At 46.0% G+C, this 144,179-nt stretch overlaps 4 long non-coding RNA genes and 18 other non-coding genes across 23 annotated transcripts; 7 read left to right on the forward strand and 15 right to left on the reverse strand.

The window, feature by feature from the left end:
• Positions 1-421: 421 nt before the first annotated feature.
• Positions 422-2,863, reverse strand: LOC140418664 (uncharacterized). Its single transcript, XR_011945210.1, has 3 exons — positions 2,817-2,863; positions 1,339-1,422; positions 422-873 (listed from the first exon to the last, which is right to left on the reverse strand). It is a non-coding gene; the product is annotated as an uncharacterized lncRNA (long non-coding RNA).
• A 17,846-nt stretch (positions 2,864-20,709) lies between these two features.
• LOC140418665 (uncharacterized) lies at positions 20,710-25,250 on the forward strand. Its single transcript, XR_011945211.1, has 2 exons — positions 20,710-21,049; positions 22,218-25,250. It is a non-coding gene; the product is annotated as an uncharacterized lncRNA (long non-coding RNA).
• Positions 25,251-26,638: 1,388 nt separating this feature from the next.
• LOC140418666 (uncharacterized) lies at positions 26,639-45,075 on the reverse strand. 2 transcript variants are annotated; one of them, XR_011945212.1, is made up of 4 exons: positions 44,912-45,075; positions 42,657-42,763; positions 34,871-34,916; positions 26,639-32,675 (listed from the first exon to the last, which is right to left on the reverse strand). It is a non-coding gene; the product is annotated as an uncharacterized lncRNA (long non-coding RNA). The 2 variants fall into 2 exon arrangements; XR_011945213.1 differs by lacking the exons at positions 34,871-34,916; positions 42,657-42,763.
• trnak-cuu (transfer RNA lysine (anticodon CUU)) lies at positions 43,707-43,779 on the forward strand. Its single transcript has one exon. It is a non-coding gene; the product is annotated as a tRNA-Lys (tRNA).
• A 20,139-nt stretch (positions 45,076-65,214) lies between the features above and the next one.
• trnav-uac (transfer RNA valine (anticodon UAC)) lies at positions 65,215-65,287 on the reverse strand. The gene has a single exon. It is a non-coding gene; the product is annotated as a tRNA-Val (tRNA).
• Positions 65,288-66,425: 1,138 nt separating this feature from the next.
• trnap-ugg (transfer RNA proline (anticodon UGG)) lies at positions 66,426-66,515 on the forward strand. Its single transcript is given in 2 exon segments — positions 66,426-66,461; positions 66,480-66,515. It is a non-coding gene; the product is annotated as a tRNA-Pro (tRNA).
• Positions 66,516-68,198: 1,683 nt separating this feature from the next.
• Positions 68,199-68,271, reverse strand: trnav-uac (transfer RNA valine (anticodon UAC)). Its single transcript has one exon. It is a non-coding gene; the product is annotated as a tRNA-Val (tRNA).
• Positions 68,272-71,751: 3,480 nt separating this feature from the next.
• Positions 71,752-71,841, forward strand: trnap-ugg (transfer RNA proline (anticodon UGG)). Its single transcript is given in 2 exon segments — positions 71,752-71,787; positions 71,806-71,841. It is a non-coding gene; the product is annotated as a tRNA-Pro (tRNA).
• A 1,683-nt stretch (positions 71,842-73,524) lies between these two features.
• Positions 73,525-73,597, reverse strand: trnaa-ugc (transfer RNA alanine (anticodon UGC)). Its single transcript has one exon. It is a non-coding gene; the product is annotated as a tRNA-Ala (tRNA).
• Positions 73,598-76,522: 2,925 nt separating this feature from the next.
• Positions 76,523-76,595, reverse strand: trnav-uac (transfer RNA valine (anticodon UAC)). The gene has a single exon. It is a non-coding gene; the product is annotated as a tRNA-Val (tRNA).
• Positions 76,596-79,516: 2,921 nt separating this feature from the next.
• trnav-uac (transfer RNA valine (anticodon UAC)) lies at positions 79,517-79,589 on the reverse strand. Its single transcript has one exon. It is a non-coding gene; the product is annotated as a tRNA-Val (tRNA).
• Positions 79,590-83,064: 3,475 nt separating this feature from the next.
• On the forward strand, positions 83,065-83,154 carry trnap-ugg (transfer RNA proline (anticodon UGG)). The gene is given in 2 exon segments: positions 83,065-83,100; positions 83,119-83,154. It is a non-coding gene; the product is annotated as a tRNA-Pro (tRNA).
• A 1,683-nt stretch (positions 83,155-84,837) lies between these two features.
• On the reverse strand, positions 84,838-84,910 carry trnaa-ugc (transfer RNA alanine (anticodon UGC)). The gene has a single exon. It is a non-coding gene; the product is annotated as a tRNA-Ala (tRNA).
• A 2,925-nt stretch (positions 84,911-87,835) lies between these two features.
• On the reverse strand, positions 87,836-87,908 carry trnav-uac (transfer RNA valine (anticodon UAC)). Its single transcript has one exon. It is a non-coding gene; the product is annotated as a tRNA-Val (tRNA).
• Positions 87,909-90,844: 2,936 nt separating this feature from the next.
• On the reverse strand, positions 90,845-90,917 carry trnav-uac (transfer RNA valine (anticodon UAC)). The gene has a single exon. It is a non-coding gene; the product is annotated as a tRNA-Val (tRNA).
• An 800-nt stretch (positions 90,918-91,717) lies between these two features.
• Positions 91,718-91,790, reverse strand: trnav-uac (transfer RNA valine (anticodon UAC)). The gene has a single exon. It is a non-coding gene; the product is annotated as a tRNA-Val (tRNA).
• A 2,915-nt stretch (positions 91,791-94,705) lies between these two features.
• trnav-uac (transfer RNA valine (anticodon UAC)) lies at positions 94,706-94,778 on the reverse strand. The gene has a single exon. It is a non-coding gene; the product is annotated as a tRNA-Val (tRNA).
• A 1,143-nt stretch (positions 94,779-95,921) lies between these two features.
• Positions 95,922-96,011, forward strand: trnap-ugg (transfer RNA proline (anticodon UGG)). Its single transcript is given in 2 exon segments — positions 95,922-95,957; positions 95,976-96,011. It is a non-coding gene; the product is annotated as a tRNA-Pro (tRNA).
• A 1,683-nt stretch (positions 96,012-97,694) lies between these two features.
• trnav-uac (transfer RNA valine (anticodon UAC)) lies at positions 97,695-97,767 on the reverse strand. The gene has a single exon. It is a non-coding gene; the product is annotated as a tRNA-Val (tRNA).
• Positions 97,768-99,641: 1,874 nt separating this feature from the next.
• Positions 99,642-113,166, forward strand: LOC140418667 (uncharacterized). The gene is made up of 3 exons (XR_011945214.1): positions 99,642-99,745; positions 110,785-111,971; positions 112,489-113,166. It is a non-coding gene; the product is annotated as an uncharacterized lncRNA (long non-coding RNA).
• trnav-uac (transfer RNA valine (anticodon UAC)) lies at positions 100,587-100,659 on the reverse strand. The gene has a single exon. It is a non-coding gene; the product is annotated as a tRNA-Val (tRNA).
• Positions 103,570-103,642, reverse strand: trnai-uau (transfer RNA isoleucine (anticodon UAU)). Its single transcript has one exon. It is a non-coding gene; the product is annotated as a tRNA-Ile (tRNA).
• Positions 113,167-144,179: the final 31,013 nt, after the last annotated feature.

The raw sequence follows: 144,179 nt of genomic DNA on the forward strand, positions 1-144,179 counted from the left end.
GACAACAACCTATCTGATATTCCAATTCTGGTGTGTGTTACTCTGTTACTGTTATCATCAGACAATAATAGGAGGGCAAGATGCAAGGTAGCAATGATATTTTGAAGTTTATGTGTTACAATGAGTGTCACTGGGAGGTGTGTGATAAAATAGGAATGGAAACATCATGACAAAGGGTGGCACGGTGGCAGTGCTTAGCACTGCTGCCTCACGGTGCTGAGGACCCAAGTTCAATCCTGGCCCTGGGTCACTGCCGTGTGGAGCTTGCACATTCTCCCCCTGTCTCCGTGGGTCTCACTCCCACAACCCAAAGATGTGCAGGCTAGGTGGATTGGCCACTCCTTTGAGGTCCACCAACAAAATAGAACAAAGGAAACAAACTTAGGGACAAAGCAAAAAGGGACGCTCCAGTTAGGGGCACTGCCCGAACGTAACAAAGACCAGCAGAAACTTAAAAACGTCAAATGAGAGTGCATTTAAAGGGGTCAATAAAGCACCCCAAACCCTGCGGTGCCCACCGGGCATGGCAGGCTTTGATGGTGCCCATGGACACCGCATGCTCCCTTTCTAGGGCACCCAGCTGCGAATGTAGCCGCGGAAAAGGAGTAAATAGTCTGACCGGATGACCCCCTCGGTCGCCAGCTGCCTGGAACTACAAATGACGCGCTTCGCCAGGCCCAGAGCAGGTTCACAAGGAGGTAAGTGGCGCTGGTTCACGAGGTCTTCGGCCCAAGTAGGACTCAGCAAAAACACAGTCCGTGCTGCAACCCTGGAACAACCAGCCAATAGAATCCACCTCCTCCCTGCTGGTGTGTGGGGTCTTCAGTCCAGGAGGGGGCTCAGCAAACACACTGCCCACTCGATCCCTCTGCCCTGGAACAAGCACACTGGTTAGAATAAGGAGGATTTTGTCCTTGGTGAAGGCAGATGTTATCAGTTGGGAAGACTGGGCCGGGCACTCAACCCGGGAGAGGCCCAGCAAACAAGCAGTCCAAAGGGCTTTAGTCCCATCTTGTTTTTGAAGTTACCTCCTTGTTGTTGTCCTTCTCTCCTCTCTCCGTCCTTCTCTCCCCTCTCCTTCCTCCAGGCAGCAACCAGCACTGGACACAGGCAGAAAACTGAGCAACAGCAGCAGCAATAGAGAGAGAGAGAGGGAGAGGGAGTGGGAGAGGGAGACAGCAGCAACAGCCACTCTCCACCACGGCAACAACCTCATAACACCAAAGTCTGCACTGGGAGTGCCAGCTTCAGATTGGCCATGCTAAATTGCCCCTTAATTGGAAACAAATAATTGGGTACCCTAAATTTATCATAAAAAATAATAATAATAATACTCACCTCTGTCACAATTTTGGTGTTTTCAAGTTTACAATCTCCTGCTGCAACCTTTGGCTGGAAAGATATCAGAAGCGTTGGAAGCAGCTGTAAAAGGAAATTACAATGGTCAGAAATGTTAGTCGAGGTTAGAAATTAAGATCAGACAAACATTTATCTTGGTTTGAATTTGCTGGGTGTAAATCCTCTCCTAACCGCCGGTAAAAGGACTTTCCAAAATCCATCACTCTTCGAGTCCAGGATAGAAGTTCCAAACATTCTCTCCCCTAGTTGCCAGTCCCAGGATTATTTTTTTTTTAAATTCAGAGTACCCAATTCATTTTTTCCAATTAAGGGACAGTTTAGCGTGGCCAATCCACCTACCCTGCACATCTTTGGGTTGTGGGGGTGAAACCCATGCAAACACGGGGAGAATGTGCAAACTCCACACGGGCAGTGACTCAGAGCCAGGATCGAACCTGGGACCTCGGTGCCGTGAGACAGCTGTGCTCATGTCCCAGGATTATTTAATGAGGGTTTTACTTGATTTGGAGGCAGTTCAGTGAAGTTTCACTAGTCTGATTCCTGGGATGGGAGAGTTTGTTTTATGGAGCAAGATTGAGCCTGATTGGTCTGTACCCGATGGAGTTTAGAAGAACGAGAGGTGATCTTATTGAAAGATCTAAGATTCTGAGGGGTTTTGATGAAAGAATATTTTCCCACATGGGGATTCAAGAACTAAGGGGGACAGTTTAAAGATAAGAATTCTCCAATTTGACACTGAGATAAGGAGAAATGTCTTCCCTCAGAGGGTCATCAGTCTGTGGATAAAAGCAAATTACTGCAGATGCTGGAATCTGAAACAAAAACAGAAAATACTGGACAATCTCAGCAGGTCTGACAGTATCTGTGGAGAGAAAAGGGAGCTAACGTTTTGAGTCTGGATAACTCTTTGTCAAAGCTGAGTTTGTGGAATTCTCTTTCACAGAAAGCAGTGGCGCTGGGTCACTGAATATTCTCACAACTGAGTTTGTCTTTTTTTATCTACTGGGGAGTCAAGTTTTGGGGGCAGACAGGAAAATGTAATGAATGGCACATTCGGATCAGCGTTTATTGAATGGCAGAGCAGTGTCAATAGGCCGAATGGCCTACTCCTGCTGCTAATTCTGATGTTCTTCTTCTGTTCTTCCGATTGCCACACATGCCAGTAGCACCTCCCCGCGCTCGGGGGGGGGGGGGGGGGCTGTCAATCATCGAGACAATGATTTTCTCTCCTGGTCACCGGGATCCTGAAGCACCGTCTCTGTTACGTCATCAAGATGGCCCCTCAGCCGCGCCGCTAAACAAAGATGGCGGCCGTGGAACTGGGCCTGATACCGGATAAAAACTCTGCAGCTGCAAACGCGGGATTTGCAGGGTCTTTTTCCGGGCTTGTGGCAAGCAGAGGGTGTTTATGAAGCCTTCACTCCCTCCCCACCCCGACTCCCGGCTCCATGCCTCACCGCCCGAAACAGCCGCTCCCGCACTCGCAGACCTCCTAGCAAAGTGACACTGCGCATGCTCCAGATATAACCCAACATTGCATCTGCGCACTGGGCTCCGTGGAATGAATAGGGCACGTTCACAGACCCGGGGAATGTTCGGTAATAGCCGCACCATTGAAACAGTTAATACAAAATAACTTGGTCACCAATTGCGAAAATAATCAAACAATTTATTGTCAATGGGTATTCTGCTATTCTCCATTTCTCAAATTGACCAAATGCTGCTCTCCTGTGGAACAATGCAGAACTTCAAGGTGTTTTTTTCCCCAATGGGTCCTTCCTCTCTCCTCCCCAGAAGATGCAAACTCTTGCTGGGTTCAATTCCAGAATCAGTAATTCCTGCATCTTCTTCCCTCTTGCTCGTCATACTGAATGTTCAGTGTTTTCTAGAATGATCCAGCACAGATGGAAGTCACTCGGAACAAAGTGTGAGGTTGTCCATTTTGGAACGACAAATATAAATGCGGAATACAGGGTTGATGGTAGGATTCTTGGCAATGTGGAGGAGCAGAGAGATCTTGGGGTCTATGTTCATACATCTTTGAAAGTTGCCACTCAAGTAGATAGAGCTGTGAAGAAGGCCTATGGTGTGCTAGCGCTCATTAACAGGGGGATTGAATTTAAGAGCTGTGAGGTGATGATGCAGCTGCACAAAACCTTGGTACGGCAACATTTGGAGCACTGTGTACAGTTCTGGTCGCCTCATTTTAGGAAGGATGTGGAAGCTTTGGAAAAGGTGCAAAGGAGACTTACCAGGATGTTGCCTGGAATGGAGAGTAGGTCTTACGAGGAAAGGTTGAGGGTGCTAGGTCTTTTCTCATTGGAACGGAGAAGGATGAGGGGTGACTTGATAAGGGTTTATAAGATGATCAGGCGAATAGATAGAGTAGACAGTCAGAGAATTTTCCCCCGGGTGGAACAAACCATTACAAGGGGACATAAATTTAAGGTGAATGGTGGAAGATATAGGGGGGATGTCAGAGGTAGGTTCTTTACCCAGAGAGTAGTGGGGGCATTGAATGCACTGTCTGTGGAAGTAGTTGAGTCGGCAAAATTAGGGACCTTCAAGCAGTTATTGGATAGGTACATGGATTACGGTAGAATGAAATTGTGTAGATTAATTTATTCTTAAGGGCAGCACGGTAGCATTGTGGATAGGACAATTGCTTCACAGCTCCAGGATCCCAGGTTCGATTCCGGCTTGGGTCACTGTCTGTGCGGAGTCTGCACATTCTCCCCGTGTGTGCGTGGGTTTCCTCCGGGTGCTCCGGTTTCCGCCCAGTCCAAAGATGTGCATGTTGGATGGATTGGCCATGATAAATTGCCCTTAGTGTCCAAAATTGACCTTAGTGTTGGGTGGAGTTACTGGGTTATGGGGATAGGGTGGAGGTGTTGACCTTGGGTAGGGTGCTCTTTCCAAGACCGGTGCAGACTCGATGGGCCGAATGGCCTCCTTCTGCACTGTAAATTCTATGATAATCTATGATTAATCTAGGACAAAGGTTTGGCACAACATCGTGGGCCGAAGGGCCTGTTCTGTGCTGTATTTTTCTATGTTCTATCATATCTGTACTGACTTTGTGCAAGGGCTACCACACTTCCTGGTTAAATTCCATTTGCAACAGTTCTGCCCCCATATGACCAGCCCATCTGTATCATCCTGTGATTTAAGGCTTTTATCCTCGCTAGTTACTGCACCAACAATTTTCCATCTGCAAACTTATTGATCATACCTCCTACCTTCACGTATTTCAAATCCTTGATTTTATATATAATCACTATTGGTGGCTGAGGATGCACCAGGATATCCATCAGCACCTAAACCCGCGATTCCTTCCTGCGAGAGATTCGAGAGCTTCGATAACTCTGGAGAAACAATGCTGAAAAAGTTGATGTTCTGGTCAAGGCTAATAACTGGGTGCTGCCTTGCCTGTCTCTGAATTTACTCCACTCCTGTTCATTATCCACTTATGTAATAAGCATTGATTGTAATGACTGGAAAGAGGTTGCTGCCAATCGGTCACTATCGTGACAATGTGCGCATCAAACAGCATCATTAGGGCAGAATGGCAGCACAGTGGTTAGCACTGTTGCTTCACAGCACCAGGGTCCCGGGTTCGATTCCCGCTTGGGTCACTGCCTGTGCAGTCTGTACGTTCTCCCCGAAAGACGTGCTTGTTAGGTGAATTGAACATTCACCTGAACAGGCGCCGGAGTGTGGCGACTAGGGGATTTTCACAGTAACTTCATTGCAGTGTTAATGTATGCCTAATTATGACAATAAAGATTCTTATTATTATTTTATTGATTTTCTTGTAAAATATTGACCTGTTATATTTTCTTTGATAATTTACTTTCGTAATGGAGGTGTCACTGTGATGAATGTGTCAGTTAGTAAGGATTGATCAGCATTTTCTAATTGGAGATGTTAATCAGAGGAATTGCAGAGTTTTTTTACAAAAACAATTTAGGACTGAAGTAAAATTCATAATTTTATTGTTCACCAGTTTCTTTGGGAGTTCTTAAATCGAAGGATAATATCACAGATGCTGGCTTTTAAAAAGGGACCCTACCAACACAAAAACCAACATATATCTTGAAGATTAAACTCCAGAGGAAAGTAAATAATAATAATCTTTATTGTCACATAGAGGCTTACATTAACACTGCAATGAAGTTACTGTGAAATGCCCCTCATCACCACATTTTGGCGCCTGTTCGGGTACACTGAGGGAGAATTCATAATGTCCAAATTGCCTTTCGGGACTTGTGGGAGGAAACCGGAGCACCCGGAGGAAACCCACAGAGACACAGGGAGAACGTGCAGACTCCGCACAGACAGTGACCTAAGCCGTGAATCGAACCTGGGACCCTGCCGCTGTGAAGCATTAGGGAGCATTAAGGTTCAGACAGGATAATACCTCTAGGAACGATATAGAAATATCAGAAATATTAAATCATTACTTTGCATCATTGTTTCCCAGGAAGATAGAACAGGTCAACAGGACATTGAATGATGAGGTGATTATTGATTACACTAATCAAACTCAAAAGGGATAAAACCCCTGATACAAATGGATTACATCCACGTATTTTAAAAGATTCGCAGGGAGAGACATTACTGCGCATATTTAATAATTCATTAAAAAGGATCAGTTCTAAAAGACTGGCAGCTCAGTAATGTAATTCCTATATTTAAAATGGTGGACAGAACATGCCCAGGAAATTATGAAACAATTAGCTTCACATTGGTAAATAATCAAATCCTGAGTAAAGGAGGGAATTTTTAAAATCTGGAAAAGATAAACATAACAATGAATAGTCAAATGGATTTCAAATGGGAAAATCTTGTCTGACCAAAGTTATATGTCTTGCTGCTTGTGCGAGTGCTGCTTATCATTAAGTGTAAGCAACCTTCCTCTCCAATGTGGTTCCTGAGAATTCTATTGAGTGATTTGAATGGTACGATTAGAGTCAGAGAGTGAAAGAGGCGCTTTAACCCATCGTGTCTCCACCAGCTATCAAGCACCTATTTACTCTAATCCCATTTTCCAGCACTCAGTCCGTAGCCTTCCATGCAATGGCATTTCAAATGCTCACCTAAATACTTCTAAAATGTTGTGAAGGTTCCCGTCTCTACCACGCTTTCAGGCAGTGAGTTCCAGATTCCCACCACCCTTTGGGTGAAAAAGTTTTTCTTCGCATCTCTTATAAACCTCCTGCCATTACCTGAAATCTATGCCCGTGAGACTGCAGTGCTGCCCTCCATATTACTTTTTAATCACCCTATCTATCTAGCCTCCTGTCTTCAGGGACCGATGGATATGCCCACCAAGGTCCCTCTGATCCTCTAGGGTCCTACCATTAATTGTTTATTCTCTTGCCTTGTTTGCAAATTCTTTACCCAGCGTGAAACTGCAGGCTGACGGTGTGCTGTGTCCAACCTGATATTCCACAGGCCCACTTTCCTGGAACAACATGAATAATCTGTTTAAAGCCACAAACAGAAAGGTCCAGTTTTTTCCTGGAGTTGAGACAAATCAGCTTTCAAAATGATGCAGAGTTTCAGCCAATGAGGGAGATCCGCACTCAGCCCTGCCCCTCATTCACTCCGATTAGTTGGAGGACCAGCTGCTCCCGCTCGGTCCTCCAGTACTGCCCCTTATTCCAATTGGCCCGGATCTGCCGTCAATCACTCCCCGGGCATGGCGAGCTGGAGCATGCGCAGTGCCTGGAGTAGCTCCGGTTGAGGCGGTTGTTCGGAAATTCTCAATCGATCTGATACCGCCGGGTAAGTCGTGAGGGAGGGATAGAGCCGGCGGATGTGTCGGGCGGCTTCATAAAGACCCCGTGCAGGTCCCCAAACCCTGAAATCGAAGCTCTGATACAGCAGCTGAACCGGCGGAAGCTGCTCGGGCTTTTCCCCACAGGCTCGGGTGGACGAAGCGTGACGCAGGCGCATGCGTACGGAGCGAGAGCCCCACCTCCCATTCACTCTGGTTCGGTGGAGGGCCAGCCACTCTCCTTCGGTCCTTCAGCCCCGCCCCATTTCTCTATTGGTCCAAACCTGCCGTCAATCAGTCCGCGGGCATTGGGAACTGGAGCAAACCCTTCACAATCATTGTCAGCTCCCTGGTTTGCAGCTGCGGAGCTTCTCTCTCCCGGGAACAGGCCCAGGTTAACGGGCACCATCCTGCTTCAGACACTGGAGGATGGTTCATATCAGAGGATGGGGGAGATAATAAATAAGAGCTTCCACTTTGCACTCAAATCAATGAGGACTCTGATCTCTGGCAAGGAAGGAAACCCTGGCAGGTGGGCGGGGACGATGCACAAACACCCCTTGGAGGCCCCAAACCCCAATAAGGCCCATTGATTTTATTGTCAGACTGCAGGCAGGAGCTGGAGAACTGAACTCAGGCACAGGAGACGGTGGGACAAAACTGGGAGTGCAGGAAAGAAATGGTGTAGATGCTGCGATGGGTTTGGATTTCAGCCCAGGGAGGAGGGAGAGTGTGTGGGACGGGGATTTACAGCTTTGGGGGAACAAGAGAGGGAAAAATTGTTCCAGAGAAACTAGAATTGTCTCTTTCAGAATTTCTATCCTGGATTGACATTGAGGACTTTTGTAAACTACTTTTACTAGGGGATAGAAGTGGAGAATTTGCCCACAACAAACTGAATCCAAGCTGAAGAGACAAAAGGACATTTGCACAATAGAAATCATGAAGCAGCAATTGGACATTCATCCCTGTGAGACTGTTGCACCATTTAATAACATCATGGCTGATCTGATAGTGACCTCAAATCTGCATCTCACCTACACCTGATAACCATGGAGAAACCGTGGAAATGTGGGGACTGTGTGATGGGATTCAATAACCCGTCTGAATTGGAAACTCATCAATGCATTCACACCGGGGAAACGCCATTCACTTGCTCCATGTGTGGGAAGGGATTCACTCAGTTATCACACCTCATCACACACCAGCATGTTCACAGTGGTGAGATGCCTTTCACCTGTCTGGAATGTGGGAAGGGATTTGAAAAATGAAAATCGCTTGTCACAAGTAGGCTTCAAATGAAGTTACTGAAAAGCCCCGGGTCGCCACATTCCGGCGCCTGTTCAGGGAGGCTGGTACGGGATTTAATACTTTATCAAAGCTCCGAACTCACCATCAGGTCCACTTTGACCAGAGACCATTTAAATGTGCTGACTGTGAAAAGAACTCTAAAAGCAGAAATAATTTACTGTTACATCAACACACTCACACTGGAGAGAGGCCATTCACCTGCTCCGTGTGTGGGAAAGGATTCACTCAGTCATCGAGCCTCTGGACACAATGTGTTCACACTGATCAGAGACTATTTCCTTGTTCTGAATGTGAGAAGACCTTTAAAAGTAAAAATTATTTATTGATACATCAACACACTCACACTGAGGAGAGGCCGTTCACCTGCTCCGTGTGTGGGAAGAGATAGACTTGTGCATCGAACCTCAAGTCAGAGTAATTTGTTCACACTGATAAGAGACCTTTTAATTGTTCTGAATGTGAGAAAACATTTAAATGTGAAAGGGATCTTCTGAAACACCAACACACTCACACTGGGGAGAGGCTGTTCACTGCTCCGTGTGGGAAGGGATTCACTCGGTTAGCCCACCTTCTGAGACACCATCGAGTTCACACTGGGGAGAGACCGTTCTCCTGCCGTGTGTGGGGGCAGGAATTCATTGATTTATCCGACCTTCTGATACACCAGTGGGTCCACACTGGAGAGACCATATACTTGCCCCGTGTGTGACAAGAAATTCACTCAGTCATCCCACCTGACTACACACCAACTTATTCACACTGATCAGAGACCTTTCAAATGCTCTGATTGCGAGAAGGGATTTAAAAGTAAATGGAATCTGCTGACACATAGCTAACAATGGGTAGAGGCCGTACACCTGCTGTGTGTGTGGGAGGGGATTCGTTCAGTCAAACAACCTGCTGAGACATCAGCAAGTTCACAGGCGACAGCAGGGGATGGATTCTGCTGTTATTGCTGCTGTGAATCACATCCAGGACTGAATGATGTCAGGACGCCTGTTTCCAGTGGGGCTTCACAGTTTTCTGGTATATATTAATGATTATGAAATTTGCAGATGAGGCAACAATTCTACGTATGGTTGACATTGCGGGAGAAAGCCATGGACTGCAGGAAGATATCAGTGGACTGGTCAGATGGGCAAAACAATTGCAAATGGAATTCAATCTTTTTTAAACTGCAGCGCTTTTTCAGGTACACAGAGGGAGAATTCAGAATGTCCGATTCACCGAACAAGCACTTCTTTCAGGACTTGAGGGAGGAAACCGGAGTACCCGGAGGAAATCCAGGCAGACACGGAGAGAACGTGTAGACTCCGCACAGGCATAATAATAATCTTTCATTGTCACAAGTATGAAGTTACTGTGAAAAGCCCCAAGTCGCCACATTCCGTTGCCTGTTGGGGTAAGCTGGTACGGATATTGAACCTGCGCTGCTGGCCTTGTTTTGCATTACATCCAAGCTGGGAATCGATCCTGGGACCCTGGCGCTTTGAAGTATCAGTGTTAACCACTGTGCCACAAACGGTGAGAGATAATGAATTTCAGAGTGAAAACAAGACAAGGGAATGAACTACAAATACGATGAGACTAAGAACTGGAGAGCAACAGGGAGGCATTGGAGTGCCTATCCACAGGTAGCTAAATAGATCATCAGGCAGCCAAGAATCCTTTCTTGGACGAGACCTGGAATATAACTGCTTTATTTATTTTAACCTGAAGTTTATTGTTGCTTCAGTCAGTTAATAACGGAATAAAAAAAGGCATGACAGGCAACCCAGTCCTGTGGAGAGCACATCCTAATCACTGCATTCATCAATTATAAAGTGAGACGATTCATTGGTTATCACAAAACTGAAATCAATCTGATCATCGTTCATAGAATTACAGTTCGTGGTCCATTAATCAAATCTAGAGGTTAAAGATGAAGATCGCGCGACTTCCGGTTGCGGCGATGACCAGCTAAGCCGCACGTTTCAGCGGCTCCAGCTCCAACGGACCTTCGGGCTCTTTTAAGAAGGGACATAGGCGGAGGATGAGGAATGGGAGTGGGATGGGAAAGGGAGCTGCGCCACAAGAGGCGGGTCAGTTATAGAGACGTTCCCGCGCCAGAAAGATAATGGCAGGAAGATAGGCGCAAGGTAGATGGGAGTTCCCCACACGGGGGGGGGGGGGGGGTCAAGAAGTGAGCAGGAGTAGCCGGGGTCAGTTGAAGTCAGCTGACTTGCGGAAGTAATCTGGGGGGAGCAATCACGCTAGAGGGGGATCTAGCGGGGGGGGGGGATAACTGGGTTGCTGCTGCGGAAATCAAAGAGGAAATGGCTAAAGAGTGGGTGGTCGGGGCTGGAATGCGACACCTGGGGAACGAGTGGGAGCGTGGAAGCGGGATGTGGGACTGGCCTAGAGAAGGTGATGGCTAGTCGACACGGGAAGGGGGCAGGTAGCCCCCTAGTGAGGCTGATCTCGTGGAACGTGAGAGGCCTGAATGGACCGATTAAAAGGGCCCGAGTGCTCGCGCACTTGAAAGGACTAAGGGCAGACGTCGCTATGCTCCAGGAGACGCACCTGAAGGTGGCGGACCAAGTTAGGTTAAGGAAAGGATGGGTGGGACAGGTGTTCCATTCAGGGCTAGATGCAAAGAATAGAGGGGTGGCCATACTGGTGGGGAAACGGGTAGCATTCGAAGCAAGGAGCATTGTAGCAGATAGCGGAGGTAGATATGTAATGGTGAGTGGCAGGCTGGAGGGAATGGAGGTCGTGTTGGTTAATGTATATGCCCCGAATTGGGACGATACGGGATTTATGAGACGGATGTTGGGACGTATACCGGACCTGGAGGTAGGAAACTTGATATTGGGAGGGGACTTCAACACCGTGCTGGACCCAGGGTTAGATAGATCCAGATCTAAGACCGGAAGAAGGCCGGCAGCGGCCAAGGTGCTCAAGGGGTTTATGGACCAAATGGGGGGAGTGGATCCATGGCGATTTCTTAGACCGAGGGCCAGGGAGTTCTCCTTCTTCTCCCATGTTCATAAAGTGTACTCCCGGATAGATTTTTTTGTTTTGGGAAGGTCGTTGATCTCGAGGGTGGAAGAAGCTGAGTATTCAGCCATAGCTATTTCGGATCATGCCCCGCATTGGGTGGACCTTGAACTAGGAGAGGAGAGGGAGCAGCGAACACACTGGCGACTAGATGTGGGATTGTTGGCGGATGAGGGAGTTTGTGGAAGAGTGCGGGGATGTATTGAGAGGTACCTGGAGGCCAATGACGACGGGGAGGTCCGAGTGGGAGTGGTATGGGAAGCACTAAAAGCGGTGGTCAGAGGAGAGCTGATCTCCATCAGGGCCCACAAAGGGAAAACAGAGGCCAAGGAAAGGGAAAGACTACTAGGGGAGATTTTAAGGGTGGACAGGGAATTTGCGGAGGCCCCGGAGGAGGGACTGTACAGGGAGAGGCGACGACTCCAGACGGAGTTTGACCTTCTGACCACCAGGAGGGCGGAGGTGCTGTGGAGGAAGGCACAGGGGGTGAGGTATGAGTATGGGAAAAAGCTCGTCGCCTGTTGGCCCATCAGCTGCGAAAGAGGACAGCGGCGAGGGAGATAGGGGGAATTAGAGACGAAAAGGGAGCTACGGTGCAGAGAGCAGGGAAGATAAACAAGGTGTTTAAGACCTTTTACGAAGGATTGTATAGGTCCCAACCCCCGGAGGGAAAAGAGGGGATGCGGCAGTTCCTGGATCAATTGCGGTTCCCGAGGGTGGAGGAGCAGGAGATGGACGGCCTGGGGGCACCAATTGGGGTGGACGAGGTTATTAAGGGGCTGGGGAATATGCAAGCAGGGAAGGCTCCGGGACGAGATGGGTTCCCGGTGGAATTTTATAGAAAATATGTGGACCTGCTGGCCCCGCTGTTGGTGAGGACTTTTAACGAGGCCAGGGAAGGAGGGACTCTACCCCCGACAATGTCGGAGGCGACGATATCGCTAATTTTGAAGCGGGATAAAGATCCGCTGCAGTGCGGGTCCTATAGACCTATCTCACTCTTGAATGTGGACGCCAAATTACTGGCAAAGGTACTGGCATCAAGGATAGAGGACTGAGTCCCGGGGGTGGTGCACGAAGACAAGACAGGGTTCGTAAAGGGGAGACAACTGAATGTCAACGTGCAACGGCTATTAGGGGTGATAATGATCCCCCAGTAGAGGGGGAGGCAGATAGTGGCTGCAATGGATGCAGAGAAGGCATTTGACAGGGTGGTGTGGGAGTACTTATGGGAGGTGCTAAGGAGGTTTGGGTTCGGGGACGGGTTTATTAGCTGGGTCAAACTCCTCTATGGGGCCCCAGCGGCAAGTGTGGTCACGGGTCGGCAAAGGTCGGAGTATTTCCGACTATACAGGGGAACAAGGCAGGGATGCCCGCTATCTCCATTGCTGTTCGCGTTGGCAATTGAACCACTGGCCATGGCGCTGAGAGACTCCAGGAAATGGAGAGGGGTGATTAGAGGGGGAGAAGAACACCGAGTGTCGCTCTACACGGATCACCTACTGTTGTATGTGACGGACCCAGTGGGGGGGATGACAGAGGTCATGCAGATATTGAGGGAGTTCGGAGATTTCTCGGGATATAGGCTTAACATGGGGAAGAGTGAACTTTTCGTGATACACCCTGGGGACCAGAGTAGAGGGATAGAAGGCCTGCCTCTAAGGAAAGTGGAAAGAAACTTCCGATACCTGGGGATTCAGATCGCCAGGAGCTGGGGAACCTTGCACAGACTTAATCTGACACGATTGGTAGAACAAATGGAGGAGGACTTCAAGAGGTGGGACATGCAGCCACTGTCGTTGGCGGGCAGAGTGCAGGCAATTAAGATGATGGTCCTCCCGAGGTTCTTATTTGTATTCCAATGTCTCCCTATACTAATCAGTAAGGCCTTCTTTAAAAAAATAGACAGGAGCATCACGAGCTTCGTGTGGACAGGGAAAGTCCCGAGGGTAAGGAGGGGGTTCTTACAACGTAGCAGAGACAGAGGAGGATTGGCGCTGCCGAATTTGGGCGACTACTATTGGGCCGCCAATGCGGCGATGATCCGTAAATGCATGATGGAGGGAGAGGGAGCGGCGTGGAAAAGACTGGAGAGAAAGTCCTGCAAAGGGACGAGTCTAGAGGCGCTGGTGATGGCGCCGCTACCGCTCTCACCAAAAAAGTTTACCACGAACCCAGTGGTGGCGGCAACATTAAATATCTGGGGACAATGGAGGCGACAGAGAGGTGTGCGGGGAGCCCTGGTGGGGTCCCCAATCAGGAACAACCACAGGTCTGCCCCAGGGAGGATGGATGGAGGATTCCAGAGCTGGCACCAGTTAGGAATTAGGAGGGTGGGAGATTTATTTATAGATGGGACGTTTGCGAGTTTGGGAGCATTGGAGGAAAAGTATAATCTGCCCCGGGGAAACTTCTTTAGGTATATGCAGGTGAGGGCGTTCACAAGACAACAGGTGAGGGAATTCCCATTGCTCCCGACACAGGGGATCCAGGACAGAATGCTTTCGGGGGTGTGGGTCGGGGAGGGCAAGGTGTCAGAGATATACCGAGAGATGAGAGAAGAGGGGGAGGAGCTGGTGGGCGAACTAAAAGGAAAGTGGGAAGAAGAGCTCGGGGAGGAGATAGAGGAGGGTATGTGTGCTGATGCCGTAAGCAGGGTAAATTCCTCTTCCTCATGCGCCAGACTTAGCCTGATTCAATTTAAGGTGCTACATAGAGCACACATAATGGGAGCAAGACTGAGCAGGTTCTTCGGAGTGGAGGACAAGTGTGGGAGGTGCGGCAGAAGCCCGGCAAACCACGCACATATGTTTTGGTCGTGCCCAGCACTGGAGGGGTATTGGAAGGGAGTGACGGGAGTGATTTCGAAGGTGGTGAAGGTCCAGGTCAAACCAGGCTGGGGGTTAGCTTTATTTGGAGTTGCGGATGAGCCGGGAGTGCAGGAGGCGAAAGAGGCCGATGTCGTGGCCTTTGCGTCCCTAGTAGCCCGGCGTAGGATTTTACTCATGTGGAAGGAAGCGAAACCACCCGGACTGGAGACCTGGATAAACGATATGGCGGGGTTCATAAAACTGGAGCAGATGAAGTTTGCGCTGAGAGGATCGGCTCAAGGGTTCACCAGGCGGTGGCAGCCATTCCTCGACTACCTAGGGGAACGTTAGAGGGAAGATAGATGACCAGCAGCAGCAACCCAGGGGGGAGGGGGGGAGGGGGGAAAGTTTTATTTTATGTTAAATGATTAGTTCACCATGTTGGTTAGCGACTTGTTATTAGACTGTGGTTACTATGTTACATGCACTGTTAAATTTTCTTTTTTTTTTTTAAATGTTTTGTAAGGGGAAAAATATTGTGATCGAAAATTTTCAATAAAATATATTTTAAAAAAAAGATGAAGTTCGCATTGTAAGAGAGAAGACGTCTGAATTTTTTAGTCATTAATCATTTGAGAGGTTTAGATATTAACAGTCAACAAAAACATTGATTAGCACTGCTGCCTGAAGGCGCTGAGGACCTGGTTTCGATGCAAGCCCCGGGTCACTGTCCGTGTGGAGTTTGCACGTTCTCCCTGTGTCTGCGTATGTTTTACCCCCACAACCCAAAGATGTTCCGGTAGGTGAATTGGCCACGCTAAATTGCCCCTTAATTGGCAAAAAAGAATTGGGTACTTTAAATTTATTTGAAAAAACAATGAACAAAAAACATTTCAGTGAATTCCTGATAAAAGGTGACTTCAGCTCAATGGAAGAAGCTGATTGGTGAGAAGCTGATGAATCTTTATTTATTTTAATCTTAAGTTTATTTTGCTTAAGTCAACAAATCAAATAACTAAAGACCTGGCTGGGATTCCTGCCTGTTCCACGTGGGAAAACCAGGATACTTCTCATGTCCAGAACAATCACAAGTGCAGGAAGTGAATCAGCTGGAGCAGCAGGAAGCAAAGGGCAGTGGTCGAGAGGTATGTTTGTGATTGGTGGGGTATTTCCAGTGGGGTTCTAGATTTCCCAGGACATGATTCCATGCTTCTTGAGTTCTCTATCAATGCTTTAGACTTTAACATGGGGACAGGATTAAGTTATTTACGGTCCTTCTTTTGGCAGTGAGAAAGAAAGCTGTAGATTTTTTGAATTTATTTATGGGATGTGGGCTTCACTGGTTAGGCCAGCATTTATTGCCCATCCCTCAATGCCCTTCAGAACGTGGTGGGGAGTTTACTTCTTGAACCGCTGCAGTCCTTCAGGTGTAGGTACACCCACTGTGCTGTTAGGGAGGGAGTTCCAGGATTTTGTCCCAGAGACAGCAAAGGAACAGTGATATATTTCCCAGTCAGGGTGGTGAGTGACTTGGAGGGAGCCTCCAGGTGATAGGGTTCCCAGTGATCTGCTGCTCTTGGCCTTCTGGATGATAGTGGTCATGGATTTGGAAGGTGCTGACGAAGGAACATTGGTGAGTTACTGCAGTGCATCTTGTAGATGGTACACACGGCTGCCACTGTTTGTCGGTGATGGATGGTTGATGTTTGTGGACGGAGGAGAAATCAAGCGAGCCGATTTGTCTGGATGATGTTGAGCCTCTTGAGTGCTGTTGGAGCTTCACTCATCCAGGCAAATGGAGAGTATTCCATTCCACGCCTGACTTGTGCCTTGCAGATGATGGACAGGCTTTGGGGGGGGGGGCGGGGGGGGGGGGGGTCAGGAGGTGAGTTACTCGCCTTAGGATTCCTAGCCTTTGACCTGCCCTGGTAGCCTGGTAGTATTAATGTGGTTTGTCCAGTTCAGTTTCTGATCAATAGCATCCCCAGGATGTTGATTGTGGGGTATTCTGCAATTGTAATGCCAGTGAATGTCAAGGGGCGATGATTAGATGTGCAGGTTAGGTGGATTGGCCATGCTAAATTGCCCTTGTGTCCAAAAAGGTTAGGTGGGGTTACTGAGTTGTGGGAACAGCTGGAGGTGTGGGCTTAAGTGGGGTTAAGGGCTGGTGCAGACTCGATGGGCCGAATGGCCTCCTTCTGCATTGTAAATGCAATAATGTATGATTCTAATTCTATGACTAGAGAGATCAATGACCAAGGGGTTTAGATTGAAATAATAACCTCTGTAAGGGACTGGAGTTAACATTCTTGATATTGGTGAAATAAATCAGCTGTTTTAAACACGTTGTAGATTTTTGCCTTTCCCGCCCGAGTGTTTAACATCACCTGGCTGGAGCTCAGAAAGGATAATCTCACCTCATAGAATCAGAGAATTTACAGTGCAGAAGGAGGCCATTCGGCCCATCAGGTCTGTACCAGCCCTTGGAAAGAGCATCCTACTTCAGCCCACACCTCCACCTTATCCCCGTAACCCAGTAACCCCACCGAACATTTCTGGACACGAAGGGCAATACAGCATAGTCAATCCACCTAACCTGCACATCTTTGGACTGTGGGAGGAAACCGGAGCACCCGGAAGAAACTCACACAGACACAGGGAGAACGTGCAGACTCCGCACAGACAGTGACCCAAGCCGGGAATCAAACCCAGGACCCTGGCGCTGTGAAGCAACAGTGCTACCCACTGTGCTACCGTGCCACCCTTGCATCCAAGCTCCCAGATTGTCTGTCTTCTCTCTGAGAAAGATTTGGTTTGTCTCCTGTATTTCACTACTGTGACAGGCAGATTGAAGGGATTCAAACATGGGAGTTCTGGGGAAGATGGGCAAGGATTTGGGAGGTGACAACATGATCAAATAGTTTGGAGAGGAGAGGGATGGGGCAGTAATTTGTAAGGATGGCAGGGTCAAGGATTTGTTTTATTGAGGAGGGGGTGATGATGGCAGATTTGAAGGACAGATGCTCAGTACCTGAAGAGAGAGAAATGTTGACAATATCCATGGACAGTTGGCTGATCAGTAGCTCAGTGGGAATTGGGTCGATGGAGCAGGAGCTGGTCTCATGGACAAGATGAGCTCTGAGAGGGCATGCGGGGAGATGGGAGAGAAACTAGAGAAAGATGTGGGTTCAGGGCTCGGGAAAGGATGACATTTAGAGACAGTTTGGTCCGGTGGGCTCGTGGAAGGGAGGGAAGCAGCAGAGGCAGCTGATCGGATTGACTCAATCTCAGTCACAAAGAAGCTCCAAAAGCTCCTCGCACTTCTTGTTGGCGGTGAGGATGGAAGAGACAGGGGAGAGCTAGAGTACTTCAAAAGGAATAACTTGTGTCAGAGATATTAAAATGTTGCAACACTGCACGTTTAACACAAATTAATTAATTTGACTTCGAACCAGAATATTAGCCCCTGTAAATGAGCAAAGACCCAAATGAACATGGTTCAGTCCTGAATGTGAGGAACAGCAAAATCCAATCACTGCAGTTACTTGTGGCCTTGTTGGTGTCTCAGGAGATGGGATGAAGTGGTGAATACATTCCCACACTTGGAGCAGGTGAATGGCCTCTCTCCAGTGTGAATTCGCTGGTGCCTCTGCAGGTTAGATGATCGCGTGAATCCCTTCCCACACTGGGAGCAGGCAAATGGTGTCTCCCCAGTGTGACTTCGCTGATGTACAGTGAGGTCAGATGATTGCCTGAACCCAGTCCAGCAGTGAGAGCACCTGAACGGTCTCTCGTCAGTGTGAACACGTTGATGGCGAATCAGTTCCCCAGAACGTTTATAGCACTTCCCGCAGTCTGGACAATGAAACGGTCTCTCATCAGTGTGAATTCGCTGGTGACTCAGCAGGTGGACTGAAAAAGTAAATCTCTTCCCACACTCTGAGCAGGTGAATGGCCTCTCCCCAGTGTGAACTCGCTGGTGTGTGGAAAAAGTGGATGACTGAGTGAATCCCTCCCCATACTCTGAGCAGGTGAATGGTCTCTCTCCAGTGTGACTGTGTTGATGTGTTTCCAGCTTGGACGGGACAGTGAATCCTTTCCCACAGTCCGGACATTTCCACGGTTTCTCCTCAGTGTGACTGCATTTGTGGCTTGTGAGGCCTGATGACAGAGCGAATCCTCGTCCACACACACAAATCAAGAACGGTTTCTCCCCACTGTGAATGATGCTTTTTCCTTCCATGTTCGAAATCCGCTGATATTCAGGATATGATAAATAGAGGACTCTGTCAGATCCTGATGTGATGTTTGGTTTGAGTTTCCAGACTTTGAAGTGTCCCCTTCTAACACCTGTGAAACTGATTTAAAAACAGAAAATAGGGAGTGTGAGAGAACCCACAAAAACACAAAGGCAGATTTGAAATTGAGCTGAATGAATCTGGTCACTTGTGGGGCCGGCACTGGGAAAAAGTGACCATGAAAATGGCAGGATTGTTATAAAACCCAATTGACCTCTTTGGGAGGCGAGAGAAAGGGGTGAAGAGGGATTTTGTATATCTACAAGACATATTAAGAGAGTAGTTGGCAAAGTATATTCGACCTTGAGCTTCATAAATAGAAATATTGATCCTGAAACTATGCTTCTGGTGACACAGTGGCTAGCACTGCTGCCTCACAGTGCCAGGGACCCGGGTTCAATTCCGGCCTTGGTGACGGTCTGTGTGGAGTTTGCACTTTCTCCCCATGTCTGTGTGGGTTTCCACCCGATGCCCAGGTTTCCTCCAACAGTCCAAAGAAGGGCAAGTTAGGTGGAATGGTCTTGATAAATTGCCCGTTAGTGTCCAGGGATGTGCAGATTAGGTGGACCTATGGGGTTACAGGGACAGGGTGGGGGGTGGGCCTAGGTAGGGTGCCCTTTCAGAGAATGAGAGCAGACTCGATGGGCCGAATGGCCCACTTTTGCACTGAAGGAATTCGATGGTACTAATTCTATTCTATGAATCTTTATAAAGCTCTGGTCACCACTCTTCAGGAAGGATGTGAAGGTTCTTGGAGAAGGTGCAGAGGAAATTTACCAGAATGGTTCCAGCAAAGGAGGTTGAGGGGAGATTTGATTCAGGGACACAAGATTATGCCAGATTTCCATCAGGTGGACAAAGAAACTCTGTTTCCATTTACTGATCGTAGAAGCACTTGGGACACAGATTTAAAGTTTTGGGTAAAACCTGGATTGAACTATATCAGATCCCGAGGGTTGACAAGTTGGATGTGGAGAGGATGTTTCCTCTTGTGGGGGAATCGAGAACGAGGGCATCACTGTTTCAAAATAAGGGGTCACCCATTTCAGATGGAGATGAGGACTTTTTATTCTCTTGAGGGTTGTAAGACTTTGGAAATCACGTCCTTAAAAGGCAGTGGAAGCAGAGTCCTTGAATATTTTTAAGGCAGAGCTGGATAGATTCTTGATGAGCAAAGGGGTGAAAGGTTATCGGGGTAGGCAGGAATGTGGCGTTCACGTTAGAATGAGATCAGCCGCAATCTTATTGAATGCTGAGCAGGCTCGAGGGGCCGAGTGGCCTGTTCCGAGTTTGTATGTAAAAGGTACAGGAGATATGAGATATGTTTTTACACAGCAAGCGGCAATGAGCTGAAACTTGCTGCCTATGAGGGAGTTTGAAAATAGACACATAAATCATTTGATTTCAAAAGGAAATTGGATAGACATTTGAGGGAAATAAATCTGTGAGAATACAGGGATCGAGCAGGAGAATGGCACTGACTGGATTGCCCCAGAGAGCTAGCATGGACTCAATGGGCCGAATGCTATTCTCTGTGTCATCATGTCTCTGACTCTTTTGTGTAATCTAGCTTTGTAATTTAACCCCGGCGGGTACAGATATCACTCCGGTAAATCTGAGCTCACTCCCTCCGAGCAAAACCCGGGGCTCTCGCTCACTACGCATGCGCCGAGCCGCACACTTCGTCCACCCAGGCCTGTCTCGGGGAAAAGCCCGAGCAGCTTTCGCCGGTTCAACTGCTGCATCCGAGCTTCGTATTCGGAGCTTGGGGCCGACACGGAGCGTTTGTGAAGCCTCCCGACCCATCCACCGGCCCCATCCCTCCCTCATGAGTCACCGAGCGGGATCTGACCGGCGAAGGATTTCCACCCGATCACCTGAATCCTGAGTTATCATCGGCACTGCGCATGCTCGTAGTCATGTGGGAGACCGCGCTCAGTCCCGCCCTTCATTCACTCCGATTAGTTGGAGGACCAGCCGCCCCGCCCAGTCACCCCCCTCTTTTCCTATTGGACGAAAGCTGTCGTCAATCATTCCCAGGGCATTGTGCGCTGGAGCATGCGCAGTGCCGATGCGGGACTCGACCCGGAGGATTCACTGAGAGCCGGAGGAGGCTCCAAACCCCAATGAGATGTTTCCGGGCCCGTGTTTGCATCGAGCGGGGGGACAGCTGTGGCCGGCTCCCGGTGACAGGCCTGAGTTAACGGCCGCCGTCTTTATAGAGGCTGCAAACCCGCAAAACATCAGAGATAGAGTTAGTTGTGAAACCAATGGGATATTGTAAAGCAGGAGGTCAGGGTTACAGTCAACAACAACAACTTCTATTTATATAACACCTTTAACATCATAAATCATCCCAGTCAACGTCACAGGAACATTACAAAACAAAGTGAGACACCCAGACACAAAAGGAGATGTTAGGACAGGTGACCAAAAACTTAGTCAAAGAGGTGAGTTTTAAAGAGTCTGAAAGGAGGTGAGTGAGGTGGAGACGGGGAGGTTTAGGGAGGGAATTCAGTGCTTGGAGCCGAGGGAATTTAAACCCTGGCGGAGTAATTACAATCGGGGGTGTGCAAGAGTCCAGGATCAGAGCTGTGCAGATATCTCAGGGGGTTGTGGGGCTGGAGGAGATTGGAGAGATAGGGAGAGACGAGGCCATGGAGGGATTTGAAAACAAGGGTGAGAATTGACTGGGAGCGAATGCAAGTCTCGGAGCACAGGGATCATAGGGGAAAGGAACTTGCTGTGAATTAAGACATGGGTAGCAGACTTTTGGATGGCTTTAAGCTTCCAGAGGTAGAATGTGGGAGAGCAGCCAGGTGTGTAATGGAATTGTCGAATCGGGAGGTGACGATGGTAAATTGCCTTAGTACCTAAGAAGGTTAGCGGGGGTTACGGGGATAGGTGGAGGTGAGAGCTAGGGAGCTCTTTCCAAGGGCCGGTGAAGATTCGATGGGCCGAATGGCCACCTTCTGCACTAAATTCTATGAGGTCAGAAGCTCATATTGGATCAAGTATGAAACCAAGTTTACAAAGAGACTGGCTAAGTCTCAGACTGTTGCCAGGAAGAGGGGTAGAATCGGTATGTCAGGAATGGAGATTGGAGCAGTGACCGAACAGTGGATTCAGTCTTCTCCATATTTGATTTAAGTTATTTAGTCAGCAGGAAGAGAACCAGAATGGGCCCTGAGTCTGATATCCAGTATAACTTAGTTTGAGAGGGAGAGGAAGAACAAAGGAAACCCTGGAAGATTTGGAGAAATGACCTTCGCGATTGTTCATCAAATCTCCACATCGTCAGTTCTGGACACCAGGTTCACATGTGTTATTCTATCTGCTCAGTCAGGGTCATTCAGATTAATGTCTGTCACAAGTCATGAATGAAGTGACTTATAAAACATATTCTTACCTCTAATTATATAACTTTGGTAAAAGGATACAGAAATAATGATCGAATACTTTATTTGGATTTCAGCCCAGGGAGGAGAGTGTGTGGGACGGGAATTTACAGCTTTGGGGACAGAAGAGAGAAACAAAATGTTCCCCAGAAACTGGAATTGTCTGTTCTGAATTTCTATCCTGTACTGATAGTGTGACCTTTGTAAACTCCTTTTCCAGGGCATGAGGAGAGGATTTTCAGACAGGAAACACAAACCAAATATCACATTAAGATCCGACAGTGTCACTCAATTGATCAGGACCTGAATATCCTGACTATAAATGTGGAAAGAAAAATGTTTGTTCTGTTTGTGGGAAAATATTTAAAACATCAGTGTGACTGGAAAAGCACCGAGACACACACGCACCCGAGTGAGTGTGTTCCAGTGAACTGACTGTGGAAAGAGCTTTAACCAGTTACAGCCTGATAAAAAACACCACACCATTCACTAAGAGGAGAAACCAGACACATGTTCTGTGTGAGGACGAAGCTTCACTTGATTGTCTAAAGAGGAAACGGACAAAGACACTAACTCCATGGAGATACCGTTAAAACCGTGGGGTATGATTTTCGCTGAGGGGGTTTCCAAAATGCGAGAGGTCCCGGCTTCATATCTGGACGAGCCCTGCAAAATGCTTGACTGGGGAGGTGATGATGTAGTGGTATTGTCACTGGATGAGTAATCCTGAGACCCAGCACAATTCTCTGAATGCAGGTTCAAACCCCACCACGGCAGATGCTTCATCGTGGCTTGTATTTGAACTTGGATCCAATAAATCAGGGGCAGCACAGTGGTTAGCACAGTTGTTTCACAGCTCCACTGTCCCAGGTTCAATTCCCGCTTGGGTCACTGTCTGTGCGGAGTCTGCACATTCTCCTCGTGTCTGCGTGGGTTTACTCCGGGTGCTCGGTTTTCCCTCGGTCCAAAGATGTGCAGGTTTGGTGGAGTGGCCATGCTAAATTGCTCTTTGTGTCCAAAAGGGTTAAGTGGGGTTATTGGGTTATGGGCATAGGGTTGAGGTGTCAGCTTGAGAAGGGTGCTCTTTCCAAGGGCCAGTGCAGCCTTGATGTGCCGAATGCTCTGTTCTGCACTGTAAATTATATGATTGTGGAAGTTCGATGTTAAACAGTTTAGTGAGAATTGGGTCAAAGGAGCAAAGGGTAAGTTTCACAGACAAGATGAGCGCTGAGAGAGCATGATGGTAGACAGCAGGAAACGAGGAGAAAGATGTGAGTTCAGAATTTGGAAGAAAGGTCTTCGAGGCAGTTTTACTGAGTGGTTTAGTGGAAGACGAGCTGTAGAATCAGCTGATCGGATTGTTTTAATGGGTGAGGTTTTCCAGTCCTTCCTGCTGGCTGGATCTTCCAGTCCCACAGATCTCTCGGTCTGCTGTTCCGATTCATTGGTTGTCTCATTGGGTTCGCTGTAGGCCTCTTGGGGTCTGTGGAAAAACTCCCGGTGCCTCATTCACCTGATGAATTCCCTGGAGCGGAGAAACTACGACATCTTCTTCGCAGCCTTCAACACGTCATCGATGAAAACGAACATCTTGCCAAGGTCATCAACACTGCTTGCCTCTAAACAACCGCGCAACCTCAAACAGACCATTGATTGCAGCAAACTACCCAGCATTCAGAATAGCTATCATGACACCACACAACCCTGCCATGGTAACCTCTGCAAGACGTGCCAGATCATCAACATGGGTATCACCATTACACGTGAGAATGTGTAATGGTGCGACTTGGCCAACATTATGTACTTCATACGCTGCAGCAAAGGATGTCCTGAGGCATGGTACATTGGCGAGGCTATGCAGATGCTGCGACAACGAATGAATGGACATTGTGCAACAATCACCAGGCAGGAATGTTCCCTTCCAGTCGGGGAACACTTCAGCAGTCAAGGGCATTCAGCCTCTGATCTTCGGGTAAGCGTTTGCCGTTCAGGACGCGCGACAACACAGAGTGGCCGAACAGAAACTGATAGCCAAGCTCCACAGACATGAGTCCGGCCTCAACTGGGACCCTGGATTCATGTTACATTACATGTGCTTGCGAAATCCTACCAACTGTCCTGGCTATAGACAATTCACACCTCTTTAACCTGTGATTATCCCTCTCTCTTATCGCACCGTCTGGACCTGTAAAGACTTAATTACCCGCAAAGACTCGTATTCAAAGTACCATTTGGCATCATTGAATTTTTCTACATATGTGTTTGTGGAACCTACATCTTCATTCACCTGAGGAAGGAGCTGCACTCCGAAAGCTAGTGATTCTAAACAAACCTGTTGGACTTTAACCTGGTGTTGTAAGATTTCTTACTGTGCCCATCCCAGTCCAACACCGGCATCTCCACATCCTAAATGAGAAGCATTAAATGCTTCTGCCAGTTTCGGACCAGGCACCTTTTGCGCGTTAGGTGAATGTGATAACCTCCATGCTACAGAAACAGCTGGAAGCACAGTACCCAATGGTCTCAACTTGCAAGACCATAAGATATTGAACTTACATTGAACATTAGCATTTGTTCAGCAAATATCTAATGGGACAATGCTCTCTGTTCAATCATTAATGCATCATTCTTATCATCCTGTAGAAAATTTCCATAAATTTTACTCAATATTTGTTTAATTATTCTATGTTGAACATCAGTATATTTATTTGTTATATATGACTTCATTTTGAATTGAATAGATCTCGAATCTTCACCCTGAATAAACTCTGAAATATACACCATTGAATTGCAAACATGACTGACCAAGAAAAGAAAGCATGTCACTGGGTAATACAAATCCCATGAATCTTTGTTCAGTTTGACCACAGTCAGCTTTTAAACAAAGTCAAATATAGTTAAATGGAAGTGAATTGAGAATTAGGTGTTGCTTATATTTGACCCCTCTGTGTTTTGGTGTGAAACATTCTGCAGCCTCAATCCCGTTCATGTATAAGAAAGGAGGGGTGACAGCAAATCCGCACTGAGCCTGGATTTCCTCATCTCCCGGAGTGGCTTTTCCTGTTTCTCTATCATTACGGTCGAATTTCTCAAGGTGTTTTAGTTAAATCTCTGCCATTTCCTCTAATTCAGTTACAGTATTGTTTGTGTCTGTCTATATGAGCATACATTACTATTAGGTTTGTTTCAGACGGTGATTAAAATGTTAATCTGCATCTCCAAAGCCATTAAATTCTTTAGTGAACTGAGCAAACTGCCAAGATCCGCATTTTGTTTTTCCATGTGTGGAATGATTTGTCTGGACTGTACGCAGAACAATACTTTTCACTGTACCGAGGTTCACGTGACAATAAATCAAATCCAATCAAAGAGACAGTTTCTTAGTCATCTTCAGGTTGAACAATGAGCCGCCTTAAAAATTATTCATTCATGGGAGGTGGGCGTCACTGGCTGGGCCAGCATTTACTGCTCATTCCAATTGCCCTTGAACTAACTGTCTTGCGAGGCCATTTCAGAGGGCGCAACATTGCTGTGGATCTGGAGTCACGTGTAGGTCAGGCCACATAAGGAGAGCAGATTTCCTAAAGGACATTTGTGACCCAGACGGCTTTTTCTAACCATCATGAGACTTTTACTTTGAAACTTTTATTCAATTTCAATATCTGTGGTAGCCAGATTCAATCCCAGATTCCGAGAGCTTTAACCTGGGTCTCTGAATTACTAGCCCAGTAACAATACCATTACACCACTGCTCAGCCCATATAGTCTTGGCAGAACTAGTAACTTCTCAAAATTACAAAGAATTTATTTTTTCAAACAAATTCTGATCGCTCTGCAGTTTCTGGAAACATTTTTGTTGATGGTGTTATCTTTTAAAATAAAGATCTTGGGCGTCATTCTCCGACCCCCCCCGCCGGGTCAGAGAATGGCCGTTGGCCGCCGTGAATCCCGCCCCCGCCCCTGCCGAAGTCTCCGGTACCGGAGATTGGGTGGGGGCGGGAATCGGGCTGCGCCGGTTGGCGGGACCCCCCCGCTCAATTCTCCGGCCCGGATGGGCCGAAGTCCCGCCCAGAAATTGCCTGTCCCGCCGGCGTAAATCAAAGCTGGTATTTACCGGCGGGACCAGGTGGCGTGGGCAGGCTCCGGGGTCCTGGGGGGGGGGGGCGCGGGGCGATCTGACCCCGGGGGGTGCCCCCACGGTGGCCTGGCCCGCGATCGGGCCCACCGATCCGCGGGCGGGCCTGTGCCGTGGGGGCACTCTTTCCCTTCCACCTCCGCCACGGCCTCCACCATGGCGGAGACGGAAGAGACTCTCCCCACTGCGCATGCGTGGGAAACTGTCGGCGGCCGCTGACGCTCCCGCGCATGCGCTGCATTTCCGCGCCAGCTGGCGGGGCAACAAACGCCATTTCCGCCAGCTGGCGGGGCGGAAATCCCTCCGGCGCCGGCCTAGCCCCTCAATGTCGGAGCTCGGCCCCCAAAGGTGCGGAGCATTCCGCACCTTTGGGACGGCACGATGCCCGTCTGATTGGCGCCGATTTTGGCGCCAGTCGGCAGACATCGTGCCGTTGGGGGAGAATTTTGCCCCTAGTCTTTGCAATATAATTACCACATACACCAATTCACTAATGATAATCAATGTTCACTACTGAATAATCGTTCATTTATTTGTTCTTTTTTGCTATGAAATCAATACATAGTTAATATAGAAAAGGAACAGAAGGTGAAATGGCTGCAGGAAGCCACATGTTTAAGGTACAAAAGGGCTTCCTTGACCTTGTTATTAATGAGTGAATACACTATGAAAATAACAATTTTAAGATTAAATGTGATCACACATGTGCACTTACAGCTTCCTACATTACAACAGTGAATATGTTTCAAAGTACTCCATTGGCTTTAAAACACTTTAGGAGGTCCAGTGGTCATGAGAGGTTTTATAGAAATGTACATTTGTACTAATTGTCCGCAAAAACTAGGATATATTACACTCTGTCCTCACCAGAATCATTGATAAAGATAAAGTTTTAATTTTGTGTAATAACCACGTCATTGACACTCTGTAAACCTCCAGATACACCATATCCACAATTATTTGTTGTAAAACACAGCGGGTTGTTGTGATTTGGAATGCACTGTCTATAAATGGTGCTGGAATCTCATTGGACTGTAACTTCCAAAAGATAATTTGATGCATTCTGAAATTGAAAACAAAATAGTCGAAATCTGGGATTAAATGGGTCACTGTACAAAGAGCTGGCAAGGGAAAAATGGGCCAAATAGACGCCTCTGTGCTCGAGCAGCCTTGTGTACATGTAAAGCGAGTGGTAACAACCTGGAACCTACTGCCTATGAGGTAGGAGATGCAGAGACAACGGAAGGATTTCAATCGGAAATTGGACGGGTACTGAGAGAAATAAACCCACAGGAATTCGGGGAAAGAACGGGGCAATGGACAGACTGGCTTCCTCCACAGGGAGCCGACATGGTCTCAAAGGGCTGAATGGCCCCATTCCCCACCCTCCAGATGCTGTGATCTCAGGAGAGAAATTCAGCTGCTCCAGTCTCCAACTAACTGGAGTCCCTCAGCTCTGGTGCCATTCTCGTTAATGTCCTCTACACCCTCTCCAAGAACTTCACATCTTTCCTAAAGTGTGAGGCCCATATATAGGGTTCCATTCCAGAGGGATAGAATTGAAAAGCACAGAGGAAATGTCCAACTTGTTTAAAATGATGGTTCGACTACACTGGGAGCTCTGTCAACATTGGTGATCTCCATTTAGAAAAATGAAATAGAGGCACTGGAGAAGGTGCAAGAAAGATTCATAAAATACAGAACTGAGAGCATTTAACACTCAGGAAAGGCTGGGACTGCTTTTTTCTGGGAAAGCGAAGACTGATGGGTGACCTGATGGAAGTCTCTAAGATTATGAAGGGATTCAATAATCCAATAAGAATTTCAGTAGAAACCTTTTTACCCAGCGAGTGGTGAGAATGTGGAACTCACTCTCACAGCGAGTGGTTGAGGTGAACAGCATGAATCCATTGAACAGGAAGCTAGATACATACATGAGAGAGAAACAATAGAAGGAGATGCTGATGGGGGAGATGTAGAGGGGCGGGTGGAGGATCATGTGGAGCATAAATACCGACACAGACCACAGCTAACCTCAGCCGATATGGCAATTTTTTTTAAATTTTAGAGTACCCAATTCATTTTTCCAATTTAGGGGCAATTTCGTGTGGCCAATTTACCTACCCTGCACATCTTTGGGTTGTGGGGGCGAAACCCACGCAAACACGGGAAGAATGTGCAAACTCCACACAGACAGTGACCCAGAGCCGGGATCGAACCTGGGACCTCAGCACCATGAGGCTACCGTGCTACCACTGCGCCACCGTGCTGCCCCCGATATGGGAATTTAATCTGTGCTGTTGGTGTCACTCAGCACAAACCAGCCATCAAGCCAAATGTGCTAACCGATCCCCATGTAAATCTGTAATAATTCCTTAAATATTAGTGATTGCCTTTCTCCCACCATACTATTTAATGTAGTTTCCTAGGGCACCTCAGACAACTTGCCCCTCATACCCTGATAGAAGTTTTCTTCTGTGAGAAGCACCAAGGTCAATTAAACAAAATAACCACGTAACCAGCATAGCCCATCTTCATGACAACGTGGCATGGTTTTGAGGTTTCCAAACAGAAATGGTAATGAAACCTTTTCTAACGTCACTCTTTCACTCTTTGATCCTTGCGAAATGTGAAACCAGATATTCGGAAGAAGGCTCAGAGAGAATCAGGCCACTGGAGACGAAGTTGTGAGACCGGCCAGTCCAGCAGAAAGAAATCCTCTGACCATCCCCATTGACCAACAGAATGAACAAAATGCAGTCCTGGATGTAATTGAGAACAGAAACAATAACAGCAGAATCCAATCCCTGTAATCAGTTGTGAACTTGTTGGTGTCTCAGAAAGTGCGATGAATTACAAAATCCCTTCGCACATTGAGAGCAGGTGAATGGCCTCTCCCCAGTATGAACTCCCTGGTGTGACTGCAGATGGCATAACCGAGTGAATTGTGCAAATAGACGTAAACGGGTGTGAGATAATCGGGATTATGGAGACATGGCTGCAGGATGACCAGGGATGGGAATTGAATATATTCAGTATTTAGGAAGGACAGACAAAAAGGAAAAGGCAGTGGAGTGGCAGTGCTGGTTAAAGAGGAAATTAATGCAATAGTGCGGAAGGATATTAGCTCCGACAATGTGCAATCTGTATGGATAGAGCTGAGAAACACCAAGGGGCAAAATAATTAGTGGGCGTCGTATATAGATCCCCAAACTGCAGTGGTGATGTTGGGAATGGCATAAAACAGGAAATTAGGCTGATTGTAAAAGTTTCTATAGGAATGTGAACAGAAAAAGATTGGTGAACACAAATGTAGGTTCCTTACAGTCAGAAACAGGGGAATGTATAATAGGGGACAAAGAAATGGCTGAGCAAATAAATACATACTTTGGTTCTGTCTTCACAAATGAGGACACAAATCAGACACCAGAAATTTGGGGAACACAGGATTTAGTGAGAGGGAGGAACTGAAGGTGATCAATTTTAGGAGAGAAATAGTGTTGAGGAAATTGATGTGATTGAAGGCTGATAAATCCCCAGGGACTGATAATCTGCATCCCAAAGTACTTAAAGAAGTGGCTCTAGAAATAGTGGATGTATTGGTGGTCATCTTCCAGGATTCTATAGACTCTGGAACAATTCCTGCAGATTGGAGGGTGCCTTATGTAATTCCGATATTTAAAAAGGGATACAGAGAGAAAACAGGGAATTGTAGACCAATAAGCCTGACATCGGCAAGAGGAAAAATCTAGAATCCATTCCCAAAGATTTTATAGCAAAGCACTTATAATAATAATCTTTACTGCCATAAGTAGGCTTACATTAACACTGCAATGAAGTTCCTGTAAAAAGCCCTGAATCGTCACACTCCGGCGCCTGTTCGGGTACACAGAGGGAGATTTCAGAATGTCCAGATTATCTAACAGCGCGTCTTTTGGGACTTGTGGGAGGAAACCGGAGGGGCCGGAGGAACCCACACAGACACAGGGAGAACATGTAGACTCCGGACAGACAGTGACCCAAGCCAGGAATCGAACCTTGGACCCTGGCGCTGTAAAGCAACAGTGCTCCCGTGCAGCCCTAGAAAACGTAGAAAACAGTGGCACGATTGGACAGACTCAGCATTGATTTATGAAGGGGAAATCATGCTTGACAAATCTCCTGGAGTTCTTTTGAGGGTGTAACTGGTAGAGTTGACGAGGGAGAGCCAGTGCATGTGGCATATTTGGACTTTCAGGTGGCTTTTGACCAAAGTCCCGCATAAGAGATTAGTGCGTAAAATAAAAGCACGTGGGATTAGGGGTAGTGTATTGAGATGGATAAAAAACTGGTTGGCAGACAGAAAACAAAGAGTAGGAATTAATGGTCATTTTCAAATTGGCAGGCAGTGACTAGTGGGGTACCTCAGGGATCGGTGCTCGGACACCAGATACTCACAAGATATATTAATGATTTTTAAAAATATTTAAAGTACCCAATTTTTTTTTTACCAATTAAGGGGCAATTGAGTGTGGCCAATTCACCTACCCTGCACATCTTTGGGTTATGGGGGTCAGACCCACAGAGACACAGGGAGAACTTGTCTCCATACAGGCAGTGACCCGGGGCAGGATTGAACACTGGTCCTCAGTGCCGTGAGGCAGCAGTGCTAACCACTGTGCCACCCTATATATTAACTATTTAGATGAGGGAACAAAATGAGAAGGCAGACTATTATCTGACCGGCCATAGATTAGGAGAGGGGTATGTGCAACGAGACCTGGGTATCCTCGTGCACCAGTCACTGAAGGAAAGCATGCTAGACATGCAGCAGGCGGTAAAGAAGACAAATGCTATGCCAGCCTTCATTGCGAGCAGATTTGAGTACAGGAGCAGGAATATTTTGCTGCAATTATACAGGGCCTTGGTGAGGCCATGCCTGGAATATTGTGTGCAGTTTTGGTCTCCTTATCTGAGGAAGTATGTTCTTGCTCCATAGGGAGTTCAGCGAAGGTTTACCAGACAGATTCCTGGGATGGTGGGACTGATGTATAAGAGATTGAATCAGTTTGGATTGCATGCGCTGGAGTTCAGAAGAATGGGGGAATCTCATAGAAACCTAAAATATTCTAACAGGACTTGACAGGGTAGATGCAGGAAACATTTTCCTGATAGTGGGAACCAGAGGGCGCAGTCTGAGGATACAGGTAAACCATTTAGGACTGGGATGAGGAGAAATTTCTTCATCCAGACAGTGGTGAGCCTGTGGAATTTGTTACCACAGGAAAACGTTGAGGCCAATACATTGTATGTTTTCAAGAAGCAGTTAGATATAGAACTGAGGGCGAAGGGGATCAAAGGATATGGAGGGGAAATCAGGATTAAGCTATTGAGTTGGATGACAAGCCAATATCATAATGAATGGCAGAGCAGGTGCCAAGGGCCAATTGATCTCTTCCTGCTCCTATTGTCTATGTAATCCCTTCCCACACTAAGAGCAGGTGAATGGCCTCTCCCCAGTGTGAACTCGCTGATGTCTCCGCAGGGTGGATGAATCAATGAATCCCTTCCCACACCGAGAGCAGGTGAATGGCCTCGCCCCAGTGTGCACTCGCTGGTGTGTCTGAAGACTGGATAACTGAGTGAATCCCTTCCCACACTGAGAGCAGGTGAATGGTCTCTCCCCAGAGTGAACTCGCTGGTGTGTCTGCAGGTTGGTTAACTGTGTGAATCCCTTCCCACACTGAGAGCAGGTGAATGGCTGCTCCCCAGTGTGAACTCGTTGATGTCTCCACAGGGTGGATAACTGAGTGAATTCCTTCCCACACTGGGAGCAGGTGAACGGTCTCTCCCCAGTGTGAACTCGCTGATGTCTCCGCAGGGCGGATGAATCAATGAATCCCTTCCCACACTGAGAGCAGGTGAACGGTCTCTCCCCAGTGTGAACTCGCTGGTGTGTCCGCAGGCCAGATGACTGAGTGAATCCCTTCCCACACTGAGAGCAGGTGAATGGCCTCTCCCCAGTGTGAACTCGCTGATGTTTCCGCAGGCCGGATGACTGAGTGAATCCCTTCCCACACTGAGTGCAGGTGAATGGCCTCTCCCCAGTGTGACTGCGGCGATGAATCTCCAGCTTAGATGGGACTCCAAATCCCTTCCCACAGTCCCGACATTTCCACGGTTTCTCCATGTTTTGGGTCTCCTCGTGTCTCTCAAGGTTGGACAGTCAGTGGAAGCCTTGTCTACACACAGAACACGTGTATGGTTTCTCCTCACTGTGAATGGTGTGATGTTTTTTCAGGCTGTGCAACTGGTTTAAGCTCTTTCCACAGTCAGTTCACTGGAACCCTCACACTCGGGTGTGTGTTGTGTGGGTCTCGGTGCTTTTCCAATCACATGCACGTTTAAAATCTTTTGAAGCTGACAGATCGGAGAAACATTTCTCCTTCTCGCCTATGATATTCAGAGCCCGATGATATTCAGATCAGAAGGAATCGAGTGAGTTGGTCACATCGAGACGTGATGTTTGAGATTTCTGTCTATTATTCCTCCTCTTCCAATATCCTTTAAAAACAATTTACAAAAGTCACCAGTTATTACAGGATAGAAATTCAGAACAGACATTTCTATTTCAGTCGAACATTATTTACTCTCTTGTTCTCGAAAAGTTGTAAATCTCCACCCCACACAATCTCCCTCAATTCTCTCTCTGCTGTATCTAATATTCACCCTCCCAATTCTCCTGAAGGTGCTGATTCATGTTGATTGACAGATCCCAGCTCCACTCACTGCTTCCTGACCAGGACACAGAGATTACAATAGGTGCAAGAGTAGGCCATTCGGCCCACCGAGTCATCTCTGTTAAGTAATGGGGTAAGAGACATTGCAATTAGTTGTCTCATTTATGTTAAGTATCCATTAATTGACACTGATATGTAAAGGGGCTTCAGATGGCCTGTCAGGTGATGTGTAGTTAGAGTTTTGTGCAAAGTCTGTTGGAATGAAATAAATGTGTGTTGGTGAAAAAGGAACAGAACTTTCGACTCTTCATATCACAGCAACTAAAACGTCCAACAATTGGTAGCAGAGGATGGTTGCTGTGTAAATATGAAGGGTTGAAAGATACAACTTTTCCAGATCAAACCAAGGAGTGAGTGAGAAAAGAAAAAAAGGGATATATGGCTGAACTGAGGCAAAAGATGGCTGGATATGATTATCCTCCCTTATTTTCTGAAAAGGAATTGTACGACCAATGGAGAAGTGCAGTAGTTATGTGGACTAAGGTAACTGCTTTGGGAAAGAGAAGACAAGGTATGGCATTGGCTCGTTCTCTACTATATGGCAATAAAATCCGAAACAAATTGCTTTCTGAGCTGGAATTGGAAGAGTTAGACTCAGAAGAAGGTCTGGAGACTTTATTACATTATATGGATAAGATTTATAAGAAAGATGACTTGTTAAGTGCGTTTGAAGCATGGTCGGATTTTGATAAGTTCCGGAAAATGGAGGATATCTCCATGGAAGACTATATAATGGAATTTGGCAGACTATATAAAAGGCTGCAGAAACATAACCTGGAATTTCCAGTCTGTGTTGGCCGTTAAATTACTTGACTGTGCTAGAGTGAGCAACATGGATAGGCTCCTGGGTTTGACAGGAGCTCAGTTTACTGATAAAGATACCTTATTCGAACAGATGAAAAAAGCTTTACAAACGTTTCTGGGGAAACATTTGATTCCGATGGCTCTGATGACCCAAATAGGTCAGCCTGCAATAAGGAAGAATATGGAAGATACATTACTAACAGGATGGCGAAATCGTATGGCTACGAACAGGGCTCAAGACTATAGGAGACCGAGACAAGGACATTATGAAGACAGAAACGCAGTTAGAACCTACAATAGGAAGATGAACCCCTGAAATGCACGGAGCATGATAAATCGATGTTTTCAATGTTACTCTCAATACCATTATGCTTTCAACTGTCCAACTCGTTATGATAAGAGTGTTTGAAGCGACACATGACACGGAAGAGTCAGAAGAGGAAAAAGATAGTGTCCAGAAAGAAGGCATTGTCCTATTGACAAGCAGTTTTACGCCGGTAATGAGGGTGTTGGTTGCAGAATCCTTCAACTGTGCTGTATTGGACAGTGACTGCACATCTATTATGTGTGGAATTGACTGGTTAAAATGTTACCTGGACTCCTTGAATGCTGAAAATCGTAACAAGGTTAAGGAATTTCAAAGTTCCACAAGTTTCAGGTTTGGGTATGATAATACTCTGAAGTCACTGAAAAGAGTGGTGATCCCTTGCAATATTGCCGGAGTGAATCATTTCATTAGCACGGATGCTGTATCAAGTGAGATACCTTTGCTTCTGAGCAGACCGTCGATGAAGAAAGCACACAATAAACTGGATATGGAACAGGATAAGGCAACAGTTTTTGGAAAGACAGTGGACTTACAATTTACACAGTCGGGACACTATTGTATTCCATTACTTGCAAATAATATTTCAAGTAGAGTGGTTAAGGATGTGTTAATGGCAGTTGAAAATGGGACTTTAGCTGATAAAAAGCTTGTGGTATTAAAACTGCAGAGACAATTTGCACATCCGTCTCCTCGGAGGCTGAAAAATTTATTAAAGGATGCAGGGGTAAGGGATGACGACTATAGTAAACTGATAGAACAGGTTAGTGACTGCTGTGAAGTTTGTAGGAAGTAGAGAAGGACACCAGCACGACCGACAGTAACCCTACCTTTGGCCAGGGATTTTAACGACATTGTGGTCATGGACCTTAAGATCTGGAATAAAGCAAATAATATATTTATTTTGCATTTTGTAGATTTAGCAACCAGATTTAGTCATTCAACGATTGTACGAAGTAAAGAAAAGAGAGTCATTCTGGATCAAATCGTGGAAAAATGGATAGGGACAGGAATGGGTCCACCGGCAAAATTCCTTATGGACAATGGGGGAGAATTTCCTAATGATGAGCTTAGGGATATGTGTCAAAACGTGAATATCAGAGTTCTGAATACAGCTGCAGAAAGCCCATTTAGTAATGGTGACTGTGAAAGAAATCATGCTGTCATCGATGACATGCTTCAGAAAATTTTGGCAGATTGACCAAATTGCAGGCTAAATTCAGCTTTTGCATGGGCGGTACATGCAAAGAATTCATTGCAGATGGTTGGGGGCTATAGTCCTTATCAATTAGTGTTTGGTAGAAATCCTAAAATTCTGTCCATTTTGCATGACCAGCCAAAGCTTGGGAGGGGACTACAATTAGCTCTGGTTTTGCTGAACATTTAAATGCATTACATAGCAGTAGAAAAGCTTTTTTGGAAGCAGAGGTCTCTGAAAGAATTCGCAGAGCTTTAAGACATAACGTACGGCCATCAGATGCCGTTTTTCAGCAAGGAGGCATGGCATACTATAAGAGAGTCAATTCTAAAGAATGGAAAGGCTCAGGGAAGATCATAGGCATAGATGGCAAAACAATTATTTTGCAACATGGTAATCAAACTGTTAGGGTACATTCATCAAGGATAATGGGTACAGATTACAAATTTTCAAATCTAGACAGAGCAGACAGACATGACGAGGAACCAGAGTCATCTGGTACGCATGTGCTACAGAACTATGAGAACCAGTTAATTGATATAGACAGGGTTTCTGTGGAGGAACACAACACTTCTGATGAATTAGAACAGGCCATTTTTCCAAAAGGGCAACTGCCAAAAGTTGGTACAAAAGTGACATAATTGCCTGAAGGGTCTAGTCAAGAAGGGTGCAACTGTTATTAGTAGAGCAGGGAAGGCCACAGAAAGTATAAACATTGGTTGAATGTACAGCATTCAGGGGAAAGAGTCAAGACAATGGATTGGGAAAACGAAGTTCAAAAAAGGAGGGCAAAGAAACGCAGTGCCAGTTCAGATCGTACATCGGATAGTGAACAGGTCCGCAGGAAAAGGTCGAGAACTATTGAAAGGACATTCCACAGCAGAAAGGAAAGATCAAGCAGTAGCAGTACAGAACGGGATACCAGGTGGGAGAGGGGACGTAGTTTATCAAGATCTCGGAACATGAGTAAGACTACGAATACTAATAGGAGTAGAAGCCCACATGCACGTGAGAATTTTGTGGCTTCAAATAAATTAGATGAAAAAGTTATCAAAGATGCTAAACAGCAATAATTACATAGTTGGAGTGAATTTGGGGTATACACGGACGTACCAGATAGGGGACAAAGAGTTCCATCCCACAGATGGATTTGCACGGAAAAGGTTCTTCCGGATGGAACTTATAAGGCAAAGGCCAGGCTTGCGGCAAGGGGATTTGAAGAAAACTTAGAAGATTAGGATTTAAGGGTAGATTCACCTACAGCAGGAAAGATTATTTTAAAGATCTTCTTGGCTCTATTAGCCACAAAGGCATGGGATTGCAAATCTATAGATATAAAAGCTGCCTTTTTGCAGGGATTTCAGCTCCAGAGAGACATTTTCTCCGTCCTCCTAAAGAAGCAGCTAACACAGAAGGGGTACTCTGGAAGTTGAACAAATGTGTATATGGATTAAACGATGCATCTAGAGTCTGGTATTTTTCGGCAAGGTCAGTTTTGTTAAAGTTAGGCCGTTGCCAGTTGAAAGCAGACCCTGCTTGTTTTACTGGCACTATAAAGGAAATCTTTCTGGCATCTTTATGATGCATGTCGATGATGTTTTGTGGGGTGGGACTAGTGATTTTGAAGCTATTGTAATCTCTGGTTTGAGGAAAGAATTCAGGGTTGGAAGTCAGGCTTCCGGTGCATTTAAATATATTGGACTGGAAATTGGACAGACTAAGTTAGGGGCAACTTTACGTCAGCAATCTTATTTGGAAAACATCAGCCCAATAGCAATTAGTCATGGCCGAGTTTCAGAAAAAGACGCAATGGTTTCAAAGATAGAAAAAGAGCAACTGCAAAGTTTAATTGGGCAACTGAACTGGTTAGGTAGACAGACTAGACTGGACGTGAGTTTTGATGTCTTAGAGTACAAAAATGAATGATCACAAAGTGGAAGACATAATAAGAGCAAATAAAGCAGGAGTGTGTTTTGAAGTTCCCGGTTTTAGGTGACCGTAGGCACTTGAAACTCATAGTTTATAGTGATGCGCCCTACGCAAATTTATGTGATGGGGTTTCAAGCGCAGGAGGTTTAATAATTTTCCTTTTGGGGAACAATGGTAAATGTTGCCCGCCTGTGTGGGAAACAAAGAGGATAAGGAGTGGTAAAAAGCACTTTGGCTGCTGAGACGTTAAGCCTTGTAGAGGCGGTGGATATGGCCTTTTATATAAGTCAGATTTTATATAAGACAGAAATTTTGGGATGAGGGGATTTGGGTAATATACATATTGACTATCACATTGACAATAAATCCCTGTGGGAAAATGTGCACTCTACAAAAAGTATCAATGAAAAGAGGTTACGGATAGACATCGCAAGTTTGAAGCAGATGTTAGCAGAGGGGAAATAACAAAAATTAAATGGGTCGACAGTAGCTATCAACTGTCAGACTGTTTTACGAAAAGCGGGTCGAGTTCACAGAAACTTTTGGTTATTGTTAATGAAGGGCACTTGTTTCTGTGACTGTTTTTTTTTCCCTTTCTCGTCGAAACAAAAAAAACTGAAAAGGGGGGGGGGGGGGGGGGGGGAATCATGTGTGTGTTTGAGTTTCTTGAAATTTTGTTTTCACCTAATTTTTTTTTCTCCAAGGGGAGACTGTTAAGTAATGGGTTAAGAGACATTGCAATTTGTTGTCTCATTTATGTTAAGTATCCATTAATTGACACTGATATGTAAAGGGGCTTCAGGTGGCCTCTGTCAGGTGATGTGTAGTTAGAGTTTTGTGCAAAGTCTGTTGGAATGAAATAAATGTGTGTTGGTGAAAAAGGAACAGAACTTTAATCTCTTCATTTCACAGCAACTAAAACGTCTAACAATCTCAACCATTCAATGAGATCCTTGGCCGATCGACCTCAGCATCATTTTCCTCACACGATCCACATATCCTTCAATATCTTCAATATCTAGAAACCTATCAATATTTGTCTTGAACATGCCTGATGACTGAGGCTCCATATTCCTCTGGGGTAAAGAATTCCAAAGCTTCACCACATCCTCAAGTGAAGAAATCCCTCATCTCAGTTTTCACTCAATTTTCCTACCTATTCCCCATAACCCTGAACTCCATTGTCAATAAAATATCTGTCAAACTTGTGCTTCAATATATTCAATGACCCCCAGATACAACTGGTCCCTGTGGAAGAGAAATCCAAAGACTAACAACCCTCTGAGGAAAGAGATGACTGGAAATCTGTAATGTAGCTACAGTCTTGTATTAAAGTGGAGAAATAATAATACATTTACTTTATTACAAAATGTAAATAATATATCAAATCTGGACCATGCAACAACACTGGACATATCTGTCCATTATTAATTTAATCGCCCTGAAATGTCAGCCATCTCCTGGGGAACCCACCCCTTTAATTGTGAACATTAGGAAACACAATCCTTTTCTGAAATAAATTTAGAGTAACCAATTATTTTTTATTGCAATTAAGGTAAAATTTAGTGTGGCCAATCCATCTTTGGGTTGTGGAGCTGAGACCCATGCAGACATTGGGAGAATTACTCCACACAGACAGTGACCCAGGGCCGGGATCGAACACGGGTCCTTGGCGCCGTGAGGCAGCACTGCTAAGCACCATGCTTTTAGTCAGTCAAATAAATGCGTCAATCTGTTAAGGCAACGTTTTTCAAACTTTTTTCCGGGGACCCATTTTTATCAACCGGCCAACCTTCGCGACCCACGCGGGCCGACCTTCGCGACCCACGCGGGCTGACCTTCGCGGCCCTCGCCGGCCGACCTTCGCGGCCCACGCCGGCCGACCATCGCGGCCCACCTTCGCGACCCACGCCGGCCGACTTTCGCGACCCACGCCGGCCGACCATCGCGACCCACGCCGGCCGACCATCGTGACCCAAGCCGGCCGACCTTCGCGAACAACGGCGGCCGACCTTCGCGACCCACGCCGGCCGACCTTCGTGACCCATGCCGGCCGACCTTCGCGACGCACGCCGGTCGACCTTCGCGACCCACGCCGGCCGACCTTCGCGACCCACGCCGGCCGACCTTCGTGACTCACGTCGGCCGACCTTCCACTTCATAAGCATCAAAGTTCAGAAAGCAATCAATCACATCATTCTCTTGGAATAAGAGTTGGAAACATTTTGTGGAGCCGTGAACCTTCACGTAAATTTTTTTCTCTCCCAATTAAGGGGCAATTTAGCGTGGTTCCAGGTTGGGCTCAAATCATCAATGAGGACTCTGATCTCTGGCAAGGAAGGAAACCCTGGCAGGTGGGCGGGGAGGATTCACAAACACCTGCTGAAGGCCCCAAACCCCCAATAAGACCCATTGATTTTATTGTCAGTCTGCAGACAGCAGCTGGAGAACTGAAATCAGGCAGAGGAGAGGGAGGGAGAAAACTGCGAGTGGAGGAAAGAAATGGTGCAGATGGTGAGATTGTGATGTTGTACGAATTAAGTAATGGCATGATGGGAAAACTGGTCAACTATTTGGTACAATGTAAGAAAAGCTGACCTAGCCATTTCAATGTATCAGACCCCTTTGTAAGACCAATAAGGCTGACTCCGCATAACCTAAAGCATGAATAAGATCAGAGAAGGTCAAGCTATTCCAAAATGCCTGACTTCTGTAATTTCTGATAAGGCTAACTTGTCATAACCCAGGGTATGAATAAGACAAGATAAGGAATGCATGAGTCGCCTCCAACCTTTTAATGTTGTATCAAAGGACAAGATAATGGTATGAGGGATGAGACAAAGAGTCCGAGAAGATCAACAGCTCATGCTTGGTTTATGACATTGCTTCCGTTTCTACTTCCGATCGAATTCCTGACTAAGCTGTAGTCACGCAATCTTGATAATGATAATGTATAAATACTGAGCTGATTCTCTCTGAAGGCACGGACTTGGGAAGGAATCAGCAGTGGTACTAACTGCTCTCTGACCTCATGTTTCAGCCATTACCGCATGCAGTCTTTTCGTAAATAAAGCCTTGTTATTTTGCCATAACGAGCGTTGTTGAATCTTTCTACTCCAGTCCCGAAGCAGGAAATTATTGACTTCAACCAGATGGGTTTGGATTTCAGCCCAGGGAGGTGGGAGAGTGTGTGCGGCGGGGATTTACAGCTTTGGGGGAACAAGAGAGGAAAAAATGTTCCAGTGAAACTCGATTTTGTCTGTTCAGAATTTCTGTCCTGGACTGACAGTGATGACTCTTTTTTTAAATTACAAAAAAAATAAATTTAGAGTACCCAATTCTTTTTTTCACCCCAATTAAAGAGTAATTTTAGCGTGGCCAATTCACCTACCCTGCACATCTTTTTGGATTGTGGGGGCCAGACCCACGCAGACACGGGGAGAATCTGCAAACTCCATACGGACAGTGACCCGGGGCAGGGATCACACCCGGGTCCTCGGTTAACCACTGAGCCACTGTACCTGCCCCTAGTGATGACTTTTGTAAACTCCCTTTACAGGGTATTACAAGGGGAGAATTTACTGATGGAAACTCAAGTCAAACTTCACATCAAGATTTAACAGAGACACTCCATTCATCAGGACCTGAATATCATTGGCCTGTGAATGTGGAAGAAGACGTGTTTGTCTGTTCTGACTGTAAGAAAAGGTTTTCAAGATCAGTGTGACTGAAAAAAACCGATACACACACGACACACGTGAGTGTTCCAGTGAACTGACTGTGGAAAGAGCTTTAACCAGTTACACAGCCTGAAAAAAACATCACTCCATTCACAGCGGGGAGAGACCGTACACATGCTCTCTGTGGGGAAAAGACTTTAACTGATCGTCTACGTGGAGAGGGACAAGGACACCAGCAGGATGCTGAAACCATGGAATTGTGGGGACTGTGGGAAGGGATTCAGATCTTCCTCTGAGCTGGAGATTCATCACCGCAGTCACACCGGCGACAGACAATTCAGCTGTTCTGAGTGTGGGAAGGGAGTCCCTCAGTGAGGATTCACCAAGATGTGGGAGCCGGGCTGGTGAGGAAGTGAGCGGCTTTTAATAAGGTTCAGGCTGCTCTGTGTAGTAAAGGAGTTTGATTCGGGATGGTATACCCGGCAAAGCTGCGGCTCACATAGGAGTCCAAAGACTTCCATTTCGGGACACCGGAGGAGGCGAACATTGTAAAGCATGGACTGGGGTCCAGTTATCTGTATTGGACAAGATCTACGTTTCCTGTGGGGTGGGGTGGGTGTTGTGATCTCCTCTTATATAGTTTGATATTTTCTGATAAAATCTGTTTGGGGATGAAGTGAGATTTTCTTTCTGAAGCACAATGTAGATATATGGGGGGTGGGGAGGGAGACGGGTGAGCTAACCGATGACTAAAGAACTGTTTTTGTTTTACTCTGAGTGTATGGGTGCGTGTGTGTCGGCCACCTTGGGTGGACTCTTGGCCTGTTCATTTTGAAGATTTACTGGATAGTCCCTCATGGCGGATTCCGTGATGGAGGGGGTGGGGGGGGGGGGGGGGGGGAGAGCGTGGGGGGGGGGGTGCAGACCACTGATTCAGCTGGTCACCTGGAACGTAAGGGGATTGGGTGGACCAGTGAAGAGGTGGAGGGTTTTCGCTCACTTAAAGATTCTAAATGCTGGTGTGGTGTTCTTGCAGGAGACACACTTGCGGGTTGGAGATCAGACCAGACTGTGGCGGGCTGAGCCAAGTGTTTTACTCGGGCTTTGACGAAGGGTTCAAGGTGCTGCAATTCTTTTGTTTTATAAATTTAGAGTACCCAATTCATTTTTTCAAATTAAGGGGCAATTTAGCATGGCCAATTCACCTACCCTGCACATCTTTGGGTTGTGGGGGTGAAACCCACACAAACACGGGGAGAATGTGCAAACTCCACAGGCAGTGACCCAGGGCCAGGGTCGAACCTGGGACCTCAGCGCTGTGACGCAGCAGTGCTAACCACTGCACCACCGTACTGCCCGTGAGGTGCTGCAATTCTAATCGATAAACAGGTCCTCTTTCGGTCACTAAGATCATTGCGGACACTAATGGGAGATACATGGTGGTCAGTGGGTCATTGCCCCTAACTCGGACGATGTTCATTTGTAAAAGAATTGTTGGGATCCATCCCAGACCTGGGTACACATCAATTGAATCTTGGAGCAAACTTCAATTGCGTACTGGATCCTAAAATGGACTGGTCTAAGCCCATTCAACCGCTACAAAAACAGGAAAAGGGAATGAAACCGGACGGACCACCCGGCAGCGACCCAGGCACCGGAAATGGCAACAGCAAACCCAGCAAAAGCTAAAGGAAATCTGTTCATTAGCAGATTATAAAAGGATTATGGGACACAGATTTATGATTGTGAGCAAGATCTACAGGGGAGGTTTTACACAGTGAGTGGTAAAGACCTGAACGCAATGCTTACACACAAAGATCGATAATCTCCAGGTCCTGATAACCCAAATGGTGCTGTCAGAATTTGATATGAGGATTGGTTGTGAGTTTCCCGTCTGCGAATCCCTTTCTAAATCCCTGTGAAAGAAGTTTACAAAGGCATCACTGTCAGTCCAGAAATGAAATTCAGGAAAGATAAATATTTCTCTTGGTTTGAGTTTGCTGTATGAAATCCTCCCCTACTAATCCGCTGTAAAAGGAGTTTCCAAAATTAATCACTGTCAGTCCAGGATAGAAATTCACCATATTCTCCCCTCCTGCTCCCTGGTCCAGGACGACCGCTCATGCAACCACCCCCCCCCCCCCCCCCCGCTGCACACTGACCCTCTTGTCATCGGCAGTCCCTCGATTTGAGGGTGTTGTCTCCTCAGGGTTGGGAGTTACTGCCCTGGGTCTTCATGTGACTGAACAGAGCCGCAGAACTTTGGACACATGGGACAGGATTTCCAATGAATTATAGAATTTACAGTGCAGAAGGAGACCATTTGGGCCATCGAGTCTGCACCAGCATTTCCTGATATGGCCAACTCACTGAAATTCTGAATTGCACTCCGAAATTGCCAAGCAAACCATTCAGTTTAAGGACAATTAGGAATGGACAACCAAGTGGTTTGCCCGTGACACTCACATCCCATAAAGAATAGAGAAAATAAAAGGGCTGTTTCCAGCGCCGGTTTCAAAGGAATCAGTACTGGTCCCTTCACTCCTGGTTTACATCATTGATTTGAAAGTAAATGTCAGAACATGAACAAGAAGTTTACCTGTGACACAAAAATGATTAAACATTTGATAGTGAGGAAGAAAGCTGAAGGGATTACATGATAAATGGCAGGACAGGACTAGGTAGGCCAGAGCTAGATACCTGTGGACAGGAAGATTGCACCAGAGAGAGTACAGAGGGGATTTAACAACATCAGCCAGAAATTGACAATGTTTCCTGAGGAAAATTTGGATAAACTGGGACTGTTTTCTTTGGAACAGAAAAGACTGAGGAGAGACCAAAATGAAATGTTGAAAAGCAGCCTGGCTAGATCAGTCGGTAAAGCATGGGAGTCTTAATCCCAGGGCCGTGGGTTCAAGACCCACGTTGGGCGCTTCAGCTTCTTTAATCTGAGAACATTGAGCTGAACTGTTTTATGGGCGGCACGGTAGCACAGTGGTTAGCACTGTTGTTTCACAGCGCCAAGGTACCGGGATTCAATTCCCACTTGGGACACTGTCTGTGCGGAGTCTGCACGTTCTCCAGTGTCTGTACGTTCTCCAGTGTCTGTATGGGTTTCCTCCCACAAGTCCCGAAAGACGTGCTTGTTAGGTGAATTGGACATTCTGAATACTCTCTCTCTCAGCCCGAATAGGTGCCAGAGTGTTACTACTCGGGGATTTTCACAGTAATTTCATTGCAGTGTTAATGTCAGCCTACTTGTGATAATAATAAAGATAATTCTAAATGTATAAAATTCTGGTGGATCATGGTGGCACAGTGGTTGTGTGCCTGCGTGCTGGAGACCCAGGGTCGATCCTGGCTCCGGGTCACAGTCTGTAAGGAGTTTGCACATTATATCATTGTCTGTGTGGGTTTCACCCCCACAACCCAAATATGTGCAGGGTAGGTGGCTTGGCCAAATTAAATTGCCCCTTGATTGGAAAAATATATAAATTTACATTTTTTAAAAATTCTGAGGGATCGAAATAGATTGGATAGGAAGATCCTATTCCCTTTGGTTGAGGGACACATATCAAAGGGGGCAGAGATTTTGGGAAGGACGAGGAGGTTGAGAGGGTGGTGAGGATCTGTGACATGCTGCCTGAAATGATGGCAGAAACCCTCATAACATTTAAAAAGTAATTAGATAGACATCTGAATTGATGTAACTTAAAAAGCTACAGGCCACAATCTGGAAATTGGGTTTCGGCTGAATACCTACTTTGTAGCCACGATAAGCTGAATGAAATGAAACAGGAACAACAAACTTTAATAAAATCCGGGATAGTTACTCTCACTACTAACAAGGTCAGCAGTTTGCCCAGTTTAGCTGCCAAGTATGCTAATGTGGTAATTTTAAAATTTACCTGCATACATAAGAGTACAACAGCAAATTATTTAACTTCTCCAATGTGATCGGTGTAATTAGTCTCAAATTTAACCCGGAATGGTCATTACAAATTTCCCAGTCACTCTGATATCTGAAATCTTTATCCACGGACAGAACAGACAAACCATTTTACCTCCCAATGATATTCAGGTCCTGTTGAATCGAGTAACTCTGTCAGATGATGATGTGATGTTTGGATTGAAGTCCCCGTTAGTAAATCCTCCTATTTCTAAAGGAGTTTCCAAAGGAATTTCACTCTCAGTCCAGGAAAGAAATTCACAAGATTCTCTCTTCCGGCTTCCGGGTCCTGGACGGCCGCGCATGCGCCCTGCTGCACCTGAGAACGCTGCGGCCGCGCAGGCGCCCTGCTGCATATCGATCCCGAAACAGATGACAGGGGCCGATCAGAGAGAAAAACACCGATGCGGCCGCCCCATTCAGTACAGACACCGAACTGTATCAAAAGTGCCGGAACCAATTTATCAGCCTGAGGAACGGAATGGAATAATGGCGGATAAGGCTACCCAGAATGCCGGGCGCGTCTGAATGTTATCTTCGTCACAGGAGCCAGAACGCGCAGGCGTCAGAATGTCCCGTCCCCGGAGGTCGATCCCCCCTCCCCCTGTGTGGAGCATGCGCGCCGCCGCAGTGAGGGTGAGTGCGGCTCCCGGAGGCTGAATGAGAGCCGTCGCGAGCGGGGACAATGGTGAGAACCCAAACCCCCCAATAAGACCCATTGGTTTTATTGTCAGTCTGCAGACAGGAGCTGGAGAACTGAACCCAGGCAGAGGAGAGGGAGGGAGAAAACTGGGAGTGGAGGAAAGAAATGGTGCAGATGGTGAGATGGGTTTGGATTTCAGCCCAGGGAGGAGGGAGAGTGTGTGGGACGGGGATTTACAGCTTTGGGGGAACAAGAGAGGAAAAAATGTTCCAGAGAAACTAGAATTGCCTGTTCAGAATTTCTATCCTCGACTGACAGTGATGACTTTTGTGAACTCCTTTTACAGGATATTGGAAGTGGAGGATTGGCCGACAGAAAAATCAAACCAAACATCACATCGAAATCTGACTGTCACTTGATTCATCAGGAGCTGAATATAATCAGTCTTTGAATTTGGAAGGAGAAATATTTGTCTGTTCAGTTTCAGCGGTGCGACTGCAAAAGCACCGAGATATACATCCCTTCCCCAAGTGAGAGTGTTCCAGTGAACTGACTGTGGAGAGAGCTTTAACCAGTTACACAGGCTCAAAAAATGTATCACGTCATTCACTGCAGGGAGAAATTAAACGGCTGTTTGTGTGTGGACAAAGCTTCAACCGGGAGAGACATAAAAACCCCTCACCATGGAGAAACTGTGGAAATGTGCAGACTGTGGGAAGGGATTCAGTTACCCATCACAACTGGAAGTTCATTGTCGCAGTCACACTGGGGATAGACCGTTCACCTGCTCCATTTGTGGGAAGGGATTCACCCATTCATACAACCTTCTGACACACCAGCGAGTTCACACTGAGGAGAGGCCATTCACCTGCCCTGTGTGTGGGAAGGGATTCACTCGGTCATCCCACATTGTGACTCACCAACTTGTTCACACTGATAAGAGACCATTTACATGTCCTGACTGAGAAGAGTTTTACATGTAAAAAGGATCTGCTGACACATCAACGTATTCACACTGGGGAGAGACCGTTATCCTGCTCCCTGTGTGGGAAAGGATTCATTCAGTCATCCCACCTGCAGACACATCAACTTGTTCACTCTGATCACAAACTTTGTACTGTCCTGACCGTGAGAAGAGCTTTAAAAACAAAAAGGATTTACTAACACACCAATATGTTCACACTGGGGACTGACCGTTCACCTGCTCTGTGTGAGGGAAAGGATTCAGCCGTCCAAGTGCCCCACTGAACTACCAGAGAATTCACACTGGGAGATGCCATTCACTTGCTCTGACTGTGGGAAAGGATTCATTAATTCATCCAACCTTCTGATACACCAGCAACTTCATACAGGGATAGACTGTTCACCTGCTCTGAATGTGGGAAGGGATTCACACGTTCATACAACATTCTGACATATCAGCAGGTTCACAGTGAGGAGAGGCTGTTCACTTGCTCAGTGTGTGGGAAGGGATTCACTCGTTCATCCAACCTATTGAATCACCAGCGAGTTCATACTGGGGAGAGGCCGTTCACCTGCCCTGTGTGTGGGAAGGGATTCCGTCAGTTATCCAACCTGCTGACACACCAGTGAGTTCACAGTGGAGAGAGGCCGTTTACGTGCTCCATATGTGGGAAGGAATTTTCTCATTTATCTTATCTTCTGAAACATCATCGAGTTCACACTGGGGAGAGGCTGTTCACCTGTAACGTCTGTGGAAAGGGGGTTTACTCACTCATCCCACCTGCTAACACACCAGTGAGTTCACAAGCGACTACAAGGTTTGGATTCTACCCTTATTGATGCTGTTAATTATGTCCAGGACTGAATCAGTTTCACTCTTGATAGTCTTAATCTGCTGATGAGGTTTAATATTCTGAATAAATGTGAAATAAATAAGCTTGGTTTGAAACATTGAAGATTTTTGTCTTTCCCACATGAGTGTTTAACAGCACCTGGCTGGAGCTCAGAAAGGACAATCTGGAGGAGGATCACACGGCAGGAACAGAACTTCAGCCTGGACACAGTCCTTCAGGGTCACACTGAGAGGGACAAAAGACACTTGGGTCTTTCTCATCTCTCTTCACTGTCAGCAAAGTCCCCATGTGGGTTAATCCTGAGGTGTGAGAGAAATGTGTCCCAGCTGTTCTCTTCCATGGTTCAGACCTCCTAGACACGGAACAGAAGCACCTTTATAACTGTGTTTAGAGTCAGGAAGAACGATGGTGAATGCTGGAAACGTGCTGTCAAATCAGAGATTGGTGTAAAACTGTGATGTTCCTGATTGAATGTAAAGCAGCTGGTTTAAGTTTCCAGACTGAAAATGTGTTTGTGTGACAGTCACAATGAATTAATTGAATAGAAACCTACTTAAAATAGTTTGTTGAAGTCGGCATTAAAATAACAGCTGGAGGAGCTCACAGGAGCCTGGTAACTGCCGGGACAATTAGACAACAGTTTGATTGCCCAGCTAAAGAATTCCACAGATTCTCTACCCTCTGAGAGAAGATATGTCTCCTCATCTCTGTCCTAAATTTGAGATCCCTTACTCTGAGATTATGCCCTCTGGTCCTAGACTCTCCCACAAGAGGAAACAAGATAATTTTTCAGGTTGTATAACTGGTTAAAGCTCTTTCCACAGTCAGTTCACTGGAACACTCTCGCTCCGGTGTGTGTGTGTCTCGGGGCGTTTCCAGTCACACTGATGTTTGAAATCACTTCCCACAGTCAGAACAGACAAGCACATTGACAGTTTGTGATATTTAGATCCTAATGAATTGAGTGACTGTCAAGATCTTGAGTAGTATTTGGTTCGAGTTGCCCAGCTGCCAATCCTCCCGTCCTAATGTCCAAAAAAGAAGTTTACAAAAATGATCACTGTACGAATGAGATAGAAATTCACAACAGATCATTCTAGTTTCTATAGAACCTTCTTTCCTCTTTTGCTTTTCCCAAGCATGTGGTCCAGTCAAAATAAAAGACCAAAATCAGCTAGAAATCCCAACAAAAGTGCCGGGAACATTCCTAACTGAACCAGAATATTGTTCACAGTGTCTCTGAAACACTCTGTCCACTGAGGTATACACTGGTTGTGGAAGGTGACAAGCATTCCAGTGGGTACTGCATGCTCCCTCTGCAGGGCCACTGGGAATAGACAAGACCACGGAATAGAAGTCGGCAGCCAGAGTGACCACCCACCCACCCATTAACACTGCCAGTTACTGTGAAAAGCCCCAAGTCGGCACATTCCGACGCCTGTTTGAGTACACAGAGGGAGAATTCGGAATGTCCAATTCACCTAACAGCACGTCTTTCTGGACTTGTGGGAGGAAACCGGAGCGCCTGGAGAAAATCCACAGGGAGAATGTGCAGACTCCGCACAGACAATGACCCAAGCTGGGAATGGAACCTGGGACCCTGGAGCTGTGAAGCAACAGTGCTATCCACTTTGCTACCATGACGCCCATCCCACCCAGCTACAATGAACTGTTTTAACCAGACCCAAGAGTAGATTCAAGATGTCACGCTCGGCACAAGGATACTAGATATTATAGACTGTAAGATCCACAAACTCTGTCAAGATGGCTGCAACTTAACAGGTTATTATGAACATTAAACTGTGGGCAATATCCGATTCTGTGACCAATATTTAGTTAAACACGGACCTGAATAAGGAAACTTTGCAGCCACCTGTGAAGTTTAAATGTCTCGTTGTGTCAGGATGAACCAGCATTTGAGGAATATAAAATATCTGGACTGTTGGTCTCCAAGTGCCGTATTGAACACCGGAGAATGAGCTTGAATTGGAACAGAGTGAGTGAGTGATCATCGTTATCTGCTATTGTATCGCGGTGTTCTGGGTCTCAGACTTGTAACCCTCTAGTTAATTGTCAGGGATGCAGTATAATAAACCCTGAACAAATCAAATGTGTGTGTGAGAAGCATCTGAAGCACCAGGAACCAGCTGGACCAGCAGAGCTGAATGTTTTCCAGTGCAGCCACAGTACTGTACTTATTCCAGCTTCCAAGTCCACCTGAGAACCAACCTCCTGGCTATTCATCTACAATAAGCTTCAGAGCCTCATGAGAATTATTTGTTTCTAAAAATGCTTCACTCCAACTAAAGGACCAGCTCAACAAGAAGACAACAGGCCTGCAGCGATATAAAGATTGCAGTCTACATTCCATTTTCATCATTACAACTTCACCTTGATCTGTACCTAATTTCTGTGTATGTGTCAGTGAGTGTGAAAGAGACGAGAGACTGAGATGTTCAAACATCCAGGGAAATAGTGTGATAATAAATAACCTTCTATCCGTTAAAAATCACCAGTAAGCCTGCTGCTGAAATGTATTTTAAATAAAGAAAAATCACACTAAGGGTAAGGAAATATCACACAAACATCCTGATAATGGACTGGAAAGGACCACGAAATGTAATCAAACGCTGTATAACCCCCTTCAGGTAGCTATACAGAGGCTGCAGCCTCTCACACTGAATGTCTACGTAATCCAGAGACACCTCCAGGCCACAAACATCAGCTGCAGCCTGAGATTGAGTGAAACATTTTAAAAACCTGTTGCACGGTTGTTACGGGTGGGCACTGGGACCCGGCTGGGAACAGAAACCTTCAGGTCCCGCCCACAGCTTCTGCATCACCGAGGCCAGCGCATGCGCTCTGCTGCCTCGGTGAACCAAGATGGCGGCTGTGAACCAGGGCCTGGTCCCGGGAGAGAGCTGACCGGCGGTGATGTGACCTGAGGATCACCGCACCTCAGGCAAGGGGCCAGGTTGGGAAGGTGATGTTTGGTCAGTTGCTGCAGTCTGTGTAGTGAAGGTGCTGTCACAGTGGTGTGAGGTGAGGAAGTACAGGATTATCACCCAGCAATGATCAATTAAGGGGAATGTAAATCCAGCTCAGGCTGCTTTCAGATTTGAAAGGGAGCTAAGGTGTGTCCTCAGCTGGTGAATGTTGTGGCTTTGGCAGTTTCTCTATAAAGTCATTCCCTCCCTCTCCCACCTCTATCTTTAGAGTCAGAGAGTTTTACAGCACAGAAAGAGGACCCTTGGCCCATTCATAATCTTTATTATTGTCACAAGTAGGCTTACATTAACACTGCAATGAACTTATTGTGAAAATACCCTAGCCGCTACATTCCGGCGCCTGTCTGGGTACACAGAGTGTACAATTCAGAATGTCCAATTCCTCCCACAAACACGTCTTTTGGGACTTGTGGGAGGAAACCGGAGCGCCCGGAGGAAACCCACATCGTCAGAGGGAGACTGTGCAGACTGCACAGACAGGGACCAAACCGGGAATTGAACCGGGGTCCCTGATGCTGTGAAGCAACTGTGCTAACCACTGTGCTACCGTGGCAGCCAGTCCTCGAATAACCTAACGGGAGCCTTACCCTCCACACCTTCTGACAGGCCGACGACTCGGATGTTCTTTCTCCGACCCTCGGTTCTCCAAGTCATCCATGACCTCCGAAGGCCACTCGGTTGGTTTTCAAAGGATTGAATTTCGACGGAGGCATCTTGCTGAACGTTCAGGATTCTCTCCTCCGGTTCATCGAGTCTTTTTTTTCTTTTTTAAAAATAAATTTAGAGTACCCAATTCATTTTTTCCAATTAAGGGGCAATTTAGCGTTGCCAATCCACCGCCCCTCCACATCTTTGGATAGTGGGTGCGAAACCCACGCAAACATGGGGAGAATGTGCAAACTCCTCGCGGACAGTGGCCCAAAGCTGGGATAGAACCTGGGACCTCGGCGCCGTGAGGCAGCAGTGATATCCACTGCGCCACCGTGCTGCCTAGATCATCGAGCCTCTTCATGGTGTTTTGCAGCTGGTCCCCATGAGCTCACAGATATTGAGTCAGCACACTCCACCTCTGGTCAGTAACACGGATAATGCCGGCAGTCATCATTTTCGCCGCTTCCATGAGAGCCCCAGAGAGCATGGGGTCGAGAGACCTACTGAGGGTCAGGCCGCCATGTTGAAAAGGTGGCTCCACCCCCGCTGAATCCACCTGCGCTGTGTTGTCAACAGATTTCTTCACTTTATTTGGCAGAATCCTACTAAACTGAACCCTGACGTCTTCCAAGGGACATGATAACAATATTAATTTAAAGATCAGATTATAGGTGAGTGGCACCAGAACCTGCGGAAAAGCAGCTACTCCCGCACCACAAGCCCAACGCCCCGGCACAGACAGATTTCTGATCGATGAACGTGCCGAGGGTTATGGGGAACTGGCAGGTAAATGAAGAGAAAGCTGAGATGAGGAGGGATTTATTTTCTCGAGGATGTGGTGAAGCTTTGAAATTCTGTACCCCAGAGGATTTACAGTGCAGAAGGAGTCCATTTGGCCCGTCGAGTCTGCACCGCCCTTGGAAAGAGCACCCTACTTAAACTCAATCCTCCACCCGATCCCCGTAACCCAGTAACCCCACCTAATCTTTTTGGACACTAAGGGCAATTTAGCATGGCCAATCCACCTAACCTGCACATCTTTGGACTGTGGGAGGAAACCGGAGCACCCGGAGGAAACCCACGCACACACGGGGAGAACGTGCAGACTCCGCACATACAGTGACCCAAGCCGGGTATCGAACCTGGGAACCTGGTTCTGTGAAGCAATAGTGCTAACCACTGTGAAATGAGGGATAATGTGGGAAAACGGTGTTGTGGTAGATCAGCCAATGATCCCATTGAATGGTTCAGGCTCGATGGGCCGAATGGCATACTGCAGCTCATATTTGTTGTGATGTCCTGGACAGGAAGCTGTGAGCTTGGATCTGTCAATTAACCTGAATCAGCCCCTTCAGGAGAATAGGGAGGGTGAATATTAGATACAGCAGAGTGAGAATGGAGGGAGTGTGTGGGATGGCGATTTACAGCTTTGGGGGAATAAGAGAGAGGAAAAAATGTGACATAGAAAATAGAATTGTCTGTTCTGAGTTTCGATCCTGTACTGACACTGAAGAATTTTGTAAATTGTTTTTACAGGATATTAGACGAGGAGGAATTACAGTCAGAAATCTCAAATGTTATGTCTCGATCTGACAGTCACTCGATTCCCTTTAACCTGAATATCATCGGCCTTTGAATCTAGAAGGTGAAATGTTTGCCCGAACTGTCAGCTAAAGATTTCAAACATCAGTGTGACTGGAAAAGCACCGAGACCCACACAACAAACACCCGAGTGAGAGTGTTCCAGTGAACTGACTGTGGAAAAAGCTTCAACCAGTTACGCAGCCTGAGAAACATAACAATATTCTGAGTGGGGAGAGACCGTACACGTGTTGTGTCTCTGGACAAGGCTTCAACTGATTGTCCCGCCTAGAGAGACACGAAGAGACCCAAAACATGGAGAAACCGTGGAAATGTGGGTACTGTGGGAAGGGATTCAAAGTCCCGTCAAAGATGGAAACTCATCAACGTAGTCACACTGGAGAGAGGCCGTTCACCTGCTCTCAGTGTGGGAAAGGATACACTCAGTTATCCGACCTGCGGAGACACCAGCGAGTTCACACTGGGGAGAGACGGTTCACCTGCTCTCAGTGTGGGAAAGGATTTACTCAATTATCCAACCTGCAGACACACCAGCGAGTTCACACTGGGGAGAGACCGTTCACCTGCTCTCAGTGTGGGAAAGGATTCACTCAGTTATCCGACCTGCGGAGACACCAGCGAGTTCACACTGGGGAGAGACCGTTTACCTGCTCTCAGTGTGGGAAAGGATTTACTCAATTATCCAACCTGCAGACACACCAGCGAGTTCACACTGGGGAGAGACAGTTCACCTGCCCTCAGTGTGGGAAGGGATTTACTCAATTATCCACCCTGCAGTCACACCAGCGAGTTCACACTGGGGAGAGGCCATTCATCTGCTCTCTCTGTGGGAAGGGATTCAGTGATTTATCCAACCTGTGTAGACACCAGCGAGTTCACACTGGGGAGAGGCCGTCCACCTCTCACTGTGAGACGGGATTGCATGTTTCACCACACCTGATGTGACACCAACAATTTCACAATTGATTACAGAGGTTGGATTCTGCTGTTATTGTTTCTGCTCTCCATCCAGGACTGCATTTTGTTCATTCTGACAGGTAGTCAATGGGGATGGTCGGAGGGTTTCTTTCTGCTGGACTGACCGATCTCACAACTTTGCCTCCAATGGGCTGATACTCTTTGAGCCTTGTTGCTAATACCTGGCTTCAAATTGCACAAGGATCACAGAGTGAAAGAGTGTTTGGAAGTGTGAAGATATTTAGTTTCCATTCCTGTTTCAAACCCCCTAAAGCATGCCACGTTACCGTGGAGATGGGCCCTGGTGGTTACAAGGTTATTTTGTTTAATTTATCTGGGTGTTCCTCACAGAGGAAAACAACACGGTATGAGGGGCAAGTTGTCAGAGGTGGACTGGGAAACTGATTGGTACAGGGAATGCCTAATATTTAAGGAATTATTACATATTTATCAGGGGGTCGGTTTGCTCAGTTGGCTGCACGGCTGGTTTGTGATGCAGAGCAAGGCCAACAGTGAGGATTCAACTCCCGTACTGGCTGAGTTTATTCATGAAGGCCCCACCTTCTCAACCAAGCCCCTCGCCTGAGGTGTGCGAACCCTCGGGTTAAATCACCACCAGTCAGCTCTCTCTCTGTCAAAGGGGAGAGCAGCCTATGGTCTTCTGGGATTTTGTGACTTTTATTTCACATATATACAACAAATATAGATTCCTTTAAGGAACAAAAATCCAACAGGAAAAGTGATGTAACCTTGGCTACCAAGAAAAGTTAAAGATTCCATGAGATCCATTAGAATTCAGCAAAGGAGGACCAAGAAACTGATGAGAGCAAACTGGCGAGAAACATAAAAACCGACTGGAAAAGCTTCTACAGGAATGTGAAAAGGAAAAGATTAGCAAAGACCAATGTGGGTCCATTCCAGGCAGAGACAGGAGAGTTTATAATGGGGAATGAGGAAATGGCAGAGAAATGTGTGTCTGTCTTCACAGAGGAAGATACAGAAATTGTCCAAAAAATCACCAGGGAACTAAGGGACTGGCAGAGATTAGTATTGGTGAAAATGTAGTACTGGAGAAATTAATGGGCTTTAAAGTGAATAAATCCCCAAAAGCTGCTGATCTACATCCCAGAGTGTTGAACGAGGTGGCTGTCGAGATCTCTATTCCACATTCTACATTCTCTTGACTCTATCTGTAACGGACAAACCTTTTGTTTGAGCCAAACGTTGCCTTTTTACGTAGCCACAGAAGCTTTAACAGTCCATTTTTATGTATTTTGCTAGTTCACATTCTATTCTATTCTCCCTTTGTTTCTCAGTGTCTTGGTTGAAAACTGAAGTAAATCCTCGGGATTGAATCATCACTTTGGACAGGTTCTGAGACAATTAAGTTTTGACTTCCAGGACAGAGTAACTATATTTGTGGAGTGTGATTTTAGATTGTGCAAAAGGGCAAAGTTCTGTTTTATAGTTTAATGTGTAGGTTTTCGAGTTAAAGTAGCTTCTAGTTTGTTTGTTGTACTAAAAGTCATAAAACTTGAAGTCCCGTTGTGTGGTCCTTCAATTTGTGGACTGGGAATTTGATTTTTTATATGAAGTTGCTGACCTTTATGGAGATCCTAATCCACAAGTTTTGATTTCCTATTTGAGCCTCGGGCACCTTTCTGTCTCTATTGCTCGTGTCAATGACAGCCAGGTGATGGAGCTGAGGGCTGAATTTAGCTGAGAATAACAGGGCCTGTGTCCCAGTTGGGAAACTGCCATGGGTGTCGCTAATAGAGACCGGAAGGTGTTGGAGGACTGACTGGGAACTGCACCTCCAACCAATCAGGGTTCAGGGGCGAGGGTCACGGGGGCTGACGGTGATGTGACCCCCCAGGATTCAGTGCCCCAGTGTCCAAAGCAGGAGTCACGGGAACACAGTACAGAGGAGCCAAAGAGGACCATTTGGGACCAGAACATTGTGAACATCCTGTTACTTTGGTTTTCTTTGATCCTCAAGTAATTTTCTGTTAGTTGTTTTTAACCACGTTCTGTTTCATCAATAAACTTTGAACAGGAAAATATTTGAATTGGTTGGACTTTTCCTGATTAAATTTGTTCACTTTCGGGTGAGAGGGGTTGACAGGCTCTTTAACAGAAAGTGAGTCCCTCTAAGGTAGTTGGCAAAGGAGCCAGAGGGGTAGAGGAAATTTGAATTTTCTTTGACAGTGTTTGAAAATGGGTTCAGGGAGTTAATTGTGACTGACTAATTTATCAAGGTTCTCTGAGGAAGTAACAAGGGATGTCAATAAAGGGGAACCTGTAGATGTGCTTTATCTGGATTTCCAGAAGGTATTTCCCAAGGTGCCACATCAAAGGTTATTACACAAAATAAGAGCTCAGGGTGTGGGATCAACATATCAGCATGAATAGAGGATTGGTTAACAAGCAGGAAGCAGCCAGTAGGTATAAATGGGTCATTTCTGGGTGGGTAAGATGTGACAAGTGGAATGTCACCAGGATCAGTGCTGGGCTCTCAACCATTTACAATCTGTATGAATGTGCTGGATGACGGGATTGATTGTCTGGTGGCTAAATTTTCTGATGCCTCAAAGACCGGTAGGAAAGTAATTTGTGAAGTGGATTTAAGGACTCTGCAAAGGACTACGAACAGATTAAGTGAGTGGGTAAAAAAACTGACAGATGGCGTATAACTTTGGAAAATATGAATTGTCTACTTTGTCAGAAAGTATAAAATAAAACAATATTATTTAAATGGAGAGATTGCAAAACTCTGAGGTACAGAGGGATCGGGGGTGCCTGATCCCAAGTTAGTCTGCATGTACAGCAAGTGATTAGGAAGGTCAATGGAATATTATTGTTTATTGCAAAGGAAATGGAATATAAAATAGGGATGTTTTGCTGCAGTTGTACAAGGTCTTTAGCGAAACCATATTTTGAGCACTGTGTACAGTATGGGTCTCCTTATTTCAGAAATGAGATAAGTGCATTAGAAGCAGTAGAGAGAAGGTTGACTCCCCAGATTCCTGGATTGAGGGGGTTATCCTCTGAGGAAAGGTTTGACAGGTTGGCCCTGTATCCATTGCAATTTAGAAGAATGAGAGATGATGTTAAGAGACGCTGAGTGGAATTGATAGAGAGAATGCTGAGAGGATGTTTCCCCTTGTGGCAGAGGCTAGAACGAGGGATACCATTTACAAATAAGGGGTCTCCCATTTAAAATATCGATCAGGATTGTTTTTCCCCTGATGGCTGTGGGTCTGTTAATCTTTCTTCCCCAGTGAGTGGTGGAGGCAGGGCCATTGAATCTGCTTTAAGGCTGAATTTGATCGATTCTTGATTGACAAGGGAGTGAAAGGGTGGAGGAAGGAAAGTGGAGTTGAGACCACAATCAGATTAGCCCTGATTTCATTGAGTGGTGGAGCAGGATCGAGGGGCCGAATGGTCAACTCCTAATTTGTATTAACCCTTAGCACCCCCACTTTCCCAAACTCTGAAATGATTCAGTGATAGTCCTTATTGGTGGCAGGGGTTAGATTTTATTCAGTGTCAATAAGAGCTGACACAGTCTAATGTCTGAGCAGTAGTATCAAAGTGTAGCAGCATTACCATTGCATTCTGGGTAGAAACACCATCTCCATTGGTTGTTTTAAAGTCCGTTTCTCTCTGGAGTATGTCAATGCCTTGATGATGTCACAATATTGTCTCAATCCCTTGGACACATTCACCATTTCATCTCCTGCTGTGTCTCAAGTAGCTGTGTGTGTGTTTGCGATCGGTCTTCAGCCCGTTTCACCATGAATTTACAGTTGCTATTTTTCACATGTAACAAATCACATCTGCACACTCACACCGGTCCAAAATTGCCCTTAATGTTGGGTGGGGCTACTGGGTTATGGGGATAGGGTGGAGGTGTGGACCTTGGGTAGGATACTCTTTCCATGAGCCGGTGCAGACTCGATGGTCCGAATGGCCTCCTTCTGCACTGTAAATTCTATCTATGGTATCCTAAAATCATGTCACACATTCTTAACTCTCAGATGTGCTGATGAAAAGACTAAAGTGAGTCTGTCTTTCTGATCTCCCCCTGTGAAAGTGCTGATATTTGATGTCGTGGCTGGACTTCTCTAAAACAAAGTTCATGGGCAAGGATGTAAATATTTCCAAGAGAAAGTGATCAACTTATTCATCCCATCTACACATTCCAGACTTTCACGAGAACATAGGTGGATACCAGATTGATATATTCCATTCGGACGTACCCGAGGGACAGTATTCCAATTCATTTATTGTCCAGGACAATATATTCACAATATCTTTAAAAGAGACATTAAACATTTCCAATTGATTTCAGACATTAACATATTCTGTTTGTCCTTCATGGTCGATGTCGGGCTGGGGTTGTTCACCTTGGGAATAAAGGAGTTATAGAAATTGACTTCTTGTCAGATATAAGAGGTTTAAATGAGAACTCATTGAGAAGAAATTAACTATAATCATATTAGGCATTACCTCAGTGCAACAAATAGCTGGGAACCCACTAAGGGTTAATCCAGATAACAGTCTCTAATTTCTTTCTCAGGTTTTACATTTTGCAAGTTGCTTGAGACTTGTTTAAGGTTGTAAGAACAGTGACGTCAACTAGCTAAAAGGCCCCATTGTTATACAGTAAAGAACTGGTAGTTCCGTCCCTATAGCATCAGTCAGTCTAGGACTGATCATTTCTGAGCGAAAACGGTGTTTCTCCAATAATATCTCGATGCAGGTGTGGATAAGTTGGAAAATTGGCAGGGGATGGAATGAGAAATTGGCACCAATATATTTAAATACATATATCTCTTAAAATTGAAGGCAGACAGTTTGACTGAATTATAAATTAGTTAAAGCCAATCAGGGGTGAAAAGAAGGCAAGACCTTAAGATAATAATCTCTTTCAGAATAATTTACCCGGGATGGAAAAACGCATTCCGGAATCAATCTATCTTTTTCTAAAACCTAATTCCTTGCTGCTTTTGCAAAATTGCCATCTTTCTTTTGTTTAAATCACTGTCATTTTATCCTGTGCATTATGATTTGAAGAATTACCACGACCTGTATTTTAAAAATCAACTATTGTATTCACTAAAGACAATCAATCTGACTAGCTTGAGAAAGGGCTAGTCAGAACTCTCTAAATGTTGTATTGAAAATAAAGTTACCAGTGGGCACTACAGCTGACAAAATAAAGTTCCAGGGGACTTTGCCAAAAAGCACAGACTTGACCTTTGCTATTTGGGAACTGAGAAGGGATAACGGATATCCAGGGTTCCGAACAGACACAGAGATTCATCAAGGAGGTTGAATGGAGAATTGATAGAGGTGGACAAGATTAGAACAGGTTTAGATATGATGGATAAAGAAAAGCTGTTCCAATTAGCTGAAGGGACAAGGATGAGGGGGACACAGATTTTAGGTTTTGGGTAAGAGATGCCGGGGGAATGTGAGGGAGAATATTTTGATGTAGCGAGTGGTAATGACCTGGAACTCACTGCCTGTGAGGGGGGTGGGAATGAAGACAATGGAAAATTTCAAACAGAAACTGAATGGGCATTTAGGGAATAAACTTGCAGGGCCACAGGGATAGATTGGGGTAATGGGACTGACTAGTTTGCTCCAGGGAGTCAAAAGGGAATCAATAGGCTGAAGGGCCTTCTCTGATCTCCTGACCTCAAAATAACAATTTCCGCTGCTTCAGTCTCTCCAACTCACTGAAGTCCCTCATCCCTGGGACCACTCTCTTAAATCTCCTATGCACCCTCTCGAGAACTTCACATCTTTCCTAAAGAGCGGGGCCCATATACAGGGTTCCAATCCAGAGGGATAAAATTAAAAAGCAGGGAACTCACTACCACAGCGAGTTCTTGAGGTGAACAGCATGAATACATTGAACGTAAAGCTAGATACATACATGAGGGAGAACGATTAGGAGATACTGATGGGGGGAAATATAGAGGGGTGGGTGGAGACTCATGTGGGGCAGAAATACTGACTTAGACCAATTGATCCGACCGGCCTGGCCCTGTGCTGTAGACTCAATGCAACAGAGACAAATGTATTTGTTAGATCCACCTAAACTGGTAGGAAAATACACCACTATTCAGGATGAAATAAATATCCTTCATCAGTTCGTGGATCATTTCAGTGGAAATGTGCTCTCCTGGGCTCAGCATTAGCCCACTAGAAGCAAAGTTGGGAGACCAGCCAGTCCAGCAGAAAGAAACCCTCCCACTTCAACTGTCAGAATGTCAGTCGTGGATGTGATTAACAGCAGAATCCGCCCCCAATAATCGCTTGTGAACTCGTTGATGTGTCTTCAGGTTGGCTGGCTGTGTGAATCCCTTCCCACAAACAGAACAGGTGAATGGTCTCTCTCTGGTGTGAACCCGTTGGTGTTTCTGTAGATTGGATGAATTAGTAAATCCTTTGTCACACTGGGAGCAGGTGAATGGCTTCTCCCCGTGTGAACTCTCTGGTGTGTCTGCAAATGGGATAACAGAGTGAACGTCTTCCCACATTCAGAGCAGGTGAATGGCCTCTCACCAGTGTGAACTCGCTGCTGTGACTGCAGGTTGGATGATCGACTGAATCCCTTCCCACAATCACAGCAGGTGTATGGCCTCACCCCGGTGTGAACTCGCTGGTGCATCAGCAGGTTGGATGAATCACTGAACCCCTTCCCACAGTCAGAGCAGGTGAATGGCTTCTCTCCAGTGTGACTGCGTTGATGAATGTCCAGCACAGATGGAGCTTTTAATCCCTTCCCCGTCCCCACATTTCCATGGTTTCTCCATAGTGCGGGTCACCTTGTGTCACCAGGTTCATTGAAGCCTTGATCACACACAGAACACGTGCACTGTCTCTCCTCACTGTGAATGTTGTGATATTTTTTCAGGCAGTGTAACTGGTTAAAGATCTTTCCACAGTCAGTTCACTGGAACTCTCTCACTCGGGTGTGTATTGTATGGGTCTTCGTGCTTTTCCAGTCACACTGATGTATGAAATCTCTAGCTGACAGTTTGGGTAAACATTTCTCCTTCTAGATTCAAAGGCTGATGATATTCAGGTTCCAGGGAATCGAGTGACTGTCAGCTTGAGACGTGACTTTTGAGATTTCTGTCTGTAATTCCTCCTCATCTAATATCCTGGAAAAACAATTCATAAAATTGATCACTGTTAGTACAAGATAGAAACTCAGAACAGACAATTTTAGTTCCTATGGAACATTATTTCCTCTCTCGTTTTCCAAAAGCTGTAAATCTCCATCCCACACACTCCCTCCATTCTCACTCTGCTGTATCTAATATTCACCCTCACAATTCTCCTGAAGGTGCTGATTCAGGTTGATTGACAGATCCATGCTCACAGCTTCCTGTCCAGGAGATCATAACAAATATGAGCTGCAGTCGGCCATTCGGGCCATCGAACCTGAACCATTCAATGGGATCATTGGCTAATCTACCTCAGCACCGTTTTCCGACACTATCCCCATGTCCCTCGACATCTTCAATATCTAGAAACCGATCAGTCTGTGTCTTGAAAATACTTGATGACTGAATCTCCAGAATCCTCGGGAGGAGAGAATTCCAAAGCTTCACCACGTCCTCGAATAAAGAAATCCCTTCTCATCTCAGCTGTCTCTCCATTTACCTGCCTGTTCCCCACGCTCGACACCCTCAATCAGAAATCTGTGTGTGCCGGGGTGTCAGGCATGTGCTACGGGTGCGGGAGTAGCTGCTTTTCCGCAGGTTCTGGTGCCACTAATTTATAATCTGACACTTATCCTGATTGCCTGGCACTCAGCTGCCTAATCCTTGAATTCATTATTTGTAATCGTGTCCCTGGAAGACTTCAGGGTTCGGTTTGGTTAGATCATTAATAAAACAGCGCAGGTGGATTCAGCGGGAACGGAGCAGCCTTTTCAACATGGCGGCCTGACCCTCAGGAGGTCTCTCGACCCCGCGCTCTCTGGGAGGCGGCGAAAATGATAACTGCCGACATTATCCGTATTACTGACCAGAGGCTGAGTGTGCTGACTCAATATCTGTGTCCTCATGAGGACCAGCTGCAAAATGCCATGAAGAGGCTCGATGATCCGGAGGAGAGAATCCTGAACATTCAGCAAGATGTCTCCTCGACGGAGGCAAGAATTCAATCCTCCAGCCGAGTGGCTGGCGGAGGTCCTGGAGGACTTGGAGAACCGAGGGTCGGAGAAAGAACATCCGAGTCATCGGCCTGTCCGATGGTCAACATAGAATTTACAGTGCAGAAAGAGGCCACTCGGCCCATCGAGTCTGTGCCTTGGAAACAGCACCCCACCCAAGCCCATACCTCCACCCCATCCCCGTAACCCAGTAACCCCACCTAACCTTTTATTTGGGCACTAAGGGCAATTTATCATGGCCAATCCACCTAACCTGCACATCTTTGGACTGTGGGAGGAAACCAGAGCACCCGGAGGAAACCCACACAGACACGGGGAGAACGTGCAGACTCCGCACAGTGACCCAAGCTGGGAATCGAACCTGGGACACTGGAGCTTTGAAGCAACTGTGCCAACCACTGTGCTACAGTGCTGCCCATAAATTGTTATTTTCTGTCCATTTAGTGTGGAGGATAAGGCTCCCGTTAGGTTCTTCAAGGATCGACTGCCACCATTTCTCATGCTGGATGTGAAGCCTGGCCGTTCCAAATTAGAAAGGGTGCATCGGTCTTTGAGGCTGAGGGATAGTTTTCATCCCAGGCCTGTAATCATTCACTTCCTCAACTTGAGAGAATGTCCTGGAGAGGGAACGGCGAGGTGGCACCTGGCACCAGGAAGGAGTGAGGATTTACTTCTTCAAGGACTTTTCGGCAGCAACACAAACGAAGCGTCGAGGCTTCGATGAAGTTGAAAGATAGCTCAAGGCCGTGGGGAGTGAATTACGTTATGCTTTATCCTGAGACCCGAAAAATGGTATCCAACAACTCCGTCAAGTCTTTCAATAATCCAACTAATGCCTTGGCCTTCATTAAAACCACAAAGGGCAAGGATCTGGAGGGATGGTTTGCAGCTCGGACTAACTCAGGTTCCAATCCGGATTCTTTCCGTCATGGTGTTGTCTGAATTTCAGAATCACAAAAATACACATTGGGACAGGAGTAGGCCATTCAGCCCCTCGAGTCTGTCCTGCCATTTAGTGAGATCGTTTCTCTCCCCACAGATGATGCTCGAGGGAGACAATGTCTGAGCTGGAGTGCGTTTGGATAGAATTGATGCTCCAGATCTGCGTTAACTTCACAGGGACGTGACCTATCTCATCCACAGAGCCAAAGTGGAGAATTGAACTGACTGGAGAGCTGCATCTTAACGCTGACCTCCCGGACCTCGGCCTCCTGAAATGTTCCAAAGAAGCTCAACAAACACTCGAGGAGCAGCAGCGCATCTTTCCACTGGGCTCAATACAGCTTTCACACTCATAGTGTGTGCAACAGTCTCACACTGTAAATGCTGCCCCTATTCTGTGTGTTCTTCCATCGCAGATTTGGGTTTGAATCTTGTTTCCACTTGTTCTTTGTATTCGGGCGGTAGTTGTTGAGAGCTGGCACAGACACAGCGGCTGGAATGGCCTCATACTGTGGTGTAATTATTCTCTCATTCGACGCTAACCTCATTCTGTGGCCAGGGAACCCTCATTTAATCTCTCCTGACCTGCACCCTGTCACAGCCCTTTCCTGTTGTTCTGTTTGCTCCCTCCGGGATTTCACTTGGTTAAAACGTCCGACATTTCTCACTGGTCCCGGTTTTATTGAAAGGTGATGGTGAAAGACGAGCTTTGTTGTCCTGTCGACAAATCCCGCCTGACTCGCTGAGTTGTTCCAGTATTTTCCGCAGATGTTACATCGACTTTCGATGGCAATAACAGCGTGCTTCTGTTACTTTCCCAGGGCTCGTTGATCTAGGGGTATGATTCTCGCTTTGGGTGTCTCGGTTTCGAAAGTTGCGCGAGATCCCGGGTTTAAATCCCGGACGAGCCCTTTGATAAGGTTTTCTGTTGGCAAAGCGATATGTTTTCTTCATTTCTTTGCGGCGCATTCGGCGGGATTCATTCACATTGGGTTTCCTTTGAGAAGCTCAGCTCACACAGCAGGGAACCAACACGTTCCCGAGACATTTTCTAAAAGCTTGTCTGTGATTAGACATTCACTTACCTCTATTGACTAATTCCAGTGGATTCAGGCAGCTCTCTGTCTGTTTCATTTTATTCAGTTCAACAAAATCAGACTGTGTAATCTCTCTTCCCCCTTCACACCTGTTTCCATCAACTTATTTTCATTCCTTCCATTGATATGTTTTACCCTCAGCATTGCCCCCCTCCCCCAGCCCATACCATCCTATATGAGCAATCTGATCCCTGTCGCGAATTGTTCTCTGACACACTGCTTACTTTGTTCTGCTATTAACACATTCTGATCTCTTGAGGCGCCACTATTAGCACCTTTGTTAGCCTTGATTAGCCACATTTACATTCCCTGTTTCTTTCTGTCCGAGACATTGTCGTCATTTTCCACCTATTGTTGACCACTCTATCGAGGCCCAATAGGGCACCCCACCCCCCGCCCATCCACAATAGGCTGAATCTGACCCAATTTCCAGTTCTCCAGCTTTGACAAAGAGTCACCCAGACCCGGAACGACAGCTGCCATCTCGCTCCACAGAGCCCGTCAGACCTGCTGAGATTGTCCAGTATTTTCTGTTTTTGTTTCAGAATGAAGCATCCGCAGTAAGTTGCATTTGTCGTTCACTTAGACATGTTTGAGATGGTGAATAAGTATGTTCATCTGCATTTGTAAATGCATGAAATTCTGTTGTACTAGCTCCGAATATCCAAAATAGGAAGATCCTTTTCTTCTCATTGCCTGTCGAAAATTCAGTACTTGTGACTTAATGTGGAATTTATTTTCGTGGCTCATGAGAGACTAAACCTCATAATCCTCGAACATACGAGATCGGGGAACAAAATTACTTTGTGCAAACATTCCTCACACAACATGAGAAGCACTTGATGTTTCTAACCGGTGTGGACCCGGGGACCTTTCGCATGTTAGGGGAATGTGCTAACCACTACACTACCGAAACCGCTGGCGGTGCAGTAATCAATGGACTTGTGCAATGTTCAACCTCACTGTGTTGCCGCCTCTTCTCATGGTTTGGCTGAGAGGCCATGTCAAGAAGACAGCCGTTTCTTTAAAACCGATGTCTCAACTTATAAAACAATCAGGAATGGAACTTTACTGACCTGAAGATAAGTTATGTTTTGCTTGAAGTGGAAGTTAAATTGAGAAGGCAGGGCTTTCGTAAATAACCACAACCGATACGAGAATTGAAGATGTCCTGCTCACTTTGCGCAGCATCAAGAATCAGCTGTTACCCACTGAGTTAAAGCGCAGGCCAAAATTCAGACATTCTTCACCTGAGGAAGGAGCAGCGCTCCGAAAGCGAGTGACATCGAAACAAACCTGTTGGACTTTAACCTGGTGTTGTAAGACTTCGCACGAAACTCAGAAGTGCGAGCCAGCAGTCAAACCTGGAATCTCCTGATTCGTAGTCAGGCGCGTTATCCATTGCGCCATAGGCCCATTCGAGTGCATGCATTTGGCTGTTGCTCGTTGATGAGAACCAGTTACGAGATAGTCTGCAACAGACTAAACTGGAAGTATGAGATGTTTCTGCCCGGTTTCGAACCGGGGACCTTTCGCGTGTAAGGCGAATGTGATAACCACTACACCACAGAAACAGTTGGCAATCAGTGGACGTGTACAATGTTCAACCTCACTGTGTTGCTGCAGATTCGCATGGTGAGCCTGAGAGGCCAGGCCACTTGTTACAAGACGACGGCTGTTTATTTAAAAAAAACAGTTGTTTCAACATATAAAACCATGAGATGTAGAAATTATATCGAACTGAACATAAGTTCTATTTTGCTTAGCTCGGTCTTAAATTTGTGCCCTGTGGTCTCGAGGTATGGTTCTCGTTTACGGATTTTTAACCAATGCGAGCGGTCTTGGGTTTAAATCCAGGACAAGCCCTTTACTCCAGGTCAGACATTATGAATTGTTTGCGATGCTGACGGCGGGGATGATTTACATTGGCCCACTCTGAAAAAGGTTTCTCAGGACTCGGGATGTTTACGTCGTTTCTCTCCCCACAGATGATGCTCGAGGGAGACAATGTCTGAGCTGGAGTGCGTTTGGATAGAATTGATGCTCCAGATCTGCGTTAACTTCACAGGGACGTGACCTATCTAATCCACAGAGCCAAACTGGAGAATTGAACTGACTGGAGAGCTGCATCTTAACGCTGACCTCCCGGACCTCGGCCTCCTGAAATGTTCCAAAGAAGCTCAACAAACACTCGAGGAGCAGCAGCGCATCTTTCCACTGGGCTCAATACAGCTTTCACACTCATAGTGTGTGCAACAGTCTCACACTGTAAATGCTGCCCCTATTCTGTGTGTTCTTCCATCGCAGATTTGGGTTTGAATCTTGTTTCCACTTGTTCTTTGTATTCGGGCGGTAGTTGTTGAGAGCTGGCACAGACACAGCGGCTGGAATGGCCTCATACTGTGGTGTAATTATTCTCTCATTCGACGCTAACCTCACTCTGTGGCCAGGGAACCCTCATTTAATCTCTCCTGACCTGCACCCTGTCAGAGCCCTTTCCTGTTGTTCTGTTTGCTCCCTCCGGGATTTCACTTGGTTAAAACGTCCGACATTTCTCACCGGTCCCGGTTTTAATGAAAGGTGATGGTGAAAGACGAGCTTTGTTGTCCTGTCGACAAATCCCGCCTGAGTCGCTGAGTTGTTCCAGTATTTTCCGCAGATGTTAGTTCGATTTTCGATGGCAATAACAGCATGTATAAGTTACTTTCCCGCGGCTCGTTTGTCTAGGGGTATGATTCTCGCTTTGGGTGTGCCGGTTTCGAAACTTGCGAGAGGTCCCGGGTTCAAATCCCGGACGAGCCCTTTGCAAGGTTTTCTGTTGGTCAAGCGATATTTTCTTCATTTCTTTGCGGCACATTCGGTGGGATTCATTGACATTGGGTTTCCTTTGAGAAGCTGAGCTCACACAGCAGGGAACCAACACGTTCCCGAGACAATCGGGACAATTTCTAAAAGCTTGTCTGTGATTAGACATTCACTTACCTCTATTGACTAATTCCGGTGGATTCAGGCAGCTCTCTGTCTGTTTCATTTTATTCAGTTTAACAACATCAGACTGTGTAATCTCTCTTCCCCCTCCACCATCTGTTTCCATCAACTTATTTTCATTCCTTCCATTGATATGTTTTGCCCTCAGCATTCCCCCCTCCCCCCAGCCCATACCATCCTACTTGAGCAATCTGATCCCTGTCGCCAATTGTTCTGTGACATCCTGCTTACTTTGTTCTGCTATTAACACATTCTGATCTCTTGAGGCGCCACTATCAGCACCTTTGTTATCCTTGATTAGCCACATTTACATTCCCTTTTTCTTTCTGTCCGAGACATTGTCGTCATTTTCCACCTAATGTTGACCACTCTATCGAGGCCCAATAGGGCACCCCACCCTCCGCCCATCCACAATAGGCTGAATCTGACCCCATTTCCAGTTCTTCAGCTTTGACAAAGAGTCACCCAGACCCGGAACGACATCTCGTTCCACAGAGCCCGTCAGACCTGCTGAGATTGTCCAGTATTTTCTGTTTTTGTTTCAGAATGAAGCATCCGCAGTAAGTTGCATTTGTCGTTCATTTAGACATGTTTGAGATGGTGAATAAGTATGATCATCTGCATTTGTAAATGCATGAAATTCTGTTGTACTAGCTCCGAATATCCAAAATAGGAAGATCCATTTCTTCACATTGCCTGTCGAAAATTCAGTACTTGTGACTTAATGTGGAATTTATTTTAGTGGCTCATGAGAGACTAAACCTCATAATCCTCGAACATACGAGATCGGGGAACAAAATTACTTGGTGCAAACATTCCTCACACAACATGAGAAGCACTTGATGTTTCTACCCGGTATGGACCCGGGGACCATTCGCATGTTAGGGGAATGTGCTAACCACTACACTACCGAAACCGCTGGCGGTGCAGTAATCAATGGACTTGTGCAATATTCAACCTCACTGTGTTGCCGCCTCTTCTCATGGTTTGGCTGAGAGGCCATGTCACTTATTACAAGAAGACAGCCGTTTCTTTAAAACCGATGTCTCAACTTGTAAAACAATCAGGAATGGAACTTTACTGACCTGAAGATAAGTTATGTTTTGCTTGAAGTGGAAGTTAAATTGAGAAGGCAGGGCTTTCGGAAATAACCACAACAGATACGAGAATTGAAGATGTCCTGCTCACTTTGCGCAGCATCAAGAATCAGCTGTCCCACCCACTGAGTTAAAGCGCAGGCCAAAATTCAGACATTCTTCACCTGAGGAAGGAGCTGTGACATCGAAACAAACCTGTTGGACTTTAACCTGGTGTTGTAAGACTTCGCATAAAACTCAGAAGTGCGAGCCAGCAGTCAAACCTGGAATCTCCTGATTCGTAGTCAGGCGCGTTATCCATTGCGCCATAGGCCCATTCGAGTGCATGCATTTGGCTGTTGCTCGTTGATGAGAACCAGTTACGAGATAGTCTGCAACAGACTAAACTGGAAGTATGAGATGTTTCTGCCCGGTTTCGAACCGGGGACCTTTCGCGTGTAAGGCGAATGTGATAACCACTACACCACAGAAACAGTTGGCAATCAGTGGACGTGTACAATGTTCAACCTCACTGTGTTGCTGCCGATTCGCATGGCGAGGCTGAGAGGCCAGGCCAGGCCACTTGTTACAAGACGACAGCTGTTTGTTAAAAAAAAACAGTTGTTTCAACATATAAAACCATGAGATGTAGAAATTATATCGAACTGAACATAAGTTCTATTTTGCTTAGCTCGGTCTTAAATTTGTGCCCTGTGGTCTCGAGGTATGGTTCTCGTTTACGGATTTTTAACCAATGCGAGCGGTCTTGGGTTTAAATCCAGGACAAGCCCTTTACTCCAGGTCAGACATTATGAATTGTTTGCGATGCTGACGGCGGGGATGATTTACATTGGCCCACTCTGAAAACGGTTTCTCAGGACTCGGGATGTTTACGTCGTTTCTCTCCCCACAGATGATGCTCGAGGGAGACAATGTCTGAGCTGGAGTGCGTTTGGATAGAATTGATGCTCCAGATCTGCGTTAACTTCACAGGGACGTGACCTATCTAATCCACAGAGCCAAACTGGAGAATTGAACTGACTGGAGAGCTGCATCTTAACGCTGACCTCCCGGACCTCGGCCTCCTGAAATGTTCCAAAGAAGCTCAACAAACACTCGAGGAGCAGCAGCGCATCTTTCCACTGGGCTCAATACAGCTTTCACACTCATAGTGTGTGCAACAGTCTCACACTGTAAATGCTGCCCCTATAATGTGTGTTCTTCCATCGCAGATTTGGGTTTGAATCTTGTTTCCACTTGTTCTTTGTATTCGGGCGGTAGTTGTTGAGAGCTGGCACAGACACAGCGGCTGGAATGGCCTCATACTGTGGTGTAATTATTCTCTCATTCGACGCTAACCTCACTCTGTGGCCAGGGAACCCTCATTTAATCTCTCCTGACCTGCACCCTGTCAGAGCCCTTTCCTGTTGTTCTGTTTGCTCCCTCCGGGATTTCACTTGGTTAAAACGTCCGACATTTCTCACCGGTCCCGGTTTTAATGAAAGGTGATGGTGAAAGACGAGCTTTGTTGTCCTGTCGACAAATCCCGCCTGACTCGCTGAGTTGTTCCAGTATTTTCCGCAGATGTTACATCGACTTTCGATGGCAATAACAGTGTGCTTCTGTTACTTTCCCAGGGCTCGTTGATCTAGGGGTATGATTCTCGCTTTGGGTGTCTCGGTTTCGAAAGTTGCGCGAGATCCCGGGTTTAAATCCCGGACGAGCCCTTTGATAAGGTTTTCTGTTGGCAAAGCGATATGTTTTCTTCATTTCTTTGCGGCGCATTCGGCGGGATTCATTCACATTGGGTTTCCTTTGAGAAGCTCAGATCACACAGCAGGGAACCAACACGTTCCCGAGACATTTTCTAAAAGCTTGTCTGTGATTAGACATTCACTTACCTCTATTGACTAATTCCAGTGGATTCAGGCAGCTCTCTGTCTGTTTCATTTTATTCAGTTCAACAAAATCAGACTGTGTAATCTCTCTTCCCCCTTCACACCTGTTTCCATCAACTTATTTTCATTCCTTCCATTGATATGTTTTACCCTCAGCATTGCCCCCCTCCCCCAGCCCATACCATCCTATATGAGCAATCTGATCCCTGTCGCGAATTGATCTCTGACACACTGCTTACTTTGTTCTGCTATTAACACATTCTGATCTCTTGAGGCGCCACTATTAGCACCTTTGTTAGCCTTGATTAGCCACATTTACATTCCCTGTTTCTTTCTGTCCGAGACATTGTCGTCATTTTCCACCTATTGTTGACCACTCTATCGAGGCCCAATAGGGCACCCCACCCCCCGCCCATCCACAATAGGCCCAATCTGACCCAATTTCCAGTTCTCCAGCTTTGACAAAGAGTCACCCAGACTGGGAACGACAGCTGCCATCTCGCTCCACAGAGCCCGTCAGACCTGCTGAGATTGTCCAGTATTTTCTGTTTTTGTTTCAGAATGAAGCATCCGCAGTAAGTTGCATTTGTCGTTCACTTAGACATGTTTGAGATGGTGAATAAGTATGTTCATCTGCATTTGTAAATGCATGAAATTCTGTTGTACTAGCTCCGAATATCCAAAATAGGAAGATCCTTTTCTTCTCATTGCCTGTCGAAAATTCAGTACTTGTGACTTAATGTGGAATTTATTTTCGTGGCTCACGAGAGACTAAACCTCATAATCCTCGAACATACGAGATCGGGGAACAAAATTACTTTGTGCAAACATTCCTCACACAACATGAGAAGCACTTGATGTTTCTAACCGGTGTGGACCCGGGGACCTTTCGCATGTTAGGGGAATGTGCTAACCACTACACTACCGAAACCGCTGGCGGTGCAGTAATCAATGGACTTGTGCAATGTTCAACCTCACTGTGTTGCTGCAGATTCGCATGGTGAGCCTGAGAGGCCAGGCCACTTGTTACAAGACGACGGCAGTTTATTTAAAAAAAACAGTTGTTTCAACATATAAAACCATGAGATGTAGAAATTATATCGAACTGAACATAAGTTCTATTTTGCTTAGCTCGGTCTTAAATTTGTGCCCTGTGGTCTCGAGGTCTGGTTCTCGTTTACGGATTTTTAATCAATGCGAACGGTCGTGGGTTTAAATCCAGGACAAGCCCTTTACTCCAGGTCAGACATTATGAATTGTTTGCGACGCTGACGGCGGGGTTGGTTTGCATTGGCCCACTCTGAAAAGGTTTCTCAGGACTCGGGATGTTTACGTCGTTTCTCTCCCCACAGATGATGCTCGAGGGAGACAGTATCTGAGCTGGAGCGCGGTTGGATAGAATTGATGCTCCAGATCTGCGTTAACTTCACAGGAACGTGACCCATCTAATCCACAGAGCCAAAGTGGAGAATTGAACTGACTGGAGAGCTGCATCTAAACGCTGACCTCCCGGACCTCGGTCTCCTGAAATGTTCCAAAGAAGCTCAACAAACACTCGAGGAACAGCAGCGCATCTTTCCACTGGGCACTTTACAGCTTTCACACTCAGAGTGTGTGCAACAGTCTCACCCTGTAAATGCTTCCCCCATTCTGTGTGTTCTTCCATCGCGGATTTGGGTTTGAATCTTGTTTCCACTTGTTCTTTGTATCCGGGCGGTAGTTGTTGAGAGCTGGCACAGACACAGCGGCTGGAATGGCCTCATACTGTGGTGTAATTATTCTCTCATTCGATGCTAACCTCACTCTGTGGCCAGGGAACCCTCATTTAATCTCTCCTGACCTGCACCCTGTCAGAGCCCTTTCCTGTTGTTCTGTTTGCTCCCTCCGGGATTTCACTTGGTTAAAACGTCCGACATTTCTCACCGGTCCCGGTTTTAATGAAAGGTGATGGTGAAAGACGAGCTTTGTTGTCCTGTCGACAAATCCCGCCTGAGTCGCTGAGTTGTTCCAGTATTTTCCGCAGATGTTAGATCGATTTTCGATGGCAATAACAGCATGTATAAGTTACTTTCCCGTGGCTCGTTGGTCTAGGGGTATGATTCTCGCTTTGGGTGTGTCGGTTTCGAAACTTGCGAGAGGTCCCGGGTTCAAATCCCGGACGAGCCCTTTGCAAGGTTTTCTGTTGGTCAAGCGATATTTTCTTCATTTCTTTGCGGCACATTCGGTGGGATTCATTGACATTGGGTTTCCTTTGAGAAGCTGAGCTCACACAGCAGGGAACCAGCACGTTCCCGAGACAATCGGGACAATTTCTAAAAGCTTGTCTGTGATTAGACATTCACTTACCTCTATTGACTAATTCCGGTGGATTCAGGCAGCTCTCTGTCTGTTTCATTTTATTCAGTTTAACAACATCAGACTGTGTAATCTCTCTTCCCCCTCCACCATCTGTTTCCATCAACTTATTTTCATTCCTTCCATTGATATGTTTTGCCCTCAGCATTCCCCCCTCCCCCCAGCCCATACCATCCTACTTGAGCAATCTGATCCCTGTCGCCAATTGTTCTGTGACATCCTGCTTACTTTGTTCTGCTATTAACACATTCTGATCTCTTGAGGCGCCACTATCAGCACCTTTGTTATCCTTGATTAGCCACATTTACATTCCCTTTTTCTTTCTGTCCGAGACATTGTCGTCATTTTCCACCTAATGTTGACCACTCTATCGAGGCCCAATAGGGCACCCCACCCTCCGCCCATCCACAATAGGCTGAATCTGACCCCATTTCCAGTTCTTCAGCTTTGACAAAGAGTCACCCAGACCCGGAACGACATCTCGTTCCACAGAGCCCGTCAGACCTGCTGAGATTGTCCAGTATTTTCGGTTTTTGTTTCAGAATGAAGCATCCGCAGTAAGTTGCATTTGTCGTTCATTTAGACATGTTTGAGATGGTGAATAAGTATGATCATCTGCATTTGTAAATGCATGAAATTCTGTTGTACTAGCTCCGAATATCCAAAATAGGAAGATCCATTTCTTCACATTGCCTGTCGAAAATTCAGTACTTGTGACTTAATGTGGAATTTATTTTAGTGGCTCATGAGAGACTAAACCTCATAATCCTCGAACATACGAGATCGGGGAACAAAATTACTTGGTGCAAACATTCCTCACACAACATGAGAAGCACTTGATGTTTCTACCCGGTATGGACCCGGGGACCTTTCGCATGTTAGGGGAATGTGCTAACCACTACACTACCGAAACCGCTGGCGGTGCAGTAATCAATGGACTTGTGCAATATTCAACCTCACTGTGTTGCCGCCTCTTCTCATGGTTTGGCTGAGAGGCCATGTCACTTATTACAAGAAGACAGCCGTTTCTTTAAAACCGATGTCTCAACTTGTAAAACAATCAGGAATGGAACTTTACTGACCTGAAGATAAGTTATGTTTTGCTTGAAGTGGAAGTTAAATTGAGAAGGCAGGGCTTTCGTAAATAACCACAACCGATACGAGAATTGAAGATGTCCTGCTCACTTTGCGCAGCATCAAGAATCAGCTGTCCCACCCACTGAGTTAAAGCGCAGGCCAAAATTCAGACATTCTTCACCTGAGGAAGGAGCAGTGACATCGAAACAAACCTGTTGGACTTTAACCTGGTGTTGTAAGACTTCGCATAAAACTCAGAAGTGCGAGCCAGCAGTCAAACCTGGAATCTCCTGATTCGTAGTCAGGCGCGTTATCCATTGCGCCATAGGCCCATTCGAGTACATGCATTTGGCTGTTGCTCGTTGATGAGAACCAGTTACGAGATAGTCTGCAACAGACTAAACTGGAAGTATGAGATGTTTCTGCCTGGTTTCGAACCGGGGACCTTTCGCGTGCAAGGCAAATGTGATAACCACTACACCACAGAAACAGTTGGCAATCAGTGGACGTGTACAATGTTCAACCTCACTGTGTTGCTGCCGATTCGCATGGCGAGGCTGAGAGGCCAGGCCAGGCCACTTGTTACAAGACGACAGCTGTTTGTTAAAAAAAAACAGTTGTTTCAACATATAAAACCATGAGATGTAGAAATTATATCGAACTGAACATAAGTTCTATTTTGCTTAGCTCGGTCTTAAATTTGTGCCCTGTGGTCTCGAGGTATGGTTCTCGTTTACGGATTTTTAATCAATGCGAGCGGTCTTGGGTTTAAATCCAGGACAAGCCCTTTACTCCAGGTCAGACATTATGAATTGTTTGCGATGCTGACGGCGGGGTTGGTTTGCATTGGCCCACTCTGAAAAAGGTTTCTCAGGACTCGGGATGTTTACGTCGTTTCTCTCCCCACAGATGATGCTCGAGGGAGACAATGTCTGAGCTGGAGTGCGTTTGGATAGAATTGATGCTCCAGATCTGCGTTAACTTCACAGGGACGTGACCTATCTAATCCACAGAGCCAAAGTGGAGAATTGAACTGACTGGAGAGCTGCATCTTAACGCTGACCTCCCGGACCTCGGCCTCCTGAAATGTTCCAAAGAAGCTCAACAAACACTCGAGGAGCAGCAGCGCATCTTTCCACTGGGCTCAATACAGCTTTCACACTCATAGTGTGTGCAACAGTCTCACACTGTAAATGCTGCCCCTATTCTGTGTGTTCTTCCATCGCAGATTTGGGTTTGAATCTTGTTTCCACTTGTTCTTTGTATTCGGGCGGTAGTTGTTGAGAGCTGGCACAGACACAGCGGCTGGAATGGCCTCATACTGTGGTGTAATTATTCTCTCATTCGACGCTAACCTCACTCTGTGGCCAGGGAACCCTCATTTAATCTCTCCTGACCTGCACCCTGTCAGAGCCCTTTCCTGTTGTTCTGTTTGCTCCCTCCGGGATTTCACTTGGTTAAAACGTCCGACATTTCTCACCGGTCCCGGTTTTAATGAAAGGTGATGGTGAAAGACGAGCTTTGTTGTCCTGTCGACAAATCCCGCCTGACTCGCTGAGTTGTTCCAGTATTTTCCGCAGATGTTACATCGACTTTCGATGGCAATAACAGCGTGCTTCTGTTACTTTCCCAGGGCTCGTTGATCTAGGGGTATGATTCTCGCTTTGGGTGTCTCGGTTTCGAAAGTTGCGCGAGATCCCGGGTTTAAATCCCGGACGAGCCCTTTGATAAGGTTTTCTGTTGGCAAAGCGATATGTTTTCTTCATTTCTTTGCGGCGCATTCGGCGGGATTCATTCACATTGGGTTTCCTTTGAGAAGCTCAGCTCACACAGCAGGGAACCAACACGTTCCCGAGACATTTTCTAAAAGCTTGTCTGTGATTAGACATTCACTTACCTTTATTGACTAATTCCAGTGTATTCAGGCAGCTCTCTGTCTGTTTCATTTTATTCAGTTCAACAAAATCAGACTGTGTAATCTCTCTTCCCCCTTCACACCTGTTTCCATCAACTTATTTTCATTCCTTCCATTGATATGTTTTACCCTCAGCATTGCCCCCCTCCCCCAGCCCATACCATCCTATATGAGCAATCTGATCCCTGTCGCGAATTGTTCTCTGACACACTGCTTACTTTGTTCTGCTATTAACACATTCTGATCTCTTGAGGCGCCACTATTAGCACCTTTGTTAGCCTTGATTAGCCACATTTACATTCCCTGTTTCTTTCTGTCCGAGACATTGTCGTCATTTTCCACCTATTGTTGACCACTCTATCGAGGCCCAATAGGGCACCCCACCCCCCGCCCATCCACAATAGGCCCAATCTGATCCAATTTCCAGTTCTCCAGCTTTGACAAAGAGTCACCCAGACCCGGAACGACAGCTGCCATCTCGCTCCACAGAGCCCGTCAGACCTGCTGAGATTGTCCAGTATTTTCTGTTTTTGTTTCAGAATGAAGCATCCGCAGTAAGTTGCATTTGTCGTTCACTTAGACATGTTTGAGATGGTGAATAAGTATGTTCATCTGCATTTGTAAATGCATGAAATTCTGTTGTACTAGCTCCGAATATCCAAAATAGGAAGATCCTTTTCTTCTCATTGCCTGTCGAAAATTCAGTACTTGTGACTTAATGTGGAATTTATTTTCGTGGCTCATGAGAGACTAAACCTCATAATCCTCGAACATACGAGATCGGGGAACAAAATTACTTTGTGCAAACATTCCTCACACAACATGAGAAGCACTTGATGTTTCTAACCGGTGTGGGCCCGGGGACCTTTCGCATGTTAGGGGAATGTGCTAACCACTACACTACCGAAACCGCTGGCGGTGCAGTAATCAATGGACTTGTGCAATGTTCAACCTCACTGTGTTGCCGCCTCTTCTCATGGTTTGGCTGAGAGGCCATGTCAAGAAGACAGCCGTTTCTTTAAAACCGATGTCTCAACTTATAAAACAATCAGGAATGGAACTTTACTGACCTGAAGATAAGTTATGTTTTGCTTGAAGTGGAAGTTAAATTGAGAAGGCAGGGCTTTCGTAAATAACCACAACCGATACGAGAATTGAAGATGTCCTGCTCACTTTGCGCAGCATCAAGAACAGCATCAGCTGTTACCCACTGAGTTAAAGCGCAGGCCAAAATTCAGACATTCTTCACCTGAGGAAGGAGCAGCGCTCCGAAAGCGAGTGACATCGAAACAAACCTGTTGGACTTTAACCTGGTGTTGTAAGACTTCGCACAAAACTCAGAAGTGCGAGCCAGCAGTCAAACCTGGAATCTCCTCATTCGTAGTCAGGCGCGTTATCCATTGCGCCATAGGCCCATTCGAGTGCATGCATTTGGCTGTTGCTCGTTGATGAGAACCAGTTACGAGATAGTCTGCAACAGACTAAACTGGAAGTATGAGATGTTTCTGCCCGGTTTCGAACCGGGGACCTTTCGCGTGTAAGGCGAATGTGATAACCACTACACCACAGAAACAGTTGGCAATCAGTGGACGTGTACAATGTTCAACCTCACTGTGTTGCTGCAGATTCGCATGGTGAGCCTGAGAGGCCAGGCCACTTGTTACAAGACGACGGCTGTTTATTTAAAAAAAAACAGTTGTTTCAACATATAAAACCATGAGATGTAGAAATTATATCGAACTGAACATAAGTTCTATTTTGCTTAGCTCGGTCTTAAATTTGTGCCCTGTGGTCTCGAGGTATGGTTCTCGTTTACGGATTTTTAACCAATGCGAGCGGTCTTGGGTTTAAATCCAGGACAAGCCCTTTACTCCAGGTCAGACATTATGAATTGTTTGCGATGCTGACGGCGGGGATGATTTACATTGGCCCACTCTGAAAAAGGTTTCTCAGGACTCGGGATGTTTACGTCGTTTCTCTCCCCACAGATGATGCTCGAGGGAGACAATGTCTGAGCTGGAGTGCGTTTGGATAGAATTGATGCTCCAGATCTGCGTTAACTTCACAGGGACGTGACCTATCTAATCCACAGAGCCAAACTGGAGAATTGAACTGACTGGAGAGCTGCATCTTAACGCTGACCTCCCGGACCTCGGCCTCCTGAAATGTTCCAAAGAAGCTCAACAAACACTCGAGGAGCAGCAGCGCATCTTTCCACTGGGCTCAATACAGCTTTCACACTCATAGTGTGTGCAACAGTCTCACACTGTAAATGCTGCCCCTATTCTGTGTGTTCTTCCATCGCAGATTTGGGTTTGAATCTTGTTTCCACTTGTTCTTTGTATTCGGGCGGTAGTTGTTGAGAGCTGGCACAGACACAGCGGCTGGAATGGCCTCATACTGTGGTGTAATTATTCTCTCATTCGACGCTAACCTCACTCTGTGGCCAGGGAACCCTCATTTAATCTCTCCTGACCTGCACCCTGTCAGAGCCCTTTCCTGTTGTTCTGTTTGCTCCCTCCGGGATTTCACTTGGTTAAAACGTCCGACATTTCTCACCGGTCCCGGTTTTAATGAAAGGTGATGGTGAAAGACGAGCTTTGTTGTCCTGTCGACAAATCCCGCCTGACTCGCTGAGTTGTTCCAGTATTTTCCGCAGATGTTACATCGACTTTCGATGGCAATAACAGTGTGCTTCTGTTACTTTCCCAGGGCTCGTTGATCTAGGGGTATGATTCTCGCTTTGGGTGTCTCGGTTTCGAAAGTTGCGCGAGATCCCGGGTTTAAATCCCGGACGAGCCCTTTGATAAGGTTTTCTGTTGGCAAAGCGATATGTTTTCTTCATTTCTTTGCGGCGCATTCGGCGGGATTCATTCACATTGGGTTTCCTTTGAGAAGCTCAGCTCACACAGCAGGGAACCAACACGTTCCCGAGACATTTTCTAAAAGCTTGTCTGTGATTAGACATTCACTTACCTTTATTGACTAATTCCAGTGTATTCAGGCAGCTCTCTGTCTGTTTCATTTTATTCAGTTCAACAAAATCAGACTGTGTAATCTCTCTTCCCCCTTCACACCTGTTTCCATCAACTTATTTTCATTCCTTCCATTGATATGTTTTACCCTCAGCATTGCCCCCCTCCCCCAGCCCATACCATCCTATATGAGCAATCTGATCCCTGTCGCGAATTGTTCTCTGACACACTGCTTACTTTGTTCTGCTATTAACACATTCTGATCTCTTGAGGCGCCACTATTAGCACCTTTGTTAGCCTTGATTAGCCACATTTACATTCCCTGTTTCTTTCTGTCCGAGACATTGTCGTCATTTTCCACCTATTGTTGACCACTCTATCGAGGCCCAATAGGGCACCCCACCCCCCGCCCATCCACAATAGGCCCAATCTGATCCAATTTCCAGTTCTCCAGCTTTGACAAAGAGTCACCCAGACCCGGAACGACAGCTGCCATCTCGCTCCACAGAGCCCGTCAGACCTGCTGAGATTGTCCAGTATTTTCTGTTTTTGTTTCAGAATGAAGCATCCGCAGTAAGTTGCATTTGTCGTTCACTTAGACATGTTTGAGATGGTGAATAAGTATGTTCATCTGCATTTGTAAATGCATGAAATTCTGTTGTACTAGCTCCGAATATCCAAAATAGGAAGATCCTTTTCTTCTCATTGCCTGTCGAAAATTCAGTACTTGTGACTTAATGTGGAATTTATTTTCGTGGCTCATGAGAGACTAAACCTCATAATCCTCGAACATACGAGATCGGGGAACAAAATTACTTTGTGCAAACATTCCTCACACAACATGAGAAGCACTTGATGTTTCTAACCGGTGTGGGCCCGGGGACCTTTCGCATGTTAGGGGAATGTGCTAACCACTACACTACCGAAACCGCTGGCGGTGCAGTAATCAATGGACTTGTGCAATGTTCAACCTCACTGTGTTGCCGCCTCTTCTCATGGTTTGGCTGAGAGGCCATGTCAAGAAGACAGCCGTTTCTTTAAAACCGATGTCTCAACTTATAAAACAATCAGGAATGGAACTTTACTGACCTGAAGATAAGTTATGTTTTGCTTGAAGTGGAAGTTAAATTGAGAAGGCAGGGCTTTCGTAAATAACCACAACCGATACGAGAATTGAAGATGTCCTGCTCACTTTGCGCAGCATCAAGAACAGCATCAGCTGTTACCCACTGAGTTAAAGCGCAGGCCAAAATTCAGACATTCTTCACCTGAGGAAGGAGCAGCGCTCCGAAAGCGAGTGACATCGAAACAAACCTGTTGGACTTTAACCTGGTGTTGTAAGACTTCGCACAAAACTCAGAAGTGCGAGCCAGCAGTCAAACCTGGAATCTCCTCATTCGTAGTCAGGCGCGTTATCCATTGCGCCATAGGCCCATTCGAGTGCATGCATTTGGCTGTTGCTCGTTGATGAGAACCAGTTACGAGATAGTCTGCAACAGACTAAACTGGAAGTATGAGATGTTTCTGCCCGGTTTCGAACCGGGGACCTTTCGCGTGTAAGGCGAATGTGATAACCACTACACCACAGAAACAGTTGGCAATCAGTGGACGTGTACAATGTTCAACCTCACTGTGTTGCTGCAGATTCGCATGGTGAGCCTGAGAGGCCAGGCCACTTGTTACAAGACGACGGCTGTTTATTTAAAAAAAACAGTTGTTTCAACATATAAAACCATGAGATGTAGAAATTATATCGAACTGAACATAAGTTCTATTTTGCTTAGCTCGGTCTTAAATTTGTGCCCTGTGGTCTCGAGGTATGGTTCTCGTTTACGGATTTTTAACCAATGCGAGCGGTCTTGGGTTTAAATCCAGGACAAGCCCTTTACTCCAGGTCAGACATTATGAATTGTTTGCGATGCTGACGGCGGGGATGATTTACATTGGCCCACTCTGAAAAAGGTTTCTCAGGACTCGGGATGTTTACGTCGTTTCTCTCCCCACAGATGATGCTCGAGGGAGACAATGTCTGAGCTGGAGTGCGTTTGGATAGAATTGATGCTCCAGATCTGCGTTAACTTCACAGGGACGTGACCTATCTAATCCACAGAGCCAAACTGGAGAATTGAACTGACTGGAGAGCTGCATCTTAACGCTGACCTCCCGGACCTCGGCCTCCTGAAATGTTCCAAAGAAGCTCAACAAACACTCGAGGAGCAGCAGCGCATCTTTCCACTGGGCTCAATACAGCTTTCACACTCATAGTGTGTGCAACAGTCTCACACTGTAAATGCTGCCCCTATTCTGTGTGTTCTTCCATCGCAGATTTGGGTTTGAATCTTGTTTCCACTTGTTCTTTGTATTCGGGCGGTAGTTGTTGAGAGCTGGCACAGACACAGCGGCTGGAATGGCCTCATACTGTGGTGTAATTATTCTCTCATTCGACGCTAACCTCACTCTGTGGCCAGGGAACCCTCATTTAATCTCTCCTGACCTGCACCCTGTCAGAGCCCTTTCCTGTTGTTCTGTTTGCTCCCTCCGGGATTTCACTTGGTTAAAACGTCCGACATTTCTCACCGGTCCCGGTTTTAATGAAAGGTGATGGTGAAAGACGAGCTTTGTTGTCCTGTCGACAAATCCCGCCTGACTCGCTGAGTTGTTCCAGTATTTTCCGCAGATGTTACATCGACTTTCGATGGCAATAACAGTGTGCTTCTGTTACTTTCCCAGGGCTCGTTGATCTAGGGGTATGATTCTCGCTTTGGGTGTCTCGGTTTCGAAAGTTGCGCGAGATCCCGGGTTTAAATCCCGGACGAGCCCTTTGATAAGGTTTTCTGTTGGCAAAGCGATATGTTTTCTTCATTTCTTTGCGGCGCATTCGGCGGGATTCATTCACATTGGGTTTCCTTTGAGAAGCTCAGATCACACAGCAGGGAACCAACACGTTCCCGAGACATTTTCTAAAAGCTTGTCTGTGATTAGACATTCACTTACCTCTATTGACTAATTCCAGTGGATTCAGGCAGCTCTCTGTCTGTTTCATTTTATTCAGTTCAACAAAATCAGACTGTGTAATCTCTCTTCCCCCTTCACACCTGTTTTCATCAACTTATTTTCATTCCTTCCATTGATATGTTTTACCCTCAGCATTGCCCCCCTCCCCCAGCCCATACCATCCTATATGAGCAATCTGATCCCTGTCGCGAATTGATCTCTGACACACTGCTTACTTTGTTCTGCTATTAACACATTCTGATCTCTTGAGGCGCCACTATTAGCACCTTTGTTAGCCTTGATTAGCCACATTTACATTCCCTGTTTCTTTCTGTCCGAGACATTGTCGTCATTTTCCACCTATTGTTGACCACTCTATCGAGGCCCAATAGGGCACCCCACCCCCCGCCCATCCACAATAGGCCCAATCTGACCCAATTTCCAGTTCTCCAGCTTTGACAAAGAGTCACCCAGACTGGGAACGACAGCTGCCATCTCGCTCCACAGAGCCCGTCAGACCTGCTGAGATTGTCCAGTATTTTCTGTTTTTGTTTCAGAATGAAGCATCCGCAGTAAGTTGCATTTGTCGTTCACTTAGACATGTTTGAGATGGTGAATAAGTATGTTCATCTGCATTTGTAAATGCATGAAATTCTGTTGTACTAGCTCCGAATATCCAAAATAGGAAGATCCTTTTCTTCTCATTGCCTGTCGAAAATTCAGTACTTGTGACTTAATGTGGAATTTATTTTCGTGGCTCACGAGAGACTAAACCTCATAATCCTCGAACATACGAGATCGGGGAACAAAATTACTTTGTGCAAACATTCCTCACACAACATGAGAAGCACTTGATGTTTCTAACCGGTGTGGACCCGGGGACCTTTCGCATGTTAGGGGAATGTGCTAACCACTACACTACCGAAACCGCTGGCGGTGCAGTAATCAATGGACTTGTGCAATGTTCAACCTCACTGTGTTGCTGCAGATTCGCATGGTGAGCCTGAGAGGCCAGGCCACTTGTTACAAGACGACGGCAGTTTATTTAAAAAAAACAGTTGTTTCAACATATAAAACCATGAGATGTAGAAATTATATCGAACTGAACATAAGTTCTATTTTGCTTAGCTCGGTCTTAAATTTGTGCCCTGTGGTCTCGAGGTCTGGTTCTCGTTTACGGATTTTTAATCAATGCGAGCGGTCGTGGGTTTAAATCCAGGACAAGCCCTTTACTCCAGGTCAGACATTATGAATTGTTTGCGACGCTGACGGCGGGGTTGGTTTGCATTGGCCCACTCTGAAAAGGTTTCTCAGGACTCGGGATGTTTACGTCGTTTCTCTCCCCACAGATGATGCTCGAGGGAGACAGTATCTGAGCTGGAGCGCGGTTGGATAGAATTGATGCTCCAGATCTGCGTTAACTTCACAGGAACGTGACCCATCTAATCCACAGAGCCAAAGTGGAGAATTGAACTGACTGGAGAGCTGCATCTAAACGCTGACCTCCCGGACCTCGGTCTCCTGAAATGTTCCAAAGAAGCTCAACAAACACTCGAGGAACAGCAGCGCATCTTTCCACTGGGCACTTTACAGCTTTCACACTCAGAGTGTGTGCAACAGTCTCACCCTGTAAATGCTTCCCCCATTCTGTGTGTTCTTCCATCGCTGATTTGGGTTTGAATCTTGTTTCCACTTGTTCTTTGTATCCGGGCGGTAGTTGTTGAGAGCTGGCACAGACACAGCGGCTGGAATGGCCTCATACTGTGGTGTAATTATTCTCTCATTCGATGCTAACCTCACTCTGTGGCCAGGGAACCCTCATTTAATCTCTCCTGACCTGCACCCTGTCAGAGCCCTTTCCTGTTGTTCTGTTTGCTCCCTCCGGGATTTCACTTGGTTAAAACGTCCGATATTTCTCACCGGTCCCGGTTTTAATGAAAGGTGATGGTGAAAGACGAGCTTTGTTGTCCTGTCGACAAATCCCGCCTGAGTCGCTGAGTTGTTCCAGTATTTTCCGCAGATGTTAGATCGATTTTCGATGGCAATAACAGCATGTATAAGTTATTTTCCCGCGGCTCGTTGGTCTAGGGGTATGATTCTCGCTTTGGGTGTGTCGGTTTCGAAACTTGCGAGAGGTCCCGGGTTCAAATCCCGGACGAGCCCTTTGCAAGGTTTTCTGTTGGTCAAGCGATATTTTCTTCATTTCTTTGCGGCACATTCGGTGGGATTCATTGACATTGGGTTTCCTTTGAGAAGCTGAGCTCACACAGCAGGGAACCAGCACGTTCCCGAGACAATCGGGACAATTTCTAAAAGCTTGTCTGTGATTAGACATTCACTTACCTCTATTGACTAATTCCGGTGGATTCAGGCAGCTCTCTGTCTGTTTCATTTTATTCAGTTTAACAACATCAGACTGTGTAATCTCTCTTCCCCCTCCACCATCTGTTTCCATCAACTTATTTTCATTCCTTCCATTGATATGTTTTGCCCTCAGCATTCCCCCCTCCCCCCAGCCCATACCATCCTACTTGAGCAATCTGATCCCTGTCGCCAATTGTTCTGTGACATCCTGCTTACTTTGTTCTGCTATTAACACATTCTGATCTCTTGAGGCGCCACTATCAGCACCTTTGTTATCCTTGATTAGCCACATTTACATTCCCGTTTTCTTTCTGTCCGAGACATTGTCGTCATTTTCCACCTAATGTTGACCACTCTATCGAGGCCCAATAGGGCACCCCACCCTCCGCCCATCCACAATAGGCTGAATCTGACCCCATTTCCAGTTCTTCAGCTTTGACAAAGAGTCACCCAGACCCGGAACGACATCTCGTTCCACAGAGCCCGTCAGACCTGCTGAGATTGTCCAGTATTTTCTGTTTTTGTTTCAGAATGAAGCATCCGCAGTAAGTTGCATTTGTCGTTCATTTAGACATGTTTGAGATGGTGAATAAGTATGATCATCTGCATTTGTAAATGCATGAAATTCTGTTGTACTAGCTCCGAATATCCAAAATAGGAAGATCCATTTCTTCACATTGCCTGTCGAAAATTCAGTACTTGTGACTTAATGTGGAATTTATTTTAGTGGCTCATGAGAGACTAAACCTCATAATCCTCGAACATACGAGATCGGGGAACAAAATTACTTGGTGCAAACATTCCTCACACAACATGAGAAGCACTTGATGTTTCTACCCGGTATGGACCCGGGGACCTTTCGCATGTTAGGGGAATGTGCTAACCACTACACTACCGAAACCGCTGGCGGTGCAGTAATCAATGGACTTGTGCAATATTCAACCTCACTGTGTTGCCGCCTCTTCTCATGGTTTGGCTGAGAGGCCATGTCACTTATTACAAGAAGACAGCCGTTTCTTTAAAACCGATGTCTCAACTTGTAAAACAATCAGGAATGGAACTTTACTGACCTGAAGATAAGTTATGTTTTGCTTGAAGTGGAAGTTAAATTGAGAAGGCAGGGCTTTCGTAAATAACCACAACCGATACGAGAATTGAAGATGTCCTGCTCACTTTGCGCAGCATCAAGAATCAGCTGTCCCACCCACTGAGTTAAAGCGCAGGCCAAAATTCAGACATTCTTCACCTGAGGAAGGAGCAGTGACATCGAAACAAACCTGTTGGACTTTAACCTGGTGTTGTAAGACTTCGCATAAAACTCAGAAGTGCGAGCCAGCAGTCAAACCTGGAATCTCCTGATTCGTAGTCAGGCGCGTTATCCATTGCGCCATAGGCCCATTCGAGTGCATGCATTTGGCTGTTGCTCGTTGATGAGAACCAGTTACGAGATAGTCTGCAACAGACTAAACTGGAAGTATGAGATATTTCTGCCTGGTTTCGAACCGGGGACCTTTCGCGTGCAAGGCGAATGTGATAACCACTACACCACAGAAACAGTTGGCAATCAGTGGACGTGTACAATGTTCAACCTCACTGTGTTGCTGCCGATTCGCATGGCGAGGCTGAGAGGCCAGGCCAGGCCACTTGTTACAAGACGACAGCTGTTTGTTAAAAAAAAACAGTTGTTTCAACATATAAAACCATGAGATGTAGAAATTATATCGAACTGAACATAAGTTCTATTTTGCTTAGCTCGGTCTTAAATTTGTGCCCTGTGGTCTCGAGGTATGGTTCTCGTTTACGGATTTTTAATCAATGCGAGCGGTCTTGGGTTTAAATCCAGGACAAGCCCTTTACTCCAGGTCAGACATTATGAATTGTTTGCGATGCTGACGGCGGGGTTGGTTTGCATTGGCCCACTCTGAAAAAGGTTTCTCAGGACTCGGGATGTTTACGTCGTTTCTCTCCCCACAGATGATGCTCGAGGGAGACAATGTCTGAGCTGGAGTGCGTTTGGATAGAATTGATGCTCCAGATCTGCGTTAACTTCACAGGGACGTGACCTATCTAATCCACAGAGCCAAAGTGGAGAATTGAACTGACTGGAGAGCTGCATCTTAACGCTGACCTCCCGGACCTCGGCCTCCTGAAATGTTCCAAAGAAGCTCAACAAACACTCGAGGAGCAGCAGCGCATCTTTCCACTGGGCTCAATACAGCTTTCACACTCATAGTGTGTGCAACAGTCTCACACTGTAAATGCTGCCCCTATTCTGTGTGTTCTTCCATCGCAGATTTGGGTTTGAATCTTGTTTCCACTTGTTCTTTGTATTCGGGCGGTAGTTGTTGAGAGCTGGCACAGACACAGCGGCTGGAATGGCCTCATACTGTGGTGTAATTATTCTCTCATTCGACGCTAACCTCACTCTGTGGCCAGGGAACCCTCATTTAATCTCTCCTGACCTGCACCCTGTCAGAGCCCTTTCCTGTTGTTCTGTTTGCTCCCTCCGGGATTTCACTTGGTTAAAACGTCCGACATTTCTCACCGGTCCCGGTTTTAATGAAAGGTGATGGTGAAAGACGAGCTTTGTTGTCCTGTCGACAAATCCCGCCTGACTCGCTGAGTTGTTCCAGTATTTTCCGCAGATGTTACATCGACTTTCGATGGCAATAACAGCGTGCTTCTGTTACTTTCCCAGGGCTCGTTGATCTAGGGGTATGATTCTCGCTTTGGGTGTCTCGGTTTCGAAAGTTGCGCGAGATCCCGGGTTTAAATCCCGGACGAGCCCTTTGATAAGGTTTTCTGTTGGCAAAGCGATATGTTTTCTTCATTTCTTTGCGGCGCATTCGGCGGGATTCATTCACATTGGGTTTCCTTTGAGAAGCTCAGCTCACACAGCAGGGAACCAACACGTTCCCGAGACATTTTCTAAAAGCTTGTCTGTGATTAGACATTCACTTACCTTTATTGACTAATTCCAGTGTATTCAGGCAGCTCTCTGTCTGTTTCATTTTATTCAGTTCAACAAAATCAGACTGTGTAATCTCTCTTCCCCCTTCACACCTGTTTCCATCAACTTATTTTCATTCCTTCCATTGATATGTTTTACCCTCAGCATTGCCCCCCTCCCCCAGCCCATACCATCCTATATGAGCAATCTGATCCCTGTCGCGAATTGTTCTCTGACACACTGCTTACTTTGTTCTGCTATTAACACATTCTGATCTCTTGAGGCGCCACTATTAGCACCTTTGTTAGCCTTGATTAGCCACATTTACATTCCCTGTTTCTTTCTGTCCGAGACATTGTCGTCATTTTCCACCTATTGTTGACCACTCTATCGAGGCCCAATAGGGCACCCCACCCCCCGCCCATCCACAATAGGCCCAATCTGATCCAATTTCCAGTTCTCCAGCTTTGACAAAGAGTCACCCAGACCCGGAACGACAGCTGCCATCTCGCTCCACAGAGCCCGTCAGACCTGCTGAGATTGTCCAGTATTTTCTGTTTTTGTTTCAGAATGAAGCATCCGCAGTAAGTTGCATTTGTCGTTCACTTAGACATGTTTGAGATGGTGAATAAGTATGTTCATCTGCATTTGTAAATGCATGAAATTCTGTTGTACTAGCTCCGAATATCCAAAATAGGAAGATCCTTTTCTTCTCATTGCCTGTCGAAAATTCAGTACTTGTGACTTAATGTGGAATTTATTTTCGTGGCTCATGAGAGACTAAACCTCATAATCCTCGAACATACGAGATCGGGGAACAAAATTACTTTGTGCAAACATTCCTCACACAACATGAGAAGCACTTGATGTTTCTAACCGGTGTGGGCCCGGGGACCTTTCGCATGTTAGGGGAATGTGCTAACCACTACACTACCGAAACCGCTGGCGGTGCAGTAATCAATGGACTTGTGCAATGTTCAACCTCACTGTGTTGCCGCCTCTTCTCATGGTTTGGCTGAGAGGCCATGTCAAGAAGACAGCCGTTTCTTTAAAACCGATGTCTCAACTTATAAAACAATCAGGAATGGAACTTTACTGACCTGAAGATAAGTTATGTTTTGCTTGAAGTGGAAGTTAAATTGAGAAGGCAGGGCTTTCGTAAATAACCACAACCGATACGAGAATTGAAGATGTCCTGCTCACTTTGCGCAGCATCAAGAACAGCATCAGCTGTTACCCACTGAGTTAAAGCGCAGGCCAAAATTCAGACATTCTTCACCTGAGGAAGGAGCAGCGCTCCGAAAGCGAGTGACATCGAAACAAACCTGTTGGACTTTAACCTGGTGTTGTAAGACTTCGCACAAAACTCAGAAGTGCGAGCCAGCAGTCAAACCTGGAATCTCCTCATTCGTAGTCAGGCGCGTTATCCATTGCGCCATAGGCCCATTCGAGTGCATGCATTTGGCTGTTGCTCGTTGATGAGAACCAGTTACGAGATAGTCTGCAACAGACTAAACTGGAAGTATGAGATGTTTCTGCCCGGTTTCGAACCGGGGACCTTTCGCGTGTAAGGCGAATGTGATAACCACTACACCACAGAAACAGTTGGCAATTAGTGGACGTGTACAATGTTCAACCTCACTGTGTTGCTGCAGATTCGCATGGTGAGCCTGAGAGGCCAGGCCACTTGTTACAAGACGACGGCTGTTTATTTAAAAAAAACAGTTGTTTCAACATATAAAACCATGAGATGTAGAAATTATATCGAACTGAACATAAGTTCTATTTTGCTTAGCTCGGTCTTAAATTTGTGCCCTGTGGTCTCGAGGTATGGTTCTCGTTTACGGATTTTTAACCAATGCGAGCGGTCTTGGGTTTAAATCCAGGACAAGCCCTTTACTCCAGGTCAGACATTATGAATTGTTTGCGACGCTGACGGCGGGGTTGGTTTGCATTGGCCCACTCTGAAAAAGGTTTCTCAGGACTCGGGATGTTTACGTCGTTTCTCTCCCCACAGATGATGCTCGAGGGAGACAGTGTCTGAGCTGGAGCGCGGTTGGATAGAATTGATGCTCCAGATCTGCGTTAACTTCACAGGAACGTGACCCATCTAATCCACAGAGCCAAAGTGGAGAATTGAACTGACTGGAGAGCTGCATCTTAACGCTGACCTCCCGGACCTCGGTCTCCTGAAATGTTCCAAAGAAGCTCAACAAACACTCGAGGAACAGCAGCGCATCTTTCCACTGGGCACTTTACAGCTTTCACACTCAGAGTGTGTGCAACAGTCTCACCCTGTAAATGCTTCCCCCATTCTGTGTGTTCTTCCATCGCTGATTTGGGTTTGAATCTTGTTTCCACTTGTTCTTTGTATCCGGGCGGTAGTTGTTGAGAGCTGGCACAGACACAGCGGCTGGAATGGCCTCATACTGTGGTGTAATTATTCTCTCATTCGATGCTAACCTCACTCTGTGGCGAGGGAACCCTAGGCCTTTTCTCATTTAATCTCTCCTGACTTGCACCCTATCAGAGCCCTTTCCTGTTGTTCTGTTTGCTCCCTCCGGGATTTCACTTGGTTAAAACGTCCGACATTTCTCACCGGTCCCGGTTTTAATGAAAGGTGATGGTGAAAGACGAGCTTTGTTGTCCTGTCGACAAATCCCGCCTGAGTCGCTGAGTTGTTCCAGTATTTTCCGCAGATGTTAGATCGATTTTCGATGGCAATAACAGCATGTATAAGTTACTTTCCCGCGGCTCGTTGGTCTAGGGGTATGATTCTCGCTTTGGGTGTGTCGGTTTCGAAACTTGCGAAAAGTCCCGGGTTCAAATCCCGGACGAGCCCTTTGCAAGGTTTTCTGTTGGTCAAGCGATATTTTCTTCATTTATTGCGGCACATTCGGCGGGATTCATTGACATTGCGTTTCCTTTGAGAAGCTGAGCTCACACAGCAGGGAACCAACACGTTCCCGAGACAATCGGGACAATTTCTAAAAGCTTGTCTGTGATTAGACATTCACTTACCTCTATTGACTAATTCCGGTGGATTCAGGCAGCTCTCTGTCTGTTTCATTTTATTCAGTTCAACAACATCAGACTGTGTAATCTCTCTTCCCCCTCCACCATCTGTTTCCATCAACTTATTTTCATTCCTTCCATTGATATGTTTTGCCCTCAGCATTCCCCCCTCCCCCCAGCCCATACCATCCTACTTGAGCAATCTGATCCCTGTCGCCAATTGTTCTGTGACATCCTGCTTACTTTGTTCTGCTATTAACACATTCTGATCTCTTGAGGCGCCACTATCAGCACCTTTGTTATCCTTGATTAGCCACATTTACATTCCCTTTTTCTTTCTATCCGAGACATTGTCGTCATTTTCCACCTAATGTTGACCACTCTATCGAGGCCCAATAGGGCACCCCACCCCCCGCCCATCCACAATAGGCTGAATCTGACCCCATTTCCAGTTCTCCAGCTTTGACAAAGAGTCACCCAGACCCGGAACGACATCTCGTTCCACAGAGCCTGTCAGACCTGCTGAGATTGTCCAGTATTTTCTGTTTTTGTTTCAGAATGAAGCATCCGCAGTAAGTTGCATTTGTCGTTCATTTAGACATGTTTGAGATGGTGAATAAGTATGATCATCTGCATTTGTAAATGCATGAAATTCTGTTGTACTAGCTCCGAATATCCAAAATAGGAAGATCCTTTTCTTCTCATTGCCTGTCGAAAATTCAGTACTTGTGACTTAATGTGGAATTTATTTTAGTGGCTCATGAGAGACTAAACCTCATAATCCTCGAACATACGAGATCGGGGAACAAAATTACTTTGTGCAAACATTCCTCACACAACATGAGAAGCACTTGATGTTTCTAACCGGTGTGGGCCCGGGGACCTTTCGCATGTTAGGGGAATGTGCTAACCACTACACTACCGAAACCGCTGGCGGTGCAGTAATCATTGGACTTGTGCAATGTTCAACCTCACTGTGTTGCCGCCTCTTCTCATGGTTTGGCTGAGAGGCCATGTCACTTATTACAAGAAGACAGCCGTTTCTTTAAAACCGATGTCTCAACTTATAAAACAATCAGGAATGGAACTTTACTGACCTGAAGATAAGTTATGTTTTGCTTGAAGTGGAAGTTAAATTGAGAAGGCAGGGCTTTCGTAAATAACCACAACCGATACGAGAATTGAAGATGTCCTGCTCACTTTGCGCAGCATCAAGAATCAGCTGTCCCACCCACTGAGTTAAAGCGCAGGCCAAAATTCAGACATTCTTCACCTGAGGAAGGAGCAGCGCTCCGAAAGCTAGTGACATCGAAACAAACCTGTTGGACTTTAACCTGGTGTTGTAAGACTTCGCACAAAACTCAGAAGTGCGAGCCAGCAGTCAAAACTGGAATCTCCTGATTCGTAGCCAGGCGCGTTATCCATTGCGCCATAGGCCCATTCGAGTGCATGCATTTGGCTGTTGCTCGTTGATGAGAACCAGTTACGAGATAGTCTGCAACAGACTAAACTGGAAGTATGAGATGTTTCTGCCCGGTTTCGAACCGGGGACTTTTCGCGTGTAAGGCGAATGTGATAACCACGACACTACAGAAACAGTTGGCAATCAGTGGACGTGTACAATGTTCAACCTCACTGTGTTGCTGCCGATTCGCATGGCGAGGCTGAGAGGCCAGGCCACTTGTTACAAGACGACAGCTGTTTATTAAAAAAAAACAGTTGTTTCAACATATAAAACCATGAGATGTAGAAATTATATCGAACTGAACATAAGTTCTATTTTGCTTAGCTCGGTCTTAAATTTGTGCCCTGTGGTCTCGAGGTCTGGTTCTCGTTTACGGATTTTTAATCAATGCGAGCGGTCGTGGGTTTAAATCCAGGACAGGCCCTTTACTCCAGGTCAGACATTATGAATTGTTTGCGACGCTGACGGCGGGGATGATTTACATTGGCCCACTCTGAAAAAGGTTTCTCAGGACTCGGGATGTTTACGTCGTTTCTCTCCCCACAGATGATGCTCGAGGGAGGCAGTGTCTGAGCTGGAGTGCGGTTGGATAGAATTGATGCTCCAGATCTGCGTTAACTTCACAGGAACGTGACCCATCTGATCCACAGAGCCAAAGTGGAGAATTGACCTGACGTGGAGAGCTGCAAGTGAGATGTCCTGCTCACTTTGCTCTGCATCAAGAATCAGCTGTCCCACTCACTGAGTTAAAGCGCAGGCCAAAATTCAGAAGTCCGAGCCAGCCAGGAGTCGAAACTGGAATCTCCTGATTCGTAGTCAGGCGCGTTATCCATTGCGCCATAGGCCCATTCGAGTGCATGCAATTGGCTGTTCCTCGTTGATGAGGACCAGTTCCGAGATAGTCTGCAACAGACTAAACTGGAAGTATGAGATGTTTCTGCCCGGTTTCGAACCGGGGACTTTTCGCGTGTAAGGCGAATGTGGTAACCACTGCACCACAAAAACAATTGGCAATCAGCGGACGTGTACAATGTACAACCTCACTGTTTTGCTGCCGATTCGCATGGCGAGGCTGAGAGGCCAGGCCACTTGTTACAAGACGACAGCTGTTTATTAAAAAAAAACAGATGTTTCAACATATAAAACCATGAGATGTAGAAATTATATCGAACTGAACATAAGTTCTATTTTGCTTAGCTCGGTCTTAAATTTGTGCCCTGTGGTCTCGAGGTATGGTTCTCGTTTACGGATTTTTAATCAATGCGAGCGGTCTTGGGTTTAAATCCAGGACAAGCCCTTTACTCCAGGTCAGACATTATGAATTGTTTGCGATGCTGACGGCGGGGATGATTTACATTGGCCCACTCTGAAAAAGGTTTCTCAGGACTCGGGATGTTTACGTCGTTTCTCTCCCCACAGATGATGCTCGAGGGAGACAATGTCTGAGCTGGAGTGCGTTTGGATAGAATTGATGCTCCAGATCTGCGTTAACTTCACAGGGACGTGACCTATCTAATCCACAGAGCCAAAGTGGAGAATTGAACTGACTGGAGAGCTGCATCTTAACGCTGACCTCCCGGACCTCGGCCTCCTGAAATGTTCCAAAGAAGCTCAACAAACACTCGAGGAGCAGCAGCGCATCTTTCCACTGGGCTCAATACAGCTTTCACACTCATAGTGTGTGCAACAGTCTCACACTGTAAATGCTGCCCCTATTCTGTGTGTTCTTCCATCGCAGATTTGGGTTTGAATCTTGTTTCCACTTGTTCTTTGTATTCGGGCGGTAGTTGTTGAGAGCTGGCACAGACACAGCGGCTGGAATGGCCTCATACTGTGGTGTAATTATTCTCTCATTCGATGCTAACCTCACTCTGTGGCCAGGGAACCCTCATTTAATCTCTCCTGACCTGCACCCTGTCAGAGCCCTTTCCTGTTGTTCTGTTTGCTCCCTCCGGGATTTCACTTAGTTAAAACGTCCGACATTTCTCACCGGCCCCGGTTTTAATGAAAGGTGATGGTGAAAGACGAGCTTTGTTGTCCTGTCGACAAATCCCGCCTGACTCGCTGAGTTGTTCCAGTATTTTCCGCAGATGTTACATCGACTTTCGATGGCAATAACAGCGTGCTTCTGTTACTTTCCCAGGGCTCGTTGATCTAGGGGTATGATTCTCGCTTTGGGTGTGTCGGTTTCGAAAGTTGCGCGAGATCCCGGGTTTAAATCCCGGACGAGCCCTTTGATAAGGTTTTCTGTTGGCAAAGCGATATGTTTTCTTCATTTCTTTGCGGCGCATTCGGCGGGATTCATTCACATTGGGTTTCCTTTGAGAAGCTCAGCTCACACAGCAGGGAACCAACACGTTCCCGAGACATTTTCTAAAAGCTTGTCTGTGATTAGACATTCACTTACCTCTATTGACTAATTCCAGTGGATTCAGGCAGCTCTCTGTCTGTTTCATTTTATTCAGTTCAACAAAATCAGACTGTGTAATCTCTCTTCCCCCTTCACACCTGTTTCCATCAACTTATTTTCATTCCTTCCATTGATATGTTTTACCCTCAGCATTGCCCCCCTCCCCCAGCCCATACCATCCTATATGAGCAATCTGATCCCTGTCGCGAATTGTTCTCTGACACACTGCTTACTTTGTTCTGCTATTAACACATTCTGATCTCTTGAGGCGCCACTATTAGCACCTTTGTTAGCCTTGATTAGCCACATTTACATTCCCTGTTTCTTTCTGACCGAGACATTGTCGTCATTTTCCACCTATTGTTGACCACTCTATCGAGGCCCAATAGGGCACCCCACCCCCCGCCCATCCACAATAGGCTGAATCTGACCCAATTTCCAGTTCTCCAGCTTTGACAAAGAGTCACCCAGACCCGGAACGACAGCTGCCATCTCGCTCCACAGAGCCCGTCAGACCTGCTGAGATTGTCCAGTATTTTCTGTTTTTGTTTCAGAATGAAGCATCCGCAGTAAGTTGCATTTGTCGTTCACTTAGACATGTTTGAGATGGTGAATAAGTATGTTCATCTGCATTTGTAAATGCATGAAATTCTGTTGTACTAGCTCCGAATATCCAAAATAGGAAGATCCTTTTCTTCTCATTGCCTGTCGAAAATTCAGTACTTGTGACTTAATGTGGAATTTATTTTCGTGGCTCATGAGAGACTAAACCTCATAATCCTCGAACATACGAGATCGGGGAACAAAATTACTTTGTGCAAACATTCCTCACACAACATGAGAAGCACTTGATGTTTCTAACCGGTGTGGACCCGGGGACCTTTCGCATGTTAGGGGAATGTGCTAACCACTACACTACCGAAACCGCTGGCGGTGCAGTAATCAATGGACTTGTGCAATGTTCAACCTCACTGTGTTGCCGCCTCTTCTCATGGTTTGGCTGAGAGGCCATGTCAAGAAGACAGCCGTTTCTTTAAAACCGATGTCTCAACTTATAAAACAATCAGGAATGGAACTTTACTGACCTGAAGATAAGTTATGTTTTGCTTGAAGTGGAAGTTAAATTGAGAAGGCAGGGCTTTCGTAAATAACCACAACCGATACGAGAATTGAAGATGTCCTGCTCACTTTGCGCAGCATCAAGAATCAGCTGTTACCCACTGAGTTAAAGCGCAGGCCAAAATTCAGACATTCTTCACCTGAGGAAGGAGCAGCGCTCCGAAAGCGAGTGACATCGAAACAAACCTGTTGGACTTTAACCTGGTGTTGTAAGACTTCGCACGAAACTCAGAAGTGCGAGCCAGCAGTCAAACCTGGAATCTCCTGATTCGTAGTCAGGCGCGTTATCCATTGCGCCATAGGCCCATTCGAGTGCATGCATTTGGCTGTTGCTCGTTGATGAGAACCAGTTACGAGATAGTCTGCAACAGACTAAACTGGAAGTATGAGATGTTTCTGCCCTGTTTCGAACCGGGGACCTTTCGCGTGTAAGGCGAATGTGATAACCACTACACCACAGAAACAGTTGGCAATCAGTGGACGTGTACAATGTTCAACCTCACTGTGTTGCTGCAGATTCGCATGGTGAGGCTGAGAGGCCAGGCCAGGCCACTTGTTACAAGACGACAGCTGTTTGTTAAAAAAAAACAGTTGTTTCAACATATAAAACCATGAGATGTAGAAATTATATCGAACTGAACATAAGTTCTATTTTGCTTAGCTCGGTCTTAAATTTGTGCCCTGTGGTCTCGAGGTCTGGTTCTCGTTTACGGATTTTTAATCAATGCGAGCGGTCGTGGGTTTAAATCCAGGACAAGCCCTTTACTCCAGGTCAGACATTATGAATTGTTTGCGACGCTGACGGCGGGGTTGGTTTGCATTGGCCCACTCTGAAAAAGGTTTCTCAGGACTCGGGATGTTTACGTCGTTTCTCTCCCCACAGATGATGCTCGAGGGAGACAGTGTCTGAGCTGGAGCGCGGTTGGATAGAATTGATGCTCCAGATCTGCGTTAACTTCACAGGAACGTGACCCATCTAATCGACAGAGCCAAAGTGGAGAATTGAACTGACTGGAGAGCTGCATCTTAACGCTGACCTCCCGGACCTCGGTCTCCTGAAATGTTCCAAAGAAGCTCAACAAACACTCGAGGAACAGCAGCGCATCTTTCCACTGGGCACTTTACAGCTTTCACACTCAGAGTGTGTGCAACAGTCTCACCCTGTAAATGCTTCCCCCATTCTGTGTGTTCTTCCATCGCTGATTTGGGTTTGAATCTTGTTTCCACTTGTTCTTTGTATCCGGGCGGTAGTTGTTGAGAGCTGGCACAGACACAGCGGCTGGAATGGCCTCATACTGTGGTGTAATTATTCTCTCATTCGATGCTAACCTCACTCTGTGGCCAGGGAACCCTCATTTAATCTCTCCTGACCTGCACCCTGTCAGAGCCCTTTCCTGTTGTTCTGTTTGCTCCCTCCGGGATTTCACTTGGTTAAAACGTCCGACATTTCTCACCGGTCCCGGTTTTAATGAAAGGTGATGGTGAAAGACGAGCTTTGTTGTCCTGTCGACAAATCCCGCCTGAGTCGCTGAGTTGTTCCAGTATTTTCCGCAGATGTTAGATCGATTTTCGATGGCAATAACAGCATGTATAAGTTACTTTCCCGCGGCTCGTTGGTCTAGGGGTATGATTCTCACTTTGGGTGTGTCGGTTTCGAATCTTGCGAGAGGTCCCGGGTTCAAATCCCGGACGAGCCCTTTGCAAGGTTTTCTGTTGGTCAAGCGATATTTTCTTCATTTCTTTGCGGCACATTCGGTGGGATTCATTGACATTGGGTTTCCTTTGAGAAGCTGAGCTCACACAGCAGGGAACCAACACGTTCCCGAGACAATCGGGACAATTTCTAAAAGCTTGTCTGTGATTAGACATTCACTTACCTCTATTGACTAATTCCGGTGGATTCAGGCAGCTCTCTGTCTGTTTCATTTTATTCAGTTTAACAACATCAGACTGTGTAATCTCTCTTCCCCCTCCACCATCTGTTTCCATCAACTTATTTTCATTCCTTCCATTGATATGTTTTGCCCTCAGCATTCCCCCCTCCCCCCAGCCCATACCATCCTACTTGAGCAATCTGATCCCTGTCGCCAATTGTTCTGTGACATCCTGCTTACTTTGTTCTGCTATTAACACATTCTGATCTCTTGAGGCGCCACTATCAGCACCTTTGTTATCCTTGATTAGCCACATTTACATTCCCTTTTTCTTTCTGTCCGAGACATTGTCGTCATTTTCCACCTAATGTTGACCACTCTATCGAGGCCCAATAGGGCACCCCACCCTCCGCCCATCCACAATAGGCTGAATCTGACCCCATTTCCAGTTCTTCAGCTTTGACAAAGAGTCACCCAGACCCGGAACGACATCTCGTTCCACAGAGCCCGTCAGACCTGCTGAGATTGTCCAGTATTTTCTGTTTTTGTTTCAGAATGAAGCATCCGCAGTAAGTTGCATTTGTCGTTCATTTAGACATGTTTGAGATGGTGAATAAGTATGATCATCTGCATTTGTAAATGCATGAAATTCTGTTGTACTAGCTCCGAATATCCAAAATAGGAAGATCCATTTCTTCACATTGCCTGTCGAAAATTCAGTACTTGTGACTTAATGTGGAATTTATTTTAGTGGCTCATGAGAGACTAAACCTCATAATCCTCGAACATACGAGATCGGGGAACAAAATTACTTGGTGCAAACATTCCTCACACAACATGAGAAGCACTTGATGTTTCTACCCGGTATGGACCCGGGGACCATTCGCATGTTAGGGGAATGTGCTAACCACTACACTACCGAAACCGCTGGCGGTGCAGTAATCAATGGACTTGTGCAATATTCAACCTCACTGTGTTGCCGCCTCTTCTCATGGTTTGGCTGAGAGGCCATGTCACTTATTACAAGAAGACAGCCGTTTCTTTAAAACCGATGTCTCAACTTGTAAAACAATCAGGAATGGAACTTTACTGACCTGAAGATAAGTTATGTTTTGCTTGAAGTGGAAGTTAAATTGAGAAGGCAGGGCTTTCGGAAATAACCACAACAGATACGAGAATTGAAGATGTCCTGCTCACTTTGCGCAGCATCAAGAATCAGCTGTCCCACCCACTGAGTTAAAGCGCAGGCCAAAATTCAGACATTCTTCACCTGAGGAAGGAGCTGTGACATCGAAACAAACCTGTTGGACTTTAACCTGGTGTTGTAAGACTTCGCATAAAACTCAGAAGTGCGAGCCAGCAGTCAAACCTGGAATCTCCTGATTCGTAGTCAGGCGCGTTATCCATTGCGCCATAGGCCCATTCGAGTGCATGCATTTGGCTGTTGCTCGTTGATGAGAACCAGTTACGAGATAGTCTGCAACAGACTAAACTGGAAGTATGAGATGTTTCTGCCCGGTTTCGAACCGGGGACCTTTCGCGTGTAAGGCGAATGTGATAACCACTACACCACAGAAACAGTTGGCAATCAGTGGACGTGTACAATGTTCAACCTCACTGTGTTGCTGCCGATTCGCATGGCGAGGCTGAGAGGCCAGGCCAGGCCACTTGTTACAAGACGACAGCTGTTTGTTAAAAAAAAACAGTTGTTTCAACATATAAAACCATGAGATGTAGAAATTATATCGAACTGAACATAAGTTCTATTTTGCTTAGCTCGGTCTTAAATTTGTGCCCTGTGGTCTCGAGGTATGGTTCTCGTTTACGGATTTTTAACCAATGCGAGCGGTCTTGGGTTTAAATCCAGGACAAGCCCTTTACTCCAGGTCAGACATTATGAATTGTTTGCGATGCTGACGGCGGGGTTGGTTTGCATTGGCCCACTCTGAAAAAGGTTTCTCAGGACTCGGGATGTTTACATCGTTTCTCTCCCCACAGATGATGCTCGAGGGAGACAATGTCTGAGCTGGAGTGCGTTTGGATAGAATTGATGCTCCAGATCTGCGTTAACTTCACAGGGACGTGACCTATCTAATCCACAGAGCCAAAGTGGAGAATTGAACTGACTGGAGAGCTGCATCTTAACGCTGACCTCCCGGACCTCGGCCTCCTGAAATGTTCCAAAGAAGCTCAACAAACACTCGAGGAGCAGCAGCGCATCTTTCCACTGGTCTCAATACAGCTTTCACACTCATAGTGTGTGCAACAGTCTCACACTGTAAATGCTGCCCCTATTCTGTGTGTTCTTCCATCGCAGATTTGGGTTTGAATCTTGTTTCCACTTGTTCTTTGTATTCGGGCGGTAGTTGTTGAGAGCTGGCACAGACACAGCGGCTGGAATGGCCTCATACTGTGGTGTAATTATTCTCTCATTCGACGCTAACCTCACTCTGTGGCCAGGGAACCCTCATTTAATCTCTCCTGACCTGCACCCTGTCAGAGCCCTTTCCTGTTGTTCTGTTTGCTCCCTCCGGGATTTCACTTGGTTAAAACGTCCGACATTTCTCACCGGTCCCGGATTTAATGAAAGGTGATGGTGAAAGACGAGCTTTGTTGTCCTGTCGACAAATCCCGCCTGACTCGCTGAGTTGTTCCAGTATTTTCCGCAGATGTTACATCGACTTTCGATGGCAATAACAGTGTGCTTCTGTTACTTTCCCAGGGCTCGTTGATCTAGGGGTATGATTCTCGCTTTGGGTGTCTCGGTTTCGAAAGTTGCGCGAGATCCCGGGTTTAAATCCCGGACGAGCCCTTTGATAAGGTTTTCTGTTGGCAAAGCGATATGTTTTCTTCATTTCTTTGCGGCGCATTCGGCGGGATTCATTCACATTGGGTTTCCTTTGAGAAGCTCAGATCACACAGCAGGGAACCAACACGTTCCCGAGACATTTTCTAAAAGCTTGTCTGTGATTAGACATTCACTTACCTCTATTGACTAATTCCAGTGGATTCAGGCAGCTCTCTGTCTGTTTCATTTTATTCAGTTCAACAAAATCAGACTGTGTAATCTCTCTTCCCCCTTCACACCTGTTTTCATCAACTTATTTTCATTCCTTCCATTGATATGTTTTACCCTCAGCATTGCCCCCCTCCCCCAGCCCATACCATCCTATATGAGCAATCTGATCCCTGTCGCGAATTGATCTCTGACACACTGCTTACTTTGTTCTGCTATTAACACATTCTGATCTCTTGAGGCGCCACTATTAGCACCTTTGTTAGCCTTGATTAGCCACATTTACATTCCCTGTTTCTTTCTGTCCGAGACATTGTCGTCATTTTCCACCTATTGTTGACCACTCTATCGAGGCCCAATAGGGCACCCCAACCCCGCCCATCCACAAAAGGCCCAATCTGACCCAATTTCCAGTTCTCCAGCTTTGACAAAGAGTCACCCAGACCCGGAACGACAGCTGCCATCTCGCTCCACAGAGCCCGTCAGACCTGCTGAGATTGTCCAGTATTTTCTGTTTTTGTTTCAGAATGAAGCATCCGCAGTAAGTTGCATTTGTCGTTCTCTTAGACATGTTTGAGATGGTGAATAAGTATGTTCATCTGCATTTGTAAATGCATGAAATTCTGTTGTACTAGCTCCGAATATCCAAAATAGGAAGATCCTTTTCTTCTCATTGCCTGTCGAAAATTCAGTACTTGTGACTTAATGTGGAATTTATTTTCGTGGCTCATGAGAGACTAAACCTCATAATCCTCGAACATACGAGATCGGGGAACAAAATTACTTTGTGCAAACATTCCTCACACAACATGAGAAGCACTTGATGTTTCTAACCGGTGTGGACCCGGGGACCTTTCGCATGTTAGGGGAATGTGCTAACCACTACACTACCGAAACCGCTGGCGGTGCAGTAATCAATGGACTTGTGCAATGTTCAACCTCACTGTGTTGCCGCCTCTTCTCATGGTTTGGCTGAGAGGCCATGTCAAGAAGACAGCCGTTTCTTTAAAACCGATGTCTCAACTTATAAAACAATCAGGAATGGAACTTTACTGACCTGAAGATAAGTTATGTTTTGCTTGAAGTGGAAGTTAAATTGAGAAGGCAGGGCTTTCGTAAATAACCACAACCGATACGAGAATTGAAGATGTCCTGCTCACTTTGCGCAGCATCAAGAATCAGCTGTCCCACCCACTGAGTTAAAGCGCAGGCGAAACTCTGAACTCCGAGCCAGCCAGGAGTCGAACCTGGAATCTCCTGATCCGTAGCCACGCGCGTTATCCATTGCGTCACTGGCCCATTCGAGTGCATGCAGTTGGCTGTTCCTCGTTGATGAAGACCCAGTTACGAGATAGTCTGCAGACTAAACTGGAAGTACGAGATGTTTCTGCCCGGTTTCGGACCGGGGACCTTTCGCGTGTAAGGCGAATGTGATAACCACTACACTACAGAAACAGTTGGCAATTAACGGACGTGTACAATGTTCAACCTCACTGTGTTGCTGCCGATTCGCATGGCGAGGCTGAGAGGCCAGGCCACTCGTTACAAGACGACAGCTGTTTATTAAAAAAAAACAGATGATTCAACATATAAAACCATGAGATGTAGAAATTATATCGAACTGAACATAAGTTCTATTTTGCTTAGCTCGGTCTTAAATTTGTGCCCTGTGGTCTCGAGGTATGGTTCTCGTTTACGGATTTTTAATCAATGCGAGCGGTCTTGGGTTTAAATCCAGGACAAGCCCTTTACTCCAGGTCAGACATTATGAATTGTTTGCGACGCTGACGGCGGCGTTGGTTTGCATTGGCCCACTCTGAAAAAGATTCCTCAGGACTCGGGATGTTTACGTCGTTTCTCTCCCCACAGATGATGCTCGAGGGAGACAGTGTCTGAGCTGGAGTGCGGTTGGATAGAATTGATGTTCCAGATCTGCGTTAACTTCACAGGGACGTGACCCATCTAATCCACAGAGCCAAAGTGGAGAATTGAACTGACTGGAGAGCTGCATCTTAACGCTGACCTCCCGGACCTCGGCCTCCTGAAATGTTCCAAAGAAGCTCAACAAACACTCGAGGAACAGCAGCGCATCTTTCCATTGGGCTCCATACAGCTTTCACACTCTGTGTGCAACAGTCTCACACTGTAAATGCTTCCCCCATTCTGTGTGTTCTTCCATCGCTGATTTGGGTTTGAATCTTGTTTCCACTTGTTCTTTGTGTCCGGGCGGTAGTTGTTGAGAGCTGGCACAGACACAGCGGCTGGAATGGCCTCATACTGTGGTGTAATTATTCTCTCATTCGATGTAACTTCACTCTGTGGCCAGGGAACCCTAGGCCTTTTCTCATTTAATCTCTCCTGACCTGCACCCTGTGAGAGCCCTTTCCTGTTGTTCTGTTTGCTCCCTCCGGGATTTCACTTGGTTAAAACGTCCGACATTTCTAACCGGTCCCGGTTTTAATGAAAGGCGATGGTGAAAGACGAGCTTTGTTGTCCTGTCGACAAATCCCGCCTGACTCGCTGAGTCGTTCCAGTATTTTCCGCAGACGTTAGATCGACTTTCGATGGCAATAACAGATTGAGGTAACGTTCAGGAACAGACTAAACTTGAAGCACGAGATGTTTTGGCGGTTTCGAACCGGTAACCATTCGCGTGTAAGGCGAATGCGATGACCACTACACTACATAAACAGCTGGCGATGCAGAAGTCATAGGACCTGTGTCACGTTCACTGAACTGCCTTCCTGCAGCTTCTCATTGTTCGGCTTAGACGTCATGTCACTTCTTATTAGAACACGTCTGTTTCTTTAAAACAGGTGTCTAAACTTACAAGCCAGAAGAAGTAGAACCTATATTGAAGTGAAGCATTTGTTCTCAAATCTCTCACGGCGAAATGCTCTCTTCAATTATTAATGCAGCATTCTTAAATTCCTGCAGTAAAAAACAACCAACTTTACACAATGCTTGTTTCGTTACTCAATGCATAAATTGAGTTTAAGAATTGAGAATTATGTGTTGCTTATATTTGACCCCTCTGTGTTTTGGTGTGAAACATTCTGCAGCCTAAATCCCGTTCATGTATAAGAAAGGAGGGGTGACAGCAAATTCGCACTGAGCCTGGATTCCCACAGTGGCTTTTCCTTTTTCTCCATCAGGAAGACCGTTTTTTCTTTCCGAAAGCTGGTTCAGTTAAGTCTCTGGCATTTCCTCTACGTCAGTTACAGTACCGTTTGTGTCTGTGCTTTTGAGTTCACATTACTATAAAACATCCTTCAACCAGGCCTGTTTCATTTTCTGATCCCAATGCGATCTGCTCTACATTGGAGAGACTAAATGCCGACTGGGTGACCGCTTTGCAAAACACCATCGCTCCATCGACAAGCTGAAGGCAGACCCTCCTGTCGCTATTTTAACTCACTGTCCTGCTCTCATGTCCACCTGTCCGATCTTGGCCTGTTGCAATGTTCCCATGAAGCTCAGCACAAAGCCGAGGAACAGCCCCTCGTCCTCCGATTAGGCATGGAACAGCCTTGTGGATTTAACAGTCTGCTCAACAACTTCGGACTGTGAAATCCCTCCTCCCCGTTCACCACATGTTTATTTCCATCAACTTATTTTCATTGCTTCCATTGATATGTTTTCCCCCACCATTGTCCCCCCCCCCCCATCCCATCCCCCTAGCCCATGCCATCCCTCTTGGGAAATCGGCCCCGTGTACCTTATTGTCCTCTGCAATTAACACATTCTAATCTCCTTTTCGCCTCTATCAGCACCGTTCTTAACTTTGATTAGAACCATTTACATTCCCTTTTTCTTATTTCTGTCCAACATATTTTTGTTATTCTCCACCTATCGCTGGCCGTCTATCGAGGCCCAATGCTTAATGCTCCCTCCCTTCCCCCCCCCACACACACCGCCAGTCTAAATCTCACCAAAGATCCTGTTGTCCAGCTTCGACAAAGAGTCACCCAGACTCGAAACGACTGCTGCCATCACTCTCCACAGAGGCTGTCAGACCTGCTGATATTGGCCAGTATTTTCTGTTCTTGTTTGAAGTTGAAGTTAAATTGAGAGGGCAGGTCTTTCATAAATAACCACAGCCGATACGAGAATTGATGATGCCCTGCTCACTTTGCTCTGCATCAAGAAGCAGCTGTCCCACCCACTGAACTAAATGGGACTCCAAAAGTTTGAACTCCGAGTCAGCTAGGAGTCGAACCGGGAATTGCCTAATTGGTAGCCAGTAGCGTTATCCATTGCACCACTGGCCCATAGCCGTGCATGGCTTTTGCTATTTCTCGATGACGAAGATCAGTTACGAGATTAAGGTAATATTCAGCAACAGGCCAAACTAGACGCACGGGATGTTTCTGCCCGGTTTCGAACCGGGGACTTTTCGCGTATAAGGCGAATGTGATAACCACTACACTACAGAAACAGCTGCCCATGCAAGAGCCAACGGACCTGTGCCACGTTCAACTAAACTGCCTTGCTGCAGCTTCTCATTGTTCGGCTGAGGGGCCCTGTCACTTCTTACAAGAACACGTCTGTTTCTTTAAAACTGATGTCTCAATTTACAAGACCAGACGACATAGAACCTCCCTTGAGCTGAAGCATTTGTTCAGCAACCCAAGGCCGGAAGTGAACGTTGGTCCCTGGCGCTGTGAGGCAGCAGTTCTAACCACTCGCTGAAATTTTGCTATCTGGAAACCGCTCATGCCTGCAGATAAAATACTCACCGAATCGACTAATTGACCTCATCCTAAAATGTTTTACAACGCACCCGCCAGTAGAGGGTGCCATTGTCAAGCATGGGCCTGATGAAGTCACGTGATGGCACTGACAAAGCCAATGCAGATGGTACCTGAGTGATGTAACAATAGTACTGACACCCTGCAGTGTGTGGGTGGAACAATGAGCTGAACAGAGCCCGGGTTCCCTCTCTGCTTCTCAATCGCTGCCTCATCCCATTCCCATTCACACAGAGAGATTCAGTCAGGCATGCCTCTGTTAATACTGGACGAAGTCTTACAATACCAGGTTGAAGTCGAGATCAAACCATCCCCCAGAGCAAGGGCAGGAACGCAACATTAGTAGAATTGAAAATACTCTTTGAGGTTTTTGTACATGGTTGTAGCTGCTTTGTGACACTGTTCTCAATGCACAGTAATAGACTGCCCCGCCCTCCACACTGAGTGCGTTTATATTGGTATAACCATTCTTTTTACACTTGTTGGCAGCCGCCAGATATCGTCCTGAGATCTCCTCTTTCTTCATCGCCAATATGTTAATGATGATCAATTTCGGCGGCTGTGCGGGTTTTTGCTGATACCAGAGCATGCGGTACATAGTCGGGCCTGTATATACGCAATCTAAACGCACGGAACCCCTTTCTGATGCGATATTGTCACCGGTGACTGGATTACTGGGTCTGCGCATAGTCCGCCTGCGAAAGTAGAGGAATGAAACAGAAGAACATAAGAACATAAGAACTAGGAGCAGGCCCCATCTGGCCCCTCGAGCCTGCTCCACCATTCAATGAGATCATGGCTGATCTTTTGTGGACTCAGCTCCACTTTCCGGCCCGAACACCATAACCCATAATCCCTTTATTCTTCAAAAAACTATCTATCTTTATCTTAAATACATTTAATGAAGGAGCCTCTATTGCTTCACTGGGCAAGGAATTCCATAGATTCACAACCCTTTGGGTGAAGACGTTCCTCCTAAACTCAGTCCTAAATCTACTTCCCCTTATTTTGAGGCTATGCCCCCACGTTCTGCTTTCACCCGCCAGTGGAAACAACCTGCCCGCATCTATCCTATCTATTCCCTTCACAATCTTATATGTTTCTATAAGATCCCCCCTCATCCTTCTAAATTCTAATCTATCAAGGGTTAATCAAAATTCCCGAGACTCTGAGAGTGAGTTGTCCATCTGAGAAACGCGCGGCTGGGGGACCGGCGAATCCAGCCCACAATCCAGAACTTACTATGCAAGAGCGCCGCCAGTATTAACAGAGATGTGGAGATGCCGGCGTTGGACTGGGGTGAGCACAGTACGAAGTCTTACAACACCAGGTTAAAGTCCAACAGGTTTGTTTCGATGTCACTAGCTTTCGGAGCGCTGCTCCTTCCTCAGGTGAATGAAGAGGTATGTTCCAGAAACACATATATAGACAAATTCAAAGATGCCAAGCAATGCTAGGAATGCGAGCATTAGCAGGTGATTAAATCTTTACAGATCCAGAGATGGGGTAACCCCAGGTTAAAGAGGTGTAAATTGTATCAAGCCAGGACAGTTGGTAGGATTTCGCAGGCCAGATGGTGGGGGATGAATGTAATGCGACATGAATCCCCGGTCCCGGTTGAGGCCGCACTCATGTGTGCGGAACTTGGCTATAAGTTTCTGCTCGGCGATTCTGCGTTGTTGCGGGTCCTGAAGGCCGCCTTGGAGAACGCTTACCCGGAGATCAGAGGCTGAATGCTCTTGACTGCTGAAGTGTTCCCCGACTGGAAGGGAACATACCTGCCTGGTGATTGTTGCGCGATGTCCGTTCTGCATGCAGACGCTGCGACAACGAATGAACGGACATCGCGCAACAATCACCAGGCAGGAATGTTCCCTTCCAGTCGGGGAACACTTCAGCAGTCAAGGGCATTCAGCCTCTGATCTCCGGGTAAGCGTTCTCCAAGGCGGCCTTCAGGACCCGAGACAACGCAGAATCGCCGAGCAGAAACTTATAGCCAAGTTCCGCACACATGAGTGTGGCCTCAACCGGGACCTGGGATTCATGTCGTATTACATTCATCCCCCACCATCTGGCCTGCGAAATCCTACCAACTGTCCTGGCTTGGTACAATTCACACCTCTTTAACCTGGGGTTACCCCATCTCTGGATCTGTAAAGATTTAATCACCTGCTAATGCTCGCATTCCAAGCATTGTTTGGCATCTTTGAATTTGTCTATATATGTGTTTCTGGAACAGACCTCTTCATTCACCTGAGGAAGGAGCAGCGCTCCGAAAGCTAGTGACATCGAAACAAACCTGTTGGACTTTAACCTGGTGTTGTAAGACTTCGTACTGTGCTCACCCCAGTCCAACGCCGGCATCTCCACATCTCTGTTAATACTGGCGGCGCTCTTGCATAGTAAGTTCTGGATTGTGGGCTGGATTCGCCGGTCCCCCAGCCGCGCGTTTCTCAGATGGACAACTCACTCTCAGAGTCTCGGGAATTTTGATTAACCCTTGATAGATTAGAATTTAGAAGGATGAGGGGGGATCTTATAGAAACATATAAAATTATGAAGGGAATAGATAGGATAGATGCGGGCAGGTTGTTTCCACTGGCGGGTGAAAGCAGAACGAGGGGGCATAGCCTCAAAATAAGGGGAAGTAGATTTAGGACTGAGTTTAGGAGGAACGTCTTCACCCAAAGGGTTGTGAATCTATGGAATTCCTTGCCCAGTGAAGCAATAGAGGCTCCTTCATTAAATGTATTTAAGATAAAGATAGATAGTTTTTTGAAGAATAAAGGGATTATGGGTTATGGTGTTCGGGCCGGAAAGTGGAGCTGAGTCCACAAAAGATCAGCCATGATCTCATTGAATGGTGGAGCAGGCCCGAGGGGCCAGATGGCCTACTCCTGCTCCTAGTTCTTATGTTCTTATGTTCTTATGTTTCATTCCTCTACTTTCGCAGGCGGACTATGCGCAGACCCAGTAATCCAGTCACCGGTGACAATATCGCATCAGAAAGGGGTTCCGTGCGTTTAGATTGCGGATATACAGGCCCGACTATGTACCGCATGCTCTGGTATCAGCAAAAACCCGCACAGCCGCCGAAATTGATCATCATTAACATATTGGCGATGAAGAAAGAGATCTCAGGACGATATCTGGCGGCTGCCAACAAGTGTAAAAAGAATGGTTATACCAATAGAAACGCACTCAGTGTGGAGGGCGGGGCAGTCTATTACTGTGCATTGAGAACAGTGTCACAAAGCAGCTACAACCATGTACAAAAACCTCAAAGAGCATTTTCAATTCTACTAATGTTGCGTTCCTGCCCTTGCTCTGGGGGATGGTTTGATCTCGATTCAGAAAAATACATTATATTGCGGTCTCTGTCCTTGTACAGGTCAATAAAGGGGACATTTGGGATTCGTGAGATTAATCTGCATGTTGCCATGCACAATAAATTTAAGCTTGGAATATCACTTCCGAGCAGAAGTAATGCAAGCTCACAGATGTGGGGATAATCAAATCTTCCAGGACCATGAAGTTAGGTGGGTCTAAGACTACTGCATTTGAGCCACTAGTTCCTGTAACTGAAGACAGAATGGACTGATCTGCTGTACTTATGAACACATAGACTGCACATTTACTATTCAATGAGAGTCTCACGAAGCAACACCACTAAATTACCAGAAAGGAGCATGCTTTTTTAGACTTCAGTGGAACATCGATTTCCGATCGAAAATACATCAAATATGTGTTGACTCGTTTTGCTTTCTGTTATGCAGTCGCCCAGATAAGCGAGGGGGTGAGCGAGTGGTGCTGTCCATGGTGAGTGCTGTAAAATTCATGGGACTCTGATAACTCCTCGACTCACAAAAGTTCAGAAAATTATAATAATTTACGAACAGAAAATTATAATAATTTCAAAATTCAGAAACAGCCTCATGTCAAAAGAACAACAAAGAACAAAGAAATGTACAGCACAGGAACAGGCCCTTCGGCCCTCCAAGCCCGTGCCAACCATGCTGCCCGACTAAACTACAATCTTCTACACTTCCTGGGTCCGTATCCCTCTATTCCCATCCTATTCGTGTATTTGTCAAGATGCCCCTTAAATGTCACTATCGTCCCTGCTTCCACCACCTCCTCCGGTAGCGAGTTCCAGGCACCCACTACCCTCTGCGTAAAAAACTTGCCTCGTACATCTACTCTAAACCTTGCCCCTCTCACCTTAAACCTATGCCCCCTAGTAATTGACCCCTCTACCCTGGGGAAAAGCCTATGACTATCCACTCTGTCTATGCCCCTCATAATTTTGTAGACCTCTATCAGGTCTCCCCTCAACCTCCTTCGTTCCAGTGAGAACAAACCGAGTTTATTCAACCGCTCCTCATAGCTAATGCCCTCCATACCAGGCAACATTCTGGTAAGTCTCTCCTGCACCCTCCCTAAAGCCTCCACATCCTTCTGGTAGTGTGGCGACCAGAATTGAATACTATACCCCAAGTGTGGCCTAACTAAGGTTCTATACAGCTGCAACATGACTTGCCAATTCTTATACTCAATGCCCCGGCCAATGAAGGCAAGCATGCCGTATGCCTTCTTGACTACCTTCTCCATCTGTGTTGCCCCTTTCAATGAGCTGTGGACCTGTACTCCTAGATCTCTTTGACTTTCAATACTCTTGAGGGTTCTACCATTCACTGTATATTCCCTACCTGCATTAGACCTTCCAAAATGCATTACCTCACATTTGTCCGGATTAAACACCATCTGCCATCTCTCCGCCCAAGTCTCCAAGCGATCTAAATCCTGCTGTATCCTCTGACAGTCCTCATCGCTATCCGCAATTCCACCAACCTTTGTGTCGTCTGCAAACTTACTAATCAGCCCAGTTACATTTTCCTCCAAATCATTTATATATACTACAAACAGCAAAGGTCCCAGCACTGATCCCTGTGGAACACCACTGGTCACAGCTCTCAAATTAGAAAAGCATCCTTCCATTGCTACCTTCTGCCTTCTATGACCTAGCCAGTTCTGTACCCACCTTGCCAGCTCACCCCTGATCCCGTGTGACTTCACCTTTTGTCCTAGTCTACCATGCGGGACCTTGTCAAAGGGCAACAAAAACGGTCATCCGCAGAATCATCATCATAAGTGAATGAACAATATAATCTGGGTACACAGTGAGTGGCGAATGGGGGTTTTGCCGTGAAGAAAATACTGAGTCTCGAGATCATAACGAGGTGAGCGGCGAAGCGTTTCCCCGCGATAGTTCCGAATCAATCGCTCTTCAGGGCAGGCAATTATCTGTCAGAGCAGAAATCCAGATTCAGGTCCCACTGCACCGCTGATCCAACCAAACACAAGAGTCTATAGCATCACAATGATGTTGGAGTGAGACTAACAAACGGAGACTATGACCGGGGACACCGCAGACTGAATGCTGAAAATGCGTGCGGCGATTATCAGCTGCAGTCACAAGTGATGGAGCGGAAATAGCGACAGTTGAGCATCCAGCCGCCTTTGACCATCCTGCACCTGCTCACTGCTCACCTCACTGAGAACAATATTGTGTAGGAGGGGCGGAAAGGGGCCAGATTCAACTGACACTATATACGCCTATTTGAAAGAAGTTTTTCTATTGCCCTTTTTACCCTGCATTTTACCCCGTGTTGTTTTCCGTTCTCAAGTTCCTCCCTGTTGACATGTTCTATTGATTCTTCTTCCCTCGTCAATTTCGGCGCCAGACGCCAAATGGTATCAAGTCACAGTACAATTAATACTATTTACTGCAGTCGGTGCGGTGGCCAAGAGGAAAAGCGTTTGTCTTGTAAACCAAAAATCGCGGTTCAAGCACCGCCTGTGTCTCGTGTGCCGCTGCTAGACTGTCCTGCGTTAGTTCTGAACTGCCATTGTACTGATCCATTCAAAGTCGTCTATAACGCTTCATTATCTCCCACAAACAACCGCAACATGAAATATCATTCATCTACTTCTTTCTCGGACGTTGAACTTTCAGCTAATTCAAACAATTCTGTGTGATCTGGTCACTGCTAAAAGTTAACTCCTGAGAGCACCCGTTTGCTCGCTTTTGTAGCTTCGTTGTGATCAAAATAAACAAAACTAGTCTGTTCAGCCTTGTTATCATTCTGATTTATAACCTCCGCCTGTACTTTACAAAGGTAACCCTAGTGGAACCGCATCTCGGTGTAGAGTTGGTTGACTATTTATCCCTGGCCCCCTCAAAACAGTAACTATTAACGATGCTAATGCTCTGGGTGGCACTCGTTAATTCTTGTGCATTAGGCTGAATTAAAATGATTCCTTTCACCTTTCGCCTTGATTTGAGATAAAGATCTACCGAAACAAATAGACAAACATTAATTCGAAGAAAAGCGAGTTACACCCAGAAAAAACCAAAATGACGGATAATATGAGACAGAAAAAGGGAACAAAACTGAAAAACACAACCAGGGGTGGAATCTGATTGGACAGACTTAGCTGTGTTTCGTCCTCAACTAACAGAGGCTGGTCCACAGCTGACGTAAAAGCTGCGAGGCGAGCCAATCGTAGCACGGAGGAACGCCCCTCAATTTCCCAATAAGTGAAGCCTGCCTCTGATCAGAGTTTACTCTGTGATATGAGACTAGAAGCAGCAACATATTTGAAACAGTGTCGCTGTTTACTGTCCAACCAGGAACCATGTTCTCCCTGTGTGCTTTACTGATAATAATGGTCTTGCTGCCCGGTGAGTCTGAATTCAAATCCTCAGTCTGTGCTTCATGGTTATATTTACTCCCAGATTTCTGACACATTCTCTATGTTGTTACAGGAACCAGTGGCCAAGATTCCGTTTCCCAGGAGCCGCCTGAATTAACGGTTGAGGAAGGACAGACGGTGATATTGAATTGCAGTTACAAAGCACAGTACCACTCGCCAACTCTCATCTGGTACATCCAGTATCTCGGGAAAGCTCCGAGATATTTACTGAAAATGTTCGGCAAGGAACAGGGCGATAAGTCACCAGAGTTTTCTGACCGATTTTCTGCTGATTTGGACAAAGACAAGAAAACCGTTCCATTAAATATCACCGGGGTCCGTGTCTCTGACTCTGCCGTGTATCTCTGTGCGCTGATCCCCACACTGTTACAGAGGCACAGTCAACCCGTACAAAAACCGGCAAGGCACTCTCAGCTCCTCTTCACTGAATCAGATCTGTAAACCTGGATTGTAAACTGTTCGTATAAACAAAACAATATTACAAAGAACAGCTGCGCGGGTGATCACTGCCAGTGATGCTGAATGTTTATCACTCTGTGTAAAATCCCGGTTTACATTAGTTTTCCTGATTTCCGAGCAGATCTGTAAATGGGAGGTTCTGGTTCTGCTATCAGAACAACATGAAATATTACCAACCCGTGCCCCATCTCGAAAATTAACCCCGATAAAGAACCAACATTTGATTTAATGCGCGTTTTATTATTAGTCTGTAGCACAGAGGAACCTAATTGTACAGTCGCTGAGTTTCTTCAAGGAGCCAATAGAATTGTGGATATTAAGGCAAATGCGACCTCTTTGGATAATGCTGGAGGGTGGATGTGAGGCAGATCGCCCTTGATCTTACTGAATGACAGACCAGATCCAAGTGAAGGGGCAAATGGTCCACTGCAGCTCCTATTTCTTATTTTCAGAAGTTATTCTGTTCAGTTCATTGTTCTGAGAACTGTTTCATGTGGTTCCATGCTCCTTGTTCTGACGTCATGGATTTGAGACCAAAGAAACTCTGAGCTGATTGGATGAAAGATAGGACACAGGAGCTGAGGGATGATTGGGTGTCGCCTCTCCATTCTGTCACGAATGAACCAATCAGTGGCGAGTTGGGATATGACTCAACATCTTGCCAAGTCTTATCCGAAACAATTTAGCTTTAACTCACTCTGTTTAAATCCACCACCAGCTCTGCGAACATGTCGACTGTTACTTTTTACACATCCCTCGCAGCTGTAGCTCTCTTAACTGGTAAGTTCTCAAGTTGCAAAATATTCACTTTGCTCGTAATACGACATATAAATCATTATTTAAATGTTTCTCCCCTCCTTTTGCAATCTATTCGCCTTGTTGTAGCCTTGTGGATAGCACAATTGCTTCACAGCTCCAGGGTCCCAGGTTCGATTCTGGCTTGGGTCACTGTCTGTGTGGAGTCTGCACATCCTCCCCGTGTGTGCGTGGGTTTCCTCCGGGTGCTCCGGTTTCCTCCCACAGTCCAAAGATGTGCGGGTTAGGTGGATTGGCCATGATAAATTGCCCTTAGTGTCCAAAAAATTGCCCTTAGTGTTGGGTGGGGTTACTGGGTTATGGGATAGGGTGGCGGTGTTGACCTTGGGTAGGGTGCTCTTTCCAAGAGCCAGTGCAGACTCGATGGGCCGAATGGCCTCCTTCTGCACTGTAAATTCTATGATGATAAACTATGATTCCCTTAACCTGATATCATCGTGATAATAAAAAAATGAAGTCTTCCATTTCTGAATGTTTTCAGGGATTAGGAGTGAAGGCTCGGTCTCTCAGGAGCCGCTTGCAGTGACACGATTTGAAGGAGACTCAGTGACCATTAATTACAACTTTTCGACCAGAGCGGATTCGTATTATTTACAACTGTACCGTCAGGACCCGAATAAAGCCCCCACATTATTGATTTACGTTCATAACTATGGTGATGTTTCCAGAGCAGTGGGTGTGGGGACTCGATTTTCTACATCAATAAATACATGGAAAAGTGAGGGGAATTTCACCATCCGGGAGCTGCGGCTGTCTGACAACGCGGTGTATTACTGCGGACTGAGAGACACAGTGACAGCAACCAGAGGGAGCCTCGTACAAAAACACAGCCGCAATGTGACAAAGAGAATAGCGGACTGAGGCGGAAAAGCTGGACTTTATGAACATATCAGCAGATTTTTCTGATTTGAAATAAATCCAAATGATTGACAAGCAAGAGATAATAATAATATTTAATACTGTCACAAGTAGACTTACATTAACACTGCAATGAAGTTACTGTGAACATCCCCTAGTCGCCACACTCTGGCGCCTGTTCCGGCAGCACTGGGGAGGTTTCCTCTGCTCCATTTTAAAATCGAATACACTCTGAGCATAACGTTATGATATGTTTAGAGCATTTATTCCAGTTTCCAAATTAAATATATTGCGACAAAAATGCTGAGCAAATATTTGACATTGTGTTCCAGTCTTTGAAGGAGTGACACACACCGCGTAAATGCAGTAGCGGGCATATAACACTGAGGGGTGCTCAGGACAAAAGTACAAAAACTTTGTGCATAAAGCCTTGTCCGATGCGCACCGGTTCGCTAGGGCGCTCCAGGCGCTTTCTGATGTTCTTTTCCGTTTGGCTTTTGTATTTAGTTGGCTTTGTTACCATTAGTCGAGGTGTCCAAAACACCAAGTCTGATCTTAAGGATAATTTACTTATTTAGCATTATTCATCAACTTCTAATCGTGTCCGGAAAATAACTCCTGTACTTTTTCTGTATTGAGGATTGGTTGTTTGGTAGCACAGGCGTGAGCATTGTTGAAAATAATTGTCGAGGTTTTTCGCCTTGTACTCATCAGGACAAGAACAGCAATACCAGGGGAAACAGCATAATGTATTTTTTCAGCCATATTAAGCATTCTGAGTTTTAATATCTGTCAGTGACATTAACATTCAGTGGTGTTTAATCGGGTTATTATGATTATTAAGGTTTTCCTCACCCGATGGGCATTGGTTTGCACTACAGACTGATATTACAAACCTAAAATTACTTGTCCTTCAGCGATTTCCTGAACAGGGGCCAGGGATATAAATAGTGCCGACCACATGCACAGTTTGTTTTCTCAATGGTTGCGACGAGTTCACAGATATCCTCATATCAGCATCAACTAATTCTGCTCTCAGAATTGCAATAATTGGACTGAATCTGTCTTCGATGTAAACGATTTTAGATGGTGTTTACGTAGATTGTGTTCAGGGCCTGTGCTCACAGGAAACCATTCACGTTTCAGTGTCTGAGCCGCTGTGAAAACAAGCTCTCACCAGACAGCAGCTGTGACCCAGAAACTTGCGGCAGTTTTTGTTTGAAACTTTACCTCGTTGCCATCACTGTGAGACCCTGCACAGTAATAGCCCGCAGTGTCAGACAGCCGCAGCTCCGAGATGGTCAATCGGTACAGCTTGTCTGACAGCTGAACTGTATCAGAAAACCGGTCCTGAGCGAAATCCGCCTTCAATTCAGCACCGCCACCCGTGTGTCTCCGGACCGCAAACTCGGGCTCTCTGTCTGGGTACTGACGATACCAGAATAAGTATAAAGCATCGTCGGTATAGGTGCAGCATAGAGTGACATCTTCTCTTTCTGTCTGTGTGAGTGAGGATTCCCGCTGGGTAACAGAATCTCCATCGCTCAGAGCTGCAACACACAGTTATAGAAAGCGGAAATCATTGCTCATAAATTCAACTGAACTGAACTGAGGGTGAAAATTCCGTCGGTGTAACATAAAAATAGATAGAATTTAGAGCACGAGAAGTTCATTCGGCCTAATTGCTTCATGTCAGTGTTTACAATCCCCAGGAGAATCCTGTATCTCTTCTCATCTCATTGTATCAACAAATCACTCCGCCCCTTTATCCCTTATCTGTTTATCTAGCTTCCCTTGAGTTGTGTCTTTACTCCGCTCCTCGGCTCTTCCTTGTGTTAATTTGAGCCACATTCTACCGACTCTCTTTCTAAAGTTGTTTCTCCTGATTTCCCAGTTAGAGAATTTGGTGGTGCTTAGATTTCTGGCACCGATATTTGGAACCTGTGGAATTATCCTCTCCACACTCCCATCAGATCATTGTAACGACATCAAGGTTGGGTTAGGGTCAGTACAGAAAAGAACCAGAACGTTTACATTGCTTTCTGATAGATATCATCCTTCAATTCCGGTACCATCACTCTAACTCGCGCATGCTTTGTGTTTTGCCAACATAAACTCCTGTAAGGAAGAGACTGAGGCATAGACTCGTGTTTTCTAAGACAGGTTGGATACTTGATTAACACAAGGGTACTGCTTTCCAAATTTCTTCCTCTAGAAATGAACTTTTTTAATGTTTTAAACGTCTTACCAACAATGAATGTCACCCAGATCACAGCGAGAACGGGGATCCACATCGCTGCTGGTCCTGGATTCCCGGGACGAATTCTGTCTCAGAAACCTGCAGAATATCCAACCAGATAAAGCTGAGAGCATTGGCTGAGGATGTTCTGACGTCACTTCCTATGGAACGAATGATCGGAAGAGCTGGGATAGCTGGGTCTGATTGGTCTGATGTCACCTATTTAAACACACGTGTTTACATAAGAACATAAGGAGCAGTAGGCCATCTGGCCCCTCGAGCCTGCTCCACCATTCAATGAGATCATAGCTGATCTTTTGTGGACTCAGCTCCACTTCCCGGCCTGAACACCATAACCCTTAATCCTTCAAAAAACTATCTATCTTTATCTTAAAAACATTTAATAAAGGAGCCTCTACTGCTTCACTGGGCAAGGAATTCCAAAGATTCACAACCCTTTGGGTGAAGAAGTTCCTCCTAAACTCAGTCCTAAATCTACTTCCCCTTATTTTGAGGCTATGCCCCCTAGTTCCGCTATCACCCACCAGTGGAAACAACCTGCCCGCATCTATCCTATCTATTCCCTTCATAATTTTATATGTTTCTATAAGATCCCCCCTCATCCTTCTAAATTCCAACGAGTACAGTCCCAGTCTCCTCAACCTCTCCTCGTAATCAAACCCCTTCAGCTCTGGGATTAACCTAGTGAATCTCCTCTGCACACGCACCAGTGCCAGTATGTCCTTTCTCAAGTAAGGAGACCAAAACTGAACACAATACTCCGGGCGTGGCCTCACTAACACCTTATCCAATTGCAGCATAACCTCCTTAGTCTTAAAATCCATCCCTCTAGCAATGAAGGACAAAATTCAATTTGCGTTCTTAATCACCTGTTGCACCTGTAAACCAACTGTTTGCGACTCATGCTCTAGCACACCCAGGGCTCTCTGCACATCAGCATGATTTAACATTTTATCATTTAAATAATAATCCCTTTTGCTGTTATTCCGACCAAAATGGATAACCTCACATTTGTCAACATTGTATTCCATCTGCCATCTGTTTGTTGAAGCAAACAGAGGCAGCTGCCGTGCATTCTGCTGATCAGAGCATGACGAGGACACACAGACAACTTGATCCTTAATCCTATTCTGCTCAAACCTGCCAAGCCGACGCCATTTATTCCCTATAATACATGGAATTGGCGGAACTGAAAGCCTTCAGAGCTCACTTGTCCTCTCGTTGGGCCTTTAAAATAGTTGTAGTAACTGTAATGACCAGTGAGACGTTCGGTGAATGGGAGCGACCGGCATTGTTAGTAGCACATTAAGAGCTATTTCCCTTCACTTCACCCATCTCGCAGGGTGAAACTGTTGAAGGGACAACATTTAATTCCTGTTCCCTGTTCGATTCACTGCTTCCCGCCCTGAGGTCATGAATTGGAGCATGAAGGAGCTCTGAGCTGATTGGATCAATACTGGACCAAAGACCCCATGAACTAATTGGGTAACAGCTGATGACTGTCAGGAATTAACCTATCGGCAAAGATACCAGGTGTTGCTCAATCCGAACCCAACTCATCACAAATACAATTTCAGGTTCAAATCCGCTGTCAGCTCTCTGCAAACATGTGGGATGTTGTTTTTCATTCATTCCTCACAACTGCAGCTCTCTTAACTGGGAAGTTTGCAAATTACACAATCTCCATCGTGCAGGTAATGTGTTCTGTGTTAACCCTGTTTTCTCTTTATTTCTGCCAGCCGTTATTGGTTTAGACTGAGTCTCACATGCACCGGTTTCCACATCACATTTTGAATGAGGCTCTGCGATAAATAATTTCAGCTATACGACCACTGCTGATTCGTATAATTTACAGCTGTACAGCCAGGGCCCGGGTATAGCCCCCATATTTTTGATCGACATCCCGAAATACGGAGATGTTTACAAAGCAGAGGGCATGTGTTTTTCAGCATCTCACGACATTTTGAAAAGGGAGGGGAATTCACCATCCGGGAGCTGCGGTGGTCTGACAGCGCGATGTATTACTGCGGACTGAGAGACACAGTGACAGCAACCAGAGGAAGCATTGTGCAAAATCACTACCGCGGTGTGACAAAGTGAATGGAAAATTGGACTGTGGAGAGGTGCATCGCTAATACCAGCAATGAGCAGAGGGACTGGAGAATGTATCCACAAGACAGATCCCAGCAGCTGTGAACAGAGGTGTAAGATGTCAGATTTGATTCACTCAATAATGAGCAATTGAGTGGAAACCTTTAAGGTCTATTTGACAAACTGACATTTTAACCTTTGTTAAATTGAAAAATTCTCCTGTTGATTGTCATTGTATTTTTTCCGCTCTGTTTGATACGACACGAATACAAAACAAATCTGAGAACACATTTTCTTTCATCCCCGCCTGAAATTCAGTCTTTTTCGTGATTGAAATACTCGGAACACCTTCATTTATATTCAGCACTTGTATTTCCTTTCTTCAAGGCTGTTTCTTTCAGGTGAACCGAAGGTACAAATGCCTCTCAGATCAATTAGGGATCAAGTTAAGGGGCTGTTTAGCACAGGGCTAAATCGCTGGCTTTGAAAGCAGACCAAGGCAGGCTAGCAGCACGGTTCAATTCCCGGAACAGCCTCCCCGAACAGGCGCCGGAATGTGGCGACTAGGGGCTTTTCACAGCAACTTCATTGAAGCCTACTTGTGACAATAAACAATTTTCCTTCCATTTCATTTCAAGTTGTCTGTGGATTCTGGTCTCGCTCTGATCAGCAGAATGCACAACAACTGTCTCGGTTCCCTCCAATAAACATGTGTGGACATTCAATGTTGGAAAGACGTTTAAAACTTTTTAAAATGTTAATATCTGGCAGAAATAAATTTGGAATGCAGGACACCCATGCCAACAAGCATCAGACCAGCCTTAGAGCACACATGAATCTTTGTCCTCGTCTCTTTTTTTTTAACAGGGGTGTATTCGCAAAACACAATGCAAACGCTAGTTAGCGTGACGATACCGGAATTAGAAGATGATATCTAGCAGAATGTAAATGCAGTGGTTCTTTTCTGTACTGACGGGAAGTCAATCGTGCTGTCTTTACACTGATGTGATGGACGTGTGAAGAGGATAATTCCACATGTGGAATGTTCCAAACCTCCGAGCCTGATATCTGCCTAACATGAACATATTTGGACTCAATAAAAAACTAAAATCCTGTCGAACTGAACTACTGACCTAACCAAGGACAGAAATGGGCCCTGGGAAGCAATGTCTGCAATAGCACAATCGGGTTAACCCGAGAGAAGCAAATGCAATAACACAATGTCCAGAAATATCACAGACTCAAAGCTGATCAAACTATCACAAAGTACCTGGATGAGCACATGGCACGTCTTAACATTCAAGGCTATGGGCCAAGTGGTGGCAAATGGGGCTAGGTAGCTAGGCCTTTCCCACCACCTGGGTGAAAAAGGGTTTTTCTCAAATCCTCTCTAAATCTCCAACTCCTTATCTTAAACGTATACCTTTACTTATGGAAAGGTTTCTTCCTATCTACCCTATCGATGTCCCTCGTAATTTTGTATACTCTGGAAGGACAGTCAGTGTACATTTAGGTATCTCCTAATAGAATAGAATAAAATTCGTGCAGTGCAGAAGGAGGCCATTTGGCTCACCGAGTGTGCTCTGGCACGAGCTAACCTACACATCTTTGGACACTAAGGTAATCTAGCATCGCTGTCTACCTAATGTGCCCATTTTTGGACTGTGGAAGGAAACCAGAGTACCCGGAGGAAACCCATGCAGACTCCAAACACTCACGCAGGTCGGATTTGAACCCGGGTCCCTGGGGCTGTGAGGCTGCATTGCTCGCTACTATGTCAGCGTGCCACGCAGAATAACTACATTCTTTGACCAAGCTTTTGATTATATGAGCTAAATGTCCTGCTGTTCCTGTGAAACTCCTTGGAACATGTAATGGTGTGAAAAGCTCAATATGAATATGCGATGCTGCATTTGTGGTAGTTCAGTGAGACCTGACAGTTTACTGAGCGAGTGAGTCTGTACACCAAGATATGAACTGGAAGCAGGGTTAGGGTTCATCAATCTTATACATGTTATGAATGCAAGCTGCAATCGTAAACTGGTATAACCGTGCAAGGAGACCTCATCTATTGCTGTTTTTGAATGCTTTGTTTCAATTTTTGTCACTCTCACTGTGCAAACTGAACTATCGATGAGGGCGCTGAGCAGTAGCTGGAACTGCCTGTGTGGGGTTTTTGTACGGGATCCACTATCTCTGCAGCAGTGTGGGCTGCATGGCACAGAAATACACGGCGCGGTCGGACATCATTGTGTTACTGATTGTCAGCTCGGTAGTCTTGTTCCTTTTATCAAGCGTAGAAGTAAAGCGATCATTGAGGTCGGTGTTCCTGTGCACATTGAGTCCAATAAGACGGAGCATGTATATTAGAGATTTCCCGGGCTGCTGACTGTACCAGTACACATACGAGTTAGAATCGCTTGTTTCCAAGGTGCAGGTTAATGTGACATTACTTTCCTCTGTAACCGTTATTTCAGGTTCCTTTTGTTCCACGGTGTCTTGATGGCTCCATTCTAACAAAAGTAACAGCAATAATGACAATCAGAGTCAGCAACATAATGTCACACAGTATTGTTTTATGTTCTATACATATAGATGATAATGGCATAGTGTAGGTTAGATGGCTTTTGTTTCGGTGCAACATCGTGGGCCGAAGGGCCTGTACTGCGCTGTATTGTTCTATGTTCTATGTTCTATGTCTGTAACTTTACCAACAGTAACATCTGGATTATAGCAGTCAGGGGGAGAATGGAGTGTTACTAGGAAAGAAATACTTACTGAGAAGTGAGATAATGACGAGGAGCGAAGCGAGACGGTTCCTCATGTTCCTCCTTGGGTTTGTATTTCGAAAATGAGATAAACTGTCTGTCAGAGACAGAAATACAGATCCCCGCCCTATTGCACTGCTGATGGGCCAATGAGAGGAATGAACCAGCAGCAGCAATCTCCCCAATAACACAATTGTGCCAGAGCTAGAGCAGCAACCGGAAGCAGAGGGCGGGGATACCGCAGTCTGAATATTGAGTGAAGTGTGCGGTGACTCTCAGCTGCACTCGGAACTGATGGAGAGGAAATAGTGACGGTTGAACCTTCCCTACACCGTGACCACCCTGCACCTGCTCACTGTGCAAGTCACTGAGAAGAAATAGATCGGGAAGGGCATGACGGACTAGAATCTAGAATCTTCGAGTCAGGGATGAGGCCACACGATCTATATTGCCTGAGACACATTAAAATCGTTAACTTATTCTTCTTTCAAAAATAGCATTTTCTACATACCCCGGTAATTCCCTTTACATTTCCTTCTTAAGTTATTGTTGAAATTTCTTCCTTTATTTAGACACCTCTTCTGTAGTTTAGTAAATCGCAGTATACATAACGAATGGAATTTTCCTGGGCTTTATTTCTCCTCGATCCTTGTATCATCCAAGGATCTGCTCGTGGAAACAGCTCCGTGTCAGCTTCATTGACAGCCCCACTTACATTTCAGCAACTCAGTACAGTCTCTCCTTTACTTTCTTTGACCTAAGGAGAGGTGGCCTTGTGGCGTCATCGGCAGCTTCCGTGCCTCTGGCTCCTTAGACGTAGAGCTTTACGGCAAAGAAGACGCCCTTTGACCCATCGTGTTTGCCCCGACCATCAAGTACCTATCTAGTCTAAACCAATTTCTCGCACTTGGTCCTTACGTAGCCTTGCGTGCAATGGCGTTTCAAGTCCTCACCTAAACGCTTCTTTATTGTTGTGAGTGTTCCCGCCTCGACCAGCGTTACAGGCAGTGAGTTCCAGGATCTCACGGCGCTCAAAGGCCCTCTAAATCTTCTGCCCCTTAAATCTATGCCCCCTCATTGTTGACCCCACTACTAATGGAAAGGTTTCTTCCATCTATGCTACGCACAGTTTTGAACACCTCGATCAGGTCCTCTTCAGTATTCTCTGCTTTAAGGACAATATCCCAGCCTATCCAGCCTCTCTTCATAACTGAAACATTCCTGCCTAGAAAACCTCCTGATTAATCTCCGCTGCACCCTCTCTGGAATAATCACATCCTTCCCGTAAACTGGCAACCAGATGTGCACAAAATACTCCAGCTGAGGACTAAACAGCGTTTTATGCAGCTCCATAATTACCTCCCTGCTCTTATATTCCATGCCTCAGCTAATAAAGGCAAGTATCCCGTATGTCTTCTTCACCACCGTATCTACTTGTCCAGTTGCCTGCGGGGATCTGTGGGCATGAACACCAAGGTCCCTCTTGCCTCTGTACTTCTTGGCGTCCTGTCATTCATTGTGTATTTTCCTGCAATGTTCGTCCTCCCAAAAAGCATCAGGGTTAAATTCCATTTGCCACTATTCTGCCCATCTGGCCCATCCGTCTATATCATCCTGCAATCTAAACCAATCCTCCTCGCTATTTAGCACACCGACAATTTTCATGTTGTCTGCGAACGACGGTTGGGGATAGCTCAGGACATTGGAAAGCCAGAACGGTCTGGATTCCTGTTCCAGCTCTGGGGTGGTTGCGACCTGCCACCCAGTGACGTTGCAATGGATTGGACCTGCCTTCCGACAGAAAGCGCCAGAGAAAGAAATAATGAGAAGAATCCAGATTTGGATACTCAGTTTTCATTCCTGACATTGATGTTCTGACATACAAATCAATAAACCTTAAATCCATTGAGTAACCCCCATTCTGAACCGATCGAACAGAATCCACCAGCAGAGGGCGCAAAGTCCAAGCATGGTGATTAGAAAGTTACATGAGACCAAAACCAGATGTATCCTCCGTGATGTCACAGTGGACCTGGCTCCCGTATCTGGGTGGGACACTGAGCTGAACAGAGCCCGGGTTCCCGCTCTCCTCTCAATCTGACTCATTCCATGCCCATTCACTGCGAGATCCAGTCAGACATGTTTCTAATAATACTGATGTGGAGATGCCGGCGTTGGACTGGGGTGAGCACAGTACGAAGTCTTACAACACCAGGTTAAAGTCCAACAGGTTTGTTTCGATGTCACTAGCTTTCGGAGCGCTGCTCCTTCCTCAGGTGAATGAAGAGGTCTGTTCCAGAAACACATATATAGACAAATTCAAAGATGCCAAACAATGCTTGGAATGCGAGCATTAGCAGGTGATTAAATCTTTACAGATCCAGAGATGGGGTAACCCCAGGTTAAAGAGGTGTGAATTGTACCAAGCCAGGACAGTTGGTAGGATTTCGCAGGCCAGATGGTGGGGGATGAATGTAATGCGACATGAATCCCAGGTCCCGGTTGAGGCCGCACTCATGTGTGCGGAACTTGGCTGTAAGTTTCTGCTAGGCGATTCTGCGTTGTCGCAGGTCCTGAAGGCCGCCTTGGAGAACGCTTACCCGGAGATCAGAGGCTGAATGCCCTTGACTGCTGAAGTGTTCCCCGACTGGAAGGGAACATTCCTGCCTGGTGATTGTTGCGCGATGTCCGTTCATTCGTTGTCGCAGCGTCTGCATGGTCTCGCCAATGTACCACGCTTCGGGACATCCTTTCCTGCAGCGTATGAGGTAGACAACGTTGGCTGAGTCGCACGAGTATGTACCGCGTACCTGGTGGGTGGTGTTCTCACGTGTAATAGTGGTATCCATGTCGATGATCTGGCACGTCTTGCAGAGATTGCCATGACAGGGTTGTGTGGTGTCGTGGTCACTGTTCTGAAGACTGGGTAGTTTGCTGCACACAATGGTTCGTTTGAGGTTGCGCGGTTGTTTGAAGGCAAGTAGTGGGGGTGTGGGGATGACCTTGGCAAGATGTTCATCGTCATCAATGACGTGTTGAAGGCTGTGAAGAAGATGACGTAGTTTCTCCGCTCCGGGGAAGTACTGGACGACGAAGGGTATTCTGTCGGTTGTGTCCCATGTTTGTCTTCTGAGGAGGTCGGTCCGGCTTTTCACTGTGGCGCATTGGAACTGTCGATCGATGAGTCGAGTGCCATATCCCGTTCGTACGAGGGCATCTTTCAACGTCTGTAGATGTCTGTTACGCTCCTCCTCGTCTGAGCAGATCCTGTGTATACGGAGCGCTTGTCCATAGGGGATGGCTTCTTTAATGTGTTTAGGGTGGAAGCTGGAGAAGTGGAGCATCATGAGGCTATCCGTAGGTTTGCGGTAAAGTGAAGTGCTGAGGTGACCGTCCTTGATGGAGACGAGTGTGTCCAAGAATGCAACTGATTTTGGAGAGTAGTCCATGGTGAGTCTGATAGTTGGATGGAACTTATTAATGTCATCGTGTAGTCGTTTCAGTGATTCTTCGCCGTGGGTCCAAAGGAAAAAAATGTCATCGATGTATCTGGTGTATAACATCGGTTGAAGGTCCTGTGCGGTGAGTAGGTCCTGTTCAAACTTGTGCATGAAGATGTTGGCGTATTGGGGTGCGAATTTGGTCCCCATGGCTGTTCCGTGCGTCTGGATGAAGAACTTGTTGTCGAAGGTGAAGACGTTGTGATCCAGAATGAAGTGGATGAGTTGCAGAATTGCGTCTGGAGATTGGCAGTTGTCGGTGTTGAGTACTGAGGCTGTTGCAGCAATGCCGTCGTCATGGGGGATGCTGGTGTAGAGTGCCGAGACGTCCATTGTGACGAGGAATGTTCCTGGTTCAACTGGTCCATGGTCACATTCACAAGACAGCCCCGAACGTCACGCAAGCACAACGCAATGCCATCCGCGCTCTCAAGACCAACCACAGCATCGTCATCAAACCAGCAGACAAAGGGGGGGGGGGGGGATGTCGTACTGAACAGAACGGACTACTGCAATGAAGTATACCGACAACTGAACAACCAAGAACACTACAGACAGTTACCCGCAGATCCGACCAAGGAACACATCCGCCAACTTAACAGACTGATCAAGACCTTGGATCCAGATCTTCAGAGCACCCTACGTGCTCTCATCCCACGTACTCCCCGCATTGGAGATCTCTACTGCCTCCCGAAAATACATAAGGCCAACACACCAAGCCGCCCTATCGTTTCAGGCAATGGGACCCTGTGTGAGAACCTCTCTGGCTACATCGAGGGCATCTTGGAACCCATCGTACAAGGTACACCCAGCTTACTGTCACGACACGACGGACTTCCTACAGAAACTCAGCACCCATGGACCAGTTGAACCAGGAACATTCCTCGTCACAATGGTTTAAGACCTGTAGGTGAATGGAAACAGTCCGAGCTGGGATACAGTCAGTGCCTTAGAAGAAGAATCGCTGCATATTTCCAGACGGGGGTAGGAATGGGTTTGCTGGTTTGGTTATTGTAGGACGGAAACAGGTTTGTGAATTGTATCAGAAAACATTAAACAGACACTCAAAAGGTGAATTAATATTAGAGGGAATCTGACCTTGGGGTTTGTTATAAAGTGTGCAACCACTGCCTCGTGAAGTGTGCTCATTTTCTACAAACTGTCTGTGAACCAATGAAATAAACCAGTCCTATAGACTCTGAGTCCCGGCTTAGATCAAAGGAACCAAGAAGGGAGAACGCAGATGGAGAAAGGTAGGCACAATAATTCAGACTGAAATGGAAAGTTCATAAAAATACTAAATGTGTGTTAACTGACCGTAAATTAAGTTGTCAAATTCATTTTAGTACAATGCAAGTTATAAACTAACGAATATGATCATTCAGTTCCTGCTCGCTTGTTTTTATTGAGTGTTGTACATAGAACATAGAAAAATACAGCACAGAACAGGCCCTTCGGCCCACGATGTTGTGCCGAACCTTTGTCCTAGATTAATCATACCTTATCACAGAATTTACAGTGCAGAAGGAGGCCATTCGGCCCATCGAGTCTGCACTGGCTCTTGGAAAGAGCACCCTACCCAAGGTCAACAGCTCCACCCTATCCCCATAATCCAGTAACCCCACCCAACACTAAGGGCAATTTTGGACACTAAGGGCAATTTATCATGGCCAATCCACCTAACCTGAACATCTCTGGTCTGTGGGGGGGAACCGGAGCACCTGGAGGAAACCCACACACACACGGGGAGGATGTGCAGATTCCGCACAGACAGTGACCCAAGCCAGAATCGAACCTGGGACCCTGGAGCTGTGCAGCAATTGTATTATCCACAATGCTACCGTGCTGCCCTTAAGAACAAATTAATCTACACTATATCATTCTACCGTAATCCATGTACCTATTCAAGAGCTGCTTGAAGGTTCCTAATGTTTCCGACTCAACTGCTTCCACAGGCAGTGCATTCCATGCCCCCACTACTCTCTGGGTAAAGAACCTACCTCTGACATCCCCCCTATATCTTTCACGATTCACCTTAAATTTATGTCCTCTTGTAATGGTTTGTTCCACCCGGGGGAAAAGTCTCTGACTGTCTACTCTATTTAGTCCCCTGATCATCTTATAAACCTCTATTAAGTCGCCCCTCATCCTTTTCCGTTCTAATGAGCAAAGGCCTAGCACCCTCAACCTTTCCTCGTAAGACATACTCTCCATTCCAGGCAACATCCTGGTAAATCTTCTTTGCACCTTTTCCAAAGCGTCCACATCCTTCCTAAAATGAGGCGACCAGAACTGTACACTGTACTCCAAATGTGGCCTTACCAAGGTTTTGTACAGCTGCATCATCACCTCACGGCTCTTAAATTCAATCCCTCTGTTAATGAACGCCAGCACAATATAGGCCTTCTTCACAGCTCTATCCACTTGAGTGGCAACTTTCAAAGATGTATGAACATAGACCCCAAGATCTCTCTGCTCCTTCACATTGCCTAGAACCCTACTGTTAACCCTGTATTCCGCATTCATATTTGTCCTTCCAAAATGGACAACCTCACACTTTTCAGGGTTAAACTCCATCTGCCACGTCTCAGCCCAGCTCTGCATCCTATCTATGGCTCTTTGCAGCCGACAACAGCCCTCCTCACTATCCACAACTCCACCAATCTTCGTATCGTCTGCAAATTTACTGACCCACCCTTCAACTCCCTCATCCAAGTCATTTATGAAAATCACAAACAGCAGAGGACCCAGAACTGATCCCTGCGGTACGCCACTGGTAACTGGGATCCAGGCTGAATATTTGCCATCCACCACCACTCTCTGACTTCTATCAGTTAGCCAGTTCGTTATCCAACTGGCCAAATTTCCCACTATCCCATGCCTCCTTACTTTCTACATAAGCCTACCATGGGGAACCTTATCAAATGCCTTACTAAAATCCATGTACACTACATCCACTGCTTTACCTTCATCCACATGCTTGGTCACCTCCTCAAATAACTCAATAAGACTTGTAAGGCAAGACCTACCCCTCACAAATCCGTGCTGAGTATTTGTGTTTGCTTTTGATGGTTTTGTGATGACCCTGTGGCCCTCACAGGCTGAGTAATTGTGTCTGTCTATCAGTGTGTGACCCCCCCCCCCCCACCCCCCCCCCTCTGCTGGCAAGAACGGGACCTCCCAGTGTGAGTATTTGCACGGGACCTGCTATAACTCTGCAGCAGTGTGGGCTCCATGGCGCAGAAATACACGGCACTGTCGGAGAGATCAGTTCCGGTGATATTTAAAGGAACCGTTTGGTTTTCTTTGTGTAAGACAGCCGACAATCTGGTTGGGAAATCTGGAGACTTATTTGAAGTGCCCGTGCTATATATTTTCATTAAATTCCTCGGAGGATCCCCGGGATACTGAATGTACCAGAACAGAGTATCAAAAGCAGCTGTCGAGTATCTACAGTCCAGTTTAATGCTATGTCCTTCCAGAACCGTTAATACAGATCGATCCTGGGACACTGAATCTTCACCATTTGTTCCTTCAACAAAACACAAAACGTATTCATTATCTGGGAGTGACGATAACACACGGAACACACGGTGAACATTTAAACATCGACTCACCTGGAAGCATGGTCATTATTATCAGTAACCAACATGGGGAACACATGGTGTCTGGATTAGAGTTCGACAGAAATAAGTCATATTTGAAATCTGCTCTGTTATTAAAGCGGAAATTCAGATCAGTGGAAGCTTCACTGACTGGGAGACTGAGGGGCGTTTCCCAGCGACATGATTGGCTGGTCTGTCGAAACTGATGACAGTTGGGCACCAATCAGTGTTCGTTCTGGACTAATGATATCTTCTGACTTCCTCTTTCTCCCTGTTTTCTCTGTCCCTCCAGCTCTGTCTTGTCTCAAGCTCTGCCCCGCTCTGTCGCTTGGTCTCTACGTCTCTGTTTCTGACCCTCTCTCTCACACTTCCTCTGCCTCTTTCTCTTTCTCCCGTTTTCCTTGAAGTTCAGAGTGTAAAATATCCAATTCGCCCAACTTTCTCATTTCAATGAGTTCACCAAAATGTTCAATTAAAAGGAGCAGCTATAACAGGTAAAATCTAATACCCACAACTGAAGGGTAGGATTAAAATGGAAACAGTTACATTGAAATCCGAAAATAACATTGCTATTTGTGTGAATTAGGGATCATATTCCCATCTTTTGTATGTGTTGGCATTTCAGGGTCGGGATCTCATTGTGATCTCAGTGGTTTCATATTGTTTAAACCCAGCTTCTTTAACCAATGTGGTTGAGATATTATACTGAACAACATGAATCGTCAGGATTTAAAATTAAATTGGAATTATAATAATCTTTACTAATGTCACAAGTAGGCTTACATTAATACTGCAATGGAATTACTGTGAAAAGCCCTTGATCGCCACATTCCTGCGCCTGTTCGGGTGCACAGAGGGAGAATTCAGAACGGCCAAATTACCTAACAGCACGTCTTTCGGGACTTGTGTGAGGAAACCAGAGCACCCGGAGGAAACCCACGCAGACACGGGGAGAACGCGCAGAGTCCACACAGACAGTGAACCAAGCCAGGAATCGAACCAGGGACCCTGGTGCTGTGAATCAAGGGTGCCAACCACTGTGATACCGTTCCGCCCTTAGCTCCGTGTATAAGTTTATTTTCATTTAAATAAATCGCAGTAATAACAATCTGAACCAAAAATAATGGCACATCATCACGCAACAACATCCTTCAGTAATTTGAGAGTTCAATGATTTTCCTGGAAAAGGCAACATACCTCAAAGCGCCACAAGATGGTGCTCGTTCACCGTGTTCTTCTGTTCACTGTCTTGAGTGCAGCCGTGAAAACATGGTGCTTGTGCTCCTGCTCTACGAATCCAGGACGTCAAATGGATCTCGGAAATAACCCTTTCCTTACTGCTTTCGCACTTCTCAAAGATTTACCTGAATACTTGCCATTCTATCTCCCTCAGATTGAGAGTCTATAATACACTCCCAGTAGTATGCCAGCACTGTATTGGCCCTCAACTCACTCGCTATGTCGTCAATTGGTCATCTTACAACATAGCATCCCTTCTCATGTCTGTAGTTGATTATCTAACCAATATAGCCACTCCATCCATTTCGTCCCCCTGTCTATCTCTGTCGGAAAACCCTGTTAGGAGGAATGTTGAGCCTCCATTCCTGTCCCCTGTATCTGTTTCTGTAGTAACTATTATTTCACACTGCCATGTTCCTATTCTGCTCTCAACTGACCTGTTTGATTTGCTCTACTCGTGATACTGAATTATATCACATGGCCACTGCCAAAATCTCCTCATAGAATTAGAGCATCTGTACAGTGCAGACGGGGGCCATTTGTCCATCGAATCAGCACAGACCCTTGGAAGAGAACCCTACCTAGGCCCACGCCCCGGTCCTATGTCTGTGACCCCACCTTATCGTTTGGATAATGAGGGGCAATTTAGCATGGCCAATCCAAATAACTGGAATCAAACCTGGGTCCCTGGCGCTGTGCAGGGGGGTGTTAGGGTGTAGGGGGCGAGGTGGAGAGGGGGAGGGGGAAATTCTGGGAGTGGTGCGGTGGCCAGCGCTCGCAGAGATGCCTCCATCCAGGATACTTCCTCCATTCGGACCTCAGACAGCCCCTCATCCACTCCGCATTTGTTGCCCAGTGTTTGAATAGGAGGTTCTTCCCCCACCCTCACCCACCCCAGCCCCCTCCCAGACAAAGGCCATGATTATCTTGTCGACCCTGGTGAGAAGTATTTGGGGATGAAGATTGGGAATACAGAGAGGAATGTAGGCAGCACGTTTATTTTGACAATCGGTACCCTTCCTGCTGGCAGAAGAATGAGCGAGTGTTATCTTTACAGATACCCATTCTCTTCCTTCCCCAGTCTGGAGTGGTTCCACTTGTGGAGCCTCGTTCACCTGTGGACTACTTGGATCCCCAGCTACCTGAATTTGGTTTGGTCGCTTTAAACAGTAGTTATTTCAGCTCCGCTCCTCCCTTTCGGGGATTCACCGGGAAGATTTCGTTCTTCGGCCGGTTGAGTTTGTAACTTGAGAAGGCACCAAATTCCCTCAGGACTTCTGTTATCTTTCCCATGCTGGCGAGGATGTTCGATACGTAGATGAGCAGGCCATCCGCATAGAATGAGACTCTTTGCTCTCCGTCCCCTGTCCGAGGCTGTTTAGCACAATCGCTGGATTTGAAAGCAGACCCAGGCAGGCCAGCAGCACCGTTCCCGTAACAGCCTCCCCGAACAGGCGCCGGAATGTGGCGACTAGGGGCTGTTCACAGTAACTTCATTTGAAGCCTACTTGTGACAATACGCGATTTTCATTTCATTTCATGAGCGTCCACTACTCTGCCTATCTAATAGTGATTGCCAGTGGTTCGATTGCCAGTGTGAACAGGAACGGGGGTAAAGGGCACCCTGCCACGGTTTGCTGCGCAGCGTAAAGTATGCGGAGCTAGTGGCGTTCTCCTATTCGTTCGCCGTAGGAGCGCTGTACAGGGGCTTCCGCCACGCAAGGAACCCTGCTCCAAACCCAAACTGTGTCAGTACCTCCAAGCGGTACCTCCATTCTACTCAATCGAAGGATTTTTCAGTCGCCCGGCCAACGGTCTGTTGTGCTCTCCCCGGATAGGATCATTATTACATTCAGCAGGAGTCTGATGGTCGCTGTTAGCTTTCCGCCCTTGACAAACCGGATTTGATCTTCCACGATCACTTCTGGCAGGCAGCTCTCCAGGCGCCTCGCCAGTGATTTTGATAGGACTCTTGCGTCAGTGTTTAAGGGAGAGATGGGTCTGTATCATCCACAGGCTCTCGGGTCTTTGTCCTTTTTGGACAAAAATATCGAGGCCTGTCCAGCGGTTGGGCCAGGGGGTACCACCGATCCACCTTCAGTATGGAGTCGATGCTTGGCTGCCCTCTCTTTCCAGACCTCAGGGCCATATGGGCTACGATTTCGCCCCTGATCATAGTCTTCAGTGAATCTTAAAACAGAAAGATGAGACCTCCTCGTTTTGATTACAGGTACATAATCGTCGATGGCTTGGTATGGGGAGGCGGTGGCGTAACGGTATTTTCACTGGACTAGTAATCTAGAATACTCTGGGATCCCAGATTCAAATCTCACCACTGCAGGTAGTGAAATTTGAATCCAATAAAAGTCTGGAAATAAAGTCTAATGATGACCATGAAACAATTGCCCTTTGCCGTGAAAAAAACATCTAGTTCACTAATGCCCTTAGGAAAATAAATCTGCCATTCTTACCTGGACTGGCCTCTTTGTGAACGCAGAGCAATGTGGTTCAAACACACAAGAAGATAGGAATGTTTCCCGGAAACGCAAATTGGAGCTTTTTAGATTCAGCTTTTAGTGCTGTTGATGTTCATGTCGGATGATACAAAAGGTCAAGTGACACTAAATCTGTAGAATTCTTTGTTGGCCGGCTCTGGCCAAATCGTGTGCAGGACAATGTATGAACATTGTTAAGAAGTGGGAGAAAGTGCGGACGTTATATATCAGAATAACAGGCATGATGCAAATCTTTGCACAAGGCTAGCGAAACTTGCCTTCATTTGCTTTGAACAAAGAAAGTAGAAGCGACCACAATTGAAGTGCTAAAATTTTGGTAGTTTAGATCACAATTGATTGTTTCCAAAATCAGCAGACAAAATCCCCCCCCCCCCCCGATTTCATGGAAAATTGGAGAGTGAAAGGTGAATTTTATCTATTTTGTTGCGATATGTTAACATCCGTAGTTCGATGCATGAAAGGACGAAGGAAGAAGATTCAACGGCAATTTTCAAAAGAGAATTGTGAAGGGAAAGCAGCATGGGTAATGTGGGGTGGGAAATGCAAGTGGGACAGCGTTTCCAAATAGACATAGGTAAACTGAACCCTCACTCCGTTCCCTAAATCTCTAAGATTCTGGGCCGTTAATGTCACTCCCACACTGTTTGTTCTCAGTCACTTGAGCAGTGAGCAGGTGCAGGATGGTCACAGATTCTGCAGGTTCGACCGTCGCTATTTCCGCTCCAGCACTTGTGACGGCAGCTGGTAACCGCCGCACAGTTTGATCAGTTTACAGTCTGTGGTGACCCCGGCCACAGCTTCCGCTGGCTGCTCTCTATCTGAACCGATTGTGCTGGTGGAGACATCGATGCCTCTTGCCCCTTCCTATCACTGGTTCTGTAAACAATGCAGTTGTGCAGGAATCTGTATGTCTGCAGATCATTTCCTGCATTGAATAACCACGGAGCAAAAAAGCTGCTGATCTAAAGTACAACCAAAAATGTTGTGTCCTTTTTTTAAAAAATCATATAAACACATAAAGTAGATGGAATGAGGAAGGAGCTAAGAGGTAAATATAACTTGAATGAGTCAAAGAGGAGAAAGTATTCCGGGTTCAGATGCAGAAATTTGGCAACACGTTGCTGATGACGTTAAAGAGTTAAAGGATCCAGGTTCTATCAAAAGCGATGCAGATATTAGAACAGATACAGACAGTATAAATATGTACAGATCACTGTTGGGAATGCTGTTCAAACACATGGATCGGTTCCGTGGCTCTTATTTCATTTGGTATTAACTTCACAGACAGAGTGTGGGAGGAATTGGGAAAGATGAAGCAGGGATGAGAGAAATCCATCAGTCAGCTTGAGGAAGAAGTGGACAAACATATGACCGGCAAACAGTGGATAATTTTTTCAGCGAGACAGTGCGTAAATAATGGACCCATTCCCTCTCTTTGGGCTGTAAAACACTATGATTTTTAGATAATCAATGGCTCTGTTCAGTTAGACAGACAATAGAGCACTGACTATATGAATCATGCTAACCTGCTGTTACACACAGGAAGCACCGAGGTTCGGAATCAGTGACGGTTCAAGTGGTCTATGAATTGAGAAACAACCAATCGCTCAATGGCACCGTGTGTAACGTCAAATAAAGACATCCCATAATAGTCCAATCGGTGAGGATCAGTCTCAGATTCAGGGGGAGAATGTAAAGCCCACTCCTCTCCTCACCCGCACAGCATTGAGTCCCGGATTCGGCAGCAAGCACCAGTCTGGAAATCAGACCCGGATTGATCCGCCTTTTGTCCACTTTCATCATGTACAGAAACCCCAGGAAAGAGCTGTTTCCAGCTGGAGCTCTGATGCTGCTGATATTGGGTGAGTTTATTTTCTTATCTGAAGCATTTTTTTTAACAATCTCATAATACCGTGTGGTTATGATGATTTTCTTTTGTTCCCAGCTGTTCAGTGTGAGGATCAGAGCTCCCACCCTGAGCAGGTGGTGTCTCGGGAAGGGGATCGAGCTGAACTGAACTGTCGGATCTCCATTGGTACAGGCGATACCGTAGTCTGGTACAGGCAGACACTGACAGGAGCTCCCACATTTATCGCCTCCATTTACCAGGGGACTGAGACCAAAGGACGCCACACACTCTCCTTTGACAGAACAACGAAGTCCAATACCATCTGTATAGATGAGAGCGCGATCCAGGACTCCGGAATGTATCTCTGTGCGAAGCAGACACAGTGAGACACAGAGCGGATCAGGCTGTACAATATCTTGTTCACGGCCGGGTCTCCGCTGCCCCGTTTACATTTCCACAAATCAGAATCTTTAGAAATGCCGGTGATGATCAGAATGATTAATTTCCCATATTTAAACTCCATCTGGATAGAGTTACAATATCCAATAGCTGTTATTACAGTTGCAGAATGTCTAAACATGTTCTTTGGTTGTTCCACAGAGGCAGGCGGAGAAATGAATTTTCTCAGATCCCAGGTAGACAGATATGCGAGAGAAAGTTAGACAAACAATATGTAGCTAGACAGATTGATAGTAGTTAGATTGATGGACAGACAGACGGGGAAACGGGTAGATATATAGATACACAGATAGATTAGTTGATTTTGCCTATGTACCCAAGCACTCTAGTTAATTATCCCTGTATGTATCAGAACGTTAATTTCATTCTTGTTTTAACAGCTGTTCCTTGTCACACGGGGACATTTCAGATATGGATGTATCGGGTAACACAAGGACAGACCATCTCGCTTCATCACAATGTTACGCTCACTACAAATGACTTTGTATTCTGGTACCGGCAGTTTTCCAATCAGGCTGCAGAGTATCTGGTCTCCACACTCAGAGATGAAAGAGTTGAGGGAAGGTTTAAAGTGCCTGTGGACAATGAGAAAGGTTCCATCACTCTCAGTGTTAACACGGTTGAGCTGTCAGACGCTGCGGGTATTACAGTGCAGTGAGACACTGTGGAACAAAGAGATGAGGAGACTGTCCAAGAACTCACTCAACATGAGGACTGTGGAGACAACCAGCCCGTGTGCAATGGAAATGAGAGTGATCCAAACACAATGAATAAACAAATGTTTTTCATCCGTGTGATTTATTGGAATTACAAATATGTTATTTCCAATGAAAATGCTTGCAGATTAACCCAGAGAACAATATCAATCACTTTTTGATACAGTGGCTTATTTACATTTTTTGGGCATCTTTTTTTGATGATTACGGAGCTTTCAAGACTTCCATTCTTTCCAAATGAACATCCAAACTTAACAGTTTTATGAGTTTTTTCAGTCCATTTATTTATGTAAATGAACACGGACTTTGCCAATAACGAAGGCACGTCAGAAAGCTGAGACAAGTGATCTCGGATCAATATTAAATAGAAAATGTAGTAAAAGAAAAACAACGAACAAGGCATCAGATACAGCAACCAAAGCAATAATAACACTTTGATGCTAATAATCCACCAATATCCTGCAGCAATATTCGGGAATACATTGATAATCGCTGTTTCACAGACAGGATTCCACTAGTTAACGTTCCGAGATCTTCTCTTTGGTTAGAACTTGCAGATCTGTCAGTTAGTTCACCGCTGTTGCAGGTGACAGCTGGGTTCACAGCAAATATCAGTGACGCTTCACCACAACCACATTTCGGGCAAGAATAAAGATGTGAATTACGGATTCTCAGGCACTGAAGCACGTCTTCCGGGCCGGAAGTTCTGCGTTTCAATACCACTCCAGGGCTTTATGGCTACAGAAGGCGTGTTCCTAGCCTGGTCACACACGATGATTATCAGCTTGCAAGTTCTTCCAATATAGAATAGAATCTGCAGTACAGAAGGAGGCCATTCGGCCCATCGAGTCTGCACGAGCTCTTGGAATGAGCACCCTACCCATGCCCAACCCTCCACCCTATCCCCATAACCCAGTAACCCCACCCAACACTAAGGGCAATTTTGGACACTAAGGGCAATTTAGCATGGCCAATCCACCGAACCTGCATATCTTTGGACTGTGGGGGGAAACCGGAGCACCCGGAGGAAACCCACGCACACACGGGGAGGATGTGCACACTCCGCACAGACAGTGACCCAAGTCGGGAATCGAACCTGGGACCCTGGAGCTTTGAAGCAATTGTGCTAACCACTATGCTGTCGTGCTAATGATAGGTGGTAAGAGCTGGAGGGTTCCCTGGTCAGCCATGCTGCAAGAGGCAATGGAAACTACTGCAACACTTTGTCAGGAATAATCATGGGTCAATCTGAAGGAGGCCCAGGGTCAACCAGCGCCACCTGAGGTCTGGTACCTGGAGGATGCGAAGGCTGGCACAGGAGACGTCGGTGAACTCTATACATCATTGTATTTCAATGTCACTGGGTAGTCTGAATAAGACGGCACATGTTGCTAACCAATATGGATCCTCAATTTATCGTAAAGAGAGAGAAAGAGCGATAAACAGAAAAATGGTGTCAATCACTCTGTTACAAAATGTTCTGGTTGCTATTTGCCAGAAGTTCAAATTATCCGGAAAATATGGGGCTCACAAGTCCCTTTAGTCAACGATCGGAATGACAACTCTTTCTGACAGAGAATTAAACATTCCCACTGTCCTCTATGTTAAGCATATTTCGAACATCACAACAGCGACCAAACTGGAAATGTGTTTCCTGTGGTTGGAAAGTGGTTTCGGGCATTCGGAGTCTATAAAATTTCGTTTGTCTCTCTTTAAAAAAACTTTATTGGCACACGGAGGCTTATATTAACACTGCAATGAAGTTACTGTGAAAAGCCCCTAGTCGCCACATTCCGGCGCCTGTTCGGATACACAGATGGAGAATTCAGAATGTCCAAATTACCTAACAGCACGTCTTTCGGGACTCGTGGGAGGAAATCGGACAACCCGGAGGAAACCCACACAGACACGGGGAGAACGTGCAGACTCCGCACAGGTAGTGACCCAAGCCGGGAATCGAACCTGGGATCCTGGTGCTGTGAAACCACGGTGTTAACCACTGTGCTACCGTGCTGCCACTCATTTGAGACTTGGTTCCTGTAGTTATATTCATTGTCCATCTGTTTCTACGAGGATCAGTAAAGTGTATTTTATAATTTCATTTCTTTACTTGAATCTGTGTATCCCGGATTAATTTGATGGATTGTGCCCAGCTCCTGGGATTTCCAGAATTCACTCCAAACTCTGTTTCGTTATTCATTCCGCGTAACAGGACCCCGGCAGTCTGCCAGGAACAGGAATCCGGGATCTTGCTTAGGAGACCCTGCTGTAAACCTGCCTCGTGTTCAGGGAGAGCGAGTGACCGCGACGGCCCGGTGGGGCTGCCCACCTACCTGTCAGTCATCAGTCGGACTCTATATTAGCTTGCAATCAGCTAGCTGAACATCTCATGTTTCTCATCATAAAGATAAAGGTATCTAAGAATTACCAGCACAAGTGCTTATCTGCACACCCCATTTGTCAGGCGACGCTCTGTCATTAACCCTCTCGTCTCTGAATCAAAAGCTTCAGGTTTCTGCTCCCTGTGCAGAGACGTGAGCGTAATGATCGACGCTGGTGCCTTCGTATAGTTCTCAGGCAGCGGTGCGTGGCTTTCGGATGAGATGTTCAATCGAGGGCGCAGTCTTTCCTGTAAGACGTACGTGGTGGATCGCAGGGACGTTTCCCAGGCCAATCACGTCCCTGAAACAGACAGCTCATTACACTGTCACTGTTTGAAAAAATCTACGGAGCCATAATCGGCTAATGAGTTTTCTCTATTTCTTTGCCACGGTGATGGTGTCACATCTTGGGACATAAAAAAAGGCGCCATACAAATATTACATTTCCACTCACTAAACTACCTGCATTATGATGTTTTAATACTATATGTGTTAAGAGCAAAGTTACATGGTAGAATTAGAAGCATGGATATCGCTAAGATTTCACGAACCAATTCAGACCCACCACTAATCGCAATGTTTGCCTCACGCTCCGTTATGCTGAGTGACGCTTTGATAGTTATTGTACAGGTTCAGCCCAGCTCCGTGTCTCTGTGGGGCTCAGCGCGCAGTAATACACCGTGGAGTCTGTCAGCTCTGTTTTAGACACATCCAGCGAGACGGTGTGGATTGATTCATCGAGATTCACTGAAAAACGGTCCCCTGGAAATCTAACTGGCTTATCGGTGTATCTGCTTCTCTTCATTAGAAACTCCAGGGATCCGCCGGGATACTCATGATACCAGTACAGAGAAGGAATATTGTTGCTTGCAGTGGTGTAATTACAGAACAACTGAACATTCTCTCCTTCAATCACTGTTATTGCAGTCGGTGTCTGTGACACAGAATCTCCTCGACAAAATCCTGTAAGAATCCAGAGCAATATTAAATGGAAGGCTGTCACTTCACTATGTTAATCCCCCAAATCGTAAACATCATTCTGAGAAATGTATTTGCACTGTTAAATATGAATATATTTCCCACAGTTCTGGGGCTGCAATGGGAAGGTTTTCGACCAATGCGATCAAAGTTTACTTCCTGAACATTCGGCACCTTCTGTGGAGATTAGTTCCGCTCCTCCAACTCTTGTAATTTGAAGGGGAAACTGGAAACGGTCGATGGGTTTCGTTCGAACTCTTGTATCTGTCAAAGTGCCTCATGGGCACCAGTGGAGTCTAGAGTCCCAGCGTAACTCCGGGAATCCCGCCTACTCCCAGCGTAGAGTGTTGGGATACGGTGAATAACGATGATATTTCTAATTGTGTATCAATTTATTACCCAGCTGTGTTGAGTGAATTACTCGATTAACTGTAATGCCCGCAGAAGATGTGAAAAACAGAGCTTTGTAATTTAAGAACTGACCTGTGAAAAGAGCTGCAGCTGTGAGGAATAAAGACAAAGTAACAGGCGGCATGTTTGCAGTGAGCTGGCGGTGGATCTGAGCAGATTGGCTGAAGCTGAAATTGTTTTCGTCAAGAATTGACGAGGGGTTGAGTAACATCCGGGTCTCTGCTGATTGAGTCATTGTTCACAGCATCATCAGATGACATCCAATCAGCTAACCCCGTCTTTGTTTTCAATTCACCCAGGGCTCCGGAGCATGGCGACTCTCTGCGAGCTCTCTCCCCCTCTACCTTTTCTTTTCTCTCCTGTCAGCGTTCTGACCTACTAAAACTATTTTCCTCATCTTATATGATTACTATGTTCTTCTATGTTTTCTTTCTGCTCTTGCTCATATATTTGCTTTGTTTGGCTTCTTGTTCCGCACTGTAACCAATCACTGTTTTGTCGATGTACCATTTGTCAATGTTCTCTGTTGATTATTCTTGTGTCTACTATGTACGTACTGTGTACGTTCCTCGGCCGCAGGAAACTACTTTTCACTGGACTTCGGTCCATGTGACAATAAATCAAATCAAAAATCAAAAAACCAGTCAGGTCACTGTTCTTTTTATATCAATTTAATGCGGATAGGGAATTGGCCAGTGGCTCCCGCGGAAATTGAATACAAAAATGCGATGAAAAGACGAATGCCGCATTTTAAATAAAATGTTCGGTTTGAAGGTCGCCCCGCTACTCCCATCGACGGCCTTTGGCACCCGTGAGCTGTTGTGTTCAGTTCTGTGATTTTCACTACAAGAGTAATATGCAGGCGCAAGACACAATGCAGAGAGATATTGCAATGATGATTCCAGGTTTGGCGGTTAACAACATACAAAGAGGGAGCCTGTCCTCCAGTCAAGATAAGTCAGAGGGTTAACGCGATAGTGAGGAAGGAGTTCGATGGGCTAGACATGGAGAAGATGTTTCCAGTTGGCGAACATTCCAAAACTGTGGAATATAATTATAGGAGTCACAAAAAGAACGGGGAATTCAAGAGAAATGTCTTCACCCAGTAAAGGTTAGAATATGGAAATGTCCTTCACAATTAGTGACAGAGGCGAATTGATGCATTTAAGGGGACAAAGAGGCAGGAGGGTTTGGAAGGATATGCTCGAGTGGGTTGAAGCTGGTTACAGGATACTCGGAGGACGTGTGAGCATCTAGGTAGTGAGTCAGATGCTCTTTTCAAGGGTATAAATTCTATTTAATTTTAGAGAACACAGCCTGCGAGTTTTTACTGTCAGTTCAGTTGAAGATTTAATCGATGATTTATACTTTATTTAACCATGTGTTCCAGGTCTGAGCGATGGGGATTCTGTGACTCAGCAGGAATCCTCACTCACACATTCAGAGAAAGAAAATGTCACTTGAACCTACACCTATACCGACGATGCATTTTACTTATTCCGGTACCGTCAGTACTCTGACAGGCAACCCGGGGTTGCTGCCAGGAGGCACAAGAACGGCCGTAATCCACTGAAGGCAGAAACGATTTTTTGATGCAGTCCAACAATCAGACAGGTCGTACGGATTGACCATCTCGGAGCTATCTGACTCCGCGATCTCTTACTGTGCATTCAGAATCACAGTGATGGGAGCGAGTGAAAGTCTCGAACAAAAACTGCCGCAGGTTTCTGAGTCACAGCTGCTGTATGTTGAAGGTTTTTTAAACAACATGTCAGATACTGGTGAATAGATTCTCATGCGCACAAACTACACCACAATCTATAGTAGCACCGCCTAAAATCGTTCCCATTGAATACTGATTCAGTTTGATTATTGCAGTAACTGTGAGAGGGAGGTACTTTCTCCTGTTTATTTGCAGTCTCCGAGAACTCGCCACTACAACTGCGAGTGCAGGTACCCGTGGGTGGTCTGGAACTAGTTACACCCGTGTACCTCTGATGAGGAAAAACTCATGGAGTAGGAGCAAAGACCTTTTGGTTTGTGATATCAGTCTATAGTATAAACCGAATCCAACATGGTGAGGAAACGCCTACTAAATATAATAGGCCGATAAAATTCTTCTCAATGTTAAAGGCACTTAGGAATATTAAAACTAAGAATGAACAGTCATATAAACAGTTATAAAGGGGGTATTTTCAGGACATGATTAGAAACCGATGAACAAGAATTAGGCGTGTAGTAAACGGTGATGTCAGGCGTTGTGTGTTTTCGGGAGCGGAGTGGTCACCGGATGGTCGGAAAAACGAATAAATTGAAAAATAACCAAAACATTCTCTTCACTACATGTTCTGAGCTTTGGATTTGGATTTGGTGTCACATGTGCCGAGGTAGAATGGAATGCATTGTTCTGCGTACAGTCCAGCCATAACAATAATCTTTATTAGTGTCACAAGTAGGCTTACATTAACAATGCAATGGATTTACTGTGAAAATCCCAATGTCGCCACACGAGATCAGTTCAGTCCATAAGAGGGTCATTCAGAAGTCTGGTAACAGCGGGGAGGAAACTGTTTTTGAATCCAGCTTTATATACCTGCTGCTGCGGCTGCAGTTACTGGTTGTGTTACTTCCTGTAACCGCTACATCACATCGTTAAATATTATGTTCAACATTTCTTTCGCAACATCGTTCATTTACAAAATGGTATAAATGCTCCAAACACTTCTTTTCATTCTGTCTAGAATGTATTCAATGTGAATGGAATGGAACAGACCTTTCCCAATGCTGCACTATGGCTTTCGGCTTCATACTTATTTCAATATATTTCCCATTAGGACAATCAGCAGGTGTATCTCCCAATTTGTACCCAGTTCCATTCACCGTGTCACACTGCGGCAGTGTTTCTGTACGAGGCTCCCTCTGGTTTCTGTCACTGTGTCTCTCAGTCCGCAGTAATACACCGCGCTGTCAGGCAGCCGCAGATCCCGGATGGTGAAATTCCCCTCACTCATCGACCTGTCCAAAGATGCAGAAAATCGACTCCCCACACCCACTGCTCTGGAAACATCTCCGTAATTAGAAATGTAGATCAAGAATATGGGGGCTCTGTCCCAGTCCTGACGGTACAATTGCAAAGAATATGCACCAGATGTGGTCGAATAGCTGAAATCAATAGTAATCGATTCTCCTTCAAACCTTGTCGCTCTAACCGGTTCCTGTGAAACCGAATCTGCACCGATAACACCTGCAAAAAGTAGAAATCCGAGCTTAAACTTTGTATTACTTTGTTAGAAATCATGCAATCACGGAATTGTATATATTACAGTTATGGGTGGATCACAATGTAAGTATCGCAAACTGTCTGGAAATTGTGCCCCTTGGGAACTTACCAGTTAAGTGAGTTGCAGCTGTGATGAAAATGTAAAAGGTAATACACAACATGTTCACAGAGATGGTAATGGATTTGAACTCAGTGAGTTACAGCTGAATTGTTGCAGTCCAGAGTTCAGAAGATGTCGAGTAATATTCGGCCTCACTCCCGATTGGTTCATTCCTGACAGAGCCAGCAGGTGACACCCAATCAGCTCCAAGCTCCTTTGTCCTACATTTCATCCAATTAGATTCGTTTCTTTGTTACGCCAGAGCGAGGAGCACGGAACCACTTGCACCTGTTTTCAGAACAATGAACTGAACACAAGAACATCAGAGGATAGTCCTGCAGTGGACCATTTGCTCCTTCACTTGGGGGTGCTCTGCAATTGTACAAGATCATAGTTGTTCGACCTGAAATCTACTTTCCTGCACCACCCTCATATCCCTTATTTCCCCGAATATTCCCAAATCCAACATATGTCTCGAAACAACTGAACGACGAACAACCGTCGCTCTCTGTGACACAGAGAGGGCATGAAAGCGAATGTTGATCCTGTTACTGAGCTTATCTTTGAGACAGGGCACAGACAGATGCTATTTAGTGTTGTGATGACGGTGGCATTTGGAGAGCTGATCGCAAAACACAGAAACTACTATAAAAAGGGATTTAACAGACAATGATACACGTTCAACACAACAGAAAGAAATAATTAGGGCTAGGTGCTCTTTATAATATAACTATGTTTACATTAATATTTCACAATCCAGTTGAAAGATCTGATTCAGTGAGCCGAGGTGAAAGTGCTTTACCGGTTTTTGTACGGGTTGAGGGTCCCTCTGTAGCAGTGTGGGGCTCAGAGCACAGTGATACACGGCAGAGTCAGAGACACGGACCCCGGTGATATTTAAAGGAACTGTTTTCTTATCCTGGTCTAATTCAGCAGAAAACCGGTCAGGGAAATCTGAAGACCTTTCTCCCTTCCCCGCGCTATATTTCTTCAGTAGATATCTCGGAGATTCCCCTGGATACTTGATGTACCAGAAGAGAGTCTCGCCAGTATATTTTGCTTTGTAACTGCAGTTCAATATTGCTGTCTGTCCTTCCAGAACCGGTAATTCAGGCGGGTCCTGGGAAACCGAATCTTGGCCACTGGTTCCTGTAAAAACATATAAAATGTGTCAGAAATCTGGGAGTAAATATAACCCATGAAAGACAGACTGAGGATTTGAGCTCAGACTCACCGGAGAGCAAGACCATTATTACCAGTAAAGCACACAGGGAGCACATGGTTCCTGATTGGACAGTGAACAGCGACACTGTTTCAAATATGTTGCTGCTTCTAGTCTCATATCAAAGAGGAAACTCAGATCAGAGGCAAAGCGTAAACGCAGATAAATTCTTGGGAAACTGAGGGGCGTTTCTCAGTGCTACGATTGGCTATTTCTAAGCTCTGATGTCAGCTGAGGGCCAATCACTGTTCGCGGAGGGTTTATTATGGCGGCTTCTCTCCAGTCACATTCCATCCCTGGCTGTGTGTTTGTCTTTCTCACTCTCTTTCTCACATTGCCGTCATTCTGTCTCTTTCTCAGTTGAAATCGCTTTCCCTCGACCTCAAAGTTCACGTCTTTCGTGAGGTAGATATTTCTCCCTAATAAATGTGAAAGACGAAATAAATACTTTAAAATCAGTCTCACACACAGATGTTAACGAGGGCATTCAGTGCAGGAACATAATTAATAATTACTGTTTTAAGGGTACCCGGGATAAATAGTCATCCAATTCTACACCAAGATGCGCTTCCACTGGGATCTCTTGTACCGGTAAAGTACTCATTTCAGTCAGTCATCATTTGTACCCCAGGAAATCTAAATAGTGACAACTCTGATATTCAATCACTTTTAAAAAGTGCTGCATGGTAGATTACCACCTGATCAAGAATTTTTACAAATACAGATTGATGAAACGATTCACGCGGGAGATCGGCAGGTTTATGTAAATGAGATCGGCAAATATTGGAATTTGATCCTGGAGTAATATGACGGCCAAAAGTTAAATAGCCCAACAGTGACAACCATTGACCTCATTGAGGGAAACCCATTCAGATGGAGCTGAATTGTCCCGTTTATTATCAGTACATATGTAACGCAATGTAACTCCTTGTGCTTTCTTGATACGGAAATTACGCCAGTTTGTGTATGAGCCCCGCCGGGCCCTCACTCACGCTGGGTCTCAGCGCGCAGCGATCCACGGCGCTGTCTGTCATCCTCAAATCTTTCATGGACAAGTGAAAAGTGCTTTGTGTCGGGTTGAGTTTCCCGCTGAAGTGTTCAAAGCCGGGAACCGTCTGGTTAAACCCATAACTATCGGCCCTGAGCAGATACCGAGGAGATCGGTGTGGATACTGGCGATACCAGAACAGATAATATACTGTAGCTGAACCCGATACAGAGTAACTGCAGGGTATTGTTGAAACTTCACCCTCTTCTTTGTCGACTCTTTGTTCTGGCTGGGTCACTGAGTCTCCCTTACTCATCCCTGAAAATATACAACAGCGGGTTCGAAGGAGAAACATGCGGAGGATGGGTGGCCGGAGATGGAAATGAGAATAAATTTGGGAATTGGAGGATTTTGTACTGAGCTTCAATATAACCAACCTGTGGTCAGGACAATAACCAGAGACAGAGTATCAGCCCCATGTTCAGAGTCTGAGCTCCAGAAACAGAGACAGTTTACACTGACTGTATCAGACCTGCAATTGGAGGAGATGAAACAATTAGCGAGATGTTATGAGGTCAAATCCGATTTCTTCGCTCCGCCCATTTTCACGTCTAAAAGTCACTTCCTCTGGGAACGAGCCCGTGATGTTTGATAAGTGATCCGAGAGCGCCCTCCTGTGGACAGCGCAACCGCCTATTGGAAACACACACGGCCGCGTACAACGATATGTCCGTAAAACATCCATCCTGGCATGCACAGACACTGAAATAAATTGCAACAAGTGTTGACATGATTTTTGATTGCACATTAGTCTGAGTTGCTAATGAAAGTAAGTGAATATGTCCACCTCCCAGGAGCCTCGTTTACAGCACAGAATCAGCACAAACATAGACGCAGAGACAAGTAAACACGGTGATCGACCCCCAAACTGATCTGTCAAACAGACACACA

This window comes from Scyliorhinus torazame, chromosome 5 (genome assembly GCF_047496885.1).
Source record: "Scyliorhinus torazame isolate Kashiwa2021f chromosome 5, sScyTor2.1, whole genome shotgun sequence".
Taxonomy (NCBI): domain Eukaryota; kingdom Metazoa; phylum Chordata; class Chondrichthyes; order Carcharhiniformes; family Scyliorhinidae; genus Scyliorhinus; species Scyliorhinus torazame.